The 144179-nt window shown below is 38.5% G+C and overlaps 1 non-coding gene across 1 annotated transcript; it reads right to left on the bottom strand.

Moving 5' to 3' along the window:
- Positions 1-109900: 109900 nt before the first annotated feature.
- Positions 109901-109973, bottom strand: TRNAG-CCC (transfer RNA glycine (anticodon CCC)). Its single transcript has one exon. It is a non-coding gene; the product is annotated as a tRNA-Gly (tRNA).
- Between the last annotated feature and the right edge of the window lie 34206 nt (positions 109974-144179).

The raw sequence follows: 144179 nt of genomic DNA, 5'->3' as shown, positions 1-144179 counted from the left end.
AGTGGTGTGATCACTGAATTAGAGCCAGACATCCTGGAATGTGAAGTGAAGTGGGCCTTAGGAAGCATCACTACAAACAAAGCTAGTGGAGGTGATAGAATTCCAGTTGAGCTATTTCAAATCTTAAAACATGGTGCTGTGAAAATGCTGCACTCAATATGTTATCAAATTTGAAAAACTCAGCAGTGGCCACAGGACTGGAAAAGGTCAGTTTTCATTCCAATCCCAAAGAAAGGCAATTTCAAAGACAGGCAATTCCAAAGAATGCTCAAATTACCACACAATTGCACTCATCTCACATGCTAGTAAAGTAATGCTCAAAATTCTCCAAGCCAGACTTCAACAATACGTGAATTTCCAGATGTTCAAGCTGGTTTTAAAAGAGGCAGAGGAACCAGAGATCAAATTGCCAACAATCGCTGGATCATTAAAAAAGCAAAAGAGTTCCAGAAAAACATTTATTTGTGCTTTATTGACTATGCCAAAGCCTTTGACTGTGTGGATCACAATAAACTGTGGAAAATTCTGAAAGAGATAGGAATACCAGACCACCTGACCTGCCTCTTGAGAAACCTATATGCAGGTCAGGAAGCAACAGTTAGTACTGGACATGGAACAACAGACTGGTTCCAAATAGGAAAAGGAGTACTTCAAGGCTGTATATTGTCTCCCTGCTTATTTAACTTATATGCAGAGTACATCATGAGAAACGCTGGGCTGGATGAAGCACAAGCTGGAATCAAGATTACCGGGAGAAATATCAATAATCTTTGATATGCAGATGACACCTCCCTATGAGTCAGAAAGTGAAGAAGAACTAAAGAGCCTCTTGATGAAAGTGAAAGAGAAGAGTGAAAAGGTTGGCTTAAAGCTCAACATTCAGAAAACCAAGATCATGGCATCCGGTCCCATCACTTCATGTCAAACAGATGGGGAAACAGTGGAAACAGTGAGAGACTTTGTTTTTTTGGGCTCCAAAATCACTGCAGATGGTAATTGCAGCCATGAAATTAAAAGACGCTTATGCCTTGGAAGGAAAGTTATGACCAACCTAGACATCATATTAAAAAGCAGAGACATTACTTTGTCAACAAAGGTCTGTCTAGTCAAGGCTATGTTTTCTCCAGTTGTCATGTATGGATGTGAGAGTTGGACTATAAGGAAAGTTGAGCGCCGAAGAATTGATGCTTTAGAAATGTGGTGTTGGAGAAGACTCTTGAGAGTCCCTTGGACTGCAAGGAGATGCAACCAGTCCATCCTAAAGGAGATCAGTCCTGAGTGTTCATTGGAAGGAGTGATGTTGAAGCTGAAACTCCAGTACTTTGGCCACCTGATGCGAAGAGCTGACTCATTGGAAAAGACCCTGACACTGGGAAAAATTGAGGGCAGGAGAAGAACGGGATGACAGAGGATGAGATGGTTGGATGGCATCATCGACTCTATGGACATGAGTTTGAGTAGGCTCTGGGAGTTGGTGTTGGACAGGGAGGCCTGGCATGCTGCAGCTCATGGGTTCGCAAAGAGTCGGACATGACTGAGTGACTGAACTGAACTGAACTGAACTCAAGAGAGTTATATAGCTGGAATCATATAGAATGTGCCTTTTTGAGACTGACTTTTACCGTTAGGTATAATGTCTTTGAGATCAATCCAAGTTGTATGTATCAAGAGATTGTTTCTTTTTACTGCTGAGTACTATTCCACAGTATGAATATACTGCAGTTTGTTTAGCCAGTCACCAATTGCAGGGCATTTTGGTTATTTCCAGTTTTTGACTATTGCAAATAAAATTGCTATCAACAACTGTGTACAGGTTTTTATGTGAACATAAGTTTTCATTTCTCAGGTAAAATTCTCAGTAGTGCGATTGCTGAGCCAAATCATTAGCGTATGTTTAGTTTTTAAATGGAAACTGCAAAACCAGTTTCCAGAGTGATTGTAACATTTGGTATTTCTACTAGCAGTGTATGAGAGATTGGATTTCTCTGCATCTCCACCCGCACTTGTTATTGTCACCTTTTTCATAAATGTGTGATGGTATCTGATTGTGTTCTTTTGCATTACCATGATGATGGTCAGAGATATGGTGAACATTTTTGTGTGCTTACTCACCATCTCTTGATATATATCTTTGGTGAAATGTCTCTTAATGTATTTAGTATGTGTTCTAATTGGACTGTTTGCTTTTTATTGCTGAGTTTGAGAGTTTTTTATACATTCTGGATATGAGTGCTGCATCAGATATGTGGTTTGCATATGTTTTATGGTTTGCTTTTTCATCTTTTTACCTGGTGACTATAGTTAATAATACTGTGATGTATATGTGATAGTTGTGAAGTGAATAAATCTTATAAGTTCTCATCATAAGGAAAGATTATAACTATGTGTTGTGGTGGACATTAATTAATTGTGGTGGTCATTTGCAATACATACAAAGATCAAATCATTGCGTCATACACCCAAAACTAATATAATATTAAATGTCAGTATCTCAATAAAAAAGAATAAAATTACAAAGTTCTGATTAAATATGGTGAATTGACCATAAACTCCAGTATTTTCTCTGAAAATCATACTAAAATGATCATAAAGGGATTTCAAAAATGTTATGAACCAACAAGGAAAATATACATAGGAGAAAGGTGATAAATATGTTTTAGAAGCTTGTGTGTGTGTGCTTGGTTGCTCAGTCAAGTCAGACTCACTGTGACTCCATGGACTATTGCCCACCAGGCACCTCTGTCCATGGGGATTCTCCAGGCAAGAATACCAGAGTGGGTTGCCATGCCCTCCTCCAAGGGATCTTCCCAACCCAGGGATCCAACCCAGGTCTCCTGCGTTGCAGGTGGATTCTTTATCATCTGAGCCACTAGGGAAGCCCATGAATACTGGAGTGGGTAGCATATTCCTTCTCCAGGGTAGGGTCTCCTGTATTGCAGGCAGATTCTTTACCAGATGAGCTACCAGGGAAGCCTTTTTTGAAGCTTAAAGTCAATTAAATAAGTTATGACTGATCTAAAAGACCAGATGCTTCATCCAAAAGGTTGGGAATCTCTGAAGCAAACTAGTTACAATACAGAAGCCCAACAAAGCTCAGGAATAAGGAAACACCACCTACCTTGAAGCGGGGTGGGTACAGCTGGGGCTTGCAAGTGGAGGGTTATTTGAAAATCTGTATAAATAGTAATTCAAACCCTAGATCCATTCTCTTCCTCCTCACAGTCAGGAAATCCACCTCCCACCCACACTCACCCCTCCACTCCTCCACATTCCCCAGCAGATTAGATTTTATTTTCTAGAAAGGTTGAAAATGAGGGACATTACATACAGATGAAGGCAAGGGTATCACAAGAAATATTCAAGAGCAAAGTAAAAGGTCATTATATATATGGACTTGACTCATTTAGTTATGAATGAGTAGCTGGTAGCCAGTCTCATTCCCTTCGGGCAGGATATTACAGGGATTTTTCTATGGAAAACTGATTGGTCTAAAAAAAAAAAAAAGAATCTGCAGATGTTAACCGTATTCAGCACTGCTTCACCAGTGAAACAACCCAGACATATTACACGGTGGTGAAGCCCAGAAGTAGAAAAGCCTATCTTCTTACACTGAACATTCAATCAGCATTTTAGCCTCTTTAAAAATAACTGGGCAGCCAATAATCACCAAACTGGAGAGAAAATCCTCTAACACGAAAGACAGAGATTAAAATGAACAATAAAAAACAAAACAAAACAAAAAACCCCAAAGCAGATAGTGAAAGGAACAGGAGAAAACTTGTTGTAAAATTTTAATCAAAGAGAAATTGAACTGTATTATAAGAGCAGGAAGCAGAAGAAAGATTCGGAGGGAAAAGCTCATCTTGAAAATTAAAAATTAAGGAGTAAAAATACAAAATTCAAAGGAGAGGTAGGAAGATAAATTTGAAAAAAAATCTTAGAAAAAACAGTTAAGCTATAGGAAATAACAGTTAAACTGACTTTCTTTACAAATCTTATATAACTATTTCACTTTTTAAACTGTATAGGTAGTTTTCTGGAAATTGGGGGTTAATCAATTAATTCTGTAATAAGTTACAGAATCTGTAACTTCTTAAGAAACTGGATTTTTTTCCTAGAAGAGAAAAGAATGTGTAGCAGACAGGGGACAGCTGACTAAGGGCTATCCACAAGCAGAAATAAGATTCTTCTCTAGACTGTTCTGGTGAGGTTAGTTTCCAAGTAAGCACTGAAGCCTTTATTTGAGGCTCCATGCTATAAGAAACTAGATATACTGCAGAGAAAAATGGGGCAGGAAATTCACAGGAAGATTTTTAATTGTGGTACAAAATGCCAATACAACATAGGACTGGCACACCTCTGAGCTGGGCTAAAAGACCACAATTATAGAAGATTTTCACCATCCAAGATAAGCAATTTTACATGATCTCAAAGTTTTCCATACATTTTAGTAGCTGAGGGATATTTAGTAACATGGAGGAAAAGCTGTTAAAATTCAAGCAACTTTTTTAGTGAGCCATTGATGCTCTTGAACTGTGGTGTTGGAGAAGACTCTTGAGAGTCCCTCAGACTGCAAGGAGATCCAACCAGTCCATCCCAAAGGAAATCAGTCCTGGATGTTCATTGGAAGGATTGATGCTAAAGCTGAAACTCCAATACTTTGGCCACCTGATGCAAAGAGCTGACTCATTGGAAAAGACCCTGATGCTGGGAAAGACTGAGGGCAGGAGGAGAAGGGGACAACAGAGGATGAGATGGTTGGAGTCAAACACAACTGAGCAACTGAACTGAACTGAGACAAGATGCTGTAGAACACATCGTAAGAAATTGGTCCTGATTAAGTGCTAGTTCATGTCAAACAACTGACAACAAAGCTTTACTGAGAGACCTTCTTTGATATGTGAGTTACATATTAATCTCTTTCCCCCAAATTCACACTTACTCATTCAACAAACATTCATAAACCACCAGTAGTTGTTAGATAACTGTGAGAAGAAACAGAGCTTCAAAGAAAATGACGACATAGTCTTTGTGTTCATGGAGTTTATAATCTAATTGGGAATTTTATAAGGGTGATAAGCAATTCCAATAAAGGTCAAGGTCATTACTTTTGAAGGAGATGTCAAAAGTAAGAGTGACTCAACCCACTCTGATAACTCAGAGAAGACTTCTTTGAGAAAGAGATATTTGAGTTGATAGGTGGGTAATATTTAATAAAGCAAGTAGAAGAGTATCGATAGGGATAGAATAGGATAGTTATACAAGTAGTTGTAAAAGTCCCAGTGGGAGACTATAGATAGAGAAGGAAACCTAGGAAACTTTGGGTGGCCATGGTAAGTTAATGATAGCTCAAGAAAGCTATTGGAACATTATTCAATGAAACAGGCTTGCTAAATTATAAAGCCATAAACAAAACCACAAGATATGCCCCAGGCCACTAGATGGAAAAAATGTTACCGCCCTTCTACTAATATGATAATCCTAGTTTGATCTCCTAGGGTCAGATACTTTTCTGCTTAATGTGAAGGAGAAGCTAGTAAAAGTGAACATCTGTAGAAGGTGGTCTTCTCCCCACCCCACCCCCATTTTTTCATTATAAATTATAGCCCACTCAATCCTAAGGGCAGAGCTCCCTCGCCTGCCCACTTTCATCTCTTACAAGCATCCTATATTAATAAATCTATTTCTTGCCTATCACTTTGCCTTTCGCTGAATTCCTCCTGCACTGAGACACAACCTGACCCTTAGTAAGTCCAGACAGCAGGTGAGTGATTCTAATTAAAAGATTCTGGGTTAGAGTCCCAAACTGAGTTTCGGCTGAGTAGTCCCAGCCATGTGGGTTCAAGTCCCAAACAGGGTTTTGGCCAGGTTTGAATCCTGGCCATGTGGGTTCGAGTCCCAAACAGGGTTTTGGCCAGGTTTGAATCCTGGCCATGTTGGTTTGAGTCCCAAACTGGGTTTTGGCCAGGTTTGAGTCCCAGTCACATGCATTCAAGTCCCAATCTGAGGTCAATGGTTTCAGTATCAAAATATTTCAGGCAGAAAGAACAGCATGTGCAAATGTCTTGGGACAGAGAAGAACACAGTGCCTTCAAGGAAGTGAAGGGCTGTCTACAGACCAGCCTGTGGCAAGAATAAGAGGCATATTGTGAATTAGGGACTTTATCCCAAAGGTAATAGGAAGATTTGAAGAGTGTGAAGGAGAATCTTCTCAGTTTTGAATTCCTACAATATTCTGACACCTTTGTGATGATCAGATTGGAGGAGAAGAAAATATATTCAAGGAAAGCAGCTGGGACCTTTTGTATCTTGTTAGCTTTCTGTTGAATTTTCTGTTCCTATGTTTGGTGCTTTGTTATTGTTGTTAAGTTGCATCTGACTCTTAGTAGCCTCATGGACTGCAGCATGCCAGGCTTCCTTGTCTTTCACTATCTCCCAGAGTCTGTTCAAACTCGTGTTCATTGAGTGAATGGTGTCACCCAACCATCTCATCCTCTGTCGTCCCCTTCTCCTCCTGCCCTCAATCTTTTCCAGCATCAGGGTCTTTTCCAAAGGGTCAGCTCTTCACATCAGGTGGCCAAAGTATTGGAGCTTCAGCTTCAGCATCAGTCCTTCCAATGAATATTCAGGGTTGGTTTCCTTTAAGATTGACTGGTTTGATCTCCTTGCTGTCCAGGGGACTTTGGTGCTTTATTTTCCTCAATGAGAAATTAGGAATAAGGAATAGGAATTTTCTTTGATAGGTTTATAACATTCAAATGGTTGTTTCTTTAGGTGTCAAGAAACTCAAATCAGTGAAGTCTGAATTCATACTTGGTATCCAACAAGTACAGCTGAGAGACAGGCTTTGTGTTTGTGTGTGGTGAGGAGAGGTCAGGAAGGCGAGGGGGCATGAGAACTGAGTTCTCTTCAGAGTGTCCTTTATTTCTTTTGTTTTGTGTCCTCCCACCCACCCTCAAGGATTTTCCTTGTGTCTCAGCTGGTAAAGAATCTGTCTGCAACGTGGGAGATCTGGGTTCAATCCCTGGGTTGGAAAGATACCTTGGAGAAAGGAAAGGTGGCTTCCCTGGTGGCCCAGACAGTAAAGAGTCTGCCTACAATGTGGGAGACCCAGGTTGGATCCCTGGGTTGGGAAGATCCCCTGGAGAAGGAAATGGCAATCCACTCCAGTACTCTTGCCTGGAAAAGCCCATGGATAGAGGAGCCTGATAGGCTACAGTCCATGGGGTCGCAGAGAATCAGTGAGAGAGAGTCGGCGAGAGTTGCAGAGAGACTGAGCGAATTCACTTCACTTCACCCACTCCGGTATTCTAGCCTGGAGAATTTCATGGACTGTATAGTCCATGGGGTCGCAAAGAGTCGGACACAACTGAGCGACTTTCACTCTCTTTTTTTCACCCACCCTCAGGCATCTCTTGCTTGAGGCATCGAATTTGTCATGGCAGCCTCTTAGCTGTGATGTTTTCCGTAATACAATCAGTTATCACAGAGCACCGTAATTTCCTTCATAACTGTCAACCTATCTCTTGTGTCATTTTATTATTTTAAGCTTAAAAATGAATATGTAAACTGGGGTCAAAAGGACTATGTTTAGGTAAGAAAATGAATTTGGAAAGATAAAGGCATGCCCTCTTTTCCCCTGATATAAACCTTTGCCTAATTTTAAGTGTAACACCAATCAAATAAGTTTGGGGAGAAAGAAAGGTCACAAGTAAGATCTGAAGTTTCTCTATCCAAAAACTCCATTTTAAAACTTTTATTCCAGGCTGAGCCACTTAGAATACACTGGAGAGAGACTTATACAATTACATAAGCAGAAAACTTCATCTGTGTTGATTCTATGGTATGTCTGATTATTTAATCACTATTCATTCATTCATTTACACAAGTAGTTGTGAAGTAGCACTGCCAAAGGCACTATTTGAGACCTTTACTCTCGAGTGGTTTTCTTTCAGGTGAGTAATATACATTGGCAGCGATAACAAAAATAGGCAATTCACAATTACAGGAGGTGATTGTGGTCCGGTAGCTCAAGGAGAACACATAAGGGCATTTAACTCAGAGTTGGCACTGGTCTTGGAGGAGCACAGTGTCTGATGGAAGTTTCCCTCAGGATGGATAGAATTCTCTGAGCTGCAGCCGAGAAGAATGTTCCAAAGCAGAGGAAGGAGCATGACACGCAAGGCCAGAGAGGGAGCACGGCCCTGTGGGGCTGAGCGTAGTTCTCTGTGTGAGATGATTGTGTGGGTGGTGGGAACAGAGATAAGCAAAGGTCAGATCATGATGTGAGCCACAGTGAGTAGTTTGCGTTCATAGTACTCTGTGGGCAGAAGAGAGCCATATAAAGTTTTAAACTGAAGACTATAATTATATTTGCATTTTGGACACACATCACTATGACTGAAGGGCAAAATATGGACTGGAGGCAAGCAAATCAGTTAGGAAAACTAAAGTAATTCAGGCAAAAGATAGCAGTATACCATATATTGGGGCCACGAGGCTGAGGAGAATTAGATGAAATAAAGAACAATTTAGAAGTAAATTAATAGGACTGGACGATTGATTTGGATGTGCGTAGCATGATCAGTTGTGTGCAACTCTCTGCGACCCCATGGACTGTAGCCCACCAGACTCCTCTGTCCATGGCATTTTCCAGGCAAGAATACTGGAGTGGGCTGCCATTTCCTCCTCTAGGGAATCTTCTCAACCCAGGGATTGAACAAACATCACCTGCATCGACAGGCAGATTCTTTCCCACTGTTCCACCTGATATGGGGGGATGCATAAAGGGGAGAAAAGTGAAAGATCATGGTCAAGTTGCTGGTTGGGCTTCGATGTGGACAGAAGTGGGCATGTTCAGCGGCATCTAAATGGCATCTTCAGTGCATCTAAAATGAGACTTCTAATAGAAAATTATATTTATGAAATCTAGAGTTCATTGATGATGGGTTGGTAGGTGGGAGGGGAGCATCCCATCATGAAAGACTATTTCATTTATAAATAATATAATATCTCACACATACAATCAAGGAAATATATTGGCTCATGTTTTGGAAAAATCCAGAAATATTTTTAAGGTTTCAAACCCATTTGGATCTAGGACTCGAATGAATTAATCAGGACTTAGTGTTTATCTGCTTTCCACAGTGATGGCCTCTTTTTCTTAAATTCAACAACACTCTGCTTAACATCATTCTCACCACCAGAAATCACAGTAGAAAGAATGTAATTTTGCCTTGATGGCTTCAGCAGAAGTTATAGGAAAGAAACTCCTTGGCTCTATTTTACCTGATTTGGGTCATGTGGAATCCCTAATTCAACCTCTGTGACCAGATTGAGTGAATAAAAATGTCCACTGCAGTCATGTAATCCACACATTATAAAATGGACATGGAAAACACAGAAAAAATGTCCAGGAAGGTGGTAGGAAATTATGGTGCTGAAGAAACCAATAGAAGAGTATATTAAAGAAAGAGGAAATGGAAGTAAGAAAAAATGTAGAATCAAATGACTATTTGATTTAGCAATAAAATGATGATTTATGGCATTGGCAAAGAAATTTCTATGTGTAGTGGGTCAGAAGAGCCACCACCTCTAGCCACCCCTCCTGGCACTGTCTCTGCATTCTTGTGACACAAGCCTGCTGTCTCTTTGGGAGGCAGATGAGACTGACACGAACCATTCCTAACAATAACAACCTCAGAAGAGGGAGTCTAGACCAAAATGGTGACGTTATTTCTAAGGCAGCAGGTCAGAAGGAAAGTGAGACAGAGTTTAAGACTGAAAGAATAAAAAGAATATACAACAAAGTAATGACATGAGGATTTTTAATGAAGTGCCTCCACTTCTAAATTGAGGAGCTGCTGCTACTGCTAAGTCGCTTCAGTCATGTCCGACTCTGTGCAACCCCATAGACAGCAGCCCACCAGGCTCCCCCATCCCTGGGATTCTCCAGGCAAGAACACTGGAGTAGGTTGCCATTTCTTTCTCCAATGCATGAAAATGAAAAGTGAAAGTGAAGTCGCTCAGTCGTGTCTGACTCTTCGAAATCCCACGGACTATAGCCTACCAGACTCCTCATCCATGGGATTTTCCAGGCAAGAGTACTGGAGTGGGTTGCCATTTCCTTCTCTAAAATTGAGGAGCATCCACCATTAAATTTTTATAAACTGTGTTTGGGTCTGTTTCTAGATGTCCTTGTGTGTATCAGAATGCTACAGTAGTTAATTAAATGGGCTTTGAGATTACAGAGATTAGGAACTGGCTCTAACACTACTTTTAATTCTTGGAAAATTTTGCAAAGTTCTCTATGCCTCAACTTTCTCATAAGTAAAAGGTGGCCAATAAAAATAATACCCATTACAAAAACATGCTCTGAAGATTGCTACATAATGTAAGGTAAACATATATCACAATACCAACTACATACAAAGTATTAAACTGATGTTTACTTCTGCTACTGTTATTATAGCTTTTTAAAATTTAACCCCTCTTCAACTGTGCATTAACTGGCTAGTCTATTAAACGATAGATTTTGTTCAACAGTAAATGATGAGTTCAGTTCAGTCGCTCAGTCGTGTCTGACTCTCTACAACCCCGTGAATCGCAGCAGGCCAGGCCTCCCTGTCCATCACCAACTCCCAGAGTTCACCCAAACTCATGTCCATCGAGTCAGTGATGCCATCCAGCCAGGGGGGAGGTTAAAAAATAGTAAATTTTTTTTTCTCAATTTATGACATGCAAGCTAAATCTTTATACTTATATGCCAATATAAAATAACAGTAAGAAAACGCAAAAGAGAAAAAAAGAAGAAAAATTCAGATGGCTCTTTACTCTGTCCAATCATATAGTATTGTTTTTATTAACTTCAAATTCAGGTTCCACAGTAACCATAGCATTAATTAATTGTTCACTCATTTTTAGCACTTTTACTAAGTAAATCCATGGCGTTCTTGATTCAGATTCCAGTAAACCCAGATTTGCACTACAGTCTGGTCTCAGTTTAATAAATGTATTCAGCATCTTACTTTAATCATAAAATGGCAACCAAAATATTTACCAGCAGTTTAGCAACAGCAAGCTACTTGTACTTTTGCCTACTTGTACTATAATTTTTTTCTCCTAATTTGCATTAAAAATTGTTGCTAATACTAAGCTATGGTTCCAACTACTAATGATGGAGTCACAGCACAGTAGCATCTCACGCAGGAACTAATTAAAGCCAACACAATTTTTTCTCCAGTCTTAGACTAGAATTCTATTTTCTTTGGTAAATCACCAGATGGCAGCTGGCTTGCATGTAAGGCATTTAGAGACCATGTTGCAGGAAAAAAGCCTATTTACTGTGTGTTTAAAAATGAGAATTACACTTACCGCAGCAAGATGCTCACACTCAGGTTGTTGGAAACTAAGGACAGCAGATTCTTGTCTTCCATTTCATACTCACTCAGAGCCAAAAATTCACCCTGTGGACAAAGGACAAAATCTCTCTCTGCCTTCCACACACATATAATTGAATTTAACTTACATAAACATATCATGCTACTCCACTGTAACATTTACCAGTAAATGAGACTTTTTAACACCTATGAACAAATTTCTTTCACAAACATATATGAGAGTTAGACTTAATATTACTAACAGTGTCATAAAATATGTTAAACCAAAAAAACAAAAACAAAGAATTTGGCAGAGATATTGCCCAAATTATGACTTCTGTTAGGAGCATAACAATAATCACAAAAGATAAGTTATGGGTCAAAATATCCAGACCAGTTATTTACAAGGTCACCCACTACAGCTGTGTTGCACAACCAAAATCTGGAAACATCTACCGCTTTCTAATTATGGAAATGGAAAAGCATTCGAAAGGGTATAACAAAGTTGTGTAACTGTATTGAATGCACTAATTGGTGCTACATATACTGAAATTATGGAGAAGGAAATGGCAACCCACTCCAATATACCTGCCTGGAAAATTTCGCAAACAGAGGAGCCTGGCAGGTACAGTCTATGGGGTCATGAAGAGTTGGACACGACTGAGCATGCACACACATGCATGCTGAAATGAAACTATCTTGGTAACTGAGATAAAAGTATTTTCGGAGTAAAGACGACAGCAGAATTTTCCTACCAATACAGCTTCAAAAGATGTCCTAACATATCCTTCACTTGGTAAACCAGTAATTTCTTTTTTTTTGGCTAGGAGCAATTTTACTTAACCTATATAGATAGATGGCAGATGAATAAGTGGTATATGGGTGTCTACAAATTAATACTTAAAACTGAAAAATGAGTATTTTTTGCCTTCCTGAGGAAGGATTCATTATATGGTCACGTATGAATGGATTCACTGATCTCCATATAAAAAACAAAATACAAAAATGGAGCATGTATTTCAGGCAAAATGGAGAAATACATTCTCCTTTCCCGTCCTAGGTCTATACTGACTTTTCTTATCTTCATAGGTTCGCTATTCATTTTTTGCTATTATTTTATATATTCAACATATTGTTGTAAATGTTTATTTGAGGAAAATGTGTGGACTAAGATTCAAAACAAAGGAGGAGGCAAGGAAATTAGGAAAAAGAGAGAGAAGGGAGGAGGGATGCAAGGGAGGGGAAAGGAGAAGAGGGGGGAAGGAACATAGAGCACACACTTATGAAAGGGGCAACACACTGGTAGTGTATTAAAGTCATATGGTTGTACTAAAAAAATGTAAAAAGCATGACAAATGAAGTCTGAAATAATTCAGTTCAATTCAGTCCAGTCATGTCCAACCCTTTGTGACCCCATGGACTGCAGCACGCCAGGCTTCCCTGAACTCCCAGAGCTTGCTCAAACTCCTGTCCATTGAGTTGGTGATGCCATCCAAGCATCTCATCCTCTGTCTTCCCTTTCTCCTCCTGCCTTCAATCTTTCCCAGAATCAGGGTCTTTTCCAATGAGTCAGTTCTTTACATCAGGTGGCCAAAGTATTGGAGATTCAGCTTCAGTCTCAGTCCTTCCAATGAATATTCAAGACTGATTTCCTTTAGGATGGACTGGTTGGATCTCCTTGCAGTCCAAGGGACTCTCTAGAGTCTTCTCCAATACCACAGTTCAAAAGCATCAATTCTTTGGCACTCAGCTTTCTTTATAGTCTGGCTCTCACATATACATGACTACTAGAAAAACCGTAACTTTGACTAGATGGAACTTTGTCAGTAAAGTAATGTCTCTGCTTTTTGATAAGTTGTCTAGGTTGGTCATAGCTTTTCTTCCAAGGAGCAAGCATCTTTTAATTTCATGGCTGCAATCACCATCTGCAGTTATTTTGGAGCCCAAGAAAATAAAGTCTGTCACTGTTTCCATTGTTTCCCCATCTATTTGCCATGAAGTCATCAACTGGATTCCATGATCTTTGATTTTTGGATGTTGAGTTTTAAGCCAGCTTTTTCACTCTCTTTCACTTTCATCAAGAGGCTCTTCAGTTCCCTTTCTCTTTCTGCTATAAGGGTGGTGTCATCTGCATATCTGAGGTTACTGATATTTCTCCTGGCAATCTTGATTCCAGCTTGTGCTTCATCCAGCCTGGCATTTCTCATGATGTACTCTGCACATAGGTTAAATAAGCAGGGTGACAATATTCAGCCTTGATGTACTCCTTTCCCAATTTGGAGCCAGTCCGTTGTTCCATGTCCATTTCTAAGTGTTTCTTCTTGACCTGCATACAGATTCCTCAGGAAGCAGGTAAGGTGGTCTGGAATTCCCATCTCTTTCAGAATTTTCCGTAGTTTGTTGTGATCCATGCAGTCAAAGGCTTTGTCAGAGTCAATAAAGCAGATGTTTTTCTGGAACTCTCTTGCTTTTTTGATGATCCAACGGATGTTGGCAATTTGATCTCTGGTTCCTCTGCCTTTTCTAAATCCAGCTTGAACATCCGGAAATTCTCAGTTCACGTACTGTTGAAGCCTGGCTTGGAGAATTTTGAGCATTACTTTGCTAGTTTGTGAGATGAGTGCAATTATGTGTTAGTTTAAGCAACAAATTTTGTCTCTTGTTTAGAAACTAAAACACTTAATACAGTAATTATCTTAGAACTTCAGAGTTGAGCTTTTTTGTTCATTTGTTTACTTTGTAAAATATATGCCTTACTTGCGGTAATATATGGAGTATAATAAAAATCATTGTCAGATAGTGAACAGCCCTCAGTTTGGAGTGCTTTTATTAATTTAGGTAAATATTAAATGGCAAGTACATAGACTACTCATGCATTTCCAGTTCTGATGTCAGGGCTGAATTATTAGGAATCAGTTTTAATTGGGCATCTTATAAATAAAGCACTAAGAAAGTCTATTCACATAAATAGATGGTATAAAAAATCCTACTCCTAAGGGAGTTTTAAAATTATACACATCACTTAATCTTAATACATAAAAGGCATACTCTTTGGATGACACCATCCACCATTGCTTCCCTGGTGGCTCAGATGGTAAAGAATCTGTCTGCAATGTGGGAGACCAGGGTTCCATCCCTGGGTACTGAACATTCTAAAAAACCGAATAAAGTGCATTCTGTATGCCATCAATAGGAGCATAACTCTTACAGACCTTCAGATAAAGCTCTAATCAATAAGAAATAATTGAATATTTATTTGGATAGTGATTTATTTAAATACTGTCTGTGCACATATTCTCTCATTAGATTATTTTAAAAGATTTGAGTTAATATTATTTTAACCATCCTTCACACCAATATACGGGTGAAATTTTGTTTCAGAAAGTTAACTCATCAAAGGTTATATCAGTTTGGGGAGTGCGTTGGGGGAGAGGTGGGTCTCAGATTATAAAGCTTTTCACCATGTATCACAATGATACCTCATTCCCCCACACCAACCTTGGTTAGTTTTGTTTTTTTTAAATCAATTTATTTATTTTAATTGGAAGCTAATTACTTTACAATACTGTGGTGGTTTTTGCCATACATAGACATGAATTGGCCATTGGGTGTTCATGTATAACCCCATGCTGAAACCCCTCCCACCTCCCTCCCCACCCCATCCCTCTGGGTTGTCCCAGAGCACTGGCTTTGAGTGCCCTACTTCAGGGATTGAATTTGCACTGGTCATCTATTTTACATATGGTAATATACATGTTTCAATGCTATTCTCTCAAATCATCCAATCCTTGCCTTCTCCCGCTGAGTACAAAAGTCTCTTCTTTACATCTGTGTCTCCTTTGCTGCTCTGTACGTAGGATCGATGGGACCATCTTTCTAAATTCCATGTATGTGTTAATATACAGTATTTGTATTTCTCTTTCTGACTTACCTCACTCTGTATAATAGGCTTCAGGTTCATCCACCTCATTAGAACTGACTCAAATGTGTTCCTTTTTATAGCTGAGTAATATTCCACTGTATATATGTACCACAACTTCCTTATCCATTCGTCTGCCAATGGACATCTAGGTTGCTTCCATGTCCTAGCTATTGTAAATAGTGCTGCAATGAACATTTTGGGATATATGTGTCTCTTTCAATTCTGGTTTCCTCAGTGTGTATGCCCAGCAGTGGGATTTCTGTGTCATACGGCAGTTGTATTTCCAGTTTTTTAAGGAATCTCCACACTGTTCTCCATAGTGGCTGTACTAGTTTGCATTCCCACCAACAGTGTAAGAGGGTTCCTTTTTCTCCACACCCTCTCCAGCATATATTGTTTGTAGACTTTTTGATGGCAGCTATTCTGACCAGCCTGAGATGGTACCTCATTGTGGTTTTGATTTGCATTTCTCTGATAACGAGGGATGTTGAGCATCTTTTCATGTGTTTGTTAGCCATCTGTATGTTTTTGGAGAAATGTCTGTGTAGTTCTTTGGCCCACTTTTTGATTGGGTTGTTTATTTTTCCGGTATTGAGTGGCATGAGCTGCTTGTATATTTTGGAAATTAATTCTTTGTCAGTTGTTTTGTTTATTATTATCTTCTCCCATTCTGACGGCTGCCTTTTCACCTTACTTATAGTGAAAGCTCATTATTTTTAAAAGTAAATCATCTCTTTTAGGTAACAGCATTCTTCCCCAACGGGCTTAAATGTAAATCATCTCTAAGATCAATTTTGGAGAAGATAGGAAGTCTAGATTTCTTATGAACATGTCAGTTTTTCGAGCTGTAATTAATGGGTTGGCTGGAGGTAGGAAGGACAGGAGAGAAGAGGAGGTTCTTAGCAGAGTATCTTTTGTGCCACTGTTTCGAGTAGCAATAAAGACATAGAAAGAAGCTATGAAGATAATAAAGAAGAGAAGCTGTTTTTTCCTGATTTTAAGTCCCATTCTACTTGGAGTGAGCAATTATTTTCTCCCTTTTTCCAGGTTCTTTCCTTAGTGCTTTCTATCTTCCACTAGCTTCTTTCCATGGAAGAAGGGGGAGACAAAGGAGAAGGAGAAGGAGGAGGAGACAGAAGAGTAAATACTCATTGGCGAGAGTGGACCAAGAATCACAGGGTTTGCTTCACTCAGATTCCAGACTGGCTTTTGGGGATCTGCCTGTCCTCAGGCCTTCCTCACCTGCTCTGCTTCTATTCACCAGGTCAGAGCTCCTTGCCCCACAGGGGCAGACTGGGATCTTCCTTGTGGTCATGTGGGTTATAGTGATGCTCTGAAATGCCGTAGGTAGCCTCCTGGTCTGGATTTGAGAAAGGAGGTAGCAGCAGCAGGGTAACCCCCCAGTGTGCTTTGGGCTTCCCTGGGGACTCAGACAGTAAAGAGTCTGCCTGCAGTGCGGGAGACCTGGGTTCAATCCCTGTGTTGGGAAGATCCTCTAGAGAAGGAAATGGCAACCCACTCCAGTATTCTTGCCTGGAGAATCCCATGGCCATGGGATCTCAAAGAGTCAGACACAACTGAGCGACTTCACTTTCCCTGGTGGCTCAGATGGTAAAGAATCTGCCTGCAATGTGGGAGACCCTGGTTCAATCCCTGGGTTGGGAAGATACCCTAGAGAAGGGAATGGCTACCCACTCCAGTACTCTTGCCTGCAGAATTCCATGGACAGAGGAGCCTGGCGGGCTACAGTCCATGGGGCTGCAAAGAGTCGGACATGACTGAATGACTAACACTGCAACACTTGTGCTGAACTTACTGGTCTAACTTTATAGGACTGCTCATTTATCTCTGGGTCCTGGTTCAAAATTCAGAAGAGTTGATTAGATGTTTCCAGATTCTGAAATGGCCTTTTTATTGATGCTATTACTACTAAGACAGTGGTATATTCGGTACCCCCAAAACAATAAGTTAATAAACTTTGGTTCCCTTAAAGACTCTAATACAATTTTAAGAAGGCTAAAAAAAATGTTATTTCAATTTTCTCCTGTGACTGCAATAACCAAATGGGAAGACTTCCAAGCCTCACTTTTGGGGACATATAAATCAAAGGCAGTAATAAAAAAAGTGGATAATTTCATAAGTTTTGCAGCTTGACAGTATTGCTTTAAAAACTGCAAATCTTTGACACATTATGGTTTAAGAATATGCTTTCACATTTCTAATTGCTAGCTGATAGAAAGACATGAATGTGCTTTGAATGCAGAGTTTCCATCTGTCTAGCTGATTGCTTCAATGTGGATTTGCTAATAATGAATTTTATTTTTAAAAATGAACATTTAAAATGAAGATATTAAAGTATATCTTTATTTTTTTTTCTGAAGGCTATAATATGGTTGTATTTTCAAAACACCTAATCCCAGATTCCTCAGCCTAGATCAGTCTCCCTGGTCAGACGCTCTCACCGCATCCTCTGCTCCTGGTTTGTAGCTGCTGTTGCAGGAGCAGTTAGGAAGTTACTGGTACAATCATAGTTGATAGACCATATCCCCTCCACAGGCTGTAGACTCTACGAATAGAGGGATCACATTTGTTTTGTTCATCATCATATTTCTGTTGTCCAGCATAGAGCCCAGTACACGACAAGTGGATTGACTTCAACCATGTTATATTATATATTATTCAATATATAATATTGAATATTATATATTGAACCAATATATTATATATGCAATGCACATGTTGATATTATTAATAGAGCCAGCTGGGTTTAAGCCAGACATTAAGAAAATTTCAAGTTTGGAGAACTTAATCCATTTATACTTACATTATTGATAGGTAGGGATTTACTACTGCCATTTTGTTAACTGTTTTCTGACAGTTTTCTACATTCTTGTTCTTTGCTGCTTTTCTTGCTGTCTTCCTTTTTTGAGTTGATGACTTTCTGTGGCTGTGTGCTCCGATTTCTTTATCATAATTTTTTGTGTATCTACCACAAGGATTTTTCTGTGATCACTATGAAACTTACATAAAATATCTCCCAACATTCTATTTTAAACTGATAATAACTTTAGTGGCACTCGGAAACTTTTACTTCTCCTCACTCCCATGCGTGCACACATGCAAAATCGCTTCAGTCATGTTTGACTCATTGTGACCTTGTGGACTATAGCATGCCAGACTCTTCTGTCCATAGGATTCTCCAGGCAAGAATACTGGGGCAGGTTGCCATTTCCTTCTCCAGGCGATCTTCCCAACCCAGGAATCGAACTCTCATCTCTTCTGTCTTCTGTATTGGCAGGCAGGGTTTTACCACTACTGCCATGTGGGAAGCTCCCCTCCTCACACCCACACCTCACATTTTAGGTTATTGATGTTGTAATGTACACCTTTTTGTATTTGTATCCAATAATACATTATTGTAGTGATGGCTATTTTAACTCTTTTTTTTTAACTTTTAAACTAGATCTGTGATTTACATGCTACTTTTACAATATCAGAAAATCTGACTTTATATATTTATCTTTACTGAAGACTTTTACACAGTCACTTTTTTCAAGTTTTATATATCTACTTATTATTTATTTTTGGCTGTGCTGGGTCTTCATTGCTGTGTGGGCTTTTCTCTAGTTGCAGTGAGCACGAGTTACTCTCCAGTTGCAGTACATAGGCTTCTCTTTGCCACGGCTTCTCTTGTGGAGCTCGGGCTCTAGGGCACGTGGACTCAGTAGTTACAATTCCTAGGCTCTAGATTACAGGCTCTATAGTTGTGGCACAGAGTCTGACACAACTGAGCATGCACACACACACACACACACACACACACATACGCGGGCTTAGTCCCACTGGCATGTGGAATCTTTCCAGATCAGGGATCAAATCTAGGTTTCTTGCATTACAGGTGGATTACTTACCACTAAGCCTCCAGAAAAGCCCTATGCTCACATTTTTATGATGCTAGTTAGAATCCTTTACTTCAGCTGGCTATTGAGGTCTCTAGTCAGACATGGCTACTCCCCTTGCTCTGAGGTCACAGAGGAGGTGCCATGGCTGGGCTCCTCAGCCAGAGTGGCTGTCCAGACAGCAGAGCTGGGGTGGAACCACAGGTTATGCTCCGGGATTAGATGGGGTCACTGGCTGGACTCCTTGCCTAGGCAAGGCTGTAGACTGTGTCCAACAAATAAGAAGGCCACGTGCTGGGCTCTGCTGCTGGGTGGGCTGGTAGAAGGGGCTCCATGGCTGGGCGGTACTGCAGGCTGGGCTCTGAGATTGCTCATGGTCCCTGGTTATACAAGGCCAGTGACTATGCGCAACAGTAGGACACGGTTGCTGGCTTGGCTCCCAGCTCAAGTGGCCCTTAGGGTGTGCTCCACAACTCCCGGGCACTTGTGGCCCACACTTCCCAGAGGGCAGAACTGGAGGCTAAGCTCAGCATTTGAGTGGAAGCTCAAATTTACTCCCTAACTTGCACAGACAATGCTAGGGGGAATGTAAATTGATACAGCTGCTGTGGGAAACAGTATAGAGTTTCCAGAAAGGTTAAAAAAATAGAACTACCATATGACCCAAGAATTCCACTTCTAAGTATACACCAAAGGAAATATCCTGAAGAGAGATCTATATCCTTATGTTCATTGGAGTATTATTTACAACCGCCAAGACTTAGAAATAAACTTTGTGTCTGTAAATGGGTGAATGAATGAGGAAAATGTAGTATGTGAGTGTACATACACACAGGAATATCATTCAACCATGAGAAAGAAGGAAATCGTGCAGTTGGCAACAACATTAATCTTGAGGGCACTATGCTAAGTGAAATAAGTCAGACAGAGAAAATACCCTGTATGATCTTACTTATAACAAAAAATCTTAAAAAAAAAACAAACAAAAAAATGCAAAGACCCAAACTAGTAGAAATAGAAATTAGATTACTGGGGGCAGGAGTGGGGGCAGTGGAGACGAATGCATAATAGTCAAGGGGTACAAACCTCCAGTTATAAGATAAATTCTGAGGACCTAATACAAAATATGGTGACTATAGTTACCAATACTGTATTGTATCCTTGAAAGCTGCTAAAAGGTCTCATCACAAAAAATAAACAATAGGTAACTATGTGAAGTAATGTATGTGTTGACTGACCCTTTTGTGGCAATCACTTCACAATCCACACATATATAAAATCATCACATTGTACACTTTCAACTTAAACAAAGTTATATGTCAATTATATTTCAATAAACTTGGGAAGAAAACAAATTTGCAAGAGTATAAAACATTCTTCTCACTACATTTTTATTTTTGTTTTGATAACATGTTTACTTTTCATAGTAATAAATTATGCCAACCACAAAATATCCTAGTAAAGCTTGTAGCAAAGTGTCTGGAACATAGCAAGTGCTCAATTAATTACTTATTAGTATCATCATTAATAAAATTAGTACTATATGCCCATTGCATTTACAACACAAATGTGAAAACCTTCCATCTAAATGGTACTCAAAGCTTCATATTTTTCCAGTCTTACCTCTAACCCTCTCTCCCATGCTACGCCACAGCCACAGAAAATTGAGATTCCTCCAAACACCAAATCTATGTGACTTTCTCACCTTTGTGTATGACCTTTGCTCTGCCCACAAGGCTCTCCTTTTCCAAGTCTCCTTAGCACACTCAGCTCCTACTTCAAAGTTTCCACCTCCGAGTTCATCTCAATCTCGTGGTGCTTTGTCCATAATACTTCTAGCACTTTTTACTTCGTATTTTTAACTTAATGACTTTTACCCCTTCCAAGACTCTACAAGTGCTTATTGTGACAATGTGTGAATGCAAATGAGAAGGTTGTTTGCTTTTACATATAATATGGATTTTCATGTAGTGCTGTGAAGTTGTTTCAGTTTTCTTTTTCAGGATGGTAGGGCTTTATTTACTAAGAGTGATTACTGACATTGTTAAATATAGGGGTCCTATCACCTGCCAAACCTCACCAGGTGTAGCTGTGCCTTTATTTTTGTGTTTTCTAACATTTGCTGCTTTCTCAAACACACGAAAAGTTAATTGGAGCAGCTTTTCTCACAGACTGACCAGGACAAGAGGTCACTCTCTAGGTCCCCTGGCAGAAGGCTTTTATTGACTCTAAGTCCAAATTCTTAGAGAAGGTCACAGCCTTTAGGACCTAGCCTGTCTGCCTAGGAAAGATGAGGCTTGCTTTTATACAGTATGGTAGAGAAGGGGAAAAGTTCGGAAAGAATTAAATGGTGCATGTGGTATATTTCTTTCTTAGTGGTTATGAATTCCTTAATCTCAATTCAGGTTTACTGAGTCTTTCTTAGGCATAAAAGTTGAAGATATTGAAAGCCACAAAGTTGCTAAGTGTTATAATAGGATCCTTAAGATAGAGTATATTGCTAGTCTTGCAAAGAGGGAGGTCTTATTTCTCTTCTTGGTAACATCTAGTTGAAATTGATATTGCAAGTAGAGGGGTAAGGGTACCAATTAGGCAATGTTTATGGTCTATATTACTATTAACAACTGTCCCAGTTTATCCAGAACTGAAGGATTTCCTGGATGTGTGACTGTCATTGCTAAAAACTGGAAAAATACTGGGCAAATTGGAAAGATTGGCCTTTCTTGCTGATTTGTTTATGTCATGTTTACAGAGTTTCAGCAATCAGGAGTACACTGTTTTACTCCTAATACACCTGAGTTCTATCATTGAAACAGAGTAAATGAGAAGCTATTGTTAAGAGCCAGGTTTTAATGAATAACTACACTTACATATACTTTGCTTCTTACTGCTACTGCTAAGTCACTTCAGTCGTGTCCGACTCTGTGCAACCCCATAGATGGTAGCCCACCAGGCTCCCCCGTCCCTGAGATTCTCCAGGCAAGAACACTGGATTGGGTTGCCATTTCCTTCTCCAATGCATGAAAGTGAAAAGTGAAAGTGAAGTCGCTCAGTCATGTCCGACTCTTAGCAACCCCATGGACTGCAGCCTACTAGGCTCCTCCATCCACGGGATTTTCCAGGCAAGAGTACTGGAGTGGGATGCCATTGCCTTCTCCACTTTGCTTCTTAAGAGATGCATAATGCTTAGTGGTCTTGATTATGAAACCAAATGCTGCATCTATCCCCCAGCTCTACCATTTCTTTGTTGAGTACCCTTTGGTAATTTATTTAACCTCTCTGTGCTTCAGTTTCCTCATGTGTAAAGTTTCTAATTCTAGAACCAATATTATTGACTTGCTATTGAGGATTAAATTGGGTAACATATATCCTTAAAACAGTATTTACTACTGTTATTGCTGTTATCATTATAACTGCTATCACTACCATTGTTTTTCAGTTGCTATGTCATGTCTTTGCAATCCCGTGGATTGTAGCATGCCAGACTCCCCTGTCCTTCACTGTCTACTGAAATTTGCTCAAACTCATGTCCATTGAGTCCATGATGCCATCCAACCATCTCATCCTCTGGCATCCCCTTCTCCTCTTGCTCTCCAACCTTCCCAGCATTAGGGTCTTTTTGAATGAGTTGGCTCTTCACATCAGGTGGGCAAAGTATTGGGGCTTCAGCTTCAGCATTTTCTATTATTAATCAGCTATTAATTACATATTCGATTCTTTGATTTCCTTATCTGTAAAGTGAAGCTAATATCTTGTATGGTTGATGTGAGGATTAAAAGGGAAGAGATAATATATGGAAAATACTTACCACAGTAGCAAAAATTAAGCTCTCAAGATTTTACTTGGTGTCATTATTACTATTATCAAAATGTTATTATTTTTATTATTGTTTGTCTGCCTTATTCTAGTTCCAAAGGTAGAACACAGCACTCCAAATCAAATGCTTCGGATTCTTGGGAAGCTTTCCATTCTCCAAATTAATATTTCTTGTCACTTTTCCTTTATGTTTTGCCTTCAGCAACTAATAAACTATCTCATAATGATATCCTTCTCAGATGCTGATAGAGCTGGGACAAATTACTTGTCTTTCCCTAGGCTGACTTAGCATCAAGTCATTGGATTGCTGTTTTATTTCTAGTGTGTGGTGGTCAGGGTCCTGGAGAAATTTCGGGCAAGTGACCATCCAGGGCAGAAAACTGCCCTGTTTCTGCCATGCTCCCCCCAAACTTTTAGTTTTTAACAAATCAAGGAGTGCTTAGCCTTACTTTTCCTCCTAAACCTCAAAAAACATGTTAGAGTAGGAATGCATATACATAAAATGCTTATTGGGAGAGGAATGAGAAACTGGAAATATTTTCTTAAACCAAACATGTCTGACTATTAACCAGGGCACATGACATATTTGAGTTGAGGAAGGAAGAAAGAGAAGGGAAAGGAGAGGGAAATTGTAAACCAACCGGGAGAGCTTAGCTAAACCTTTAAGGCTCCCAGGAACACATTTTTAAACATACATTCCAAGCCTGTAATATGACTATAGATTCTTTATGTCTCAGTATGGCATAACAGGTCCTAGGCTTTGTAGCTCAGGAGGGAAAAAATCACAAAGGGTTGGTTTAAGTATTTAAATTATGACACCAGGGCTTACACAAATACAAATCAATTTTAAAACAAATTTGATATCTTCAGTCCTATGAACATGGTAAGTAAGCACATTCAGGCTTTAAAGTCTCCAAAAAGGCATGGTATTGAGTAAGGAATGTCTATCCTCACATGAACTCATTGTACAGTAGAAGGATTTAAAAGTAGTTCTATTTGTCAGAAAATGTGTGAACTTGCCAAAGGGAGATATCAAATACTTTCAGGTGGCCCAAGTCCTGATTCTGACAAATGTGTTTGGATGCTAAATTCATTGACATGCTAGGGTTAGATTTGGAGGGCTCTTGCACAACACCAAAGGACTGCAGCCAGTGTGTGCAATGGTATCTGTTTTATTCCATATATGTCCATTTCTGTAATTCAGCCTTATACAGAGTGACCAAAAAAAAAAAAAAAAAGGAAAGAAAGAAAAGAAAAAAGAAAAGCCCTTGAAAGGCTTAGGTTTTCAGTTAAAGACATGGTTTTAAGCTCAGTTGTGCTGTAGCTTGTGATGTGATATGAAGAGTCACCATGAGTGCAGGCAGTGTGCCAAGTGAAAACCAATACACATCAGCGGCAGGGAGGCTTCAGGCACACTTTCATAGAGAGACGGCATCAGCCTCTCTTAATGCCATGGAAGACAGAGCAGATTTTCAAGATTCTAGAAAGTAGGCAGACCCACTGCCTGAGTGAGAAGTGGATATGCTTTAGATGTTCACTGAAGTCTTTTATGAAAATAATTTTATAAATTAGGGAATTCATTGCGAGTTAAGAGAGTCGCAGGGTGTTTTTCAGGGTGTGTTCAGGAAAACAGTGAAAAAGTGAAAGTCTCAGTTACTCAGTCCTGTCCAGCTTTTTGAGATCACATGGACTGTAGCCTGCCAGGTTCCTCTATCCATGGAATTTTCCAGGCAAGAATACTGGAGTGGGTTGCCATTCCCTTCTCCAGGGGATCTTCTGTCCAAGGATTCAAACCCAAGGCTCCTGAATTGCAGATTCTTTACCATATGAGTCACTAAAGCATGGTAAAATGAGTACATACACTAAGCAGGCACAGAAAACATGGGTTTCTGCTTCTGGGGTGCTGGGAGTATTTTCAAGGAGAGAAGCTACCTTTAGCCTTTATACCTTACACAGAACCCATGTGAGAACAGGTCAAGCAGTGCTGCCTCAGTGCCTCCTCCATTATATCACTTTCCAGTGTACCTGTGCTTCCTTTTCTTTTGATTTCTCTGAGGCCTTACCATGTTCATGCATTACAGAACTCATGCTATTTTATAATAACGCAACTAGACCTACACAACAAAACATTTCTCAAAAAATTTCTCTTGCTATGATTCCCTAGATATGGCTGCTTGAGGTATTTTTCTAGGATCCTCAGATTAGTTTTTTTTTTCCATAGTATGATTGGCCATGTTTAATGTCCCAGTACATCACTATTTCACTCCTCCCAGAAGACATGGAGTAGCCATCATAGTCAACAAAAGAGTCTGAAATGCAGTACTTGAATGCAATCCCAAAAATGACAGAATGATCTCTGTTCATCTCCAAGGCAAATGATTCAGTATCATGGTAATTCAAGTGTATGCCAGACCAGCAATGCTGAAGAAGCTGAAATTGAATGGTTCTATGAAAACCTACAAGACCTTTTAGAACTAACACCCCAAAAAGATGTCCTTTTCATTATAGGAGACTGGAATACAAAAGTAGGAAGTCAAGAAACACCTGGAGTAACAGGCAAATTTGGCCTTGGAGTACACAATGAAGCAGGGAAAAGGAGAATAGAGTTTTGCCAAAAGAATGCACCGGTCATAGCAAACACCCTCTTCCAACAACACAAGAGAACTCTACACATGGACATCACCAGATGGCCAACACTGAAATCAGATTGATTATATTCTTTGCAGCCAAAGATGGAGAAGGTCTATACATAGAGCAAAAGCAAGACCAGAGCTGACTGTGGCTCAGATCATGAACTCCTTATTGCCAAATTCAGACTTAAATTGAAGAAAGTTGGAAAACTACTAGACTATTCAGGTATGACATAAATCAAATCCCTTATGATTATACAGTGGAAGTGAGAAATAGATTTAAGGGACTAGATCTGATAGAGTGCCTGATGAACTATGGATGGAGTTTCGTGACCTTGTACAGGAGACAGGGATTAAGACCATCCCCAAGAAATAGAAATGCAAAAAAAGCAAAATGGCTGTCTTAAGAGGCCTTACAAATAGCTGTGAAAAGAACAGAAGCTAAAAGCAAAAGAGAAAAGGAAAGATATACCCATATGAATGCAGAGTTCCAAAGAATAGCAAGGAGAGATAAGAGAGCCTTCCTCAGTGATCAGTGCAAAGAAATAGAGGAAAACAATAGAATGGGAAAGACTAGAGATCTCTTCAAGAAAATTAGAAATACCAAGGGAATATTTCATGCAAAGATGGGCTCAATAAAGGACAGAAATGGTAGGGACCTAACAGAAGCAGAAGATATTAAGAAGAGGTGGCAGGAATACACAGAACGGTACAAAAAAGATCTTCATGACCTAGATAATCACAATGGTGTGATCACTACCTAGGCCAGACATCCTGGAATGTGAAGTCAAGTGGGCCTTAGGAAGCATCACTACGAACAAAGCTAGTGGAGGTGATGGAATTCCAGTGGAGCTATTTCAAATCCTGAAAGATGATGCTGTGAAAGTGCTGCACTCAATATGCCAGCAAATTTGGAAAACTCAGCAGTGGCCACAGGACTGGAAAAGGTCAGTTTTCATTCCAATCCCAAAGAAAGGCAATGCCAAAGAATATTCAAAGTACTGCACAATTGCACTCATCTCACATACTGGCAAAGTAATGCTCAAAATTCTCCAAGCCAGGCTTCAGCAATACGTGAACCGTGAACTTCCAGATGTTCAAGCTGGTTTTAGAAAAGGCAAAGGAACCAGAGTTCAAATTGCCAACATCTGCTGGATCATTGAAAAAGCAAGAGAGTTTCAGAAAAACATTTATTTCTGCTTTATTGGCTATGCTAAAGCCTTTGACTGTGTGGATGACAATAAACTGTGGAAAATTTTGAAAGAGATGGGAATACCAGACCACCTGACCTGCCTCTTGAGAAATCTGTATGAAGGTCCAGAAACAACAGTTAGAACTGGACATGGAACAACAGACTGTCAAGGCTGTATATTGTCAACCTGCTTATTTAACTTCTATGCAGAGTACATCATGAGAAATGCTGGGCTGGATGAAGCACAAGATGGAACCAAACTTGTTGGGAGAAATATCAATAACCTCAGATATGCAGATGACACCACCTTTATGGCAGACAGTGAAGAAGAATTAAAGAGCCTCTTGATGAAAGTGAGAGGAGAGTGCAAAAGCTGGCTTAAAGCTCAACATTCAGAAAACTAAAATCATGGCATCTGGTCGCATCACTTCATGGGAAATAGATGGGGAAACAATGGAAACAGTGAAAGACTTTATTTTGGGGGCTCCAAACTCACTGCAGACGGTGATTGCAGTCATGAAATTAAAAGACACTTACTCCTTGGAAGGAAAGTTATGACCAACCTAGACAGCATATTAAAAAGCAGAGACATTACTTTGCCAACAAAGGTCCCTTTAATCAAGGCTATGGTTTTTCCAGTAGTCATGTATGGATGTGAGAGTTGGACTGTGAAGAAAGCTGAGCACCGAAGAACTGATGCTTTTGAACTGTGGTGTTGGAGAAGACTCTTGAGAGTCCCTTGGACTGCAAGGAGATGCAACCAGTCCATCCTAAAGGAGATCAGTCCTGAGTGTTCATTGGAAGGAGTGATGTTGAAGCTGAAACTCCAATACTTTGGCCACCTGACATGAAGAGCTGACTCATTTTAAAAGTCCCTGATGCTGGGAAAGATTGAAGGCAGGAGGAGAAGGGGACGACAGAGGATTAGATGGTTGGATGGCATCACTGACTCAATGGACATGAGTTTGGGTAAACTCCGGGAGTTGGTGATGGACAGTGAGGCCTGGCATGCTGCAGTTCATGGGGTCTCAAAGAGTCGGACATGACTGAGTGAGTGAACTGAACTGAACCAATGGACTAAATCAGATGTTAAAACCTGGTCATGGGAACATCATCAAATAATATTTTTAAATTATTTCATGTCTTTTGTAATATACTCAATACTCACTGTTCATTTCATTGATTAATATTTATTAGGTCCTTACCATATTCTCAGGCACTGATAGTGGCTAATTGCATTAAAAAAAAAAAAGTTGCTTAGTCATGTCCAACTCTTTGTGACCCCATGAACTGTAACCCATAGGGTTCCTTCAGTTCATGGAATTCTCTAGGCAAGAATACTGGAGTGTGTTGCCCTTCTCTTCTCCAGGAGATCTTTCCGACCCAGGGGTTGAACCCACATCTCCTGCATTGCAGGTGAATTCTTTACCATCTGAGCCACCAGGGAAGTCACTCAGTCATGTCTAGCTAATTATATATTGGTCTTTAAATTACTAAGCATTTATTATATGTAATATTCCTTGAAGAAAAATAAATCATGTATTTTTATTTCCTTTCATGAGTCAGGTATTATGCTAAGTGTTTTATGTACATTATTTCTAATCTTAAAAATCTCTGCAGAGTAGGAATTTTTACCCCCCTTTTTTTTAATATAAAGGAGACGTTGAAACTCATAACCACTGAGTGACACATCTAAAGTCATAAATCTAGACACAAATCTGAAGTCACAAATCTAGTTATCCCAGACCTAGACTGATGCCATTAGCTCACCTTTTTTTGTGGTTATGGGTTGTCTGCCAAACTGTACTGGAAAGTCTTCACAGTCAGAGAGACATACCTTGAAATTTCACTGCCTAATATGGAGTTTTCCATGATTTAAGCATTCAATATATTTTTACTCGGCTTTGATTAAATAAAGATTGTAGTTATTGATATCAGGCAATGAATCAGCAAGGTTTGGACAAGGAATGGAGCCAGAAAAAAGCCATAGGAAAGAAGACAAACTGGAAATAAAATCTATGTGCAAAAGAAAAGAAGATCTAGACACAGGTCATCACTGTGATTCTAGAATTTGAAAATTCTCATTAGCTAAGAAAATTTTCCAAGAAGAAATCAAACATTCATAAAGTGACTTAGATTCTTTCTTCCTCATGGTCTCCCTCCATTCTTTCTTTTCTTCCTTCCACATCAATTCATTACTGATATGCAAGGTTCTGTGTTAGATGCTGAGACTACAATGATGGATCCTAAAAGAAACACATGTAAGAAGACAATTATAAAATATAATCAATCCTTTACAAAGTCCTAAGAGAGCAAAAATCATAGTTGAAAATTGCCAAGGCAGAGATTTAAGTAAAGAGAACTAAGCAAATCATGCACCTATATAAAAATTTAATTATATGTATTTTATGTATATATATATATATGTATATAATGAAGATATACATACACAGTATTTGCCTTAAGAAAGAAAGTTTCTTGAGAGCATGGATGATGTATTATATTTAGCATTTTAAAATTTTCCACTGAACTTGTCTTATCCCTGATAATTGATTCTTACTAAATACCTAAATCACTTTCTTCGGTGTATTCCTAAGCTGACATTTTCTTATTCCTTTCAACTTTATTCTGAGTTTCGAATTTTTTATTTATGCTGAAAAGTCTACTCAAGACTTCTAGCAACCACATACTTATACAATGCCTATTGTTTTTCAATTTTGAAAGTATTATCACATAAGTAACTTTTTCCCTTTGAATAGTCTGTATTCTCACTGTTCAGGTGACTAGATAGAGGTCATGGAAGATTCTATGACTTCCTGATGGTCACTCAGCTGGGAAAGGGAAGTTTAAATCCTGGACTTACAAGTCCAGAGCCCATCACATTTCACTGACTCTACAAGAAAGAATTTAAAGTGAGACCCTCACATTTCATAAGTCCAAAAATTTTCTTTACACAATAACAGAATAACGTAGCAGCGTGACAGGCTTTATAGATAGTCAGACCTGGAGCCACTATTTACCAACTGTGAGTCTTTGACAGATTTAGAATTATTCATACATTTCTCAGATTATTAATCTAAGTTTCAGGCTCTTCATATTTTTAAAAGTGAATAATAACTACCTCTGAAATGTTGTTCCACAGAAGGCATGAAATCACAGGAGGGGCTAGCCCACACCAAGCCCCCCCAAATGGAAGGCATTACTATTATCAGAGCAGCAGCCCATGTGAGTTAAGGCAGTTCAAGAAGGATGAATATTACATATTTAAATGGCTCAAGGAGGCATCAAAAAAAAGATGGATATTAAATTGGTGTTTAGAGGAAAATAAGCTTTACGTTGTGGGTTCCCAGGTGGCAAAAGAACCCCCCTGCCAATTCAGGAGACTAAGAGACATGGGTTTGATCTCTGGATTGGGAAGACCCATTCCAGATTTCTTGCCTGGAGAATCCTATGGACAGAAGAGCCTGATGGACTATATTCCACAGCATCGCAAAGAGTTGGACATGACTGAAATGACTTAGCATGCATACAGACAAGCTTTAGGTTGATCAAAAAAGAGAATTCCAGACAGAGGGGTAGAACAAGGAGAGACAGGAAAGAGAATGCTGAAAATCACTGAAAAATTATATGACCAGTCTATCCAGGGAATATTTATATTGAGGAATCAAGACATTAAAGAAAAACAGAGAAAGAAAATTAATTGAAGGGGACTTGGATTCTGCATTGAGAAAACATGAGTTTTGATTTTCCTTCTACCAACTTCTGAAGCAGGGGCTAACACAATGGAAGTAATGTTTGTGGAAAACAGCTTAAATCTTAGTGTATGTTGGATAGGAAGAGTTTGAAATAGGAACTAGAACACAGATTATTGAAATCTCTGGTACAGATGTGAGATGATCAGGTTACTCAGTAAGAAAGCAGATTAAATGTCTTCTGGTATGTCTTCACAGGGGTCCCACAGAACTTCAAAATCATCATTTCCAAGCTGCCTCGAATATAACTTGCATTCTCTATTCTCTCTCCTCTATTCTCGCTCCACCAAGAATTCCGACACCCCAATCTAGAAATTACCCTTAAATTTGTATTATTCCATCATGTTAACCATTCAGTCATAACATCCTTCAGTTCTGCTTTGTAAATCTCCTCTCTTTGAACCTCATGGCCACGGCCAGTGTTCACTGAGCATCTACTCTAAAATAGGCATCAGAATACAGTGGTGTACGTATGGTTCACAGTCTAGCACAGATACTGAGAGGCAGATATTGAGCAGATATTGTGGGTTTGATCACCGCTACAATGAAGTACAAAGTTCTACTGTATATCACACAGCCATAAATCCTAAGCTAAAGGGTCAATAAAGCTTTTTGTGGAGAAGTGATATTGAAACTGAAACCTAAAGGATGAAAAGAAGTTAGGTGATAGAAGAACAGTGAAAATTCCAGAAAGAAAGAATAACATCTGCAGTGATTCTGAGTTAGTCAAGGACATGGTGTGTGTGGAGAGAAGCAGGCAGTTTCGTGAAACTAATAGGTGGCCTATTCTATGTGTCTTTTGCTTAACTATAAATCATTTTCTCATTTTTTTTTTAACCTTCTCTCTTGGACTACTCCCATCAGAATTTCATCATGCTGCTAGTGTGACCTTTATAAAATGTAAAACTCATTATGCTACAAATTCCACAATTGTTCCCCACAGTCTACTTAGTAAAGGTCAAGAACCTACTATGTTGATAGGATCCTTCCTTTGGCCTTCCACCGCCTGCAACCATAAGCAATAACGATACTATATATGTCAAGAAAACTCACGCCTCTCTACTTCCTTATATCTTTGCCAAAGGCTATTATTCCAACCTAGAATACTTTTGTCTGCTTAGAAAACTCCTACTCATCCTTTAATGGAACTCATATGCCACATTTTCTAAACCAGAGGTCGGTAAACTACAGCTGATGAGCCATAATCCAAGAGTCTATCAGTCAATGGGTGACCCATGAGCTAAAACTGTTTTTCATAGTTTTTTGAAACTGAAATAAGATGAGAAGAAGAATATTTTGTGACATGTGAAAATTATATCCAGTTCAAACATCAATGGCCACAAATGCAGTCTTGCTGGAACATAGCCATGCTCATTTGCTTCCACATTGTCTATGGCTGCTCAATAAGTAATTACTGATTAAACAAATGAATGAATGTGAATGGAGTCATGACCATGGAAAGTGAGAATGAATGTGGATTGTATTGAGCACTAAACTGATATTTCATATTCACATCAACATAATGATGCACACATTTGTACTCAGTTCAGTTCAGTTCAATCACTCAGTTGTGTCTGACTCTTTGTGACCCCAGGAACTGCAGCACACCAGGCTTCCCTGTCCATCACCAACTCCCAGAGCTTATTCCAACTCATGTCCATAGAGTCGGTGATGTTTCGCTGAATTTTAAAAATACAGTAAAACTAGTAATCATTTTCATTCAAATGCTAGAAAATATGAGATGTTTGACTACCCAGGAGGGGACTATATTAATATTAAGGTCTTAGAAACTCCAGTAAATAAGTCTGAACTTTTATTAACTTGAGGACCATTTCCTAATTTTTAAAAGAGCAATTCTGGGTAGTATATTCGCCTTTGCTAATGCCTTTGTATGCTCTTGGGCCAACTTCTCTTTTCATCTTTTCTTGCCATTGACTTATTTGCCTTCTGCAAATGAGGATGCATTTAACTTGGTTGAAAAGCAAGAATAGATATTACCACAATAAAATAAATTAAAAACCATTCCTGCACTTAAAAGAAACAAATAAACAAACACACACATACACACAGGAGGCCACAGAGTATGCAGAGGGGATACTTTTCTCAACATAATTGAGCAAAATTGTATTGTTAATACAATGGAAAGCCCAGCTTTCACCTAGGCATATGTTTATTTCTGAGATTTAGAACAGGTTGGTCATTTTCATTCAAATGTTGGAATGGGATCTTCAGAAATCTATATCCATGAAGGATTTGTGAAGCCCCCTGGGACTGAATTTATTCTGAACAAAAAGACTGTCTAGGGAACAAGTTTAGCACAATAACAGAGTTTCAGTGGTCATAGAGGAGAGATGACTGAAAATAGCAAGGTCCTTGCTCTTTCTAATTGCCTAGCAGATCAGTCCCCTGGACTCTCATCTAGCCCCTATGTTGTTGTTATTTAGTCATTTTGTCATGACAGGATTCTTTTGCGACCCCATGGACTGTAGCCCTCCAGGCTCCTCTGTCCATGGGATTTCCCAGGAAGAATACTGGAGCGGGTTGCCATTTCCTTCTGCAAGGGGATCTCACTGAACCAGGGATCAACCCTGGGTCTCCTGCATTGGTGAGCGGATTCTTTACACTGAGCCATCAGGGAAGCCCCAATACATGAATGTTAAATGCGAAAGGACAGTTTCTTAGGATCTGGTATAACACTGACCCACAACAGCGTTGCTTTAAGTCCTCTTCAACACAGTAGTGAGAGCAGGGGAAGGAGAAAGACCTTCTCTCTCACTTGGCAGCTGTGAGTTTAAAACAGATCTGTGCTTCAGTGTCAGTGACAGAGGCACAAGCTGTGACCCAGACCACATATAGAGGCACCTGCAGCACAGTTCTGTGGGAAGAAAGCTGTGCCCCATACACGTGTCAGCAAAGATTCTACACTGGGGTCTCTGGGAACACATACGAAGGGTGTCCAAACCGGGAAGGTCATAGTTTCCTAGAGGATGACGTAGCTAACTGAGACCTAAACAAAGGAGCTGGAGGTGGAGGAAAATCTACTACAAAGGCTTGGCTGTGATGAAGATCATGGCCTATCTGGAGAACTGCAACTCATTTAATTCTAACCACAACCCAGTGAAGTGGGTACAATTATCATCTCCATTCACAAATGAGAAACTGAGGCAGTGAGGTTAAGTAACTTGCCTTAAGTAAGAAAGTGGCAGATCTAGGCAGTCTGACTCCCAGGTGTGTCATCCTAACCTCCGTTGTATAATATTACTGAACATAATTACATAACATTAATTGCACCATGTATCATGTCACGCACCATAAGTACTTTCTATGTATTATCTAATCTAAGCACGTCCCAGTTACATCTTGCTTCCTACCACAACTTAGTGATGTACATCAGCAACAGTCACTTATTTTGCTTATGAATCCTCGATTTGGCCTGCATTCTCTGAGGAGGATTTATCTCTGCCTCTCCCAGTGTTAGCTCAACTGAGTTCTGAAAAATCTGTTTCAGGATGGTGCACTGACATGCTGAGAAGTTAGAGCTAGCCAAGGCTGAGGGCAGGAGCCCAGGGCTGCTTCACTGGGTGCCTCTGTGTGGCCTGGGCATCCTCAGAGCTCATGACAGGGTTTCAAGGTCAATAATTCCAAGACAGAGTCAAGTGGAAACTGTGTTACATTCTATGATGCACCTCAAGTCACACCGCATCATTTCCACCATTTTCCATAAAGAAATCATAAAAGCCTGTCCAAGTTCATATGGAGGGAAGTAGACTCCACCTCTGCATGGCAGGCTCTAGAAGTATTGGGTTAGCCACACAGTTCATTTGGGGTTTTCCATAACATCTAATGGAAAAACCTGAACAAACTTTTTGGCCAAGTGGATACACGTAAGCTCAAGAATATTGTTCCAACCATTTGGGGAAAATAAATTAGTATTTATTTATTTATTTATTAGTATTTATTTATGTCATGAGTAATATCTGATTTACTCTTCATAATACACCTGTAATGTGGCTCTTACTGTCTTAACTTTGAAGATGAGAACTGAGGCTCAGAGAGATTAAGTAACTGGACTACCACTACATAGCTGGTAAATGGTGGGAGAAAGCTTATTTCTGATTCAGAACTCCATGCATTGTCCCATCTTCAACTTTAGGTGTTACGTCTGAGATTTAGAACACGCTGGTCATTTTCATTCAAATGCTGGAATGGGATCTTCAAAAATCTATATCCATGAAGGATTTGTGAAGCCCCCTGGGGATATCCTTGGGGTGATATCCTGGGGATACCCCCTTGTGACTCCCCCTGGGATTCAATTTATTCTGAGCAAAAAGAGAGTCTAGGGAACAAGTTTAGCACAGTAGCAGAGTTTCAGTGGTCATAGAGGAGAGGCGACTGAAAATAGCAAGGTCTTTGCTCTTTCTAATTGCCCCTAGACTCTCGTCTAGCCCCTATGTTGTTGTTGTTTAATCGTTTTGTCATGACAGGATTCTTTTGCGATCCCATGGACTGTAGCCCTCCAGGCTCCTCTGTCCATGGGATTTCCCAGGAAGAATACTGGAGTGGGTTGCCATTTCCTTCTGCAAGGGGATCTCCCTGAACCAGGGATCAACACCAGGTCTCCTGCACTGGTGAGCAGAACCTTTCCTAACCACTACTTTCTCAATAAAATTATTTCTTTTCTATAATGTTTTGAGATATTTTGCATGTATCTGCTATTTCATGCATCTCACTGATGTATATGGAAAGCTAAGGTTTCAGAATATGCTATTAAAGCACATGAACTTCAGAGCCAGACTTGGATTCAAACCTCAGCCCTGACACTTCTCACTAGCTGTTGAACCACAGATGGTCACTTGGTTTCTCTGTTTTCTCATCTCCAAAATAAGGATAATAATAAAGCACCTTCCTACACAAGTTCTAAAAAATAAATGAGATAACTGTAAACTGCTTAGAACTGAGCCTGTTACATAGTAAATGCTATATAAGTGTTAAATATTATTCTGGATTTAATTATTTGACCGTGTGCTTCTTCTGTGAGATGGTCAGCTTTCAAGAGCAAGGCTCGGTCTTATTTTCCTTTTTACTCCAATGTTTAGTCCAGGAACTCAGTATGTACTAACTGTATTAGATAAAGAGAATTTTGAAGGGTTTTCCTGGTGGCTCAGATAGTAAAGAATCTGCCTGCAATTCAGGAGACCTGGGTTTGATCCCTGGGTTGGGAAGATACCCTGGAGAAGGGGATTGCTACCCACTCCAGCATTCTTGCCTGGAGAATTCCATGGACAGAGGAGCCTGGCAGGCTATAGTCCATGGGGTTGCAAAGAGTCGGATGCGACTGAGCAATTTTGCCATCTGACTTGTTCCATTCAATGAGTCCTTGAATCTGAATAAATGCTTTTTTCCCAAACTAGGATAAAGGCATATTTAGAAGAATTTGAATAACTGCTTTCTTCCAAACTCTTCCTTAGGACAAAGGCATCTATAGAAGTAAACCAAATGTTATTAAAACTTTAATCACAAAAGCATAGGTCCGCCATATATTTAAAATTATTCTTATATTCTATATCTTTGGGCCTGCTCTGGTGGCTCAGTAGTAAAGAATCCTCTGGCCAAGCATGAGACTCAGGTTTGATCCCTGGGTTGGGAAGATCCCCTGGAGGAAGATATGGCAACTCACTCCAGTATCCTTGCCTGGAGAATCCCATGAACAAGAGGAGCCTGGGGGGTACAGTCTACGGGATCGCAAAGAATCAGACACGACTTAGCAATAGACAGACTTTATATCACTTACATTTACTACTTTAGTCACAATTCTTTTTAATAACTGGAAGAGACAATAGAAATCATCACTGGCATCTCCCTTATTTTGTAAATAAAGAAGATGAATATCAGAGAGCTTAACTATTTTTTTTCACTGATAGTTCAGTTCAGTCGCTTAGTCATGTCTGACTCTTTGCAACTCCATGGACTGTAGCATGCCAGGCTTCCCTGTCCATCACCAACTCCCGGAGCATACTCAAACTCATGTCCATCGAGTCGGTGATGCCATCCAACCATCTCATCCTCTGTTGTCCCTTTCTCCTCCCACCTTCAATCTTTCCCAGCATCAGGGTCTTTTCCAGTGAGTCAGTTCTTCACATCAGGTGGCCAAAGTATTGGAGTTTCAGCTTCAGCAACAGGCCTTCCAATGAATAGTCAGAGCTGATTTCCTTTAGAGTTGACTGGTTTGATCTCCTTGCAGTCCATTTTCATTGATAAATTAGTGATAAATCTCAGACTAAATCCAGGACATCTAATATCCTTATTTACTTCATTTCTTCCATTCTATTTACTCAAAGAGAAAAAGATATTAATGTAATGATTAAGAAACTCAGTAACTCATTAGTTAATTAATCAAAATAGTTTTGAGTGCTCACTGTATGTAGGCGCCATGCTAGGTTCTGGCAATATGAAATGAGTGAGTCACGGTCATGGTTCTCAAAGATACACGTGTTAGAGGAGACAGATGTGAGGACAAATAAACTCCATGATGCAGGAAAAGTCCATCCTAGCCCATGACTACTGATATTAATACAATGTACTACTGGAGAGAAAAAGTAAACCTAAATTCTAAGAGAGGGATCCGAGTAGTTACTTGAAAGAGGTAACATTTGAGCTGTGTCTTGAAAAATGAAGAGTCTTCCACTAGAGGGTGGAATTCTAGACAACAGAAACAACAAATCAATCATAAAATGCTCATTTTATTTTTATTTTTTATTTATTTATTATTTTAAAATATAAATTTATTTATTTTAATTGGAGGTTAATTTCTTTACAATTTTGTATTGGTTTTGAAACTGGAGCCTATTATACAGAGTGAAGTAAGCCAGAAAGAAAAACACCAATACACTATACTAATACATATGTATGGAATTTAGAAAGATGGTAACGAAAACACTCATTTTAAAACCACTGTGGGCCAAGACACATGCTGTGTACTAGAATGCAAGAGTGAGCAAAAGCATAAGGTCTCTGCTTGTGTGCCTCCTCTATTCTATTGAGAATTCTAAGGGTTAGCTACAGGGGATTTGTCTTTTTAAAGTACAATAAAAATAAAGTCTTTGTTAAGCGTATTTAATTTGGGTCTAGAGAGCATGAAAGAGGAGCAGGGCTACTTCCTGAGGAAGTGAGACTGAAGTTAAAGCCTAGAGGAAGATAGGAGAATTAACTGCCCTAAGTGGATTATGGGGTAAGAAAAACATTAAGAGACAATACCACAGTCTGATGGCCCTGAGGCAATAATCAGCTGTGTATAAAGATGCATGGTGGGGGTGGTTTTGGACATAAACAATAGAGATAGATGTAGCCTTAGATGGCTTGGATGTGGGAGACAGAGGTCAAGGAATGCCTGTAAGCAACAGTCAATGAAGCCATTGTAAGATGAAATTTGTAATCTTAAAAATGACTGACTCCATGGGCAAAGCCACAAGGTTGTGAAAGACACGGCACACTCAGGAATTAAAGATAATTTTATAAGGCTGGACTCTGGGGCCTGAGGTGGACCATCACAGGAACTGCAGGCTGGAGTCAGATCCTGGAGGAAGTTCCTTTTGTCTCAGGGTAGGACGTGTGCATTTTATCCAGCAGGGAATAGGGACATCTTGATTTATATACAGGAGAATAAAACATTCAGACCATAAGAAGCATGCTGAAAAGACTCATAAGTATCCAGGATATTGTAGTTACTAATATAGATAGTGGATTGACAAGTTTTATAATTGTTTTATTATATAAGATGGAAAGAAAAAATAACCAGTTAACCAGATAGCCTAGTTTCTACTTTCCAGTTATTTGAGGTTTGTTGAGGACATCAAACTTGGATTCTTTACCATCTAAACCACCAGGGAAGCCCTTGGGCATGGCAGAGAAGGGCAGCTAAGGCCTTCTTATATAATGCCTTGTGTGATGGGCTTTCTGGTAAACTTTGTGTGAGCTCCCAAGGATAAGCCTGGGCACATACCAGAACAGTGCCTGCCTATGTGATGAAAACTAGCACTGCCTCTACTTGTTGTAATTTTACTTTGTGCCTCTGGGTGGTAATTACAGATTGTTTGATCTTAGTCAATAAAATACTATTCAATTTCCCCTAAAGACATCAGAGATGCATTTATTATAGTAAAAATATTTTCCCATGCTCCTATTTGAATTTCAAGCATACATTTCTACTCATTTAGTTTCCAGCTACTTACACAGGCTCTTTAACATACAGACTAAGTGCAAATTTAAAAACTATAAGAACATTACTCATATTTCTGGAGGTGTTCAGTAAATTACATCTACTCTCATGCTATTGATGAAACTCATGAAGATTAACTTCTTGATCAGTCTACCCTGGCTGTCTGCTGTGACAGTCTATGTGCTAAAGTTTGGATTAAATAGATAATGCAAGAAACATCTACCTTTAGAATTTGGGAGATGTCTTTGAAAATTCAAAGAAACCTTAATGCAGTAATTCTCTCCATCATTTATGTTATAGATATCATGGTCCAAATTCTGACCTTCAGTTCATTATAACCCCTCAGAGTTTCTCTATAAAACTGGAAGAAATCCTTTTTCACACTTCCTGTGTTATCATAAAGAGGTGCCATTCTGTTTAACAATTTATGAAATTACTAGCTGTAAATGCACTTATAACAGTGGTAGACTTGGGAGGGAAACAATGATGTAATGATTGTTCAATGATTAAATAATTAAAGCTCATCAATACATTCACAAGGAATAGGAAAGAAAATCACTGTCTGAACTCAGTGCCATTGCCACCTTGGAAATGTGGATCAGTTTATATCCTTGTTAATCTGCTGAAATATATAGCTCTAAATTTGAATAGATTTCTGAAAATAAACAATGGTTTCTGTTTGCTTCATTACACTGTATTATATGACGTGAACTAGCAGGTTAAATAAACTTACTTTTTAAATGTAAATGATATTATCATATGACCAGTTTAAAAAAAAAAAAGTATTTGAAACAAGCGAAAGAACTCATGTTTTATGTTCAATGCCTTAAAATTAGCAGAATCTATCAAGATTAAGATGATCCTAATAAGTTTGATAAGAGATATAATTGACATGTAGTAAAAGCAAATATTCTAAAAATGCATTAGCAATAGTGTTAGGATCTGAACTCATTTGTCAGTATAAGAAGTACTCAGATGCTTTATTTATTTTTATTTGGTTTTTGAGAAATACAGACTGCATCAAACTGAGAAGTACAGCAGTCCCACTTTGAAATGACATATAACCTTCAGTTCAGTTCAGTTCAGTCACTCAGTCATGTCCAATTCTTTGCGACCCCATGAATCGCAGCACGCCAGGCCTCCCTGTCCATCACCAACTCCCGGAGTTCACTCAGACTCATGTCCATTGAGTCAGTGATGCCATCCAGCCATCTCATCCTCTGTCGTCCCCTTCTCCTGCCCCCAGTACCTCCCAGCATCAGAGTCTTTTCCAATGAGTCAACTCTTCGCATGAGGTGGCCAAAGTACTGGAGTTTCAGCTTCAACATCGGTCCTTCCAATGAACACCCAGGACTGATTTCCTTTAGAATGGACTGGTTGGATCTCCTTGCAGTCCAAGGGACTCTTAAGAGTCCTCTCCAACACCACAGTTCAAAAGCATCAATTCTTCGGCACTCAGCTTTCTTCACAGTCCAACTCTCACATCCATACATGACCACAGGAAAAACCATAGCTTAGAATAGACGGACCTTTGTTGGCAAAGTAATGTCTCTGCTTTTGAATATGCTATCTAGGTTGGTCATAACTTTCCTTCCAAGGAATAAGCATCTTTTAATTCCATGGCTGCAGTCACCATCTGCAGTGATTTTGGAGCCCAAAAAGTAAAGTCTGACACTGTTTCCACTGTTTCCCCATCTATTTCCCATGAAGTGATGGGACCAGATGCCATGATCTTTGTTTTCTGAATGTTGAGCTTTAAGCCAACTTTTTCACTCTCCTCTTTCACTTTCATCAAGAGGCTTTTGAGTTCCTTTTCACTTTCTGCCATAAGGGTGGTGTCATCTGCATATCTGAGGTTATTGATATTTCTCCCAGCAGTCTTGATTCCAGCTTGTGTTTCTTCCAGCCCAGTGTTTCTCATGATGTACTCTGCATATAAGTTAAATAAGCAGGGAGACAATATACAGCCTTGAAGTACTCCTTTTCCTATTTGGAACCAGTCTGTTGTTCCATGTCCAGTACTAACTGTTGCTTCCTGACCTGCATATAGCTTTCTCAAGAGGCAGGTCAGGTGGTCTGGTATTCCCATCTCTTGAAGAATTTTCCACAGTTTTTTGTGATCCACACAGTCAAAGGCTTTGGCATAGTCAATAAAGCAGAAATAGATGTTTTTCTGGAACTCTCTTGCTTTTTCCATGATCCAGCATATGTTGGCAATTTGGTCTCTGGTTCCTCTGCCTTTTCTAAAACCAGCTTGAACATCTGGAAGTTCATAGTTCATGTACTGCTGAAGCCTGGCTTGGAGAATTTTGAGCATTACTTTACTAGCGTGTGAGATGAGTGCAATTGTGCGGTAGTTTGAGCATTCTTTGGCATTGCCTTTCTTTGGGATTGGAATGAAAACTGACCTTTTCCAGTCCTGTGGCCACTGCTGAGTTTTCCAAATTTGCTGGCATACTGAGTGCAGCACTTTCACAGCATCATCTTTCAGGATTTGAAATAGCTCAACTGGAATTCCATCACCTCCACTAGCTTTGTTCGTAGTGATGCTTTCTAAGGCCCACTTGACTTCACATTCCAGGATGTCTGGCTCTAGGTGATTGATCACACCATCCTGATTATCTTGGTTGTGAAGATCTTTTTGTATAGTTCTTCTGTGTATTCCTACTGCCTCTTCTGAATATCTTCTGCTTCTGTTAGGTCCAAGCCATTTCTGTCCTTTATCGAGCGCATCTTTGCATGAAATGTTCCCTTGGTATCTCTAATTTTCTTGAAGAAATCTCTAATCTTTCCCATTCTGTTGTTTTCCTCTATTTCTTTGCATTGATCATTGAGGAAGGCTTTCTTATCTCTTCTTGTTATTTTTTGGAACTTTGCATTCAGATGTTTATATCTTTCCTTTTCTCCTTTGCTTTTTGCTTCTCTTCTTTTCACAGCTATTTGTAAGGCCTCCTCAGACAGCCATTTTGGTTTTTTGCATTTCTTTTCCATTAGGATGGTCTTGATCCCTGTCTCCTGTACAATGTCACAAACCTCCATCCATAGTTCATCAGGCACTCTATCTATCAGATCTATTCCCTTAAATCTATTTCTCACTTGCACTGTATAATCATAAGGGATTTGATTTAGGTCATACCTGAATGGTCTAGTGGTTTTCCCTACTTTCTTCAATTTCAGTCTGAATTTGGCAATAAGGAGCTCATGATCTGAGCCACAGTCAGCTCCTGGTCCTGTTTTTGCTGACTGTATAGAGCTTCTCCATCTTTGGCTGCAAAGAATATAATCAATCTGATTTCGGTATTGACCATCTGGCGATGTCTATGTGTAGAGTCTTCTTCTCTTGTGTTGTTGGAAGAGGGTGTTTGCTATGACCAGTGCATTCCCTTGGCATAACTCTATTCACCTTTTCCCTGCTTCATTGTGTACTCCAAGGCCAAATTTGCCTGTTACTCCAGGTGTTTCTTGACTTCCTACTTTTGCATTCCAGTCCCCTATAATGAAAAGGACACCTTTTTTGGGTGTTAGTTCTAAAAGGTCTTGTAGGTCTTCTTAGAACCGTTCAACTTCAGCTTCTTCAGCATTACTGGTTGGGGCATAGATTTGGATTACTGTGATATTGAATGGTTTGCCTTGGAAACGAACAGAGATCATTCTGTCGTTTTTGAGATTGCATCCAAGTACTGCATTTCAGACTCTTTTGTTGACTATGATGGCTACTCCATTTCTTCTAAGAGATTCCTGCTGCAGTAGTAAATATAATGCGCATCTGAGTTAAATTCACCCATTCCAGTCCATTTTAGTTCACTGATTTCTAGAATGTCGACTTTCACTCTTGCCATCTCCTGTTTGACCACTTCCAATTTGCCTTGATTCATGGACCTGACATTCCAGGTTCCTATGCAATATTGCTCTTTACAGCATCGGACCTTGCTTCTATCACCAGTCACATCCACAACTGGGTATTGTTTTTGCTTTGGCTCCATCCCTTCATTCTTTCTGGAGTTATTTCTCCACTGATCTCCAGTAGCATATTGGGCGCCTACTGACCTGGGGAGTTCCTCTTTCAGTATCCTACCATTTTGCCTTTTCATATTGTTCATGGGGTTCTCAAGGCAAGAATACTGAAGTGGCTTGCCATTCCCTTCTCCAGTGGACCACATTCTATCAGCCCTTTCCACAATGGCCCGCCCATTTTGGGTGGCCCCACGGGCATGGCTTAGTTTCATTGAGTTAGACAAGGCTGTGGTCCTAGTGTGATTAGATTGACTAGTTTTCTGTGATTATGGTTTCAGTGTGTCTGCCCTCTGATGCCCTCTTGCAACACCTACCGTCTTACTTGGGTTTCTCTTACCTTGGAGGCGGGGTATCTCTTCACGGCTGCTCCAGCAAAGCGCAGCTGCTACTCCTTACCTTGGATGAGGGGTATCTCCTCTCCGCCGCCCCTCTTGACTTTGAACGTGGAATAGCTCCTCTAGGCCCTCCTATGCCTGCGCAGCCACTGCTCCTTGGACGTGGGGTAGCTCCTCTCAGCTGCTCCTGCGCTGTCACAGCTTCGCATTCTCGGCTGCTGTCCCTGACCTCGGACGTGGGGTAGCTCCTCTCGGCCACACTATGTGCGCCATCAAGTAAATTATGTATACACATAGTAAGTTAAACAATAGAATAATTGAGTAGTTATAGAACATATAAGACCACAGAAAAATTGATATCATGATGTAAATGTGATTAAGATAGGAATCCCATTAGCATTAAATAAAAAAAGTTGGCTTAAAGCTCAACATTCAGAAAATGAAGATCATGGCATCCAGTCCCATCACTTCATGGGAAATAGATGGGGAAACAGTGGAAACAGTGTCAGACTTTACTTTTTTGGGCTCCAAAATCACTGCAGATGGTGACTGCAGCCATGAAATTAAAAGACACTCCTTGGAAGAAAAGTTATGACCAACCTAGATAGCATATTGAAAAGCAGAGACATTACTTTGTCAACAAAGGTCTGTCTAGTCAAGGCTATGGTTTTTCCTGTGGTCATGTATGGACGTGAGAGTTGGACTGTGAAGAAGGCTGAGCGCCGAAGAATTGATGCTTTTGAACTGTGCTGTTGGAGAAGACTCTTGAGAGTCCCTTGGACTGCAAGGAGATCCAACCAGTGCATTCTGAAGGAGATAAACCCTGGGATTTCTTTGGAAGGAATGATGCTGAAGCTGAAACTCCAGTACTTTGGCCACCTCATGCAAAAAGTTGACTCATTGGAAAAGACTCTGATGCTGGGAGGGATTGGAGGCAGGAGGAGAAGGGGACGACAGAGGACGAGATGGCTGGATGGCATCACTGACTCGATGGACGTGAGTCTGAGTGAACTCCAGGAGTTGGTGATAGACAGGGAGGCCTGGCATGCTGCGATTCATGGGGTTGCAAAGAATCGGACACGACTGAGTGACTGAACTGAACCGAACCGAACATTAAGTCCTATGAGATTACATACTACAGAGTGTACTGTTGGTGTTGACAAGCAAACTTCATATGGAAGTTAGAAATTAACTAGCTTTAAAGCACTAGTAGGAAATGGGCAGGTGGAGGAGCTAGGCAAAGGCTCTTAGGAAGGGAGAGGTGGAAAAAATGGAGGTGAGCATGGAGTAAGGAACACAGGGGCATAGAGTAGAGGGGCATCCAGCACTAACATCAGGTAGTGACTAATTCAGTCTGGATACAGTCATCTGGATTCAAATATTTATGAAAGGGAATAGAGGGCAGTGGACTGGAATGTTAAACTGAAGGAAATATGGGACTTCTTCAGTCAAACTTTTATGAAAAATTTCCACTGAATGGTAGTCTTCCACTTCTCTTGACCTTTAGTGGTGTATGGACTTCTGGTAGATTGTGCTAGATATCTTTAATTTCCTGTTCAATCCATCGTTTCATATTCAGAGTCAAAATGTGGAGCTTGATACAAAACTGACTGTTGCAAATGAAGAGTGCAGATAACTATGACATCAATTTCTGGAATGTGTGTCTCAGATTATCTTTTAACTGTCTACTGGGCATTTATACATTGAAATCCTGTTCTTCCTTCCTCTAAACAGGTCAAAAATGAATATTTTCTCCAATCTTGATGCACATCTTCCCTGTACTTGTCAGAGGTGCTGCAAGGCAGTTTTATCATTACAGCTGCCTGGGCTCTTCTCCCGTATATAAAATGGCACTGTTATTAATCATGTACACAAAAGGGGTGCTATCAATAACTCCATGGGTACAACAAATATAAACAGGATGTTCCTGGGAAACCAGGATTAACGGTCACTCTATTTAATCTTTCTGTCATTAAATTCTGACAATTCTTTAACTCTCTTAATTTTTCTCCCTTTCTTTTCATTGTTTCTGCCCCATCCATACTCTGTGTTCGATAGCACCCTCCTCACTTTCTTGCTAGTGGTAAAGAATCTGCTTGCCAATGCAGGAGACATAAGAGACATGGGTTCGATCCCTGGGTCAGGAAGGTCTCCTGGAGGAGGGCACAGCAACACACTCCAGTCTTCTTGCCTAGAGAATCCCATGGAGAGAGGAGCCTGGCAGGCTACAGTCCATAGGGTCGCAAAGAGTTGGGCACGGCTTAAGTGACTTAGCACACACACATACTTTCTTGTTCAGTTCTGATAAATATACCCAAAGCTCCATTTCTTGCACCACTTCCTTGCTCAAGAACCTAGAGAATCTATAGCATTTCTCCCCAAAGAATAAACTATTCTTTTTAGTTTTTTAGGAGGACTAGTTTGATCTGCATCTATCTACTTCCTGTTATCTCCTAAGCACAAAAATAGATTCCCCAAAAGTATCCTTCTCCTTTTTTTTTTTTTTTTAATGCTTTTGCAAATGTTACCTGGACATCCTAGAATGTGTACATCTAACCAGCATGTCTTTCTATGTTTTACTTCTAATCAAGTTGCTGGATAATCTTTAAGATTTGGATCAATCCTACTTCCTTTCTTAGAGCCTACTCTGATATGGAATACTCCCCCAAACTTCTTGATAACCTTGCATCTAAATCCTTGATAAACCACTAAGCTTTTGCACTCACACTCCTTTTTGCTACCACTGTTACAGATTTGAGTTCCTAAACAAATTTCTTTAGCTCAATTCTTAATTCCTTGACTGTACAGAATAGGGTGCTGTGTTATTCACATAAAGTGTGTTTTCAAATATATGATATGAAATGTGTCTTTCCAGTGAAAATCACTCCTGGTTCCCCTGATGCCTGCTGTCCTTTTGGCCACTTTTAGAAAGCAAAGCAAAGGAAAAAAAAAAAGAAAAAGCAAAGCACCTGTTTATTATGTCGTAATTATCTACCTGATAAAATCTAAAACATTGGTATCCTCTCCTTGGGCCTCCCTGGTAGCTCAGTTGGTACAGAATCTGCCTGCAGTGTAGGAGACCCGGGTTCGATCCCTGGGTCAGGAAGATCCCCTGGAGAAGGGAATGGCAACCCACTCCAGAATTCTTGCCTGGAGAATTCCATGGACAGAGGAGCCTGGCGGGCTGCAGTCCATGGGGTCTCAAAGCGTTGGACGAGACCAAATACAAGCGCAACTAACCCTTGCACTTTCTTCCTCTCCTTACTAAACAAAATAAATAAATTCCAACAAAGGGAAATTTTAGTGTTTCTTATTTGTCTGTTTCTCTTAGAAAGACAAATAGTTTGCTTTCCTATGCATAATAGGTTCATATATAACAATTTGCTGATGGAGATTATTCCTGGTGAAATTTAAACCTGGCATTGTTCCCCATGCTTTGATAGTATTCTACCTTTCAATCTGAATGCTTTACGTAAACCTAGAGCTAGCAACAGAGTCTCTGCTGGGTCCTCCCTTTGACTCGCTGGCCTGCTGTTTACCCCCAGCTACTTTTGTCCAGTCACAGTGGCTCTTTTCCTTGTTGTTGTTATTGCTTTATTTTAATTGGTGAATAATTGCTTTACAATATTATGTTGGCTTCTGCCATACAGCAACATGAATCAGCCATAAGTACGCATATGTCTCCTCCCCCTGGAAACTCCCTCCCACCCAGACCCCATCACACCCCTCTAGGTGTCACACAGCACCGAGTTGCACTCCCTGGGTTGTAAAGCAACTTCCTATTAGCTCTCTGTTTTATATATGGTCATGTATATGTTTCACTGCTACTCTCTCAATTGGTGCCACACTCTCCTTCCCCTAGTGTGCCCAAAATCTGTTCTGTATATCTGTGTCTCTATTCCTGACCTGCAAATATCTTGAATCAATGTCTGTGATACACAGAATTGAAGGTGACTCAGAAACTCTAAACTTCAAGGAAATGGGAGTCACCTTGCCAGGTTACTATGAGGCCAACACCAGCATGGCTCCTTCCCAAAGTTTTCAAGTAGGGGAATAAGGAAGACCGCCTTGCCTTGCTCTTTCTTTCAACTTCTAGAATGTGTCTTACTCTCTGAGTCCTATTCAGGAAAAGAGGAAACCTTGAAATCTCCTTGAAAGACATTTTACTCTATCTAAAACTGTCATAAGACATTTGGTCCACATAAAAATATCCTTAAAATTTGGTCCTGTCTGAAACATCCATAAGAAATGTGGTCCAGGCCAAAAGATCTTTGAAATTTGGTCCTATTCAAAACATTCATGAGTGTATTTGGTCTATCTCAAATAGTTTTCAGTTCAGTTTAGTCTCTCAGTCGTGTCTGACTCTTTGCAACCCCATGGACTGCAGCACACCAGGCTTCTCTGTCCATCACCAACCCCCAGAGCCTACTCAAATTCATGTCCATCATGTCAGTGATGCCATCCAACCGTCTAATCTTTCCCAAATGGTTTTAGGAAAAAACAAATATCAAAGACCTTTTGACATGGGCCAAATGTCACATGGACACTTTATATAGGACCAAATATCTGTTAACCTTAATATTCTACTTCTGATTTTCATTTTCTTATTCCTATTCCCTGGACATGAAAAGGGGATAATCTTCACCCCCTTCCTGATATCCTTCTTCTTCCTGATTTAAACAGAGGACTGGGCACTTTAAGAACTGGAGTCCCTATGTTTTGGCCCTTGGCATGTTAAAAGAGACAGCACATCCTCCCTACACAGAAAGTCAACCTTTCATCACTATTGTCTTACAAAGAAGCTAAGGCTCACTCTTCTGTTCTAAACCAGATGTTGCAGAGTTAATTAAAACCCATCACTTTAACATTTCACATTTAACAGTGAAGGCACTGGTTTTCGAATTAAATCCTAATAGTGTATAGCTACAAAATTATATCTTACATTTTTAGTCATATGTCATATGTGTGATTATAAAAATGGAAAGCTTAAGCTTCAATGTTCAATGCAGTTACCCTACATATGTTAAAAGAAGTTAAAAATACCAGCTTCCTATATATCATCATTTTAACTGTTGTTACTGTTAATTACTTATCTATTGCACCCTAAAATTATTCACTCAGAACAATGACATTAATAATATACTGCTGGAATTTTAGGAAATGAAAGCAGCATGCTCACTCTTTCATTATTATCTCTTTTCCTTTTAATTCAAAGCTCATTCATTCAGCATTTCTTAAAAACCTACTTTTTTTTTTTATTAGTATTAACATTTTTATTAGCATCAAGGTGGGTAAAATACAAATACAGCATTCTAAATAAAGGTACAGATTGGAAATTTATCATAAATCAATAATTTCTTGCTTTTTAGCTTGGGTAATCTTACATAATGATCACTCATCCAGAAGATAAAGCTATAACATTGTGATAGGGAAAACGCATATTTAAAAACCTACTTTGAATCAAACCCTTCACGGGGTGAAGCAATAGAGACAAAAGATAACAAACACAAATCAGAGGCGTTCACATATTTATTGCTTTTGCTACAATCCTCCTTACTTCTACTTAATTTCACAATATAATAGCTTCTCAAATATATAGCTGGTATTTCTCTATATGAGTACAAATGAATAGCAGAGTCTAATAGAAGTCATTACCGAGTAATGCTCCACACTTTATTCATAAGTTCCATTGTTCATTCAAATTTTTATGTGTTCATTTGTTCATTCATTCATTCATTCAGAAAATGCTGTTAAGCAGTAACTGCGGGTTAACAGCCACAGTTGACTTCTGGGCATAAGCCATCTACGTTGGCCTTCAAAGTAATGTCGGTCTACTGACTTAGTGCACATGACAGCCCCATAATAAAGGAGTATGAATATGATGCAAGGAAGGAGGGGTGGTTGGGGTAAGGTAGGAATCCTTCACAGTGGCATGGATTATGAGAATTGATGTTGAAGGGATAGAAGACCATAAAACATTGATGTGGGGAAGGGCAGTCTTGTTCAAGTGAAATGTATACACAGAGAAAACATAACTTTTTTTAAGCCTGGAATGTAGAGTATGTCAAAGAGCCTAGTGCAATTTTGTTGAGCATAAAAATATGCCCAATGAAAGCATGGCATTTCCTAGCCTTCTCATTGCAAATAAGGGTGAAGAATGGCAGTGCAGTCCAGGTCTGGTTAATGAGTGAGTTAAAAGTATTCCTTGTGGGGCAAGGCTCCAGGCAAACTCCTTAAAAGCAAAGTAGGCTCATCTGGGATGAGCCTTTTGCCCTTTTCCCTTCCTATTCTCCCTGCCTGGAATGCAAACATGATGCCCAGAGGAAGGAAGATGCCCTGTTACCACAAGGCAACCATCAAGTGCTGAGGATGGCTGAGCAGAAAGATACAGCCCTGAGACAAGAGAGGACAGCTCTGTGGACCCTGCACAGTCTCTCAGACTTACCACCAGAGGGGAAATGCCTTAGGTAATTATAGTTACACCACTGGTTTTCAGATTTATTTTACTTGGGCAAATTGATGGTGTGAACCTGAGTGAACTAAATGAAGCCAACAATAAGGAGCCCTGCATAGCTATAGAGTTTGAACTGTGTTTGTCAGTTATTCTTTTTTTTTTTTTTTAATTTAAGAGAAGATCAGTTTATTAAAAGACTATAACCTCTTCAAATCACAACTGGGAAGCCAGGTAGTTTGTGAGGGCCGAGCAGAGATGCCAACACATAGCATTTTTCCTCTTCCTGCTTCTAAATGTCAACCAAGAAGTTATTTACCTGAACTCTTTGTGTTATTTTTTTGGCAGAGGTTCTTAAATTCCAGTAGATTTGAGAATCACTGACAGTATCTAATAAACACGCACATTTCTGAGCCACACCTGCACACATTCGGAGTCCAGCTGTCTAGGTGGCACACAGGAATTTCAACTTTAGTTTCTGATGCTGGTTCTAAGGCCACATTTAAACATACAGAGCAAATCCCACAAATGACAAAAGAAATAAAAATCCTCTCAAATGTGTGGAAGTGGAGCAACTCATGCATTTGAGGCACAAGGAAGCCTTTTTGTCTTTCTCTTCCTTCCCATTTTCCTACTACTCATGGGGAGACAGAACAGCTACCTGCAGTTAACAAAATCCATATCTATGACATTTATGTTCAGGCATAAAGTTGATGAAGAAGGATTTTGTTTCATTTGGTAAACCCTTAACTAGTGCTTATCATACCATAGGTACTATTCTTAGAACTTAAGAAGTACTAACTCTTAATTTTTATAAAAGTCTATGTGGTAGAAGCTACTATTGGGCTTCCCTGGTAGCTTAGCCGGTAAAGAATCCGCCTGCAATGCAGGAGACACTGGTTCAATTCCTGGGTTGGGAAGATCCCCTGGAGGAGGGATAGGCTACCACTCCAGTATTTTTGGGCTTTCCTGGTGGTTAAGATGGTAAAGACTCCACCTGCAGTGCAGGAGACATGGGTTCAATCCCTGGGTTGGGAAGATCCCCTGGAGGAGGGCATGGCAACCCACTCCAGCATTCCTGCCTGGAGAATCCCATGGACAGAGGAGCCTGGCAGGCTACAGTCCATGGGGTTACAAAGAGTCAGACACGACTGAGTGACTAAGAACAGCACAGCATCGGAACTACTATTATCTCAGCTCATAGATGTGAAAACTGAGCTACACTGATGGTAAACAGCTAGGTCACACAGCTGTTCAGTGACTATGCTGCATCTCTAGTCCTTGACCATCACAGACTTACTATTTGCAGTTCCAACTACTTATGAAAGGCCACGGAATTCCCATGATTTATTCAAGTATAATGAGAATAAAGACATTACCACCATATGGCTCGTCTGAGACATAAACATCTGGAGAAACAAAGATCTTGTAATCAAAGCATCTAGCGTAAGTTTGTATCTCATGGGCTGTGATGTTGTTTGTGATAAGCAGGTTAATATGCTAGTCTAGCTAATCCCCAAACATCTGTTTCTTAGTTTCTTAATTTCTAGGTTTTATGAATTTGTAAATACTCAAAGATCTGGAGCTGTAACCAAAGTAAATATTATGGGTCTACAATAGCATTTCCACAAATATTTTTTCTCTTGAACATTTGTTCCCCAAGATGCTAGGTAACAGGCTTCTTATTTAAATAAATTTGGGAAATATTAGGCTGGGCAGAGTCTTTTTTATTGGAGTATAATTGCTTTACAATGTTGTATTTCTACTATACAATGAAATGAATCAGTTATATGTATACATATATCCCCTCCCTCTTGGACCTCCCTCCCACCCACCCTATTCCACCCATCTAGGTCATCATAGAGCACCAAGTTGATTTTGCTATGCTTTATAGCAGGCTCCCAACTAGCCATCTATTTTATACATGGTAGTGTATATATGTCAATCTGAACCTCCCAGTTCATCCCACCTTGCCATTTCCCATCTGTGTCTACATGTCCCTTATCTACATCTGCATCTCTATCCTTGCCCTAGAAATAGGTTCATCTGTACCGTTTTTCAAGATTCCATATATATGCATTAATATATGGGATTCCCTGGTAGCTCAGCTGGTAAAGAATTTGCCTGCAATGCAGGAGACCCCAGTTCAATTCCTGGGTCAGGAAGATCCCCTGGAGAAGGGATAGGCTACCCACTCCAATATTCTTGGGCTTCCCTGGTGGCTCAGCTGGTAAAGAATCTGCCTGCAATACAGAAGACCTGGTTTTGATCCTTGGATTAGAAAGATGCCCTGGAGAAGGGAACAGCTACCCACACCAGTATTCTCGCCTGGAGAATTCCATGGACTGTATAGTCCATGGGGTCGCAAAGATACACAAGAAAACCATAATTCAAAAGGACACATGCACCTCAATGTTCATTGCAGCATTATTTTCAATAGCCAGGACACGGAAACAACCTAAATGTCCAACAACCCATGAGTGGATAAAGAAGATGAGGTACATATTTACAATGGAATATACAAAGGCATTACTACAGGAGTTATCAGAACCTTAATATGAAAAATCCCACTGTAAATCTGCAAGAGAGAAATACCACACATAGCATTTGCCCAAACTGACCACAGAGGCCTTTTTTCCCCCTGAGTTTTTAGTCGTAGTGTTGTTCCACAGAACACAGTTCTGAAAATGATTCTTACTGTATATTAAAATTGAATATTTTTATCTTGTTCAGATAGAAGTAATGTTTTTGACAGAACTATTCATAAAAGATTGTTTGCAAGCTGTGGGTATGTGTAAGCATGTAGATCACAGAGTAGAGGAAGAATAAAAAGAGAGAGAAAATGAAACCTGCTAAATATAACTTTTCTCTCCTTACCAGCACAATAAAAACTGTTTAATTTCTAATTATTCATATGAAGTCGCTCAGCCGTGTCCAACTCTTTGTGACTCCATGGACTGTAGCCCACCAGGCTTCTCCATCCATGGGGGTTTCCAGGCAAGAATACCGGAGTGGGTTGCCATTTCATATTAGTTTCTAAATTCTTTATAATCTATTTTAACATTTTGCCCTACAATTTTTCTATTCCGGCCATTGAAGAGTTCTGTTGTTTTTCCTTTTCTAGTGTTTTATATATTTCCCTGCTTGTTTTTCTTCCTCTAATCATGAACCTGTAACTATGAAACAATGATAGGTTCATCATCTTGATTCAGCCAGTAGACATCTTTTTTCATTATCTGAAGTAAGTACTCTGGAGAAGCAATCTTTATGTATGCAGAATAAAAATCAAATCATATTTTTCTTTATGAGCCAAACAAGCTGAGAAATGCTTCTTATGGAGAAACTTGATAGTGAATAGTAAATAAATATGCCTAAACTTCTATGCTAAGGAAATGCTCCCATTAAAGTTGGTGTTTTACTATTTTGGTTTCATCAAACATGAAACACAATTTTAATAATTTGATTCTGTGAGTGAACTCAAGTCTCTGAAAGGATTTCTGGATTTAAGAAGAGGTGCTATAAAGCATTCATTTTGGATATTTTTCAATTAAATAATTCTGATTTTTTTCTTTAAAAAAAAAACATGTTATTTAAAGGTAGTAAAAGACTGATTAAGTCAACTTGTTCAGTCTGGCTCATCTGTGCACTTACCATCAAATCATTTACTTCTCACATAGTCTGATTAAAAATATTTCTCAACTGAATTCAGATTTTCTCTTCTCTTTGGGTAATATGTTTTTTAAGGAATGAATATTCCCTAAAATATTTTGGTGTATTATTCTCATGTTACTTACTCCTCTCTGTGTATGAGATAGTATATGCATGTATGTTCTTTCTTCCATTTTTATTATTAAAAGTCAGGGCATTTTTTTTTTCATATGTGAGTTTTGTGTCCATTATTTTATTTTTTAAGAAAGGAGATGGCTATATATTATTAATATTAATTACCTACTATTCTTCAATTCATTTTCAAATATATTATGTAAAGAGGATACAAAGAAGAATTAAAACACTCCAATTTACCCAAAGAAATGTTCTATCTTTTGCATAGATAAGCAATAAGAATTAAAATTCTTATCAATGAAATTATAAAGTTTCCTGGAATAAAGCAGAGTGCTTACTTTTCCAATCTCCTTGAACAAATATTCCCAATCCTCTGTTTTATGATAGAAGATTAAATGAAATCTCGATTTTTGCATATTCTTCATGTTTTCTGTTTTATTTCTGCCTCATACCTCTCTATAGATATCACCAAGCTGCGGTTTCCTAGCAAAAAACGGTCATCTCATACAAATAATTAATCTCCTGAAGTTTGTTGGTGCTCTATTGGAAATGTATCCAAGACCAGTAAGATGAGTTAGAGCATAATGCTAAAAGACCAAAGTCTTATAACCCCAACCAATCAAAGAACAACATACGAAATATCAACTGTGTACTTTTCATGATGGAATCAGTAATTGATGATCTAGGCTAACTTTTCATTGAGATAAATTAGTTACCATTTTGCTTGACCTTAGCTTGGACTTCCAATGAGAGCTAATTGCCTCATAAGTCCACACTCAGGGAAAATTACTGTTTTTACCTGGATTTTTTTAAAGTTTAGATTCAGAATTTGTACTTTAGTCTTAAATCTATACAGTTATAACTAGAGCTTTGCCTTTCAATATGATGGACAGCTATTTTTGCACTCAAAATGTCGTTAAGTACAAAGTAAGATTTTGTAAATATAAAATATATACTAGATTTAGAAGACAATACAAAAAATAATGTAAAACATCCTAACTTTTTATTTGGTTAAATATTAGCAAAATAATATTTTTTATATATTGGGTCATAAATAAAATATATTGTTAAGATTAATGACTGTTATCTTTTTCTTTTGACTTCTGTTTTGTTTCTGTTTTACTGTTTTAATGAAGCTATCAGAAAATTTTAAGTACTTATGTGACTTGTATCATGGCTCATGTTATATTTCACTAATGAAAAAGCAAGAGAGTTCCAGAAAAACATCTATTTCTGCTTTATTGACTATGCCAAAGAATTTGACTGTGTGGATCACAACAAACTGGAAAATTCTTTAAGAGATGGGAATACCAGACCACCTGACCTGCCTCCTGAGAAATCTGTATGCAGGTCAGGAAGCAACAGCTAGAACTGGACATGGAACAACAGATTGGTTCCAAATAGGAAAAGGAGTACATCAAGGCTGTATATTGTCACCCTGCTTATTTAACTTACATGCAGAGTACATCACAAGAAATGCTGGGCTGGAGGAAGCACAAGCTGGAATCAAGATTGCTGGGAGAAATATCAATAACCTCAGATATGCAGATGACACCACCCTTATGGCAGAAAGTGAAGAACTAAAGAGCCTCTTGATGAAAGTGAAAGAGCAAAGTGAAAAAGTTGCCTTAAAGCTCAACATTCAGAAAACTAAGATCATGGCATCTCCCATCACTTCATGGCAAATAGATGGGGAAACAGTAGAAACAGTGGCTGACTTTATTTTTGGGAGTTCCAAAATCACTGCAGATGGTGACTGCAGCCATGAAATTAAAAGACACTCCTTGGCAGGAAAGTTATGACCAACCTAGACAACATATTAAAAGGCAGAGACATTACTTTGTCCACAAAGGTCTGTCTAGTCAAGGCTACAGTTTTTCCAGTAGTCATGTATGGATGTGAGAGTTGGACTATAAAGAAAGCTGAGCACTGAAGAATTGATGCTTTTGAACTGTGGTGTTGGAGAGGACTCTTGAGAGTCCCTTGGACTGCAAGGAGATCCAATCAGTCCATCCTAAAGGAGATCAGTCCTGAGTGTTCACTGGAATAACTGATGTTGAAGTTGAAACTCCAATACTTTGGCTACCTGATGCAAAGAACTGACTCATTTGAAAAGACCCTGATGCTGGGAAAGATTGAAGGTGAGAGGAGAAGGGGACAACAGAGGATGAGATGGTTGGATGGCATTACCGATTCAATGGACATGAGTTTGGGTAAACTCCGGGAATTGGTGATGGACAGGGAGGCCTGGCGTGCTGGAGTCCATGGGGCTGCAAAGAATCGGACATGACTGAGTGACTGAACTGAACTGAATACATTTAACTTTTAAATATAGAGCTATATATTTCACCAGCAGTGTTCTAGTATGTGCTTTGTTTATAAGGTATTTGAAATAGTACTATTAATTAATACTTTTAAGAGGCTGCGAAGTATTGTATGCTGAGTAACTTTAAAGAGTAAAAACAGAGAAATTTAAGTTACATTAGGCTAAAAGCCTTAATTTTTAATGAATTTAACAATTAACTTTGGATAGACACTAATAAAACTTTTTTTTTTTGTTCAGCCTCAGTCTATTTGTTTACAGAATAAGGATTTTGCCTCTAATTAGAATATATTAGTATCAAGGCACACTTCTTCTATCCTTTTATACATATCCAAATTTCTCAAATTACTGGACTATATCTGGTGACAAAAAATTGTCAGGGAAACATCTACCAATATCAAAACTGCTTTGACAGAAATCAAATAAAGAATTGTATACACACTAACCAAACCACAAGGAAGGCTTTTGGTTGCTACATGACAGAATTACTACAATTATTTATTTTTTACACCAAGAAATATTTTATACTCAGAAACAATTTTTAAAAATAGCAAATTGAGACACTTGATGTAAAGTTCAATTAATGTAACAAGTTTCAAAAACCCAAATACACATAGGATTGTTTTAGGTGGTAAAGATGTCTAGTTACAGAAATGGAAAAATGATAATAAAGTGCAAGATATAAAGCAGTGTTATAATATGATGCCATTTACTGATGAGTTCAGAAAAATAGAAGCAACCTGAAGTTGTATCAGTCCAGCAATGGTTAACAATGGCTATCTCTGTATAACAGAATTACAGTTCAAGCAATTTTTGTTTTATTTTGCTTTTGGTTCTTTTTCATTGTTATCTGTATTTTCTAGTTTTCAAAAGCATATATGTAATAAACATATGATTTAAAAAATAATATGAGCTGGAATAGGCCTTACAAGAAGAAAAGAACTAAGAGATTATGAGGGGAGCCATGTGCATGGGCAATGAGAGGAGAACCATGCACTGGTAAAAGGAACCTGAGTAAAAGAATGTTGTCATGGCAGCCACGGTATCCCCAGACATTTGGAGCCAAGTAGCCCTGTGTTCAAATATAAACCCTAAACTCTGATCATGGACAAGGCTCTTAACATCTCCAAGGCTGTCTGATCATAAATCTTACCTTGAAGGCATGTTGTGAAAATTAAATGACATGGTTATGAAAAACAAGTAGGATCATGCTCCTCATTAGAATCAATGGAAACAAATGATGAGGCGCCTAATGTAACCTAGAGTGTGATGGATATTTTACTCTTCATCAAGGCCAGTGCCTTCCAGCACTCAGTCTGAAGTTCTTGCCACCACTGCATAGTCAGGGCGGGAAGGAGCAATGGAAAAATCAAGAGGATGCACCCTTCAACTCTAGATTCCCGTCCAAATGCAAAACTCCAACTAAGTGTCTAAGAATAATCCCTACCTTTTACTCCCTGTTTACGTGAACTGTTTCTCCCTTTATTTTAGGAAACAACTCATCTAACTAACGAATACAGACTAGTTTTATGTCTGCTACTTTTATGGTGGGTCAGAAATGAACTGACCGTATGACAGAAGCCAACACAATATTGTGAAGTAAACAATTCTTCAATTAAAATTAAATAAATTTATTTTTTAAAAAAGAAATGAACTGATGGAGTCAATGAACACATTGACATTCTGAGTCCAAGCAGGAGTGGACAACTTGATGGGAAGGGAGCAAAATCTGAAGGTGTTCAAAATATCTTAGATGATTTTAAAAGAGAATTATTAATAATAAGGAGAAGGTGGGTCATTTGCCCCTGGAATTTTTCTCAAATCTAAATATTTATACACCAAAAAAAAAAAAAATTATGATTCCATGATTATGTTGGTACGTGATTCAGGTTTTTAGACTTTACAAAGTTTTTATTCATTAACTATATATATGCTTAAAATGTTTTAGTCATGTTATTGCTTTTTGGTGTGTTTCTCTTTCATGGTGTGGTGTGCCTTTGCAAGTTTCCTTTCACATGCTTTCACAGCTGGTCAACTCCCATCTGCCTTACAGATTAATGTCTTTAGTCTGATTATGGTCAAATTTTGCAAATCTAGAAGAGACTTTTCTTTTTTAAAATATCTTTTCATATCCTCCTAATGTGGACCTAATTTCTTGATTCTAAACAAGCAATCTCATTTCCCTTACTTCCAAGTGCTCAAGGGCCCAAGCCTGTAATACTGATTATTGATAAATTACTGAAGAACAAAGGATGGTCTGACTTTCACCTACTGTGCCATTGACTTTAAAGTTCAGATGCAAAGATGATTTATCTTTAATTTAGAATGTTCATATTTATAAACTAGGTTATGATATTTTCTTCCTTAGATGTGAATATGTAAGTAACAAATTAATATATTTATTAACAGTTTAATAAACTTGTCCACTTTTGACATTTGGAGTCTTAGACTTTATCTTTGAAGTATAAAATCTACCCCTTTAGAGCTAAAGCAGAGAGGAGAGTTTAATTTAGTAGTAAAATGCCAAACATTATATAAAAATCAAATTAGAGATATTTCTAACCTTTCAACAGCAAGTAGAGCCTCACCCTGAAGAAACCTTGGCAGATTTGTATGACAAGTCTACAATTAAGAAGGAAAAAATAGTAAATTCTGCCCTAGTTCACACACACACACACGCACACTCACACACACACACACACACACATTCCCTGTGCTTCCTCCGTCTTTTAAATGATTCAAATTTTCAAAAGGAAATGAAATGAGAGAAATGATGGATATAAAGTGGTAGAGCATATTTTCTTCAAAGGTACTAATAAAAGATCTGATAATAATTTCATTACTTTAACTCATAAAAGGACATAATTTTAAATACAGTTAAACTAGTGAGTGCTAGAATGACACAGCCCAAAGAGATAGCCCTCTAATTTGATTTAAGGAAGGAATTACCAGAACTTTTCTTTTCTTTCTTTTTTTTTTTTAAGTAGATACTTTAGCCCCAAATGAACTCATTGCTGGTCCCAGATTATTTATAGCTTTACTATCCACCCGCTTCCTACCCCAGAGAGTCTGGACACTCTGAAGTCCCTGAAACATGTCATCATTGATACAAACAAGCCCCTTATCACTTTCAATTATTTTAGTCCCCCCTTTCTCTTCTAATCTCAGTATGTTTTCCTTCTTTCTTATTGCATGCATGTTTGGTCCTAAGTTCTATCTTTTTGTGACCTCATGGACTATAGCCTGCCAGGAGATTTCCCAGGAAAGAATACTAGAGTGGGTTGCCAATTCCTTCTCCAGGGGATCTTCCTGACTCAGGGATTGAACCCCTCATTCTCATTGGCATCACCCTACTGTATCTGATATACGAACTTGGAGATACATGTATTATTGAAAAACATACAGTCTATGAAAGTTTTGATGTTACAGATGTTCTTTCTTCCTTAATCAACACCTTGTGTCCTGGATTTCCTCATGTGTGGTAGACTAAACACAGCAATAAGTTCTTGGACATTCCTCCCATCCAGAGAGGAGGTCATGTCCTAGCTTTGAATCTGGTGAGCTCTGTGAATGCTCTGGCTAATAACCCATTGCACAACTGTCTAGCTTCAGAGCCTAGGCCTTAAGAGACTGACCACTTCTACTTCCTGCCTCTTAGACTACGAACCCTGAGATACTATGTAGGAAACCCACTACCTTGAGACCACCATGCTGGATAAGCCACATGCAGGCCCTCCAGTTGACAGTCCCAGTTGAGACGAGTCTTACAGGCATCTTGACCAAGTACCAGGCATCAGGCATATGAATAAGTAATCCAGGGTGCTGAAGACCATCCCTTCCTTCTCCTAAATATCAGCTGGTCACCCCAGCCTAATGCCTTGTAAAGTAGAAGAATCAACCAGTTGAGTCTTGCCTAAATCCCTAACCCACAAAATTGTAAGATAATATTATAAATGGTTGTTTTAAGCCGCTACATTTGGGATAGTTTGTTACTCAGCAATAGATAACCATAACAACATGCTTCTACAAGTACTACTACTTAATTTCTGACTGCAATGTAATGTAGTTTTATGTCTACTTTTATTCAGGAGTTCTTCCTAATTTTCATCAATATAGGTATTATATTATACCTAGTATTTTTTTTTACTCTGCCCTCTTTTTAAGATCCATCCATGTTGCCATCTGGAAATCTAGTTCTTTGCTTTTAAGTGCTAAAATTGTAGCCATCACATAAGCTTCCATCTCTTTAGGACCCATAAACAATACTGTGATACATATACTAATACATGCTTATCTGTCAACCAATGTGATAATTTCCCTGGGATACATTCCAAGGAGTAGGATTGCCAGATGACAAGGTATATACACATTTAATATTACTCAATACTGCTACATAGCTCTTCACTCGTCATTGTGATACCATAAATTTATACTTCTCATGAAAGAAAGTGAAAGTGTCACCCAGTCGTCTCCAACCCTTTGCTACCCAATGGACTGTAGCCTGCCAGGCTCCTCTGTCCATGGAGATTCTCTAGGCAAGAATACTGGAGTGTGTTGCCATGCCCTTCTCCAGGGGATCTTCCTGATGCAAGGATCCAATCCAGGTCTCCCGCATTGCAAGCAGATTCTCTACCTTCTGAGCCACCAAGAAAGACCTAATATTTCTCAAATGCACTGTTATATCAAGGGTTGCTACACTTCTTCCATCTAATTTTGTGTTTTTTGTTTACATTTCTTTTCTCTTTTTCTGTCTTCTACTGGATTAATTTTTCTTCTGCTCATCTCAACATTTTATACTATTTGGTATTCTATGGGCAATTAGCATATTTTAGTTGGGATTCAGTTACAAAGCACAAAATCCTCTTTAGCTAGTTTTAGCAGGGAAGTATTCTAGAGTTTTAATCCTTTATGGACTCACTAGGAGAGCTGAAAAAACACAAACTTTGTAAGTTTTAGAAACAATTCAGGGAAATTCTCAGTCATTATTTTTTCAAATATTTTTTCCCTTCTAGTTACACTTCTTTCTTCTTCTGTGACTCCTGATATTCAACTACTGATTTCTCTCTTGAGTTTTATATTTTCCATTTCTGTCATTCCTTAATGTCATTTAGACAGTTTCTTCCATCAGTTCTTGTACCCTGCCAATACATTCATTTCAGCTGTATATTTTTTATATACATTCTATATATGGAATTCTGGCTATCATATTTTTCAAAACCATATTTTCACCTTTAATTAAAAGAACCATATTACCAATATCTGGCCTTACTCCTCTGAGGATATTAAAGCTTTTTTAAAATCCTGTTCTGTCTGATCTATTAATCATTTATCTTCCGGCATGAGCTCTTTAGTTTGTTGATTTTCTTTTCTGCTGTGTGCCTCAGATTCTCCTTATTCTTTCCTGTGTGCTTATATTTCACTATGAATAGGATCTTACAATAGCAAGTGTGGTATGTAGTCTATGAGATGGTTGCCAGTGTTCCCTGCCTCCAGTGATCTTATACTGTGAAATTTCCTCAAGTGTGGGCTGGACCTCGCAACTCACACCTAATGAGAATATGGCATGGAATGTCATTTTAAAGATCAAATTGGAAAAACACTTGGGTTCTACCCTCTCCTGCTCTCTTACTTTCTTACTCTGATGAAAGTCAGACATCCAGTGATAAGCTACCATGGAGAAGCCATAGAGCAAGAAATGGAGGGAGGCCTATGGCCAATAGTTCATGAGACACTAAATTCTGCCAACAAACACAAAAGGAAGTCAGTTGGGAAGGAGATATTTCCCCAGCTGAACCTTGAGATAAGACCACAGCCCTTGGACTTTCCCCATGGTCCAGTGGTTAAGACACTGTGCTTCCAGGGCAAGGGGGCAAGAGTTTAATCCCTAGTCTGGGAAGTTTCACATGCCATGCAGTGCAGCCAAAGGTTAAAAAACAAACAAACAAACCAAGCCCTTGTTGACAATTTGATTGAATCCTTATGAGAAGTCTTGAGATAGAGGCATCCCAGCTAAGCCACACTCAAACTGACAACCCACAGAAATTGATAAACGTATATTGTTTTAAGCCACTAAGTATTGGGGTTATTCATTATACAACAACAAATAAACATTTGGAGAAGGGAATGGCAAACCACTGCAGTATCCCTGTCTGGAGAATCTCATGGACAGAGGAACCTGGTGAGCTACAGTCCATGGGGTCATAAACAGCCAGACGATTGAGTGACTAACACACACACAAACACACAAATAGCTATTAGAGCAGGAAAAGAATATCTTGCAAGACAGTAAAAACATGGGTCCCATTTCCCCTTGGGTTGAAGAGGAACATGTTTCAAGAGAGACAGCCTCTGACATTAAAATATGGGCTCAATGCTCCACCTTGCCATTCCTCTATCAAGTTGCTTTTCTCTTTAGGGACCCAGTCACCAATTTTGCCAGAATGTTTTCCCTTCCCCGTTCCTTTTCAGATGCAATCACCTAAACCCTGGAGTATGGTAAACACTCAAGCACCTGTTATTTTTTTAATTAATTTATTAGTCTTTTGATTATTTTATTCATTTTTAGTCTTTGGCTGGGCCTCATGGCAAGTAGAAACTTAGTTCCCCAACCAGAGATTGAACCTATGCTCCCTGCATGGGAAGCGTGGCGTCAACTACTGGGCCAGCAGGGAAGTCCCAGAGCACCTGTTCTTCATCCCTACCTGTCCTTCTTTTGCTTTCTCACCCACATGACAGAAGGGCAGGCACTGACCCACCCAAGGAGATGTGGGCAGAGGAATCTACTTTTTTTTTCCTTACACTGGAATGAAAGTTTGGCCTGTGTATAGCACCTAAGTAATTTTTCTTCAGTATTTCACAGATGTTGTTTGCTGGCATCCTACCTCACAGCTGAGACGTCAGATATCACTTTAGTTCTTTCTTCAGAATCATGGGGATATCTTTGGTATCTCTTTTATTGTTTTGTTTTCTACCTTTTCTATTCTCTCCTTTAGAAACACTGATTGATAGAACAGAAATGGACTTTTCTAAACCTATTCTTCATGTTTCTTAAACCACATAGACAGTATTACATCAGAATCGTTACTTATGTGAAAAAGTCATAATGATTGCGACAAACTGTAAGGTGATATTTAGGCAGTAACTAATACAATTTAAAATAAGCTTACAGTTAGATCAAGAAATCACCCAAGAGAATTAGTATATAAGAATACAGGTATAAATACTGAAGCCTTTTTTTTTTTTGCAATAACAAAACATGTTTGCCAGTACAAAAATGTTTGAAAAATATTATGGCATATGTATGCTATAGAATAGTATACAACTATTTATAAATTAGATTTAAATATTAATTAAAATGTTTTCTTTAATATCTGTGAGTATATCCAGTGATAATGTTATGACTTTCATTGTTTTTATGAGAAAACATTAAAGAAAAAAGGAAAGAAGGAAGGCGAGAAAAAAAGAAGAATGTTGAAGATAAAGATTAACTCACAACTCACACCAGGGTTTGAATATCTGGTGCTCTTACATCCCACTCTTGAAGGCACCCAGCATTTGCAAAGTTTCAGACTGTTTTAATAGAATTACACAGATGGGAAAAATAAGCCCCTTCCAAATATTTATCAGCAATCCTATTTCTATGATCTCCTCCAACAACCTATTCCATAGGTAATTATTTCCCTAAACTAGCAGTCCCTATTTTTCTAACAGCCAAGTCTAGAAATAAGTGCAAAAACACTAATAACTCAGGTTTTTAAGAAGTGACAAGTTTAAAGTAATATTTAAATTTTATTATATTCCAAGGTGGCTTGTTTTCAGTGCCATTTTCTATGACAACTTGCCAAAGTAGGCTCTGGTAATCCTTTAAGTTGGGGCTTAAAATGAGTTTAACAAAGGAAAAATAAGGCTTAACTTCAAAATGCCAATTCATTGATAGGAGCTAAGAAAGAGAAGTTCCTCATAAAAGGCATAAGAATGGAGTTTCAGGAACTCTTCAAACCATAAATACTACTTTTACACTTTTAGAACTTTTTATATCAACTCAGACATAGTCAACATTCTGATATCAAAAGTAGGATGAGGAAAAATAATCAAGTCCAGGATTGTACAAATGGAGGAGGGACACTGAGTATTTGCAGGATGGAGGGGCTCCTAAAATGGCAATGTTAGTAGTAAAGTTAACCTATGGGGGGAAATTAATTTGAACAGGAACATTCCACTTACAAAAATGACCCATGGGGAAACAACCCTCCTACTTAAAAATGAATTGAGGTAAGGCTCTGGAAGCACTGTCATATACCCTGGCATTCAGGTCCATGGCAATATTTATTTCATCTGCTGGATACTTGGACTAAATGGAATTCACAAGATTGTTGAACTGTAGCCATATATCTAAACAAACAACTGGTACCTTGGCAGGAGGATACAAACATTAAAACATTTTACATCCATCTTATTTGGGACTTCCACCAAGACAAAAAGTTCTGTTTACATAATACCAAAAGCTCAGTAAGAATTCTTTGATAATAACCATGATTATAATAGCTTATATACCCTTATTTCTACCTTCTTTAATTTTCAGCTGTGAAGAAAAAACCAAAAATTATATTTTTTAGAATCCATTTTTTCCTGAAGGCATAAACTGTAAAAACTCAGAGGAGAAAAAAACCCAGTGAAATTAAATTACTAAGATGAGGTCTTTACTCAGCATATTGCAAAAGAAGAATCTTGAACATTGGAAACACACCACTAGAAATCCAACATAAGGAAAGATGTCTCATGCAGCACTGAATTGGGACATAATTGTCAGTGGATTGATTATTAAAATTGGTTTCATCCTTGGGTGTTGAGACTGTAGTATTATCATAGGAAAAGTCTGCAGATTGCTGGACTTACGCCATCATTCTGAAGGGCAATGTTCCAGCTGTGAAATATATAATAAAGAAGACTAGAGCCAGATTTTGGAAAGGGACAACTGGGGAGCTAAGTTGTAGGATGAGGTTTTGAAGAAATACTTTTTCCTCAAGAGACAATGTGGGTAAGTATAGAAGTTAATTTTACAGGTCCCATCAAAAGGAGTGGTATCTTAATAAGGTTCGTGCCAGTGAGTGGAGAAAGCAACATTAATTTCTTTTTCTCATAGAGAGAAAAACAGAAGAATCCAGGAAGCCAGAGCATCCCTGCCTAGACTACGGAGAACCAGGAACTGATGGGGGAAAGAGGTGATAGATTCCTGATTCTAATGGATCTCTGGCATTTTCAGCAGATCTGATCTGTTTTGTGAATAGGAACCTGGCCTTCATCAATTTCCACCTGAACCACATAACGATAAGGAAAGTAAGGAGTCCTTTTTACAAGCGGATTGTCCTTTTGTTTTGTCTGAAATGTAAGTGAATCCAATTAACTATAATCATAAACCAACTCAATTTTAATTATTATTAGCATTTTTCCTTCAGAAACAAATGTATCCATTGGCTGCCATAAGCAAAGCAAGTTTTCAGTGGGAACTTTCCTCTAAAATGATCAAATTATTCAATTATCTGTTAAACAAATATTTATTAAATTCCTACCATGTCCCACCACTTTATAACAAATGGGTGGGGAAAACAGTGGAAACAGTGACAGATTTTATTTTCTTGGGCTCCAAAAATGCTGTGGATGGTGACTGCAGCCACAAAATTAAAAGACACTTGTTTCTTGGAAGGAAAGCTATGACAAACCTAGATAGTGAATTAAAAAGCAGAGACATTGCTTTGCCAACAAAGGTGTGCATAGTCAAAGCTATGATTTTTCCAGTAGTTATGTATAGATGTGAGAGTTGGACCGTATAGAAGGCTGAGCACCAAAGAATTGATGTTTTCATAATGTGGTGCTGGAGAAGACCCTTGAGAGTCCCTTGGACAGCAAGGAGATGGAACCAGTCAATCCTGAAGGAAATTAACTCTGAATTCCAATTCATTGGAAGGACTGATGCTGAAGTTGAAACTCCAACACTTTGGCCACCTTATGTAAAGAGCCAGATCATTGGGAAAAACCCTGATTCTGGGAAAGATTGAGGGCAGAAGGAGAAGGGGGCAACAGAGGATGAGATGGTTGGATGGCATTACTGACTCAATGGACATGAGTTTGAACAAACTCCAGGAGATGGTGAAGATCAGGGAAGCCTGGCGTGCTGCAGTCCATGGGATCTCAAAGAGTCGGACACAACCCACTGACTGAACAATAATCACCATGTGGCAGGCAATGTGATTTCAGTAAAAACTGTCCTTAAGGATTCTTGGAATATTGTACTCAGGACAGATGAGAAATTGGAGCAAGTTTCATCTTTGGGGGAAGTTACAGATCCCTCTGTGATATGAGAAAATCTATTGGTCTACTTTTCGGAACCATGCATATATGCTTTTAGTGAGTTGAATCGTGTTCCCCCGAATGACAGCCAAGTCCTAACTTCTAGTACCTGTGAATGTGACCATATTTGGAAACAGAGTCTTTGCTGATGTCATTAAAGAACACCAATATAGGGTCATCCTGGATTTAGAGAAACAGAAAAGGAGAAGACACAGAAACACTGAAAACAACAACAGGGGAAGACAGAAGTAGAGATTGAAAATATGCCACCATAAGCTAGGAAATGCCCGGGATTACTGGAAGCCACCACACGCCAGGAGAGAGGTGGGGAATGGATTCTCTCTCAGAGCCCCTAGAATCCACCTTGCTGATACTTCAGTTTTAGACTACTGGTTCCTCACACTATGAGAGAAGAAATTTCTATTGTTTTTAGCTTCTTGATTTGTGATAATTAGTTATAGCAGCCCTCAGAAACTAATCCTCTTACATACAACATTTCATTACAGTATTAAACCCTATGTCTGGACTCCCCAAGGGTCCATGAAGCCTTAGTGAAGAACATCTACATTAGAAAATGTCCAGGGAACTGTGACTGTGAGGGGACTGAGGGAAACTTACAACTGTATCATTTGTGATAAAAATCAACCAGGAACATGTAGCCTGCAGAGGAGATGAGTGATGAGAAATTACTCTTGATGACTCTCCTTAAATATTAAAAAATTTTTCAAATCCATGAGGCCTCATAGATGGGTGTGCATACAATTCATCATCCAAAATGAGGCATTTCTGAGAGTTAAAAGGAAAGAATATTACTAATTGTGCTGGGCCAACAGATTTATGTAAGCTAAGACTGCCCTGAGCCAAGTAGGGCATATGGTACCCCCTGTAAGTAAAATATAGCCAAGGTCAGAGTATGGGGTGGAGAAAGAGAGAGATATATAATTTAGCTCAAGACAAGGATGAATTTCTCAAGAAAATAATCCGATCTTTTATTAGATTTGTTCTATTAGAAACTAGGCAATCATTTGGCAAAGAATTTTAAAGGAGCAGCATTTTGCTCTAAGGAGAGCTCTGAAGTTACTTTCATGTTTTTGGCTTTTTTTTGTTTTTTCCCCTGGCCATGAAGCATGTGGGATTTTGGTCTTACTTCCCCAACCAGGGATTGAACCGGCACCCCCTGCAGTGAAAGCACTGAGTCTTAAGCACTACCAGGAAAGTCCCTGAAGTTACTTTCTAGTCTGAAGTTATATGTTCTCAGATCCTGCTCCAAATTTGAATTTTACCATTTTCAATACATACTCCTGGAATGACAACGTATCAGGAAATGATTTGGAATTCTGCCTGCTATTTTTCAGTTATAAGGTCTTAGCAAGTACATTGGACTATTTTGATCCAAAGTAATATTTATTTCAAAGAACAGTAGTGAGGTTTAAGTGAGAAAACACATGTAAAATTCAGCACAGTGTCTGACATATAATAGGTAATCAATAAATAACATTCCTTTTGCCTTGCTGCTGCTGCTGCTGCTAAGTCACTTCAGTCGTGTCCGACTCTGTGGGACCCCATACACGGCAGCCCACCAGGCTCCCCGTCCCTGGGATTCTCCAGGCAAGAACACTGGAGTGGGTTGCCGTTTCCTTCTCCAATGCATGAAAGTGAAAAGTGAAAGTGAACTCACTCAGTCGTGTCTGACTCTTAGTGACCCCATGGACTGCAGCCTACCAGGCTCCTCTGTCCATGGGAGTCTCCAGGCAAGAATACTGGAGTAGGGTGTCTTTTGCCTTAGCAAATTGTAAATATAAAACTACATACATATATTTAACTATGTATGTATAATGAACATATTTGTTATTTAGTTAATGACAGCCCTTGAGTTCTTGAAAAATCATTATTGTTTATGCTTTTAGAGCTTTGGGGGGTGGCAGTGGTGGTTGAGTTGCCAAGTCATGTCCGATTCTTGCAAACCCATGGACTGTAGCCTGCCAGGGTCCTCTGTCTATGGGATTCTCCAGGCAAGAATACTGGAGTGGGTTGCCATTTCCTTCTCAAGCTTTGGGGGGTAGAAAATGATATTTTTCACATGTACTTGAGGGGAGGGAGGGAGGGGGGAGGGAAGGGAAGGAAGGAATGTAGGAACAAAAGGACAAATGAACGCACAAATGAATGAATGAGAAGAAAGGGAGAAAGAAGAAAGGGAGGGATGGAGAGTGGGAGGAAGTGAAAAAGAAAGAAAAGAAACAAAGAAAAAATTTCATAGTGATCCTTTTGTTACATGGAGAACAAGTTCTCCATGCTGTTCTCCATGAAGATTTTAACTGGCGTCAGAGGGATATAATCTGATCCAGAGTGAAGTGTATAGCTAACATCCTTCAACCACCCATGACAATTCCTGTAATGTTCTGAATAGATTAGTGTGTGACTACCTCAGATATAGTGCAATGATTTGTTCTCAGCTGAAATAAGACATAAAAGCCTTGTGTGCAGTCCATTCTGGTTATCTGGAATATGTTTTTTAGCAACTTAAATGTATATCAGCCAGTCTTTACTCAGCCCATTGCATTTAAGGGCTGTAATGAAGACAATAGTTAGGGGGCATAGATGATAACATTTGTCCTAGTTTTCAGGATCCCCACAAGGATTAAATGGGATAATGAGTGAAAAAGCTTTAAAACCTTAATTGCTATAGACTGGAACATTCTATTAATAATAATGAGAGTCAATAAAGACAACAATTCTGCTGGAAAAAGTCAAGTCTCCTTGGCAGCAGGGACAGGAACTGTACACTGCTGACCCGGGGGCATAAAGACGCTCCAGCTCTGCCCTGAAAAAGTAGGGCATTGGAGAGCACCTGGGATAACTCTGAAGAAGACTCCAAAGTGGAAAACTCAAAGCTCCATGGCTGTCAATTTGAAAGAGACAAAGGTGTCGGGGATTTGAAGCACATCAAATATAAAACTCCAAAACAGATAGCTTTCAAGACACAGCAGGCCAAGCACTGATAACCTGCACCAAGCCTGCTACAAGCTGAACAGAGGATGATGTCAAGCAGCAAAGGTCATCATGCAAATGACCACAAGTGGCCAGGGTCCCTGGCACTTTTCCAACTTAGCTAACTGGGACTGACCTCCTCCCCCTACTCCTTCCCATGGACCATGCCCTCAATGCAGGATAATGTTTTGGAAGGCTAAAGTGTATATGTTCTGTGTACATATCCCTCCCCACTCATTTCTAACAGGCAGCTGGCTTTGTCATGGCCTCATGGATTTGGGCAGAGTCAAAACAGAAGCATGTAAAATATCATGTATGAAACGAGATGCCAGCCCAGGTTCAATGCACGATACTGGATGCTTGGGGCTAGTGCACTGGGACAACCCAGAGGGATGGTATGGGGAGGGAGGAGGGAGGAGGGTTCAGGATGGGGAGCACATGTATACCTGTGATGGATTCATTTTGATATTTGGCAAAACTAATACAATTATGTAAAGTTTAAAAATAAAATAAAATTAAAAAAAACAAAAACAAAAACAGAAGCAGCCAAACGTTAACAACGTTTCCTGCTTTTATTTAAAACAAGATGTCCAGAAGGATTATGCCAGGGAAGAAGAAGAATGAGGAAAGGACATTTGGGAAAACTGTGAGCACTCCAGGATTGACTGAGGTGGGGCAGGGGTCTGAGAGGTCTTGCCCTGCAACCTTGGAGCATCCCAAACAGGGGAAAGATTCCAAAGGGAGTGTACTAGCTTTTGAGCATTTAGAGAGCCATGATCTTAGGGTCCTCAGTCTCCCTGAAGACAAAGATGCATATGTCCAAGCAGCAGAGCTGCCCAAGCTTAGGGGACCACGAACTTTGAAGAGGGAATGCCCTCGTGATAAATGGCATGGACCAAATATCCAATAACCAGAGGATTCCCCATAGCCTTGCGCTATGTAAGATCCAAGAACTTTGCCCAGCAAAGAATGAAGAGTTTGGTGTTTGAATTCAGTTGGTTTAAATAAACAATTTTATGTGTGATCATTTTTGCCCACATAAGTGTATAGACTGAGCTCTGTCTCCTTATATTGACCTCGGACTTCTGAGCATGGCTTAGCTGGGTTGTTTCACTCAATCTTAGACTTCTCTGTTGGTTGATACCTTCACCCTTCCTTTTACTCTGAATCAGAACATAGGTGTCTCGCTGTCACAGGTTCCAGCATGGAGATAGTTGTCTAAGGGGGTTTACAATGAGGTGGGAATGCATGAACATGAGGTTGACCTCTCTAGAATACTTGAATCTCTTACTTATGAAGAACATTGACTAGTTTTCAGGATGCATTTCAGATGTCCTATCCCAGTCTTCTTCGCTCTTCTAAGACCTAGTTAGGTATTCCCTGTTTCTTGTTCCCTGGAAACTTGTGCCTATTCCTACCATGACACTTACCATTATAGGCAACTGCCAATTTGAGTCTCTGTTTCTCTGCTGCTGTACAGGATTGTGTGTGTTTTAAGGGCAGAGACTGAGAGTCTAAACACTAAAGCCTCCATGTAGAAACTCGACATAATAAAGTCTTTTACTGTAAATGAATATAACATTGTGAAGGGCACCTCTTACCTAAAGAGTTAATTGCACACTTCTGAGAGGAAATCAACAATTAGATTAGAGCTATGAGGAAAAATGACACTTTGCCAAATGGATTTAGATAGGAAATCATGTTATTAATGGCATCTCAAGTTGAGGAGATGGTACCTATCTTTTTGTCTAACTTGAAAACCAAAGCTAGACTTCAGAAACAGAAATTCATTAAGTTCAGTTCTTAAACATACACTAACCTCAGTAAATGTTCAAAGAAGGAGGGGAAGATGAAATAGGAGAAGGAAGGGGAAAAAAATATGTACAATATTATGCCCAAATTTTGAACAAGTCAAGTTTCTATTGAATTTGAAAGTTTGGGATGTGGATTTCAAATTTTCAATGAAATTTAAAACAAGAAAAACATGAAGTCTGGTAATTAAATCTGAATAAAATGATTTTATAGGTCATATTTCCCAATGCTTATTTTCATTGAATTCTTAGTTCTTAAGTCAATATTATGGATATTTTAAACCTCTTTATTGGCATTCACGTGTTATATGGATAATTTTGCTTCCTTTCAACACTAGTGACTATAAAAAGGAAATCTCAGTCTTTTCAGCAACTGATTCTCACAGCACATTTGTTGCTATTGTTAAAGTTGTTCATTTTCACAGCATTATAAAAAAAATGTGATCCAGGATGAAACCTGGCTTGTAAAGTCACAACTTACAAGTGAATTTTAAACACAGTCTGGAAGATTCTATTCATCCCTTTGTAACATGCAATTCTATGAATCAAATATAAATGTGATAATTTTAGATCCCTTTTGCAATTGCATCACCAACAAATGGTTTGCTTAAAAATATAGTTGTAATTTTAAAAGCACACGTACTTCCATAATCTTTTAATACCCCTTGTGAGGTAGAGCAGAACAAAAAAAGCAGTTTTTTTTCACTTCTGAAAAATACATCCTCTATCAAAACCTTTCTGTTCTTAAACTTTAAACTTTTTCTTAAGCCAATAGCTTTCAGTCTTTTTTATGGCAATTGAAACCCCTTTTGAGTTTAGTCACTAAGTCGTATCTGACTCTTGTGACCCCACGGATTCCTCTGTCCATGGAATTCTCCAGGCAAGAATACTGGAGTGGGTTGCCATTTCCTTCTCCAGGGGATCTTCCCAACCCGGGGATCAAATACAGGTCTCCTGCACTGCAGGCAGGTTCTTTACTGACTGAACTACCAGGGAAGCCCCAAAATTATATTAATTGAGTGAGTGAGTGCATGACTAATTACATGAGTGAGTGAGCGTCAGACTGTAACCCCATGGACCACCCTTTCCAGGCTCTTCTGTTCTTGGAATTCTCCAGTCGGGAATACTGGATTGGGTAGCCTTTCCCTTCTCCAGGGGATCTTTCCAACCCAGGGATTGAACCCAGGTCTCCCGCATTACAGGCAGATTCTTTACCGTGTGAGTCACTAGGGAAACCCTTTTAGAATTATGTTTTCTGCAGAATGGTAACCCACACAAAACAGAAGAAAGCAGAGTTACTCTGACTCAGAGTGAATTTGAAGACCTGCAACTGTAGCTGCCTCCATCCTCATCTGATTGCCTCTGAATGGAATAAAAATGGTGCCTGGTTACTTCAGGGCATTCCCAGTTTCTGCCGGGTGTTTCAGCATAATTATTAATAGCCCCACCCCCTCCCTCACTCTTAAACTGTATAATCAGTAGGCCTCAGAAACACTGACATGGAGCAGAAGAGCTGCATAGAAAACAGATGAAAACCATTTGCCTAGAACTGATCTAGAAGTCAGATGACAGAACTTCTCTTATTCTTTTTTAATTAATTTTTTTTCTTTTTAAAAGACTTTATTATTTTGAATAGTTCTACAGTCATAGCAAAATAGAGAGGACAATACAGAGACACCCACGCACCCTCTGCCCCGACACAGGCACAGCCTCCCCCCATTACCAACATCCCCACCAGAGTGGTCATTAGTTACAACTGATTAAACTGCATTGACCCATTACCACCCCACTTCATACATCAGTGTTCACTCTTGGGGACATCTCTTTCCTTGAGGCATCTCCTCTCCTCATGCCTTGAGGTTGCCTCAATTCAGCCATGCCATATTACATTCTAGATGATTTTGGCTGTCTAATAGTAAGCCAGAGTTGGTCCAAAATAAAAATCCATCACTCTTCCTACTTATGTACTCAGTCTGTACTCAGTGCTTATTTAACTTCTATCCAGGGTACATCATGAGAAATGCTGGGCTGGAGGAAGCACAAGCTGGAATCAAGATTGCCAGGAGAAATATTAATAACCTCAGATATGCAGATAACACCACCCTTATGGCAGAAAGTGAAGAAGAACTAAAGAGCCTCTTGATGAAAGTGAAAGTGGAGAGTGAAAAAGTTGGCTTAAAGCTCAACATTCAGAAAACCAAGATCATGGCATCTGGTCCCATCACTTCAAGGCAAATAGATGGGGAAACAGTGGAAACAGTGTCAGACTTTATTTTTGGGGCTCCAAAATCACTGCAGATGGTGACTGCAGCCATGAAATTAAAAGACGCTTACTCCTTGGAAGGAAAGTTATGACCAACCTAGATAGCACATTCAAAAGCAGAGACATTACTTTGCCAACAAAGGTCTGTCTAGTCAAGGCTATGGTTTTTCCAGTGGTCATGGATGGATGTGAGAGTTGGACTGTGAAGAAAGCTGAGTGCTGAAGAATTAATGCTTTTGAACTGTGGTGTTGGAGAAGACTCTTGAAAATCCCTTGGACTGCAAGGAGATCCAACCAGTCTATTCTAAAGGAGATCAGCCCTGGGATTTCTTTGGAAGGAATGATGCTGAAGCTGAAACTCCAGTACTTTGGCCACCTCATGCGAAGAGTTGACTCATTGGAAAAGACTCTGATGCTGGGAGGGATTTAGGGCAGGAGGAGAAGGGGATGACAGAGGATGAGATGGCTGGATGGCATCACTGACTCGATGGGCGTGAGTCTGAGTGAACTCAGGGAGTTGGTGATGGACAGGGAGGCCTGGCATGCTGCAATTCATGGGGTCGCAAAGAATCGGACATGACTGAGTGACTGAACTGAACTGAACTGAGTCATTAAAACCAAAATTTTGTTAATTTTTACTTCTCCTCACTGCTTGTATAAAAATCTACTTAATTTTCAATTTCTATCAATCCTGTTCTCAAATATCTTTCTCCTATGTGCTTTTTACCTCCATTGTTGCTGTTACTTCTCTGATGAAGGCCCATGTCTGCTCTTGCATCTTGAGGGGCAAGGCATAACGCCTCGTCACCTTTCAGTTCTGATTTCAAACATCTCATCAATTCCCTTCCTTACAATTTGCCATCACCTCACAAACCTTTCCCAGTTCCTCTCAGTTTGAAGCAACCTCTCTCTCCTCTGAATGTCATTACAGCTTCACACATGCCTCACTTGTGACTCATGCAAATTTTTACTTTCAATTGTAAGTGTTGGCATATCTTATTTCCTCTATTAGTTTACCAGTTCCTTGAGAGTGAGATTCATGACTCATCTTGGTGTTTCTGCATTTTAGAGGTCTTTTATGAATGTTTATTATATGGATGAACAAATACAGTGATATACATTGATTTTACTATATTCATTGCTCCAGCCTTCACAATCCGACTGGAATTTTGATATACTACTCACTACCTTCTCAATCGGGGCTTCCCTGGTGGCTCAGACGGTAAAGTGTCTGCCTGCAATGCCAGAGACCTGGGTTCGATTCCTGGGTTGGGGAGATCCCTTGGAGAAGGAAATGGCAACCCACTCCAGCACTCTTGCCTGGAAAATCCCATGGACGGAGGAGCCTGATAGGCTACAGTCCATGGGGTCGCAAAGAGTTGGACACAACTGAGCAACTTCACTTTCACTTTCACCTTCTCAATCAAACAGGATAGTCTACCTCATTTATCCCAAACATAAGCTACCATCTATCATCGTTTTTACAAGTAACCTACATCCCTTTGCTTTCTGCTACTTCTATATGCCCTCCCGGTTTTCAAAGCTCCTCAAGAGCCTCTTCATCAATAGCCGAATTGGTGAGCCCCATTAAGCAATACCGTTACTTCATATCATTTAACCAACCTCTATTTCTTGGTATCATCAACTATTAATGATGCAAATAATACAAAACTAACTCAGTTGTCTATACCATGCATTTCTCCCAGACTTTTCTTATAGCTCACCATTTTTGAGTATTTACTATATACCAGGCCTTGCTCTAAGACTTTCACTATAATAATCTATTAATTTTTGCTAGACTCTCCATAAAGCAGGTAATATTCTTTTACAAATTAGGAAACTGAGGCCAGAGAAACAATAAAGTAGCAGAACTGGGCTACACATACAGGCAGCAAGGTGTCAGCTTACACACTTGTAGCTACTACATGTTTCTGCTTCTCCAGGCTTTGCACACGCCAACACCAGGCCTGAACATGTGGTGTAATAAAAACATGCAGAGTTAGGCAGACCAGGGTGCAAAGTCTACATCTGCTACTCAATAGCTCTGAGACCTGAAACGTGATATGTAATTGAGTCTTCAGTTCTTACTTGTAATATTAGGAAAACTTTAGTGCTATGAGAACTGAATGAGTTAGGGTGTATTTTATCTAGAGGGCCCAGCAGAGGATTTAACATAGAGTCTGTGTTCAATGCACAAAGCAAATCAAAATGGAAATTTGTAACATGAAGATGATTCAAAAACAACCAAAGGGTTGTTCACCCTGGCCATAACATCCCCAACCTTTCAACTAATGGAGAAAGGGTAAGAAAAGAGTTGAGAGCCTGGGCTCTGGAGTCAGTTTGTCTAGAAATAATCCCAGACTTACTATACACTAGTTCTGTGAATTTAAGCACATTGTGAAGGGCCCACTCATTGGAAAAGACCCTGGTGCTGGCAAAGATTGAAGGCAAAAGGAGGAGGAAGCAGAGGATAAGACGGTTAGATAGCATCACTGACTCAATGGACATGAATTTGAGTAACTCTGAGAGATAGTGAAGGATAGGGGAGTCTGGCGTGCTGCAGTATTTGGGGTCTTGAAGAGTCAGACATGACTTAGCAAATGAACAACCACCACCTAACCTTATTAAACTCCAGTATCTTCAACTGTCAATAAGAATAGCCATAACACCTATATCAAAAGGATTTCATAAATACATGAGTTGAAACCATAAAAAAGCCTAGTGCACAATAAGCTGTTATTATTAACTAACTAGATCTTTAACCCCTTAGCTTAAATGGCTAAAAGGGCTCCTGAGTGATCCTTATGCTTTTAGGCACTTACCATCCTGTATAACATTGCCAGGATCTTCATGCTAAACAGAATTCTAGATGGCCCCTGTGACCTTAGGTTCTTAGTGTTACTCTTGTAACATGGCAAAAGAGTTTTGCAGATACAATCAAGGTAACTAAACAGTTGACCACAACATAGCAAGATTTTCCTAATGGGCCTAATCTAATTACATGGGCCCTTTAAAAGCTGAGTTATTTCTCAGACTGGTGGCAAAATAAAAATCAGAAAGACATGAAATGTGAGAAGGACTCAGTGTTCTGTTGCTACCCTTAAAGTTGGAACAGGGGCCATGTAAGAAGAATATGGGTGGCTCCTCGGAACAGGGAGTAAACCCCAGATGACAGCCAGCAGGCAAATGGGATTGCAGTGCCACATCTTCAATGTACTGAATTCTGCCAACATCTTAAATGAGCTTGGAGGCATAGTCTTCCCCAGAGATTCCAGATAGGCACACAACCTGTCCAATACCTTAACATCAGCCTGGTGTGACACTGAGCAGAAAACCCAGTCATTCTACTGAATGTCTATCTTGCAAAACTGTGAGATAAAAAGTGGACATTGTTTTAAGCAACTAAGTTAGTGGCAAATTGTTATGCAGCAATAGAAAATGAACACAATCATCTTTCTGGATGACTGATCCATCACTTTAATGATTCTAATTATTTTTTAATTATTTCTTGTTTTTTTAAAATTTTTACAATGTTGTGTTGGTTTCATTTTAACCCACCGTAAGGACCTTCCAAAGTATTACACTAATCTAATCTTTTCAACTGTATCTCATTTTCACTAGTTGTTTGCAAATAATTGCTCCCATCAAGAGACACGATTAACTGACCTTCCACGTGGCTTTAATTTTCCAAACTTCTGCTCTTAGTAAGTGTTCTCACATTGGAGAGCCAAGGCACACCGCCTCTCTCAATTCCTTTGTGGCTTCCATTCAGTGTGTCTGACTGGATCTTAAATCTCTATACAGAGGGGGATGGCATGGTCCATGGCTTATGCTAATATTTTCTATTTCTGGTCCTTTCATGATGGATTTCCTGACTCCTGATGATGAAAAGGTTTGGTGATGAAGATATGGGTGATCCTAATGATAAAAAAGGCTCTACCAACAACCATAGCAGCAATAGCAAAAATCATTTTGTTAAATACTTAGAATGTTGCAAGCTCGGTGTTAAATTCTTTCTTTTACTCCCTTCTGCCAGTCCTATAAGATAGCTTTTCATAACTTCAGTTCATATAATCAGAAATTTGAACTCAGGTGGTTTAAATAACCTAAGATTACATGGGTTGCAAAGGATACACACCTAAATATATTTGAGTTAAAAGTCCCCATTTTTAACTAAATTTTAATCTTAGTCTAGTTCAAGTACTAGGAGATATCAGGGAATTTAGAAAAGATTATCATCCTATAGTACCTTGTAAAATGACACTGTTTTTAGTTGAATTTAGTTAACATTTATTTAAAATTTACTTATGCCAGCGACCATGCAAGGTACCAGGAACTCAAAGGTGAATAAGCTGCTGTTTCTTAAGAGGTTTACAATCAAGGTAGGATTACTTGGAAATAAAGAGCCCTTAGATTTGGACTTAAAGGATAAGTTAGACTGTCGAATGAGAGAAGTGTTCCACGCAGAAGAAATAGAAGCTACAATGGTATAAAGGGGGAAAACAATAATTAGTGGAGTGAAGACTCAGACAGACGGCCGAGAGAGAGACAAGAAGTTGGAGAGGCACACAGTGGTCAAAGTCAGAGGGCAGAGTGCACCAAACCCAGATTATACTCAGTACAGAGGCTGTAGGGTATCTCTGTTGATTAGATTTGAACAAGGTTAGCAATATTAATAAGAACAGATAGCATTCATTTCAGTCTTACTATGTTCCTAGCACTGCGATAAGTGCTTTACATACTTTATTTTCTAACTTTCATCATTACCTTGCATGCTGTGGGCTAAGTTGCTTCAGTTGTGTCCAACTCTTTGTGACCCCATGGACCATAGCCCGCCAGGCTCCTCTGTCCATGGAATTCTCCAGGCCAGAATACTGGAGTGGGTTGCCATGCCCTCCTCTGGGGTATCTTCGTCACCCAGGGATTGAACCCAGGTCTCCTGCATTGCAGGTGGCTTCTTTACCAGCTGAACCACCAGAGAAGCCCAAGAATACTGGAGTGGGCACCCTATCCCTTCTCCAGAGGATCGTTCTGACCCAGGAATTGAACCAGGGTCTCTTGTATTGCAAGCGGATTCTTTACTAGCTGAGCTATGCCTGGGAAACCAATGCCCAATTAAATAGCTTTGTTTACATATAATGTTATATTATTACCCTGCAATAATAGTAAGCATTTTCTCACCTAAAAGTTTGTTCTTACAATATACAGCAGTAAAGAGAGAGAAGGAGAGAGAACTTACTTTCCCTTTGGATTTAGACTGGATGAATTTGAAACTCCTAAATCTTTATACTTTCTTCTCATTTTGAATCATTTGGTTTAAAATATGGTTTTTTGATGCTTTTAAAGTGATTACTCTTAAAACCACATTGTGTACTTAAATATGCATACTTGTAAAAAGTCCCCAGACTTTTAACTTTATGGGTTCTGAGTAAAATAAAAAATGAAATAGTTTATTATTTATTCTTTTTGATGATCTGAGAATAAAATGTTCCCATCTCGCTTAAACTATTTCATATGTTGCTTGCTTTCTTTATCAGGTAGGAGAGTTCAACTCATATCTCAAATATTATCTATTTGTCTGAAAAAACCACAACTAGAGGCTTGATTAAGATATAATTCCTCCCTTTGATTTACTTAACACCCAAGTGGGATGATGCCACAGTCTCATAAAAAATAAAACCAAAATGTCATTCAGTGATCAACACATAACCAAATCATCAGCGATATTAGAATTGAAAGGAGGAAGATATTTGGAGCAATTGGTGAAGGGTAGAGAGTGAATCGGAGAAGGCAATGGCACCCCACTCCAGTACTCTTGCCTGGAAAATCCTATGGATGGAGGAGCCTGGTAGGCTGCAGTCCATGGGGTCGCTAAGAGTTGGACACGACTGAGCGGCTTCACTTTCACTTTTCACTTTCATGCATTGGAGAAGGAAATGGCAACCCACTCCAGTGTTCTTGCCTGGAGAATCCCGGGAACCGTGGAGCCTGTTGGGCTGCCGGTCTATGGGGTCACACAGAGTAGGACACGACTGAAGTGACTTAGCAGCAGCAACAGCAGCAGCAGAGAGTGAATACTTGGTCTGGGTCTTTAGGAACAAAACAAGGGCTCCCATTCTCACCACTACTATTAAACATAGTTTTGGAAGTCCTATCCACAGAAATCAGAGAAAAAAAAAGAAATTTAAAAAAATCCAGATTGGAAAAGAACTCTCACTGTTTGCAGATGCATGATCCTTCACATAGAAAACCCTAAAGATGCCAGCAGAAAATTACTAGAACTAATCAATGGATGTAGTTAAGTTGCAGGATGTAAAATTTACATGGAAATCACTTGCATTCCTATACACTAACAATGAAAAATCAGAATGAGAAATTAAGGAAATAATCCCATTCACCATTTCAAAAAAAAAAAAGAATAAAATACGTGGAAATAAATTTACCTAAAGAAACAAAAGACCTGTATACAGAAAACTATAGAACAGGAATGAAAGAAATCAAAGATGACACAAATAGATGGAGAAATACACCACAGTCTTAGATTGGAAGAATCTTTATATAGTGAAAATGAGTATACTATTCAAAGCAATCTACAGATTCAATGCATCCCTATCAAACTACCAAAGGTATTTTTCACAGAACTAGAACAAATAATTTCACAATTTGTATGGAAACAAAAAAGACCCCAAATGGCCAAAGCGATCTTGAGAAAGAAGAATGGAACTGGAGGAATCAACCTTCCTGACTTCAGACTATATTACAAATTTACAGTCGAGACACTATGGTACTGGTGCAAAGACAGAAATATAGATCAATGGAACAAAATATAGTCCAGAGATAAATCCACACACCTATGGACACCTTATCTTTGACAAAGGAGGCAAAAATATACAATGGAGAAAAGACAGTCTCTGTAACAAGTCTCTGGAAAACTGGTCAACTACCTGTAAAAGAATGAAACTAGAACACTTTCTAATATCACACACAAAAATAAACTCAAAATAGCTTAAAGACCTAAATGTAAAGCCAAAACTATAAAACTCTTAGGAAAAACATAGGCAGAACACTCTTCGACATAAATCACAGCAAGATCCTCCATGATCCACCTCCCAGAGTAATGGAAATAAAAACAAAAATAAACAAATGGGACCCAATTAAACTTAAAAGCTTTTGCACAACAAAGGAAACTATAAACGAGGTGAAAAGACAGTCCTCAGAATGGTAGGAAATAATAGCAAACAAAACAACTGACAAAGAATTAGTCTCCAAAATATACACGCAGCTCATGCAGCTCAATACCAGAAAAACGAACAACCCAATCAAAAAGTGAGCAAAAGACCTAAATAGACAATTCTCCAAAGAAGACATACAGATGGCTAATAAACACATGAAAAGATACCCAGCTTCACTCATTATTAGAGAAATGCAAATCAAAACCCCAATGAGGTATCATCTCACACAGGTCAAAATGGCCATCATCAAAAAGTCTACAAACAATATATGCTGGAGAGGGTGTGGAGAAAAGGGAACTGTCTTACACTGTTGGTGGGAATGCAAACTGGTATAGCCACTGTGGAGATTCCTCAAAAAGCTGGAAACAAAACTGCCATAAAACCCAGCAATCCCACTGCTGGGCATACACCCCAAGGAAATCAGAATTGAAAGAGACACATGTATCCCAGTGTTCATCACAGCACTATTTACAATAGCTAGGACATGGAAGCAACCTAGATGTCCACTGGCAGATGAATGGATAAGGAAGGTGTGGTACATATACACAGTTGAATATTATTCAGCTATAAAAAGGAACACATTTGAGTCAATTCTAATAATGTGGATGAACCTGGAGCCTATTATACAGAGTGAAGTAAGTCAGAAATAGAAAGACAAATACTGTAGATCAACACACATATAGGGAATTTAGAAAGACAGTACTATTGATCCCACATGCAGAGCAGCAAAGGAGACACAGATGTAAAGAAGAGACTTTCGTACTCAGCGGGAGAAGGCAAGGGTGGGATGGTTTGAGAGAACAGCACTGAAACGTGTACATCACCATATGTAAAACAGATGACCAGTGCAAGTTTGATGCATGAAGCAGGGCACCCAAATCTGGTGCTCAGGGACATCCCAGAGGGCTAGGGTGGGGAGAGAGGTGGGAGGGGGCTTCAGGATGGTGGGAGATGGTGGGATAAATGTGTACCCATGGCCGATTCATGTTGATGTATGGCAAAAACCATCATGATATTGTAAAGTAATTAACCTCCAATTAAAACAAATAAATTAATTAAAAAAAAGAAGGATCACAATTCCTTTGAGAAAAGAAGATGAAAATGAAAGGAAGTAGGCACCACAAATAGCAAGGAGGTTGGGAAGCAATGTAATTTTTTCTAAGTAGATACAGGAGACTAATTGTCTAGAAATTAAAGTTTGCCTAGAAAAGTAGATTTTAGTATTTGGGTGATACCTATACCTTTGAGACTGATGAAAGCTATATACACACTTCATAAAAAATGTACAAATGCAAATACACTGTTACCCTCTCATACAGAAACAATCATTCTCACCATTTTAGTACATTCTAGACCTCCATCTCTGATCATAGACATATAGGTATATGTATATAAACTACTTATCAAAATTTTTTAAATAAATGTTCAAATATAAAATAAAACACAAGAAGACAGGAAACATAAAAAATCTATTTTGTGTGTGTGTATAAATTAATGTGTGTTTACGTATACATCTCTCCCTCTCCACCAAGACTGATATGTAAGTTTGGTCATTTGCAGCAACAGATTCAAGTGCAGATCAGATCAGATCAGATCAGTCGCTCTGTCGTGTCCGACTCTTTGCGACCCCATGAATTGCAGCATGCCAGGCCTCCCTGTCCATCACCAACTCCCAGAGTTCACTCAGACTCACACCCATCGAGTCAGTGATGCCATCCAACCATCTTATCCTCTGTCGTCCCCTTCTCCTCTTGCCACCAATCCTTCCCAGCATCAGAGTCTTTTCCAATGAGTCAACTCTTCACATGAAGTGGCCAAAGTACTGGAGTTTCAGCTTTAGCATCATTCCTTCCAAAGAAATCCCAGGGCTGATCTCCTTCAGAATGGACTGGTTGGATCTCCCTGCAGTCTAAGGGACTCTCAAGAGTCTTCTCCAACACCACATTTCAAAAGCATCAATTCTTCGGCACTCAGCCTTCTTCACAGTCCAACTCTCACATCCATACATGACCACAGGGAAAACCATAGCCTTGACTAGACGGGACTTTGTTGGCAAAGTAATGTCTCTGCTTTTGAATGTGCTATCTAGGTTGGTCATAACTTTCCTTCCAAGGAGGAAGCGTCTTTTAATTTCATGGCTGCAGTCACCATCTGTAGTGATTTTGGAGCCCAGAAAAATAAAGTCTGACACTGTTTCCACTGTTTCCCCATCTATTTCCCATGAAGTGGTGGGACCGGATGCCATGATCTTCGTTTTCTGAATGTTGAGCTTTAAGCCAACTTTTTCACTCTCCTCTTTCACTTTTATCAAGAGGCTTTTGAGTTCCTCTTCACTTTCTGCCATAAGGGTGGTGTCATCTGCATATCTGAGGTTATTGATATTTCTCCCAGCAATCTTGATTCCAGCTTGTGTTTCTTCCAGTCCAGCGTTTCTCATGATGTACTCTGCATATAAGTTAAATAAAGAGCGTGACAATATACAGCCTTGACGAACTCCTTTTCCTATTTGGAACCAGTCTGTTGTTCCATGTCCAGTTCTAACTGTTGCTTCCTGACCTGCATACAAATTTCTCAAGAGGCAGATCTCAAGAGGCAGATTTCTCAAGTGCAGATACTGGTATTCATTTCTGAACCAGAAATACTATTATATTCAGAATTATTTTATTAGAGAAAATGTTTATTCCTTTGAATATTTTTGTCTTTTCAAAATAAAACTAGCTCTTTTTCTTAATTATACCTAAGTAAATCTATGTGCTCATAGTAAAAATTTCAACCAATACACTGAAGTCTAAGAAAGAAAGTGAATATTCATGTAGAACCCTACCAACAATGGAGGGGCTGTTGAGCAATAGAACAACATAATTAATATAATTCTCTAATTGTTATTGCTATGTTAGATGAATTGGAAGAGAAAAAGCCTAGAAGCCAGGAAACCAGTTAGACAACCATGCTAAGATTGATAAATAGCTAAGGTTAAGAGGAAAGCTATCATCGGTAGTGACAATGGAAGTCAAGTTGTGTTGAGTTTCTAGCTTGAGCAAAGCACTGTGATGGATGTACTGAAGACAGTTTTGAAAACATGTGCCCTCTAGGAGCTCAACTTCGTGGAACAGACTGGGTCACATACAATTGATGTTCACAGAATATGCCAGGGAATGTGTGTGAATAGAATTCTTTCCTAGTCTGTGTCCATTTCCAGCTTGCTGCTGTGTTGGGAAACATTTCAAATCCACAGTTTTAATTTAGGGTTAAGAGGTCAGTGGTAAGCAGTAGAGAGTTACCACATCAGGACTGAGGAGATAACCAAAGTTTAGTAAACCTTCAAATTGGCATAAATCACTTGATTTCAGATGGCAAAGAAAGACAAAGTTTGTTAGAAAAAAGAAGGGTTCCAGAATTCCAGAGAGGTTGGAGGGTGGAGGTAGTCTCTTAAACGTGAAGCCTCATAAGACATTTATCTCGGTGTGTGTCTGACCAGCAGGGTCAGGTCAGGGTGACATTTGTTAATGATTATTGCGTTGCTGTGGAATGTATCTAGAGCTAAGTTTCAAAGCAAAAGTAAGATACAAGGGTGACTAAGACTATAGCAACAATTACTTGGAAACAAAAGGGAAAAAATGAAGGAGCAAATTAGAAAGCAAATGGTTCTCCAAGTACCTGGAGTTTTTCTCCCCAAGAACATGGTTTTAGTTTCCATCTGGAGTATTTTGCAATGAATCCACTTCTTGCAAAAACATAGGAAACTTAAAAAGCCTGTTTCTTTTTATTTTCCATGCATCTTTCTGATAAAAAAAATTTACTGTAAAAATATGTCAAAAATAGCAGAGTTAGAAAAGAAGTTACATTTATAATATTAGTGTGATTTAACACAGTATTTTAACAAAATTTTCAAATGAAATTTCCTTTTTTTCACTATATAAGGGGGAGAATGTTGAAAATAGAGCTCTGAGAGTGCAGACACAATTAAATCATTTCATACTAAAATCTGCACCTGATTCTTCCATGATTTTGAGGCTAGAGTACTTTTTAATGTCTTATTACTCTGGTAATATGTAATAGGAAAAATTTTAAAGATATGCAAATAAATATTAAAGTATGACTGACATATGGAAGCTTATATGGATTTTTAAATTGAAATAGCACTCCATATTCCCCATTTTAATTTCACTAACATCAGACAAATCCTTTTAATAATCCAAACACAACTTCAAGGGTGGGAGGGGCTGCCATTCATTTTTTGATTCAATTCCAAAGTTCCTTTCAGAGTAATAAAACACTTTCTGAGGAAACAAGGAAGCAGTGGGTGGAGGCGGGGGCAGGGTGGGGGAAGAGGGTTGGTGACCTTGCTTCATTATTTAAGCAGCTCAGTCTCTGTTATTTACCAAGCTCACAGGGTTGTTTTCAAGGACTTATTTTTTTCATAAATATTCTTAGAGGAGGAATGATGTTATCATGGAAGTTGTCAAGCATGATGTTTTCCCAAATACACTGCTCTGTGCTAGATATTAAGAAGGAGGGCCCCAAAGACAGAAATCTCCAAAGACATATCTAGATTCAGGTCTAGATTCATATCTGTTCTTTTTTATGAAAAGACTATTTCAATCACTTTGAAAGTAATTCCAAAGACACAAACATATAGAAGCAGTTATAGGTATCTTTTAACAACAACAATAACAAAAATACTAAGGTTACAAAGCACCATAATCAATTCAGAAAAAAATGAAATTAGATGTTGTTAAATTATATTTCTTACTTAATTTTATGTAGTTTTATCTTCTGGTAAAGACAGATGGCTCATTAAATAATATAAATTAAATATCTTAAAGTTATATTGAAAGTAAATGGTCATATGTTAGGAAGACTCCTAGAATATATACATATATAATTAATTTCTCCATCTTGTCCCAAGTTGACAGATTACATCATCCAAATTCTAGTTTAAATTTTTAAGAGTATAAGGCATTAAAGCAAGAGAAAGTGTTATAGCAAGAAAAAGCAAGAGAATTCCAGAAAAAACATCTACTTCTGCTTTATTGACTACATCAAAGCCTATGACTGTGTGGATCACAAAAAAACTGGAAAATTCTTAAAGAGATGGGAATACCAGACCACCTTACCTCTGTCCTGAGAAATCTGTATGCAGGGGAAGAAGCAACAGTTAGAACCAGACATGGAACAAGTGACGGGTTCAAAATTGGGAAAGAAGTATCTCAAGACTGTATATTGTCACCCTCCTTATTTAACTTATATGCAGAGTACATCATGCAAAATGCTAGGCTGGATGAAGCACAAGCTGGAATCAAGATCACCCGGGAGAAATATCAACAACCTCAGATATGCAGATGACACCACCCTTATGGCAGAAAGCCAAGAGGAACTAAAGAGCCTCTTGATGAAAATGAAAGAGGAGAGTGAAAAAGCTGGCTTTAAACTCAACATTTAAAAACAAAGATCATGGCAGCTGGTTCTATCACTTCATGGCAAATAGATGGGGAAACAATGGAAACAGTGACAGACTTTAGTTTCTTGGGCTCTAAAATCACTGCAGATGGTGACTGCATCCATGGAATTAAAAGACACTTGCTCCTTGGAAGAAAAGCTATGACCACACTATACAGATTATTAAAAAGCAGAGATATTACTTTGCCAACTAAGGTCCATCTAGTCAAAGCTATGGTTTTTCCAGTAGTCATGTATGGATGTGAGAGTTGGACTATAAAGAAAGTTGAGCACTGAAGAAATGATGCTTTTGAACTGTGGTGTTGGAGAAGACTCCTGAGAGTCCCTTGGACAACATGGAGATCAAACCAGTCAATCCAAAAGGAAATCAGTCCTGAATATTCATTGGAAGGACTGATGCTGAAGCTGAAGCTTTAATACTTTGGCCAACTGATACAAAGAACTGACTTATTAGAAAAGACCTTGATGTTGGACAAGACAGGAGAAGGGGATGACAGAGTATGAGATGGTTGGATGGCATCACCCACTCAATGGAAATGAGTTTGAGCAAGATTCGGAAGTTGGTGATGGACAGGGAATCCTGGCATGCTGCAGTCTGTGGTGTCCCAAAGAGTTGGACACAACTGAGCTACTGAAGTGAACTGAACTGAAGGTATTATAGGTAAAGTGAAAAAAATGGAAGTATCAAAAGGGGCTTTTGCCATTCAATTAAAAAAAACGATCATGTAGCTGAGGTCTATCTTCTACACAGTGTAACCAAATTATTTGGGTCCGTACCCAGTTGATCGAAACATTTAAGCTTCCCTAATGGCAACCCACTCAAGTACTCTTGCCTGGAGAATCCCATGGACTCAGGAGCCTGGTAGGCTGCAGTCCGTGGGGTTGCTAAGAGTCGGACATGACTGAGCGACTTCACTTTCACTTTTCCCTTTCATGCATTGGAGAAGGAAATGGCAACCCGTTCCAGTGTTCTTGCCTGGAGAATCCCAGAGACAGGGAGCCTGGTGGGCTCCTGTCTATGGGGTTGCACAGAGTCGGACACGACTGAAGCGACTTAGCAGTAGCAAATCCTGTTGATCATTATTTTTATTTTCAAGATTTATAGTAAGTATTCCTCAGTCTTGTCTTCTTTTCTAAACCATTGCAAGACCCTTGATTATTTTTCTCACCTACTCATTCTAGCTGAAAAATTGCTCCTTCATTTATTTCTTCCCAAACCCTCTCACCTTTAACCCACCCTCCTCACAATATGATGATGTGATTTTCCTAAGGCCACGCCCTTCCCTGACTGTCTCTTGCCTTCAGCCCAGTGCACTGACCCTTGATCTTCACCAGCAGACTTTACCTGACACTTCTAAGTCCTCACATACACCCCAAGTTGTTTTCCTCCAGAAAAACTTTTACACTAGTTCATTCTCTAAACGTTATCAGCTGTGTTAAGCTAAAAGGCCAATTATTTAGGTTTTAAAAACCAGTGACCATTTAAAAAAAAATAACCCTCACTGTCCACTGATATTTTCTTTATCAGTGCTCAGTCACTTCAGTCGTGTCCGACTGTTTGCAACAATATCAACTGTAGCCCAGCAGGCTCTGTCTATGGGATTTCCCAGGCTAGAATACTGGAGTGGGTTGCCATTTCCTTCTCCAGGGGATCTTCCCAACCCAGGAATTGAACCTGGGTCTCCTGCAGTGGTAGGTGGATTTTTTTTTTTTTTTTTAAACCACTGAGCCACCTGGGAAGCCCTTTTCTTTAGCAGTGTAAGATATTAAATACTACATCTCATTAAAAATATTAAATATTGTAAGTCTCATAAAAATCAATAAAATAACCCCTTCTTAATATACTTATTTTGTTTTAAAAATGAAAATATCTTAAAAACAATCTACACAGCAACAGTCACTGAAGGGCCTTTTACTCTCCAACTTTTTCAAACTCACTAAAATTCAGAACTACATTCATTGCAAGCTTAGTGTCTTCACCAAGTAAAAACTAAGAGAGACAAAAAGTCAATCTGAGTTTGAAAAGGTCTTTATTTTTCAAAGTGCTTTAAGGTGGATCCTCAATTATGTCATGTTGAAAAGAATTTCATTCTACATGGTTAACAAAAGGACTTTTGTCAGTAAGACCAGCAAAATGTGCCTGGAAAATGTTCAGCTATTTTGAAAATAAATGTCAGGATGTCGGTTCCCTATTTCTCTTGCTGCAGGCTATCATTACTTGGCTATATAACACTCATTTGCACTGGCCCTATATATTAACCCCATCAGAGATGTGTAAACAAAATGGGACAGAGTTCCTGCTAACCAACTTCCCATTATTTAATGTTATGCATGTTCAAAAACAAACAAACAAGCAAAAAACCTACTTTGGTTTCTTCCCTCAATGTTTTCAGATTTAGCAGTTTACGACAGATTTATATCTATAGTCATTAAAAAGGAACAGAAAAGTAACTATCATTTTTCAGCTGATAATGCTGCTCCATTCAATATGACAGACAGAAGAAAATGTAGACTTGATGGAGGAGAGACGAATTCATAAAGCCTTTATAATTACAAATCCAGTAGCACTAACATTCTGTAAGACTCCATCATTTTACTTGCTCTCTTCGTTTTTCAATATTCAAGTGTATCCATAGTAATTTCAAGGTAGTCATGGGACGTTCATGAACAAGTCAGCATTAATTCATTTGTATTGCTAACTTAAATTATATCCTGCAGTAACATAAAATACACCCGCAAATCAGATAGTCAATAGCTATGTTATTTCCACTTGGGATTTCATCATCATTGCAAATTAAAATAACTAAACTTATTTCTTAAATTGCATAAGAAGTCATTTGAGGATGAACTGGATGCATAGATGGAAAGAGGGAAGGAAACAGAAATAATAGAACTTCTAGCCATGAAGTTCCTTAACCTATTTATGCAGCTACATCAAAGCTCCATTTTCAAAATTTCCATATAAGGACATTTATCATGGCATTGCATACAACAGGAAAAAAGTCAAAACCTCTCGAATGTCCTAAACTAAGAGATTTGTTGTTGTTGTTCAGTCGCTGTTGTGTCTTTTTGCAACCCCGTGGACTGCAGCACACTAGGCTTCCCTGCCCTTCACTATCTCCCAGAGTTTGCTCAAACTCATGTCTGCTGATTTGATGATGCCCTCCCACCATCTCATCCTCTGTCACCCCTTTCTCCTCCTGCCCTCAATCTTTTCCAGCATCTTGGTTTTTTCCAATTAGTCACATCAGGTGGCCAAAAAGTAAGAGATTAATTGATCAATAAAGATGTTGGCATAACAAAATGTTACATAGTCATTTAAAGATATTGAGATATCATTATAAGAAAATAAGTTCATTAAAAATTTATGTTTTAGTTATAAGATAAGCATGTTTATATTATTGGGCTTAAAATGTATATGTATTAAAATCTATATTTATATATTAGTGGGAGGCCATGTAAAAAAATAAAAACAGTTTATGCAATAGGATTATGGATGATTATTAGTTTTCTCTTTTTCTTATATGCATTGTTATAATTCCTGTAGTAAATATGTTACAAATATTAATTTTCTAAAATATATTTTAAGATTGACATCCTTCAGGAAAAACTTTAAGATGTATTATGCTTACTATGAAAAAGTATATATGGCTCTGTATGTATGCATATGTATATATATATATAATACATTTATATATATGCATAATACATATATAAATTCCCTATCTAATTTAAAATATATCACTTAAAATATCTTCTAACACAAAATTGCTTCTGATCCTGGATTAATAGGATTGCAAATATATGACTGACAAAATAATTTTCATCTCCACTTTGCATTCAAGCTTACCAAAAGCAAAAATAAGCTAATGCCTTAGAAGTCTGAGTTCCATAACCTTGCCCTAATCTTGCAGGCATTAAATCAAGGTTCGATATGTTTTCAATTTTCCTTTTAATCAGATCTATGAGCAAGAAACCAGGAAATGAGATCACAGCAGCTGAGTTACAGCTGTGGTCCCTTACCTCCAAACCTAGAGATAAGGCATATCAGGAGTAAAAGTTCATTTAGCAAAAAACAAGGAAGAAAAAAAAAATACTACATAGTACACACACATGCACACATACAGGCACACACATGCACATACACACACACACATGCCCTCTTAGTGTTTCCTAAGATTTAGAATTCTTAAAAAATATTTTAGTATGTGAAATCATTTTGCTTCCACTTTTTAAAAAATCATGCAAATACATGTTTTTAAAATGGAAAGCAAAAAGAGAAAAAAATTCCCCACAATCCCACTCTAATAAAATCACAAACGAAATTAGGAAAATTTTTTGTGTGTAACTAAAATTATTAAAAAAAAAATAAGCTCAATTATATGATCTTACCATCATTAACTCATCATCACAAATCTGAATATTCAAATGTACATAAGAGGTAAAATCCTTTGGGGTTTTCATGACTTTAAAATTGTTCTCTTGCAGCAAATAAGTTCATATCCCCTTATAATTTTCATAGGCCCCTATATTTTCCCATTTAAAAAATGTAATTATTTTATTTTAAATTTATTTTAGTAATACTTATACTCAATAAGATTGTAAGCAATTAGAGTACAAGGTCCACTCTAGGTTTTGCTCATTATGATACCCCCAGAACCTAGTTCAATGTTTGGACCAGAGTAAGGCTGTATCATACAATTACCAACAAATGAATGGAAGCTATGCAATGAATGACTGAAAAGCTTCTTCCCTGAATGAGCATCATTTGATTTACTTTGAAACTTGACTTTGAACCTTCTAACTACTTTTGAATTAAGTATCTCTTTTTACCTTTTGGTATTCCCTTTCCTTTTTGCTTTGAAAATAATAATAGCTGTTTTGTACAGTTATTTTAAAAAGTATGCATCTAGTGGAGTGCCTATTCATGAGTGCACAATATTTTCCATTGTCATATATTGGAAACACTGTAAGTTTTGGAATAAAATTAACTTGGGTCCAAATATTTGCTCAAGCATGTACCTGTATGATATTGGTGTAAGATATTTTCACTTCTTTGTGTTTCAGTGCATTTATACAATCAAAACATACACAACCTAACTAGCCAGCCTTGTAGTTGTAGATGAAAAGTAACACTCATAAAGCACCTTGGATGCAGAAGGAATTTCCATAATAGTAGTCCCATCCCTGACATACTTAGACTTTAGTGTTGAATAGCAACCAATGGCTTTGGTTATCTGCTTTATGCAGGATTTCATGTCTCATACCCCATTTAGGAAATCATCACCCTGAATAAACAATCTGTGAAACTAATTCTATGAAATTGTCTCAGAATCATGGGCTGTCTTTACCAAAAAAAAAGATAATTGGCTCCTGAAAGAGTTTCATTTGCAGCATAAGACTGCTAATGCAAAAAAAAAAAAAAAAAAAGGCACCATCTCCAGGGAAAAAAGTGGAAGGTACAAAACAGCTATAGACACAATGAAAAATGATCAATTGTAGGCAAGATAATTTAGCAAAGTGACAAAATCCACACATTAATTAATGAGAATGTCTACAGTTTTCCATTCAAAGCAAATGGCCAAGATCTTAGAATTACCTTATAAGGAAAGTAACAACATGCCTGCCCATTTTCATGATAGTGTTCCCCCAGGTCTTTGATCTACTGGAAGAAAACATGATTTATTCAACAACATACTTCATGAGATATCCAATTATTCCATCCAGAATGGGAGAGACTCATATTTCACAGGTATTCAACTGAAGTTAATTGGGGTCTCAGCACAAAAAATAACATTATAGGGCTTATACAGCAATTAGTGTTCCCTACTATCATTGATGAAACTTTATTTTTAAAGTAACCTTTTCTTTTGTGCTGGGATAATAGGAAAGAGCATGTAAATAAATGAAATTCACACACAAGAATTTAAATACCTGAAACTTTGAACATCTTTTCCCACAACTGTAACAAAATAATAAAAGAATATTTATCAATCAACAATATCACTTTATAAGCATTAATTCATCTAAGATGTTCCACAACCCTGTGTTCTTGTTCCGGCATCGTCATGTCCAATTCTCTGCAACCCCATGAACTACAGCATTCCAGGCTTCCTGGCCCTTCACTGTCTCCCCGAGTTTGCTCAAACTCATGTCCATTGAGTCAGTGATGCAATCCAACCATCTCATCCTCTGCCACCCCTTCGCCTCTTACCCTCAACCTTTCCCAGCATCAGCGCTTTTTCCAGTGAACTGACTTTTCACATCAGGTGGCCAATGCTTTGGAGCTCATGATCCTGTGAGCATTGTCCCATTATTAACCCCAATTTACAGATGAGGAAAGCAGAGCTTACTGAAGTTGAGAAACTTACTCAAGTTACATAGTTAGTGCTTGGCAAACTTCAATAAATGTATATCATTTATCCACCTCCAAACTTGCTGTTAACTATTCTTACCTAAGAATTGACAAGAATTCATACTTAATGATGTGAAAATGTTTGCTTGTCATAGAGAGCACATGGATAACCAAGAAAATAACTAAAGAGCAGGCAATTGAAGGAAGACATCAGGACACTGCATAGATTACAGACGAGAAGGGAGCTTTAGAGCTTGCTTTGCCCAATTGCTTCATCATCAAGTAGGCCAAGACAGGAAGACAGGGAAGAGTGAGCCCAGCCTGGCATCTTCCCATAATGTTATTGTATAAAAAGCCTTAATAATATGTCTTCCTGACCAATTGAGAGAAGATTCTACCCTACTCCAGACCAATACCTTGATTTTTGTAAGAATTTAATAATTTAGATAACATGCTGGCTTTTCATCTTATTGTTCTGAAATCAATTGCCATGTCAGCAAGACCTATGCTTTAGCAATCAGCTCTATAGACAAAGAAATGAAAGATTCTTTGAATGGGATAATTTTCATCTCTCATGAAGTGGGAGAAATAAGTAGTTAGTGAACTAGTGATTAGCATACTTATAGAGTCATTTACATACTACTAAAAAATTAAATCCACTTGTGGCTTAAATCTACAGTTTAAGAACACAATTATACCCTGCGGAAACCGTAACTGAAAAAAACACATGTACCCCAACGTTCATCACAGCACTATTTACAATATCTAGAATATGGACACAACTTAGATGATCATTGACAAATGAATGGATAAAGAAGTTGTGGTACATATATACAACAGAATAGCATTCAACTATAAAAAGGAATACATTTGAGTCAGTTCTAATGAGGTAGATGAATCTAGAGCCTATTATACAGAGTGAAGTAAGTCAGAAAGAGAAAAACAAATATCATATATTAATGCATATATATGGAATCTAGAAAGATGGAACTGGTGAACCTTTTTACAGGGCAATAAAGGAGACACAGACATAAAGAATAATCTTGTGGACACAGTTGGGGAAGAAGAAGGTGGGACAAACGGAAAGAGTAGTATTGAAACATATATATTATCATATGTAAAATAGATGGCCAGTGAAAATTTGCTGTATGATGCAGAGAGCTCAAATCTGAAGGTCTGTGACAACCTAGAGGGGTGGGATAGGGTGGGAGGGAGGTTCACGAGGGAGGGGAACGTATGTATATCTGTGGCTGATTCATGTTGATGTATAGCAGAAACCAACACAATATTGTAAAGTAATTATCCTTCAATTAAAAATAAATACATTTTTTAAAAAAGAATACAGTTGAACTGTGATCAATATTAGTTCCAAAACACCTAGCTGTATCAGAAAGGGAAACCCTGGATTAAAGGCTTGCTCCAGGAAGTATCTCCAGTTTCACTTATTCTAGTCTCTGTTTTACTCTTCATTCTCTCAGCATTTTGATGTTGAGTTTGTCTCACTTTGCCTTCTTTCTGTTTTCTAAATAGATACTTTTCCTTTGGGTACATTTGATCTCAAACTATTATGCCTCATTGGCCAGCTATGCCTGTTCTTTCTTTAGGATAGCTTTGCTCCTTTAACCCTTGTGCAACAATTGGCATGCCTAACATGTCATTCTAACCCAATTCAGAACAATTTAATATGTAGGGAACTCATTCATGAATTCATTCAATGAATATTTAATTCATGGCAGGTCCACGTTAAGAGCTGACCAATTCTGAACAAGTTCTCAGAGTTTAAAGTATTTAATAAAGAGCTATATACAAGGTGCTATAGAAAAAAATCAGCCCAGTTTGGTTGTCACAGATTTTTTTCTTCAAAGAAGTACTCCTGAGCTGAGACTTGAAAAATCATTAAGAAATTTAGCCAGGTGAAGGATTAGAAGGACGTAGCATTCTAGCCAGAAAGACAAACTAGGTGGAGAAAGCAGTACCAAAGTGCCAAAGGATCAGGAATGTATACCTGTAATGCATAAAACTAACAAAAGAGTGTCTTTCAGTTATTTTCAGCTAAAGTGAGCAATGGCAATGCTTTTCAGATCATAGCACTATCACATATTCCTTCTAAAACCTTGGTCTGTTCTCAGTTTCTTTATCTGTAAATGAGTATACGCTGCCTGAAACCACACAGTGTAGTTGTGATGGTTAAGTGAGGAAAGCCCATGTTGTATACTGAGCATGAAATGCCTTGCAAAAAGTGATTTATTGTCATTAATTTCCAGACTAGATCAGGTCATACTGGTGGATACTTGAAGCAATCTGCTTAAAGAAAAGACAGGAAGTCATTTAAATTTTAAAATATACTTAAATACATAATTATTTGTGTTTTTATACACACACACACACATACACACACGTTGCTGTTCAGTCACTAAGTTTTGTCCAGTTCTTTGTAACCCCACAGACTGCAGCACACCAGCCTTCCCTGTTCATCACCAACTCCCCGAGCTTGCTCAAACTCATGTCCATTGAGTCAATGATGCCATTCGCCCTTCTGATCCTCTGTCATCCCCGTCTCCTTCTGCCTTCAATCTTTCCTAGTATTAGAGTCTTTTCCAGTGAGTCAGTTCTTCACATCAGGTGGCCAAACTATTGGAGTTTCAGTTTCAGCATCACTCCTTCCAATGTATATTTAGGGTCGATTTCCTTTAGAATTGACTGGTTTGATCTCCTTGCTGTTCAAGGGACTCTCAGGAGTCTTCTCTAGCATCGCAGTTCCAAAAGCATCAACTGTTCACCACTCAGCCTTTCTGATCCAACTCTCACATCCATATACGACTACTGGAAAAACCATAGCTTTGACTATCTAGACCTTGTTTGGCAAAGTGATTTCTTTGCTTTTTAATATGCTGTCTAGATTTGTCATAGATTTCCTTCTAAGGCGTAAGTGTCTTAATTTCATAGCTGCAGTCACCATCCGCAGTGATTTTGGAACCAAAGAAAATAAAGTCTGTCACTGCTTCACTTTTGCCCCTTATATTTGCCATGAAGTGATGGGACCAGAGGCCATGATCTTAGTTTTTGAATGTTGAATTTTAAGTCAGCGTTTTCACTCTCCTCTTCTACCCTCATCGAGAGGCTCTTTAGTTCCTCTTTACTTTCTACCATTAGAATGGTATTATCTGCATATCTTGAGTTTTATCTCCCTGAATAAAGCAGGTTAGGCTGGCATAAAAGAACAAATGAATAAAGCAAATTCACAGTGTCTAGAAGTTAAGATAGGTGAGGAGAGTGCTGAATGAAAAATGCCACTCGTAAGTTGTGGGCCTTAACCTGAAATTACCTTGGATCTTGCTGTCTTAAATGGAACCTGGTATTCGTTTCGTGCCCTCAGTTCAACCTTGGCACGCCTGTCATCCTTCTGAACACAAATGCATAGTTAATGAGTCTGAACTGAAAGGCAAAAGTCTCTGATTGATCTGTATTTTGTTTACCTTAATGACGCTCCTCTTCACTCAAATACATGAAATGTTTTAAGAAGTCACTTCCTGGGCATATATCTGGAGGAAAGCATGATCTGAAAAGAAATATGCACATCAATGTTCACTGAAGCACTGTTTACAACAGCTAATACATGGAAGCAACGTAAATATCCATGGACAGAGGAATGGATAAAGAAGATGTGGTACATATATTCAATGGAATATTACTCAGTCATAAAAAGAACGAAGTAATGCTATTTGCAGCCACATAGATGAATGTAGAGACTGTCATAGTGAGTAAAGTAAGTCAGAGGAGAAATATCTTATGACATCCCTTATGCATGAAATCTAGAAAGAAATGATACAAATTAACTTGCTTACAAAACAGACTTATAGACTTTGAGAACAAGCTTATGGTTGCCAGGGTAGAAGGGAATGATGGAAGAAGGAGAGAATTAGGAAGTTTGGGATGTGCATGTGCACACTGCTATATTTAAAATGGATAACCAACAAGGACCTACTCTATAGTACATGGAAATCTGCTCAATGTTATGTGCCAGCCTGGATGGAGGGGGTTTTGAGAGAGAATGGATACATGTATATGTATGGCTGAGTTCCTTCACTGTTCGCCTAAAACGATCACAACATTATTTGTTAATCAGCTAAACCCCAATACAAAATAAAAAGTTAACAAAAAGAAAAAAAAAAAAGAAGTCACTTTCACTGGTAAAGACTGATTTCTTCCCACTGCAAAAGGAGATTTGATATTCCTTTCTGGAAATCTGAAGAGAAATGTTAATTATTTACTAGAGTACAAGGTAGCTTACTAACCTGTTTAATATTTACCAGAATCTCTCTCTGTCTTTTTTTTTTTAATAGACCCACTCTGCAATAGACCCAAATAGAAGATACTCAGTGTTTCTGTTGAATCTCATTTTTATCTTAACTACTTATGGAAACAAATCTGGGTAAGGAAAGATAAATAAATAAAATGTTGACAGGTTAAAGTTGTTAACTTTATGCAAGCAAATATCTGCAATGCTTTTCCTTTATTTTCAGGATACCTGTGAGGTGACTGACTATTTACAGGGACTACATGGTTCCTGTAAAGGGACCATGAACTCTTCTCTGAGTCCCTTGAAGAAAAGGCTGTCTTTTGCCACTGACTCCTCTGTGTCTAATACCAGGAACACCGATGAAGAATATTTAGATGGATAAAGGATACATTGCCAAGAAAAACAAAAGCCTCTTTTTAGGAAAACAAGACATGAATACATGTAGAAACAAACATGAATTATGACAAAGTAGTACATAGCTGTGTGTGAAGAAATAAGTGGGAAAGACATTATGTCTTTAGTTCGTAGGAAAATCCAAGTGGCTGCTGATACTGTGTGGACTTTCAGATAGTATTAACTTGAAATAAGAGTAATGTTTAAATTAAAGTAGTGCTCGGATAGAATGGCTCTTTACATGAAGTAAACTTTAACACTGTTTCTATGAACAATTCATTACTTTTCTACTCTGACATTTAATTTAACAAATATTACTGACCAATAACATGTCATGTGACTGTTTCTTGCAGTGGCTGAAATTATTGCAATTTAATTCTAATATCTCAGACTTCCCAGAAATTCTGATTCACACATGTGAAATAAATTTTAAAAATGGAAAAATACTTCATTACCTGATAATGTCCAGACTTGTCTAAATGTGGGTTCCACAAAAGAAGGGAAAAGTAACATACGGCTAAAAAAATCAAGAATCACATGTTAATCTAAAAAATTACTCTCTAATAATGAGTTCTCTCTCTCTAAAAATCACTGCTTTTTCTGTTTGTACTTAGTAATTCATACACATTAATTGGTCAATATCCAGGATAATATTCAAGATGTGTAAAATATAATTGTTTCCAAAAATGTAAAAAATATATACAGGCTTATTTTTTATTTGAAATTTAGAGAAGGGAATATTGTGGAAAGGCAAATTCCTCTATAAAACAGTAGAAAGGCCTAATTCTATAGCAAGAGCAGTTTGGGGACCTGAGGCTCTCAAAAGGACTGTCTTATCCACCCATCAGCCAAGTTAGTAATCCAAAAAAAGAATTATTCCTTCATTTCATTTAATCTATAAATGCAAAATTAAAATTTAATTTTCTATTCTGTTAGATGTAACCATCTGACTGGATTGCAGTAATTTGGTAGGATTAGATGAACAAATGAGGTAAAGCAACACAGCTACTGACATCCATGCTTGACTTTAGAGCCTATGATCTCGTTAACTCTACCCTTCCAAATACCCGATTCTGGCACTCGGGGCAAAGAGCAATTCTGTGCCACGAGAGGCAAGTCCAGCTGGAGACTCAAGGAGAGCACCACCACATAGCCACACAGCTTGCCGTAACCCCTTCTCTTTCTTTGACCATAGGGTTTGCCAGTTTTAACTTCAAGACTGATGCTTTCAAACAAGAAAACTCTAGAATGTCCTGGAACAATTTGGCCAGGTTGCAATCATTCCTCTTACAACACAAGATTCATTGGCTCCCTTCTCCTCTGATAAAGGAGAGTGCTGACTGATCCATGACCCCAGCATCCTTTGGCTTAATTATCTTTATCTTGATAGAGGACACACTGTAACAATGTCTACTACCACTCTGTAACCACCCCCCCTCCATTTTTATTTTTCAAACCTCAATTATTTGCTTCTAGTTATTCTCAAAAGTTTTCCGTTTGGTTTTGTATCATCTAGAAGCATTTTTCTTTCATTCAACAAATGTTTACTTATTTAGGACCACCATGTCCACAGCAGCATCTTCCCTGGTGGCTCAGAGGTTAAAGCGTCTGCCTCCAATGCGGGAGACTCAGGTTTGATCCCTGGGTCGGGAAGATCCCCTGGAGAAGGAAATGGTAACCCACTCCAGTACACTTTCCTGGAGAATCCCATGGACAGAGAAGCCTGGTAGGCTACAGTCCACAGGGTCGCAAAGAGTCGGACACGACTGAGTGACTTCACTTACTTCACTTACTTACTTACATCCACAGCACAAGCAAGGGCGAGAGGGAAGATAGAGAGGAGAACCTAAACAGGAACGAGAAATAAATACTGATCATGTTCTTAAGATGCTTACAAACAAGCAGAGCCATGTGCATAAATAACTATAAGGTTTTTTAAAAGTGGCAATTACCATAAGAAAACAACTAATATCTAGAAAATTCTGAAGAAAAAGAAATAATGACCACTTGAAGAGATCTTATTAGGTTTCCTGCAAATAAACCTGTCATTAAAGGGCTTCTAGTAATTTATCATGGGTGTGATAAAGGGGAAAGGACTTCAAGGCAGACCAGAACACTGAGTAGCAAACTTCTGTTTATTTAAAACAAATGTTCCCTAGTAGACAAGTAACCAAACTTGTAAGCAGAAAAGCTAAAACTTTTTATGTAAAAGGCAAACGTAGGGAAAACAATAACATCATTCATAGTACTTCAAAGTGTCTATGTACAAAATCAGTTAATTCTTTAAAATGAAAATGTGAAAAGCCATCAAGAATCCCCTAAGATTTATGACTAGACCTAGTTGTTCAGTTCAGTCCTGTTCAGTCGCTCAGTCGTGTCTGACTCTTTGTGACCCCATGGACTGCAGCACACCAGGCTTCCCTGTACATCACCAGCTCCCAGAGCTTGCTCAAATTCATGCCCACTGAATCAGTGATGCCGTCCAACCGTCTCATCCTCTGTCGTCCCCTTCTCCTCCTGCCTTCAGTCTTCAGTCCTTGTTGTAACCAGTGTAATAGGTCTTAAAGGACTACAGGGCATTAGGCATGGATTTCTTGAGTGGGCAACCAACAGAGATGACTTAGGACAGGGTGCCATGATCTTATGGTCATGAACAGTGTTAAAGATAGTTGAGACAAGAGGCTCACCTTCTCGGAGTGATGTAAGGAATAGCAGAAAGGTGATTGTGCCCCCAAATGATCTCTCCCGGTAAAGGATGGAAGGGACTGAAACTCTAGAATTAACTATTAATTATGTCTTGGAGACATTTGTTCATTCAGCAGGTTGTCCTTCAGTACCTACCTACTTTCTGCCAGGCGTTGTGCTCTATCAAAGATACAAAACCGGAGTAGATAAATCCAACACATAATGTTCTTTCCTCTGCCTGGGGTTGCTCCCACCCAAACCTTCCCCTCCTTCACATTCCACTGTTCTCCCTCTGGCTCTTTCAAATCCTTCAGGCCTTAGGAGTAATTCACATAGTCCCTTTCCCTTCTTAGTCTAAAGATGGTTTCCCCTTTTATTGTCTTTTACAGAAGTTTGGGCTTCCCTGATGGCTCAGTTGGTAAAGAACCCACCTGCAATGCAGTAGACCACCTGCAGTGGAGGAGACCCAGGTTCAATCCCTGGTCAGGAAGATCCCCTGAAGAAGTAAATGGCAACCCATTCCAATATTCTTGCCTGGAAAATCCCGTAGACAGAGGAGCCTGCCAGACTACATGTTCGTGGGGTTGCAAAAGAATAAGACACAACTTAGTCACAAAACCACCACCGTTGCACACCTAACAGGCTAGCATTGTGGAGAAGGCAACCATAGCAGATGTTTCTGGGCTCCCCAGGTGGTGCTAGTGGTAAAGAACCCACCTGCCAATGCAGGAGACATAAGAGATCCCAGGCAGGTTCGATCCCTGATTTGGGAAGATCCCCTAGACAATGGCATGGCAACCCACTCCAGTATTCTTGCCTGGACAGAGAAGCCTGGCAGGCTACAATCCATGGGGCTGAAGAAAGTCAGACATGACTGAAGCAATTTAGCACATAAAAGTTTACTTTTTTTCTTCAGCATATTTCTCCCAACTTACAGTTATGTTCTTTTTAGTATGTTTGTTTTCTCTCTCTTAGAATAGAATGGACTTTTCTCTGAGAGCAGAAACCCAATCTGTTTTGTTTAACTTCATATCATCAACATGTTAAAGAAAAGTGCTGTTGTATTGTGGATGCTCCAAAATTTATGATGAACAAATTAATGAACATGTTAATTCTACTACTGAAGAGTGAAACCACAAACTGAACTGAGAATTCAGTACACGTTATGAACTATGGCCTCCTACACATTATAGTGTGAATAATAGTTCAGTTTGCCTGCAACAGAGGGGTTCCCCAGAGGAAAAATGGAGTTTTCATTACTAAAGCCAGGACAGTCCTGGTAACTAGAAGTGATGTGTCATCATTGCATGCGAGATGTGGTTTGTAAGACAATGGAGATTGCAATGTGTGACCAAAAGAGCACTAATCGTAACTTACGCTTATGTCATATTTTTCCGTTTTAAAGAGAACATTCAACTACATCACCTGCCTGTCCCTTTGCACTTCTTTGAGACAGAGATGCAGGAGACTATCACCACTAGGTTACAGTTGAGGAACCTGCGACTTAGAGAGCTTCACAGATTACTCCAGAGTCATCTGCCTAGTAAATAAAGCCATGGTACAGGAGACCATGACATTGGAAAGGCCATTAATAGTCAACAAACCAGACAAAGTCAAATAAGCTCCCTCATCATTTATATAACAAGTACAATAGTTCTGTGTCAGGAGTATTTTCCTTGAACTGATATTTTCTCCAGGTCTCTGAAATATTTTTAGTTTCATGTTTCTAATTTCCAGTGTAATGTTGTTGAAGCTGTTTTAACTGCTTTTTTTTTTTTTTTTTGCCACGATCTCATTATATGTGTGACTTGTGTCTGTTCTTTGAAGCTCACTATATCATCTCATGACCTCAGTGGACACATAAAGCTTTGCTAATGATAGGAATGTTTTCCTTTAACATCTTTCAGCTCTCACAGATTCCTAGGAAACAATCAACTGTAGGTAATTAGAAGCTACTGAAACTAAACATAAGAAAACATAACAATAACAACCAAAAAAGCGGAAGGCAAATAAATTTATCTTAAGACAAGGATCTAAAAGGGTGGTTTTTAAACAGTTAGGGTATAACAAATATAAGGAAAACTAGTCAATTTTTAAAATACAGATTTTCCGAAAAAATAATAACTTCCTTTGTGACCATTAGGAAAATCATCCTGCTATACTTATCTTCTGGCTAAGACTAGTATGGCAAGAGAGACTAAAGGTCAAAATAAAAATCTATGTCCCAGAAAAAGATGAAATATTAGAATGAGTCAATGCTTTCTCATCATCGTGTTTAACCTCTGGTTCACTCGAAGAAGCTTCTTATAGTGAAACCCATTAAAAATTAAACCGAAGCATAGCATATGTACAGAAAAGAAAATCTTCCATAAATAAATTGGTTAGAGAAGATCTATAACATTTTTTCTTCTGATTTAGTTGGGAAAAGGAGAGACAGAAAATTATTGATTTGGACTCAGAAATTACATTACTGTTGATCTCAAATCTGAAAAGAAGAAAGCTCCTTGGATAACCACAACCTGGGAATAAGGAAAACAGAAAGTCTCTTTCAATATTCAGCATGATTGCAGCTATTGCTGACAAGTGTAATAAAGATTTTTCAGCCATGAGCCTCTGCCCTTAGCCACATTTTCTGTTTCATGCAGACCTCAAGGAGTGATCCACATTTGGAAAGCAGATGGGGTATAAGGAGTAGTTAACTCCCGTTCTAATCCTCTTGTTTGTCTAGGGCACCTCTCTCCCTTCCTGCATGCTTACTTACTCTTTTTTCAAAGGACTGAGTGTTCTTTAGCTTCCAAAATGATCATTTTTCATCGATGTGTGAAAAGAAAACAGCAAGAATTCTTGTCATTAAGGCTATTCTATTTCAAGACTGAGAATACAATACTCAAAAGAACCAAAGTTCTTCTACTAGTGAGTGATTTTAATTTAACAGTTTCCACCCAACAGTAATCTTATAATTAATCAAAATCAAAAAGAAAACTACTGAAAGGAAAACAGTTGGGAAAGTGCTGAAATTGGGGTAATGGCCTAGATATATTCAGATAAGGTGTGTTTAATAACACAGCATGAGAAAATCAGGGGAAATATTTAATAAGCTTGTACTCATGGTAGCATTTTTATTCTTTAGTGAATAATGAGTTAGTTATGCCAGGAGAAAATTCATTAAAATAAAAGAAAAGTAGTTCTAGTATAATTTAGAAGGACGATCATAAATATGCAAAAAAAAAAAAAGCAGTTAAGAATTAAATTCTTCATATAAAGTGAAAATAATGTCACTAACATTATCCAAAGTCAAACATATGGTAGAAAATCTTAAAGTAAGGCCATCATTTAAAAAAAATACTTATTTATTAATTTGGCTGCACTGTGTCTCAGTTATAGCTCTCTCAAGATCTTCAGCACGCAGGATCTTTAGCTGTGACATGAGAACTCTTAACTGCAGCATGTGGGATCTAGTTCCCTGACCACGGATTGAACCTGGCCCCCTACATGCGGCACAGAGTCTTACCCACTGGACCACCAGGGAAGTCCCACGTAAGGTCATTCTTGATTGATAAAAGCCATCATCTAAACTAAACCACAACAGATCCACTATTACAGGTGAATAATACTGCCAGGGCTTCCTAGATGGCTCAGTGGCAAAGAATCTGTCAATGCAGGAGACGTAGGTTCAATCCCTGGGTCAGGAAGATCCCCCAGAGAAGGAAATGGCAACCAGCTTCAGTATTCTTACCTGGGAAATCCCACGGACAGTGGAGCCTGGCAGGCTATAATCCAAGGGGTTGCAAAGAGTTGGACCAATTTAGCATCTAAACAACAAGAATGTGATATTAAAATACATCAAAAAAACACTACTAGAAATAAAAAAAAAAAAGAGTAGTATAGATAAGGACTATAGTAATATAAGATTTAACAATTCATTGTCAAAACATCTAAAGGAAATAAAAGACATAAATCAGGATATAAATAATAGCTGTGTTATATTAATAAAATGAAACTGTTATATTTTCAAACATGCTACTTAGCAATAAAAAATATATACTTGCAGGTCAAGTATCTATGGAACAATTAAATACTGTTCAAATAAAAAGTTATATATTTTAGAAAATAGAAATTTTACATAAATATGACTACATTTTTAAATCAAATTGTTTAGATATTTAAAAGCTCAAAATATTTTGTCAATAACACCAACTTTGAGAATAATAAAGATAAAATTGCCAAATATCATTTAAGAAACACAATAAACTACAGATATAATTAATTTCATGGCCTTAAATACCTTATTAATTGAGTAAATGAATAAATAGTACTTATGAATAATTTGTATTCTTAAATGCTTGTTATTTTAAAATAGAAAATGAAAATAATATCCAATTTGGAAATTTTAAGAGAATAAAAGGCCCAAGGAAAGAAGGCAGAATGAAGTAATTAATATAAAAAATTATAAACAGGAAATAAAACAGGTATTTAGAAAAACAGCTATAGTATTGACCAACTTTTCAGAACTCTAATATAGAAAAATTTAAAAATAAAATTGGAACTATGGAAAAAGCTGAAAAGAAAATTTTAAATGTTTCAGAGAATATTGGCTACATATGCTTACAAATAAACATAAAACCTTATGAAATGGATGGCTTTTCTTGGGAAAAAGATCAAAATTGACTGATGATGATGTATGAAGCCTGCCTAGGTTGTTAACACAGGGACGAAACGAGGAAAGATTGACCCGCCAGCCAAACTTTAGAGCCAGTACTAATATTCATAAATAATCTCACACTTTGAAGAAAGAGATGATTTCCATCTTAGTTAGTTCTTCCCAGAATATTACAGAGAAGAGACAGAGTTCCCTTCTGAATAGGCAGCATAGTTATGACACAGGCCAATGGCCTCTTACTAACCAGTGCATTTTTTCACTGTACAGAAACAGTCATTCTCTAGGATGGCAAAGCAAAAATATGTTTATTTTTCTTTTTTAAACCCATTTTACTGGGGGAAATAAGATAATTTATTTTGTTATAAAGTGAAATAAATAATTTTCCCCAGGTCACCCAGCAGAGGAATCTCATCAGTCTGTTCTAAGGCTCATACCCTTTCCACTTCCAGGCACAATGCTTCGGCGCCCAGCCATCAACCTGCAACCAGCAGCCTACACCCTGACAGGAACTCTGCAGTTACTCTCCCCACTGTCTACACTCATTCGTTTTCTATAACCACACTTGGCTCTCAAGCCTTGACTCTGTTTGATAGCCTACACTTGAATTCCTTTAAAACCAAACAACTCAGTTACTTCCACTTCAAACTGGATTTCTTTAGGGGAACTACTCAGTCACTTCAGGATTCTTCTCAGAATTTCTTCCCCCTTCCCTTTTCTTTTTTATCTGTGATGAAGCTCTGGAGGTTCTGGGGTATGAGTGAGGTTTGGTCCATGCTGACTTCTCTGCTGGTGGACGTGGATCCAGTTTCTCAACTCTTCCATTGGCTTAGGCAAGGCTGAAGCGTCACAATCGGCATGGCCCATCTCAGGTGGACTTCTGCTCATCCTCTGCTACAGTACCCCCTTACCTGGCATCTCTGGGACCACCATCAGGCATGCCAGCTCTCATCTTTAGGCTCCTTTTTTGCTCTACTCATTGGATTTCTTCATTACCAGAGAGAGAAACGGTTTCTACTCATGGACTGCTGTTCCATATTGAGATGCTCAACTAAGAGTCCCCCTGCCCCCAGCAGTTCTGCACAGGAAGCAGGACCTCTTACCTTTTGTCTCTCAGGCAGGGCTGATTAATACATACTTCTCAGAAACCCAGTGAATTGAATACTAATACCTGCATGTTTAATCTCCTCTCTCTAACTCTCTAAACTGGTTACAACTTCTATACTAGCCCAGTAAATGATGGTGCCTGAGCTGTAGTAGGAACATACGCCAAGAACCCTAGAGAATTCTCTGGTGTAGGAGGGTTCACCTCAACAGACACAATGTTTACTTTAGGCAACTTTAATGGGATTCCAAATCTTTAACTTTCATTCTCCAAACAAATTCACAGTCCACAATTAGGGAAGATAGACTCATTTTTTCTTTTATTCCCAGATTATGTAATCATCATTTCAGAATGAATAAGCAAAAGATTAAGTAAGGAAAAAAATATTTATTAACTGAATTGGCAGCTTTCAAAAAGTTCCTTTGATCAACATAATAACATGTTTTCTTTCCACTTTCACAGCATTATTGTATGATGCTCAGTCACTAAAGCAACCAAAGATGTACAGAAGAGATACACCCAGCAACTTTGCAATTTTAAAAGTAAGTGAAATTTTTAGTGACAAGAGTTAATTGGAATCATCCCTTGGCTAATTTATTTAGTTCAGGCATTGAAACCGTTTATTGGCATCTGAACTACTCTACTTGTATAGAAAATACAATTCAGAAAAATAAAAAAAGATATGCACAGTTACATGTTTTTGCACTTAACATTTTGATGACAAATAGGCTAATCAGAAGGGTTTATGTAGCTGATTCAATCATATCACACAGACATGCTCTTTACACAAAACCTACAAACTATAAGAAGCTCCCAGAAACTTAAAACACTATTTTTCTTTCAGCCTCCCCAGACTATCCATTTACCAAATACTGTCAGTTTTGCTACTTTCATCTCTCTTTTTATTCTTCAATTCCAGCAGTCAATGATTTAGTTTAAGATTTATCATTTCATGACATTTACGACACTGGCTTCATACTTTCTTACTCTTCCTGCCTTCACCTCCAATTCAATAGCCACACCTGCCAGAGCATTTCTGATCTGACCTGTCAAGAGTTCTTTTTGCAGCTTCCTATCACCTTGGAGGAGGAAATGGCAACCCACTCCAGTGTTCTTGCCTGGAAAGTCCCATGGACAGAGGAGCCTGGCGGGCTATGGTCCATGGCATCACAAATGGACACGACTGAGCACCTGAGCGTAAACACACACACTCACTGCCTTCAGAATAAAAAGTCCAGACAGGAGAATAGACTTCCCAAAGTTCCACAGTCTCATGCCTGCTATTTTCCCTGCCTCACCTCTCCATCCACCTCTTCATTTTATTCTGCTAGTTACACTTGCAACTCCTAGTAGTTGTCAAGCTTTCTTTCATCTCTAGCCTTTGAGCTCGCTTGTTGCCCCTCTTTCTAGAATATCCTCTCTCTCTCTTCCCTCTCTTCACTCAGCTAGTTTTTACTCATCTTCCAACATGCAGTTTAAACAGCATCTTCCTTCCACCTCCACACTCCTCCCGTGTGTGAAATGGAGCACTGCTCTCCTTGAACTCCCATAGGCCCTTGTGAATATCTCCTTTACTCGAGTTCACATCTCCTGCGTCTCCTGCATTGCAGGAAGATTCTTTACTGCTGAGCCATCAGGGAAGCCTACTCAGCACCATACTAACGCTTACTTTGTTTCTCCTAAGGCAGTCAATCGCCATAAGACGGTGACTGTGTCTTTGCCATCTTCATAAACCTTGGGCCCAGCACAATGTCAGTTATAGTAATCATTCAAAAAGTATTTGTTGGCTGAGTCATTCAATAAAATAGAGTTAGTTACTTGGTGGCTGTGTAATCCTGAGCAAAGAACCTAACTGCTTCAGTTTCTTCATCTATAAAATTGGTATAATGTTACACTTATCTCCTAGGATTTGTAAAAATCTTAAGTGAGAGATTCTTTGCTCAAGAAATGTCTGACAAATCTGTTTATATTCCTATTCTCTTTTATTGGCAGTGTGACCTACTTTCACTGCATTACCTAGAGCACATTTAATGATCTTTCCAAGCTTTATCTTGCTCATTTATTAAGATTTTAATGTCACTGCTTCCCAATGATTAATGGCATATGTGCATAAAAGATGTAGTGGAGCTTTGTGGTCAGTTGTTACTTAATATAAATTTGCTGTGATTATTATCAATGTTAATATTTGGTCTAATAATACTTATTGTTAATGACACTTTGTTATAAACAAAGTGATTATGACTCTAGGAATCAGCATTATGAAGACAGTTCAAGACTTTCATTAGACTTGTAAGTTAGTTATTAGAACTGACTCAAATGCGTTCCTTTTTATAGATGAGTAATATTCTATTGTGTATATGTACCACAACTTCCTTATCCACTCATCTGCCAATGGACATCTAGGTTGCTTCCATGTCCTAGCTATTGTAAATAGTGTTGCAATGAACATTGGGGTACGTGTGTCTTTTTTAATTCTGGATGCCTCAGGTATATGACCAGTAGTGGGATTGCTGAGGTACTCAAAGCCAGTGCTCCATGACAACTTGGAAGGACAGAGTAGAGGGACGTGAGAGGGGGGGATTCAGGATGGAAGGGATACATGTATGCCTATGGCCAATTCATACTGATGCATGGCAAAAACCATCACAATATTTAAAGTAATTATCTTCCAATTAAAATAAATCAACTAATTTTTTAAAAGAAATAAATTTCCTAAGACAAAAATTTGACACTTTTGGAAAGACAACATAAGTAATAAAAATTAAGTGATTATTGTTATAACGTATGGGATTCATTTGAAACTGATAACAATAAATTATTCTCAAGATTTATATCAGATTTCTTCCTACAATTGAAAGGACTTTGATGACAGGCAAAATAATAATTAGCAATGTACATATCTAGGGCAATATATTTTGACATTCTTCAACTACTTTGGAACATTAAACATCAAGGGAAGCAGAAATAGCACAGAGAAAAAGGAAAAGAAATTAAGAATGACTTTAAAGAAAGCAAAGGAAACATGATTTTCATTTGACCTACATTTAGAAAGGGAAGTTCTATAGCACAGAAATAATGAGGAGATGTTGGACACACTGAATATCTAATACTTAAATTCAATTTTTGCTAGACATTAGGAAAATGATTAGATTTTCAAACCTCTAATTTGTTGACAGTATTTATAGATCAATAATGTCTCTTGCACAAGCAAATGTTAAAGATTTGGTTATTCAAAAAGGGAAATTTGTCTTAAACTGTTGCTTATGATCAGTTTTGACAGAGAACAAGTCTTTTAACTGTCACAGTCAGTCTGAGGATTCATTATTTCCTATTTATTCAACATTACAGATGTCAGTATTGCATCAAATGTAGACAGCTTGGTGCCTGCCCTAATGGTAGAGAAAATTTCAAAATGGGAAGAGTACACAGCCTTAATAAGCACATTATATTTAACTTTTGACTTTGCCTGTACTTGGCAGCTCCACAATACAAATGATATCTTCTCTGTTGGATCTACCAAAATACTGCAGAAAGGTTAGTAGCATTACTTTCAAAAGAAATTAAACAGGCTGTGCTGATAAAGCTGCTTTCATTGTTCTCCATTTACCTAAGAAACTTATAACCTTTTTTGGAAGAAGCCAGGGAATGAAATATAAACATTTTCCTTAAGCAAAGCACATTCTTTTCAGAGCAGCACTGGTTATAATGGAATTCAACTTATCTAGATACTAGTTTGAGGTACTTAGATCATGGTGAGAGGGGTAGTGCAGATATGTTTTAAATATTTCTTTTTTGTGATAAGATTAGAGAACCAAAAATGGTAACCCATTGGCAGAAGTCTTGGTTTGAAATTAAAACATGCCCAACATAGTGAATGAGCCTCTAAGTTCTATGATCAGAATCATAGAAGAACTGATCATTCCATAAACACAATCAGGAGAAATGTGTGTCTATGTGTGCATGTATTTGTGTTTGGGGGCAGGTGGAACGGGGGAAAGCATATGAGAACTAAGCATAGGCTTAGGGGTTCTGTACAAAGACAAATCCTGGACAGGAGAAGGCAACCACACTGAAGAAAATATCATGAACAAGATGTTCAGCTCCCACCCCCCAAATAGGTCTTCATGCAATTGCTCAAGAAGTAGGGAAATACAATTTTTGTAATGTTTGCATCTCACAATGAGTTTCTCAGTTAGTTTTGACAAAAACAATGCTACTTAGCAACCTCTTGCAAGGTTTGTACTTTATACATTTAAATACAGTCCTTTCTTATATTTTGGAAAATATTTTTCTGTCTATATAAACTTCTGAGTCTACCACAGCTAAGTGTGAAGCTCAGAAAGCAAATTATTTTTGTAGTTAAGTAGTTCTGTCTCCTAATATTTCATCAATTTTTTGGTGTGAAAGGTTACTAATATCTTTCCTTAGCATTTAACTTTTTATCTGCTAGTCTTATATTCCTAATTAGATTGCAAATCCCTTTTTAAAAAAAATATTTATTTATTTGGCTGTGCCAGATCTTAGTTGTAGCACACAGGATCTTTGATTTTCATTGTGGCACGTGGAATCTTTAGTTGTGGCATGAGGGATCTAGTTCCCTGAACAGGGATCGAACCTGGGCCCTCTGCATTGGGAGTGCAGAGTCTTAGCCACTGGGCCACCAAGGAAGTCCCTAAATTTCAAATCCTTGTGTCTGATTTTCCTTGTGTCTTCCATAAGACTAACTCAGTGTCTTTTATGTAGACAAAAATTCATTTTCATTTTCTTTCATAGAAACAATATTAGGATGGAAATCAGAAATAAAAGCTTTATTTTAAAGTTAACATAGACCATCTAAAAGGAAAATAAGAAATAATACTAGAAATAGATGGAAAAATAGCACTCAAGCATTTACTCATTCAAAAACATTAGAATATTCATGTGCCAAATACTGTTTTAGGCTTTTGGAACATGTTGGTGCACAAAACAGACAAAAATACTTGCCCTGGATTAATAATATAAATGGTATGGGGAGAAACAGGATAAGGGGAGTGCCAGGGGCAGAAATGTGGGGGGAATGGGATGGATTTTTAATAGGGTGTCAAGGAAGCCCCCACTCAGAAAGTGATATCTGAACAAGACCCAGTGGAAACAGGGAATGAGCCAGGGGAGTATTTGGAAGAAAAATACTCCAAGCAGGGAGAACAAAGGCAAAAGGCCTTGAGGGTGAAATAGGTTATGTGTGCTCAGAAAGCAGGGAGGCAGCCTGTCTGGGCCAAACATTATGAGAGACCAGAGTGCTGCAGGAGATGAACTCAGAGACAGTAAGCTTGAGGAAAGGTACAGATTACGTAAGGCCTTACAGGACTTCTTCTTACTTACATAAGGACTTTTTCTATTTGGGGGAGGGGAGTAGACAGTGAGATATAAATTCAGAAGATGCTAACGAGAGAAGTGCCAGGATCTGACTTACACTCTAATTTCTCCTTTAGGATCACTCTGTTTCCTTTATTGAAACCATGCTATACTAGTGAGAGTTTGCTGTAGATGCAGGGAGCTCAAACCTGGTGCTCTGTGACAACACAGAAGGGTGGGGTGGGAGGTGGGAGGGACGTTCAAGAGGGAAGGGATATATGTATACCTATGGCTGATTCATGCTGATATGTGGCAGAAACCAACACAATATTGTAAAGCAATTATCCTCAAATTAAAAATAAATACATTTTTAAAAAAAGGAAACTATGCTATAAAAGGTAAGGGAAACCAGTTGGGAGAAATGTCAACAGTCTTGCAAAGAAATGTGGATGGTTTGGCCCAGAATGATAGCAGTAACTGTGAGAAGTGAGAAGTGATAGGATTATGATTATATATTGAAGTTAAGGTCAACGAGATTTGATGATGTAAAGTGTGAAAATTAGACAGAAATCATGGATGACTAAAGGTGTTAAGAAATATTATCTAAAACTTGGAAGTAAGACAAAGGGATGACTGCACATCCTTTTTATAAAGACCGTTGTCTCACAGGCCTGGGCAAGGATGATTGAATTCTCCAGGGCATATACGCATGTTGATTTGCTATTTACTATTGTGAAATAACTTCATTACTGTGAAGTTACATGTTCCCTTGCAAACTTGTGCACTAGAGAGGCAAATATTTTCCATCCATTAGAGAGGGTAACCTTAGCAATAGTATTGTCCTGAAGATTATTAACCACTTTTGTCTCCAATTCAGCAAAATTATTTTGCTTGCCTTCCTGACTGACTACACATCTGCTTCTCCTTTCAATCAGCTTTACCTCTTTTGAGTCTTTGTTTCTTTTTGAATCAGCTTTACCACCCTGCCAGTTCTCTAATACATGAGCTAAGAAATTTTTGGCACATGTTCACTGTATATTTGTATACAAGCCATGTATTTATCTTTTTAAAAAATTATACTTTGACATGGGTGCTGGGTGTGAGCAAGGGGAAGAATAAACCTACCACTTACTGAAATGGGGGAGATTGTTGGAGGTACAAGATTTAGGGGGAAGATTGAGAGTTTGGCTTTGGACAGGTGATGTATAACGTGCTTATTCAAGTGGAGATGTTGAGTAAGAAGTTGGATGGAAGAGTTTGAATAAGTGAAGAGAGGTATATTCAGGGTATGAAATTGGGGGCTATCAGTGTTACACACAGCTTAAAAGTCCAGAGATAGGGTAAAATCTCTAAGGGAGTCCAGCTAGAAAAACAATCTAAAGATTGAATCCTGAGGCCTGTAAACAACTAAAGTTTAGGGAAATAGGATGAATGAGAAAAAAAATAAATAAAGTGGCTAGGAAATCCAGGCGTTTATGCTGTCTTGGAAGCTAATTTTCTGTTGATAAGTGAGACTGTGCTCCCTCCCTGTTGTTTGACCTGAGGCCAAACTATGGTGGAGGTAATGAAGATAATGGAAACCTCCTTCAAAAGGTCCCCTGCATGCACTGCCGCACTCAGGACTTGCAACTGCAGCAGGCCATCGCCAATCCATTCCTCCGCTGGAGAATCCTGGACACTCACGGGCAAGTCTAGGTCAGTCTCTTGTGGGGTCAGTGCTCCTTTCTCCTGGGTCCTGGTGCACACAAGGTTTTGTTTGCGCCCTCCAAGAGTCTGTTTCCCAGGTCCTGAGTAAATTCTTGTAGCTCTATGGTGGACTTAATGGCGACCTTCACCAAGAGGGCACCAAGTCTGCTGCACCCAGAGCCCCTGCCCTTGCAGCAGGCCACTGCTGACCCTTACCTCCACAGAAGACACTCAAACACTCAAAGGCAGGTCTGGCTCAGCCTCTGTAGGGTATCCTATTGTGCACAAGGTTTTTTTGAATGGTTCTATGAAGACCTACGAGACCTTCTAGAACTAACACCCAAAAAAAGATGTCCTTTTCATCATAAGGGACTGGAATGCAAAAGTAGGAAGTCAAGAGATATGGGGTTCAGGCAAATATGGCCTTAGAGTACAAAATAAAGCAGGGCCAAAGCTAATAGGATTTGGTCAAGAGAACACACTGATCATAGCAAACACCCTCTTCCAACAAAACAAGAGAAGACTTTACACATGAACATCACCAGATGATCAACACCGAACTCAGATTGATTATATTCTTTGCAGCCAAAGATGGAGATGCTCTATACAGTCAGCAAAAACAAGATTGGGAGCTGACTGTGGCTCAGATCATGAACTCCTTATTGCCAAAATCAGACTTAAATTGAAGTAAGTAAGGAAAACAACTAGACCATTCAGGTATGACCTACAACAAATCCCTTACAATTATCCAGTGGAAGTAACAAATAGATTCAAGGGATTAGATCTGATAGACAGAGTACCCGAAGAACTATGGATGGAGATTCATGACATTGTACAGCAGACAGGGATCAAGACAATCCCCAAGAAAAACAAATACAAAAAGGCAAAATGGTTGTCTGAGGAGGCCTTACAAATCACTGAGAAAAGAAGAGAAGGTAAAGGCAAAGGAGAAAAGGAAAGATATACCCACTTGAATGCAGAGTTTTGAAGAATACCAAGGAGAGATAAGAAAGCCTTTCTCAGCAATCAATGCAAATAGAGGAAAAAAACAGAATGGGAAAGTCTAGAGATCTCTTCAAGAAAATTAGAGATACCAAGGGAATATTTCATGCAAAGATGGGCACAATAAAGGACAGAAATGGTATGGACCTAACAGAAGCAGAAGATATCAAGAAGAGGTGGCAAGAATACACAGAAGAACTGTACAAAAAGATCTTCACAACCCAGATAACCATAATGGTATGATCATTCACCTAGAGCCAGACATCCTGGAATGTGAAGTCAAGTGGGCCTTAGGAAGCATGACTATGAACAAAGCTAGAGGAGGTGATGGAATTCCACTTGAGCTATTTCAAATCCTAAAACATGATGCTGGAAAAGAGTTGCACTCAATATGCCAGAAAATTTGGAAAACTCAGCAGTGGCCACAGGACTGAAAAAGGTCAGTTTTCATTCCAATCCCAAAGAAAGGCAATGCCAAAGGATGCCCAAACCACCACATAATTGCACTCATCTCCCATGCTAGCACGGAGAAGGCGATGGCACCCCACTCCAGTACTCTTGCCTAGAAAATCCCATGGGCTGAGGGGCCTGGTGGCTGCAGTCCATGGGGTCGCTAGGAGTTGGACATGACTGAGTGACTTCACTTTATTTTTTCACTTTCATGCATTGGAGAAGGAAATGGCAACCCACTCCAGTGTTCTTGCCTGGAAAATCCCAGGGACGGGGAGCCTGGTGGGCTGCCGTCTATGGGGTCGCACAGAGTTGGACACGACTGAAGCGACTTAGCAGTAGCAGCAGCAGCACATGCTAGCAAAGCAGCATTCAAATTTCTCCAAGTCAGGTTTCAATAGACTGGTTCCAAATAGGAAAAGGAGTACGTCAAGGCTGTATATTGTCACCCTGCTTATTTAACTTATATGCAGAATACATCATGAGAAACGCTGGGCTGGAGGAAGCACAAGCTGGAATCAAGATTGCCAGGAGAAATATCAATAACCTCAGATATGCAGATGACACCACCCTTATGGCAGAAGGTGAAGAAGAACTAAAGAGCCTCTTGATGAAACTGAAAGAGGAGAGTGAAAAAGTTGGTTTAAAGCTCAACATTCAGAAAATGAAGATCATGGCATCTGGTCCCATCACTTCATGGCAAACAGATGGGGAAACAGTGGAAAGAGTGTCAGACTTTATTTTTCTGGGCTCCAAAATCACTGCAGATGGTGATTGCAGCCATGAAATTAAAAGACGCTTACTCCTTGGAAGGAAAGTTATGACCAACCTCGATACTATATTAAAAAGCAGAGACATTAGTTTGACAACAAAGGTCCGTCTAGTCAAGGCTATGGTTTTTCCAGTAGTCATGTATAGATATGAGAGTTGGAATATAAAGAAAGCTGAGAGCTGAAGAATTGATGCTTTTGAACTGTTGTGTTGGAGAAGACCCTTGCGAGTCCCTAGGACTACAAGGAGATCCAACTAGTCCATCCTAAAGGAGATCAGTCGTGGGTGTTCATTGGAAGGACTGATATTGAAGCTGAAACTCCAATATTTTGGCCACCTGATGTGAAGAGCTGATGCATTTGAAAAGACCCTAATGTTGGGAAAGATTTAAGGCAGGAGGAGAAGGGGATGACAGAGGATGAGATGGTTAGATGGCATCACCAACTCAATGGACATGAGTTTGGGTAAACTCCGGGAGTTGGGGATGGACAGGGAGGCCTGGCATGCTGCCATTCATGGGGTCACAAAGAGTCAGACGCAACTGAGCAACTGAATTGAACTGAAGTGAACCATAAACTTCCAGATGTTCAAGCTGGATTTAACAAAGGCAGAGGAACCAGAGATCAAACTGCCAACACCCACTGGATCATCAAAAAAGCAAGAGAGTTCCAGAAAAACATCTACGTCTGCTTTATTGACTATGACAAAGCCTTTGACTCTGTGAATCACAACAAACTGTGAAAACTTCTTCAAGAGATGGCAATACCACACCACTTGACCTGCCTCGTGAGGAATCTGTATGCAGGTCAAGAAGTGACAGTTCAAACTGGACATGGAACAAGAGCCTGGTTCCAAATTGGGAAAGGAGTACATCAAGGCTGTATATTGTCACCCTCCTTATTTAACTTATATGCAGTGTACATCATGTGAAATGCCAGGCTGGATGAAGCACAAGCTGGAATCAAAATTGCCGAGAGAAATATCAGTAACTTCAGATATGCAGATGACACCACCCTTATGGCAGAAAGTGAAGAGGAACTAAAAAGCCTCTTGATGAAAGTGAAAGAGGAGAGTGAAAAAGTTGGCTTAAAACTCAACATTCAGAAAACTGAGATCATGGCATCTGGTCCCATCACTTCATGGCAAATAGAGGGGGAAACAATGGAAACAGTGAGAGACGTTATTTTTTGGGGGGGGTCCAAAATCACTGCAGGTGGTGACTACAGCCATGAAATTAAAAGATGCTTGCTCCTTGGAAGAGAAACTATGACAGTTGGATGGCATCACCGACTCAACGGACATGAGTTGTGTAAGCTCCAGGAATTGGTGATGGACAGGGGAGCCTGGCGTGCTGCAGTCCATGGGTCGCAAAAAGTCGGACATGTCTGAGCAACTGAACTGAACTGAACTGGAAGCTAATTGAAGAAGATGTTTCAAGTAGGAAATAGAAAACTATTCTGTCAATGCTTCTGAGTACTCAAGCTAGATAAAGACTGAGAATTGACATTGAATTTAGAAACATTTGTGTCCTTAACCAAATCACTTTTGTTGCAGTTATGAGGTTAAAGCTTAATTGGAAAAAATTTCAAAAGACAATGAAGATGAAATCATTGAAGTCAGGGAATACAGATGATTCTTCTGAGAAGTTTTGCTGTATATTTTAGTAGGGTTTGTTCGTGCCCAGTAGGAGGACAATAGGCCAAGTCTATGGGCACAGATTCAGGCCCAGGTTCACAGCTATGCATGTGAAGTGAGACCAGTCAGCCTGACTCTGTGCTCTTCTTAAGTCATACTCTGCTCTGAGGGTACAAATATGGGTGGCCTAAAAGTTTGATGGAACAGCAGCTGAGATTTTTCAGGTGATCATGATGGAGCAAGAGATGTTCAAAGGACTTGAGGTTGTACAGAGAAATGAGTATAGTCATGGGCTACGAATTTAGCTGGAGAAGGAGTAAAAGGCACATGAGACAATAAAAGAATTGTGAAACAGAGGAACAGAGGCTCTTACAAACTTAATGTTGAAGTCAGAGAACTCCAGAAGTAAGTTATAAAGTCAGAGAACTCCAGGGAGGTGGAATTGGTAATTCTGATAATTCACACTATAGATGGTTACTTATAAGGTCTGGATCGTTTCTATGTTACTTAGTAGCTTTTCCATTATGGTTTATCAGAGGATCTTGAATATAGTTCCCTGTGCTATACATTAGGACCTTGTTGCTCATCCATTTTAAATGTAATAGTTTTATCTACCACTTCCAAACTCCCAGTCCAAAGTATAAAAAAAGGCATTTACATATGTGTATAACTGCGTCACTGTGAAGCAGAGATTGGCACAACACTGCAAATCAGCTAGACTTCAACAAAAAATGAGCTTAATGGCTAAAATAGGGTGAAGATTCAAGGTCAGGACCACGATAGAGGAGGAAGCAGAGGCAGAGAACACCCTTGGAAGTGAATAGGCACATGGCGTGGACTCCCAAGGAGCAGTTACCCAGCTCAGAAGTGGTGCTGTGGAGCGAGGCTCCCAGCAAGTCTGGGTATGGAGACTATGCTAACACCTTATCACACCATACAACTGTTCAGCTTGTTTGTAAAGTAAGTTGCATTGCTTTTCACAACCTTAAGTCAGAGAAATAGGAATCATCATAGAAACATTTACTTTGTATACTAGAGCGGATGGTCTTATAAATAATGCTTTAAAATATCCATCTTTTCTACTTCCCAAAATAGCAATGTGTAAGTGAACAACAACTCATCTCTTGGCCCTTTTCACCAAAAACACAAGCAGAAAGCAAAGTAGGCAGTATAGAAGGCTAGGCAACAGTAAAACTGGTGGCTGACACATGAGAAGAGGAATATAAAATGAATCAAGTGGTGGATGCAAAAAGAAGAGAAAAAAATGTTTAAGAATAAAAGAAGGGAGAAAAATTAGGTTTCAGAGAATGAGAAAACAAGCTTTCAAGGCTTTGCATAGGGATCAGAAAAGCCTATATATAGTAATAATAACGAGTAAGCTATGGAAAGAATTACTCAAGAATGTATACTGCAGGAGATTTCTGATGAAACAATAAAACCAAGGTATACCAGTAACTTCTGGTTGATAAACTACAACAGGTATCTTAGGACTGGGAAACATTTGGGGTGTTTAAAATTACTCACATTGACATCATAATGCTCAATAAAACACAGCCTATTTGTAATTTGTAAAGTATAACTTAACTATTTAATACGTGTATTACTTTATTTATGTCATCTACATCAAAATTCACAAATGATGGTTTTTATTACTTATTTAAAACACAACTACTACTGGTATTAGTTATGCTTGAATCCAAATGACACTTAGAAGCATGAAAGAGTAAACAAAGTGTTCAGGGAACAGTGGAGGCTCTAGAGTCGGTTGTGTTGGTAGCTTCTTTATGCAAGATCAAGTAACAGATTTAATATTTAAATATGTTCGGTTATACAATCACCCCTCTCTCGATATAAACACGTGTTCATTCAAGAGATTGACTTGACTTTTTTTTTTAATAGAGCATTAAAAAGATAGCAATCTTAAGTAGATTATTATCATGTAAATTGCTCACTTTGATGACAGAAGCAGTAGGAAAATCTAATAAAAACAAAAAGAATGGCTTTGATTTCTATTCCATCTGCTTGTGAAGTCTCAAGTAATCCCTTAAAGACTTGTCCACACCCTCATTATGTAAAGGCGATCCTGTCACTTTTTTATGATTTTAAAGGAAAATTAGTTTGAGAACAAATGTTGACTGCATACTGCCAGTTTTACAATAAAGGTAAAAAGACTTGGGGTTGGAATGGTGTTACTTAATTTAATTAAGAAATGACCTCTATCCGTCCTTGGTACAGCAAACATGATTGAACATATACACATTTGTTCTGTTCACTTAACTGGTAGGAAACATTGTTCCTTAATTCCAGCTTACACATTCCTACTCATTTTCATAACAACACTGAGAAAAACCAAACAGAACATTTCTAGGGGATTATGGCACTTCTCAGATAGTCCTAATCTCTTGAACAGCATTACTAGGTGCAAGGCTTAATGCCAAAATATTCTAATTATGCACAAAGGCACTGCCTATCTTTAAAGAATGCATCTGAACAAGACGGGACAGTATCTCTACATACGTCTGATCCTATAAGGATTTAAAGGATTTATGGTCATCAAATAACTTGAAATTTTAGAAAGTATTTTTGGTCACTTGTAGAAAAGGCTATAGTCAAATTACAGTTTCATGACAACAATACCAGAAAATTTTAGAATTTTCCCTACCCTTTTACCATCAAAAATGTAGTCCCACTGTTTATTTTGATAAATAATAATTTTCATTTTGGATGGGTTAATTCCCTGCACTGTCCCGGCACACACACACACACACACACACACACACACACACACACCATTTGTTGCATATCATGTACTTAGTGCATCTATTGTTAATGTTTGACTGGGCTTATCTGTAAATTCCCCAAATCTTGATAAGCCTGTGAGAAGTTCTTTCTCCTGGTGACAGTAATCTCTGCAAATCAGTGTATTCCAGAGGCAACTGAGAATCTTGGTCTCTTTCACAAGTCTTAGAATGTGTCTAAGGGTTAGGTTTGCCCCCTGAATTATAAAGCATCTCAGGATTTCCAGACAGCAAATGCTTGTCACTAACCTGATTTATGTTTGTTATGTCTGTCAAATGTTTCAGATGCTCCAAATTGCTCCATCTCTATTATTTCTCTTCAATTAACTTTGAGAAAACAAGGGAAGGGACTGCAAATGTCTGTTGGGTTCTCTTTGGTGTTCATGTCCTGGTCTCACAAAATCTCAAGGGTTTTTTTACTTGATACTCAGAATGCTCACAATTAAAAGTGAAAGATGAGATATGAATCCATGTTCAAAACAAAGTGTGTATAAAGTGAGAAGGGAGTTAGTTGGCTAAAGAAATCTGAGCATTAACTTCAGAGTAGCCTCCACACAAGAGAATCTTAAGTTATATCACCAATGCTCAATTCCTCTTAATCTTGGAACTCTGCTTTCCTCCCGTGTCTTCTCTATGCTTAAGCTGCCTTAGCTTTTAGTTTCCAGAAGCTCTATAATTTCATGGACCTAATCATCACTGATTATAAGAAAAAAAAATTAACTTTATGTACCAGCAAGAAAAAAAACAAAAACAAAAAAACTGTTGACCTTTAAATAATAGCACAAGTTTCTTATGACACAGAATGTAAAATGCACCCCAATCTCAGAGATATTAAAATGTAAGTGAGAATGGGGCATCCTAAAGTCAATGAGGGGCTTTCCTGGTGGCTCACTGGTAAAGAACCCATTTGCCAATGCAGGAGATGTGGATTTGATCCCTGGGACAGGAAGATCCCCCAGGAGAAGGAAATGGCAATCCATTCCAGTATTCATGCTTGGAAAATCCCATGGACACAGGAGCCTGGCAGAGGTCACAGAAGAGTTGGACGCAACTTAGCAACTAAACAACAACAACAAAAATCAATGAGCTATAATTGGCCATTTTCTCATCAACTCCAAGGTCATGATAGTTTATAACATTTATCAGGAATAGTTAAACTTAAATAATATCACACCTATCTCTGAATGAATTAGAGTGGCTGGCCAGAAAACCAGTATATGTTGATCAATTTCATTCAAGCCCCTTGGGCCAATAGTAGGGAAGGGATGGTTTCCATGAAGAAAGTTAAGATCTCTTCCAGAATAGGAGGAAATAAATTCTGGAAAGACAACATAATGATAAATGCCCAATATTACAAACCCACATAAGAATTAAACCATAGGATGCCTGACTCTCATTAAATAATTTTAAGTGCCTTCACTGAATATTTGATCCCCATTGCAAAAAGATTTAAAACTCAAGATCAATTTATAAAGAAAGAAGAATAACATTTGGGGGGCTGAACAGTATCTGAAAATGTTTCACTTCTCTTTCAAAAGATCATTTCTCTTTTTATCCTCTATCTCTTGCTTCAAATCTGTTCACAATATGGAAACCACCTACTGTTAGTCCTAAGGCATATAGCATCAAGGCTACAACTATTTTTAGTCAATGAAACATTTTGATAGTATTCTTCCAGTAATATGTTTGTTTGGACAGTACCCAAACTGTGAGCTAATTTCATCTTATGTTTTAGTAATGATGCAATTTACACAATAACTCAGAATTAGTTGAACACCCTATGCAGCACTTTCCAAAGGGAACAGACAATAAACAATGAAAAGCTCCTCTATAGATCCTCATAACATAATAAGACTAGCTGGTTATTTTTAATTCAAATTATAGGCAAAACTAAGAAGTACCATAAAGAGGAAACTTGAGATTTTTAGTTGCTAGGTTTTTCCTGCCAATGGGTAGCACTGATGCCCCTTTGCTAGCAGCTCAGACCCTTTTTAACTTCAAGAGATGCAGCAGAAGATGCCCTCTAGACTGGCCATCCAGGGTTAGGAAGCACATCAGTTTCTAATCCACCAGAGTGCAGCTACTCTGCAACCCTCAGTGGGGTGGTGATCCAGGGGATCTTCGAGTGACAGGCAGCAGAATCAGAAGTGGTTGCAGAATTTAAGAGCTATTTAAGATTCAGTCATTATGCATGAGTCTCTACTCTGTAGACACTAAGATGCTTTTTCATTTATTACCATTTTGAAAGTAGAATGTAATTCAGCAACTAAAGCAGCCAGGGCAGCAAGAGCAGCCAAATAATGAAAGAGAAGCAGACAGGACATCAGGAGACAGGTGGCCTCAAAGAGCTCCAGTGAAAGAACTGTGAGAATAAGAGACAGATTCTATAAAGATTCACAGAGAGGGTAGCGAAGCCCTACCAGAAACATTAAAAAACTGAGCACTCAGCCTCTCCTAAGAGTATGTTTTGTGCACTTAGTCACTCCATCATATCTGACTCTTTATGACCCTTTGGACTGTAGCCTTCCAGGCTCCTCTGTCCATGGGATTTTACAGGCAAGAATACTGGAGTGGGTTAACATTTCTTCCTCCAGGGGATCTTCCTGACCCAGGGATCGAACCTGTATCTCTTGTGTCTCCTGCATAGCAGGTGGACTTTTTACCTGCTGAGCCATCAGGGAAGATTACTCCTAAGAAGGTGGAGTTTAAATCTTTGGTAACCCATGCCAAAAGATGATTAGGAGGCTGAAAATGAGGGAACATAGTTAAAGCAGCTTTTGTATGTATGCCATAAACTATTCATTTAGACACAATTTCATTTAGACTCTACAACAACTCTAGGAGGTAGATGTTCTATGTTACAAATGAAAACACTTAAGCCAAGAGAAAGAGGAATTAAACAATTTCTCTAAGGAAACATAGTAGAAAACTGAGGAAAGCAGTACTATATACTAGGCATTCATTCATAAATTCAACAAATATTTGTGGGCACCTTCTCTGTGCCAGGTACTTACTTAGTTAAGTCAAAGTCCATGATATATTTTTAAATAAGAATTCTAAAATTAGTAAAGCTATAAAAGAAAGAATCTAAAACATAAAAAATAATAATATGAAGAAAGAATAAACTGATTTGGAAAATAACTAAATAGAACTTTAGAAATGAAAAATAAGGTCCTTGAGATTTTTTTTTAATGCTCATAAAATAACTGACACTTCCTGGGCACTTACCATGAACCACATACTGTCCTGAGCATCCATTTATTTTGTCCTTACAATCCAGGTTTGAGGTAGGTATTATTAGTATCCACCTGATGCAGAGACATGAAAATGAGGGGAAACTTGCCCAGAGTCGCATGGCCAATTCTAGATGCCAGGATTTGAAACTGATATTGCAGAGTCTTTAGTCTTTTTTTTTTTTAAAGCTGAAAATAGATACAAAAATAGGGATGTAATTCATATGCCATACAATTCACTCCTTTGAAGTATACAATTCAATAGTTTCTAGTAAGTCCACAGAGTTGTGCAATCATCACTGCAATCTAATTTTAGACATTTTCATCACTCGCAAAACAAAACCCATGCCCTTCCCTGCTCCCCATTTCCAGGCAACCATTAAACTACTTTCTTTAGCTTTGTCTATTCTGGATATTTCATACAAATTAAATCGTACAATAATACAATATGTGTCTTTTGTGACTGACTGCCCTCACTTAGCATAATGTTTAAAAGGTTCAACTATAACATCAGTTCAGTTCAGTTCAGTCGCTCAGTCGTGGCCGACTCTTTGCGACCCCATGAATCGCAGCATGCCAGGCCTCCCTGTCCATCACCAACTCCTGGAGTTCACCCAAACTCACGTCCATCGAGTCAGTAATGCCATCCAGCCATCTCATCCTCTGTCGTCCCCTTTTCCTCCTGCCCCCAATCCCTCCCAGCATCAGAGTCTTTTCCAATGAGTCAACTCTTTACATGAGGTGGCCAAAGTACTGGAGTTTCAGCTTTAACATCATTCCTTCCAAAGAAATCCAAGGGCTAGTCTCCTTCAGAATGGACTGGTTGGGTCTCCTTGCAGTCCAAGGGACTCTCAAGAGTCTTCTCCAACACCACAGTTCAAAAGCATCAGTTCTTTGGCGCTCAGCTTTCTTCACAGTCCATCTATAATATAGCATGCATCAATACTTTATTCTCCTTTTTATTGTCAAATAATACCCTATTGTATGAGTAGACTACATTTAATTTATCCATTAATTAGCTGATGGATGCTGAAGTTGTTTCCACACCTTGTTATAAGTTGAATAATTCTATATGAATAATGCAGCCAGAATGTTCCTGTATAAGTTTTGTGTGGATATGTTCTCTTCCCTCTAAGGCATACAGGTAAGAGTGGAATTACTGGGTCATATATAACTTTGTGTTTACATTTTGAAGAACTACCAAACTGCTTCCCAAAGTAACTATATCACAATACATTCATTTTACATTCTAGCTGCTTTGAAGTGATATCATATTGTGGTATTTATTTGCATTTCCCTATTGACTAAGGATGTTGAATATTTTTTCATGTGCTTAGTGGTCATTTCTGTATCTCTTTTGGAGAAATGCCTATTGAAGCCTTTTGCTCCCATATTCTGAATACATACTATTTATGTTGCCTTTAATCTAGATCTTAGCAAGAAGTCTGTGACTAGGGTAGCAGGATAAAATAGGAGAAGGGAGGTCATTATCTAAATGAAGAAACCATAAAGCCTGTGATATGAAGTCCTTTACTGTGAGACTCGCCAAGCCCAGAACACTGAATCTGGTGGAAACATCACCCTAGAGAAGACAAGATAAATGATTGTATAAAAGGTTTTAAGACAGACAGACAAAACTGAAGATTCAGACTATGCCAGATCACGCTCCGCCCCTTCCACAAATAATTCTTTAACAAATAACTTGCCTCATTCAAACATACACAGTAGTAATAAAGGGTCAGATGGATGAAAATGTGCATATAATTGGCATTCCTATAAGAGAGAATTTATATAATATCAAAATTGTTTAAACATTTAATAGAAGGAATATTTATTTAATAGATAAAATACACTTGGCTCAGTAAACAAAGAAATATAAATACAAAGATGTGTCAGTATTAATAAAATTACTAAGCATTAAGGGTAAAAGAGAAAAATATACCCCTTCAGAAGGGAAAAGAGGATGTTCAATAAGTGTCCACTATCTTGGTTTCAGACATTTCTAAACACTCCATATCTGAGGACAGTGACGATGCCCATACATTACTGAGGGAAAGAAAGTGATGCAACAATTTTATCCCAGCAAAGCGGCCTACTGCATGCAAGAGCCAGGAAGAATGCAGCACATGTGAGCCCTTCTTGTAAAATCACTGGCCAATGAAACCAGCCAACTGACAGATGACTCAACATAATGACCTCGGGGAAGAAGCCATGGGCAGTAAACTAATAAAGAACTCTGAATCTATTTAATTGTAGAATTCAATATGATGCATTTGGTTGTAGGCAGAATTCAAATATTATAAGCTTTGACAACATGATTAATAAAATAATATTTCAAAAATTAATGGTCAAGAGAAGGGAAGACAGCAATCTCTAAATGCATTTTAATACAATTTAAATATCTCAGAGAAATTGCAGATTCAGTTCAGACCACCACAATAAAGTGAATATCACAACAGAGAGAGTCACACAAAATTTTTGGTTTCCCAGTGCATATAAGAGCTGTGTTTACACTACACTGTAGTCTATTAAGAGTATAATAGCATTATGATTAGAAAACAATATATATCCTGTAATAGAAAGAATATTTTATTGCTAAAAATGCTAACCATCATTTAAGCCTCCAGAAAGAGTTGTAATCTTTCTGCAAGAGTAATATCTAAGATCACTGATCACAGATCACCATAACAAATATAGCAAAAATGAAAAAGTTTGAATTATCGCAAGAATTACTGACATGTGACCAGAGACACAAAATAAGCAAATGTTTGAAAAGTGGTGATGATAGACTTGCCTGACACTGGGTTGCCACAGAACTCCAATTTGTAATAACCAAAATATCCACAAAGCACAATAAGGTGAAGTGCACCAAAATGTGTTATGACCACAGCTTTTTCTTAACTAGCAATTTAAAAAATAAATTTAAAAATTTTAAGAGAGATTCTTCATTTTAATGGAAATTATGACTGCATTTCATCAAGTGGTATGATGTGTTCTTTTGGATTTGAGTAAATATTACATTTAACTGGATTATGTGTATCACTATTTTGAGACAAAATTATGTATGGTATGGCCCAATAAGCATATGCTTGTTAGGTGCACATTGATATAATAAATTTTTTCACCTTTAATTAATTGCATTAGTAGATTTCTTGATTTTAGATGTCTTTACACTCCTGGAGTAAATTCAGCTTGAATCATGGTATATTCTTTGATAAACTGCTCAATTTTTTTGAGTAACAATTATTTAGAATTTTAGATTTAAGTTCTTAAATATATGTATGGTGGGAAGTTGTACTAGCTTATTAAATAAACACCAGCCTCATTAACCTTAACGATTTCTGTGGTTATGTGTGATGGTTTAAATAATAGTATACTTATCTAATTTTTAAACATTATCCTTTTAATGGCATGTCTTACATTAGCTTCCAAATCTCTTCCACAGGTATTATCTACTCAGATTTTCTATTTTTACTTCAGTTAGTTTTGTTACTCAAAAATCACCCAGTTCCTTTTGACTAGAAAATCATTCAACTCCTTTTGGTTTTCAAATTTATTGCCATAGAATTGCAGGTAATATTCTCTCATAGTTCTCTTAATCTCTTCCAAATCTTTTGTTATATTTCCTTTCTTCCATCCAAACTCATTTAGATGGAATCTTTAAAATTTCTTTTACTGCCCCACTCCACACACACACACACACACACACACGATTTCTAGAACACTATTCCTTAATCCCTGGGTCTTGCTAATCTATAAAAGGGGTACAGTTTGTTCAGTTTAGATTTTTAAGTCATAAAATTGCACACAGGTACAATTATCCTTGATTACCCTTGACCACAAGATGAAGTGTTTGTCTTGATTTTACAAGCCGTACTGTTTAAATAATATATATCTTTAAATACTAGAGTCATTCAACAACCAAGACACACACTGTCAGAGGTGTGTGGGAAATGCTACTGAGGGAAGAAATCTTCCATTTCACATTTATTCAGGGGTATCTGCTTATTAAATGAAATTAAGGATGAAATTAGCAGCAGAATTTAAATCTCTCTCTGTTTTTCCCTTCTATTCTCCCTCTCCCTGCTCCCACACCAAATAACTTAGCTCAAGGCAATTATTGGGTTTTCCATAGCAGAATAAATATATCATCTATTTCAAATTTAAGACTTAAAAATACATAGTCAGGACATCATCTTAAATTTACTATGTATCATTTTTTCTTCTTGATATGTTAAGCTCTTCTTTGATTTTTCCTTTAGCTAGGACACTGATTTGAGTATATTTTTCAGACAGAGGATAAAGTGGTATACTCTCTGATCTCTTGAATTTGGGGAAATTTGTCTTTCCATTAGCTGGTTAGACAGATGATATCTTGGCTGGATATATGATTCTTGAACTGTAATCTCTCAGTAATCTATTAAACTAATCCCACTGTTTTCTTGTATCCAGTATGCAAATGATATGCCCAATACCACAAAGTTGTGATTTTATTTCCAGGCTATCTAGTGAAAAGCCACTAAGATAGACCTTGGTGTATGACTTTGTAAATTAATTCTTTCTTGGTTCACAGGAGGATTTTCCAATGAGCAGACTCAAATCCATTTTTAGCCCAGTCAGTTTTTCTTAATGATGAAATTATTACCACTCTATTTCTTCATTTTTCTCCCTACAGATCTCCTGGTGTTTATATGTATGTTTTTAGAATATTTTCTAAGTTTATTCAGTTCAGTTCAGTTCAGTCGCTCAGTCGTTTCCGACTCTTTGCGACCCCATGAATTGCAGCACGCCAGGCGTCCCCGTTACCTTTTATTTAATAATATTCATCACTGTGTAATTTTACTCTGTATTGTTAGAATTTTCCACCATTTAATCTTCAGGAAAAAAAAATGTGTTTCTCATCAGTGACCACAGGAAGGTTTTTCTGCCATGTGATGTGAACCATAACTACTGATTTATTAAAATTATCTTTTCATTCTCCCACTGATTTGGCCACAAAGGGAGCCATTTATTCTTCCCTCAGTAACTGGGTCTCCTTGTTATTATTCTTTGCTGAAAGATTTATGTCCCAATTGCACTTGTACAGTGATGATATCTTTATCATTGTTCTTTACTAATTGGAGCCACAGTCGAGAGAAGGGCAGAAAGCACACATTTGATATTTGATGGCTGATTTGCAGAGTCACCTCAAGAAATGGGCTTCAGCCTTCTTGTAGCTCAGTTTCTCTAAAAATAAAATGAATATAAAATTACATTTATACAGGCTTTTGATCTTATAAAAGTATAAAGTGTCATTAATTAGCATTCTTTAATGCTAGCTTTTGTGACTGTTAAAAACATAATAATACTCTGAACTCCTTTAGTGCCTTTCATCTGAGAATGTTAAAGTGTTTCGTAAACTTTTACTAATTAATCAAGCACCATTGTAAGGGAGGGACAGTATTATTATCTCTACTTAATGGATTGGAAACAGGAGTTCAATAGATTATAGACTAAAGGACAGACTCCAGACAGGACAATTGCAGAAGAAGAGCAAAAGTATCTTTGTCTGGACTTTGTTCTTAAGGACACCCATCCCACTGAAGGGCTTCTCTCTTCATGACAAATAATTATACACTATAAAATTTTTATTTTGCCTTTGAGGCAGAAGAAAATACTTCCCACTCATTCTTCCCCTCTCTTGGATATAACCTTAACCCAAGGGAGAGTAGTAGACATGCTCCTCAGCACTCTGCATCTCAGGGATACAAATTTCTCCAAAGCAGATGGACAGACCATAGACAAGATGCTCACAAATTTCTTCAGCAGTTTTTATAGACACAGCTCATGTAAAAGTTCATTGTAAAGCAACATATATTAATAACATATCATTGTTTAATAATTAAAATGTTTTCGTACATTCATTGAGTCAATAAATGTTTATTAAGCATCTCCTACGTGTCACACACTATTCTCGACAATGGGGATACAGCAGTAAATAAAACAGTTGTTACTCCCAAAACACCTTACATTTCACAGGAAATGGAGGTGAAAAGAAATAGTAAACAAAGAACTACATATATTGTAGGAAAATATAAGGAGAAAAGTGGACACTTTCCTGATGGTCCAGTGGCTAAGACTCTGCACTCCCAGTGCAGGGGACCCAGGTTCGATCCCTAGTGAGGGAACGAGACCCCACCTACCACAACTAAAGAATCCTGCATGCTGCAATGAAGACTGAAGATCCCACGTGCCACCACTAAAACCCAGCACAGCCCAATAAATAAATATTTTTTAAAAAAGAAAGAAAAGTCAAGGTGCAACATATTTATTGTCTTCTCAGTTGCTAATAAAAGATGTTTTTAAAAAAAGAAGAAGAAAAGTGAATTACAGTAGGGAAATGAAGAAAAAGGGAGAGGCCATGCTGTTCTCTATAGATGCCAGGGAGCTGGCATTTAAACAGAGACATAAAGGAAGTAGAGGGGCCAGTCCATGAATAAATGAGGGGAGATTTTTCTGGCAAAAGAAACAAGGGCAAAGGTCCTGAGGAAAGAGTATGTTTGGCACATTCCAAGATCAACAAGAAAGCCAGTGTGGTTGGAGAAAAGCAAACAAGATGAAGAGTGAGATGAGATTAGAGAGGCGGGGGCAAAGTGGAGCTCAGAACAGGCAAAGCCTTATTGGCCATGGGAAGGATTTCCATTTTATTCCAAGTGATCAGTGAAGCAATTGAATGGTTTGGAGCAAAGAAGTGACATGATCTGAGCTATGTGTTTAAAAAGTCACTCTAGCAGCTGTATGGAGAAAAGACCACAAGGATGGAAGCAAGATTTTGTTGCAGTACTCTAGACTTGAATCAGACTGTGGCAATGAGACCCCAGAGGAAATATTAAGTAGCTAGACACATGAGTCTTGAATGCAGAGAGGATGGTCAGCTTGGGCACATATATGTGGGCTGGATGAGATCACCAAGCAAACAAAGGTAGCAGGAAGGAAAAGGAGGGCCAGGCTGAGCCTCAGGATGTCACTGTGCATAAGTGGGAAATCAAGGGAGAGCCCACGAAGAAGACTCAAGAGTGAGCAGGGAGATAGACGATGAACCAAGAGAGTGATATCCTGGAGGTCAAGTGGAAAAAAAAAAAATATATATATATATATATGTTTCAAAGAAGAGAGAATCACTAACTGTATGAAATGGTGTTGAGCAAAATAAGGTCTGAAAAATGACTTAACAGTGGAAATACTGGTCTCATCAAAGACCTTTAAAGAAAATTTTCAAGAGAATAATGAGAAGTCAGATGGCAGTAGAATAAGTTTTCTTTACAGAAATCTCTCATATCCTTCTTTCTGACTGAATTCTGAATTGCTTAGGTCTCTTTCTTATCAGAGGAACTTTCTCCAACCCTGAGCAGTTCTGACTTAAACTCCTACTGCTTGTGTTTTCTTGTTGTTTTTTGTTTTTGTTTTTCTATTGGTTAGTAAAATATTATTTTCTATTTAATTCATCATTCATTCAACAAATATTTATTCAATATCTGAAAAACACTTCCTTGGAGAGCTGTGAAGATTTTCACAGATAGTATTTTAAAATTGCTGGGAGATAATCAATAATCAAGAAAAATCTTATTGTTTTGGTAATATTATTTTTCTGGTGAGATATTTACTCCCATTACATATCTAAACTGCTGCAAGCACAGTTTGTTGCAATAAAGTGGCTACAGAATACTCTTGGGTTAAACAAAATTTGGATGGCAGAAAATCCAGCTACGCTACAAACCTTTTCCCTTTATATGGAACTCAATACAGGCTTGCATGTTATAAAAAGTGTGCTAGATTTTCCAGAAAATGGTCTGGATAAAAGAGAGGCAGAGATGAGACTGACATTTTCTAATAGTACAGGGAATTAGATACTGAGACTGGCCCTTCTGATGAATAAAGTATTTGTAAAGTTTTTCAAAATATATTTTAGCATGCTGGCAAGAAATCAAGAATTCTCTAGGGACCAAATGGAAAGCAAAAGCAAGAACCTGAAAAGGTAAATGGATTTCCACCCTGTCTTAGCTCAGATTCCCTGGAAGTAGAACCTGAGGCCAGAACTTATATACTTGGATATAGTCTCATCTAGAGTCTAGACTTAGTCTGATGCAGGGAGCAGAGATGGCAAGAAAGTTGGGGCATAAATTTCGCCACATTATTGTTCCTCCCGAGGCAAGTGAACCACATATTTGAACCCCTGTATTAGTCAAAGTAACAGTTAGAACAGGACATGGAACAACAGACTGGCTCCAAACTGGGAAAGGAGTACATCAAGGCTACATATTGTCACCCTACTTATTTAACTTATGCAGAGCACCTCATGTAAAATGCTGGGCTGGATGAAGCACAAGCTGGAATCAAGATTTCCGGGAGAAATATAAATAACCTCAGATATGCAGATGACATCACCCTTATGGCAGAAAGCAAAGAGGAACTAAAGAGCCTCTTGATGAAAGTGAAAGAAGAGAGTGAAAATGCTGGCTTAAAACTAAACATTCAAAAAACTAAGATCGATGCAGCTCTGGAGCTGAGGTGTAGGGCAGCCATTTCTCTCTATGAATTGTGGTCTAAAGTCCTGGGTGAGAGACTCATGGATGCAGCACCCTATGAGCAGGTGAAACTGAACTAATGGCAAAGGAGAAAAAGGGTAATAGAACTAAGTTTAGGGGTGTATAGCATTGCCTTCAGATAGAATTACATTCACCAACAGGCCTGTGATTCACAGAAATATAAGAGTGCTGTCATACTGCTGTCTAACATGGTTTACAAGATTAAAGAGTCCATCTTAAAGAGATCAAGCCCTGAGCCTTTGGAGTGGGATCACTGACCCCAAGACCCTAGACTACCATAGAACTAACACTGCTGCTGCTGCTGCTGCTGCTAAGTTGCTTCAGTCGTGTCCGACTCTGTGCGACCCCAGAGGGAGTATCAAACAGTGAGAACTCACACAAAGGAAACCACTTGAATACAAGACCTGGCATCACTCAACCACCAGTAGCACTCTGTGCAGGATACCTCATCTAAACAACAAACAAAACAAAAGTACAAACCCAGTCACCAGCAGACAGGATTACCACCTCACTCAGCCTTGCCCATCAGAGGAAAAACAAACAAACAAACAAACAAAAACTCAGCACAAATCTCACCTTACACCAAACTTACACAAACCACTGGACCAGCCTTAGGAGGGAAGAAAGCAAAAGGAAGGAAGAATTCAACCTTGAAACCTGGGAAAAGGAGACCTCAAACACAATAAGTTAAAAAAAAAAAAATAATGAAAAGGAAGAGAAATACTACACAAATGAAGGAACAAACTAGAAGCACAGAAGTCCAAATAAATGAAGAGGAAATAGGCAAACTACCTGAAAAAGAATTCAGAATAATGATAGTAAAGATTGTCAAAAAACCTTGAAAAGAAAATGGAGAAAATGCAAGAATCAATTGGCAAAGACCTAGAAGAATTAAAGAATAAACATGCAGAGACAAACAACCCAATTACTGAAATTAAAAATACTCTAGACATAATCAATGGATGTGAGAGTTATATATAAAGAACTGAGCACCGAAGAATTGATGCTTTTGAACTGTGGTGTTGGAGAAGATTCTTGAGAGTCCCTTGGACTGAAAGGAGATCAAACCAGTCCATCCTAAAGGAGATCAGTCCTGAGTGTTCATTGGAAGGACTGATTTTGAAACTGAAACTCCAATACTTTGGCCACCTGATGTGAAGAGCTGACTCATTTGAAAAGACCCTGATGCTGGGAAAGATAGAGGACAGGAGGAGACGGGCATGAGTGAGGATGAGATGGTTGGATGGCATCACTGACTTGAGTTTGAGTAAACTCTGGGCGTTGGTGATAGACAGGGAGGCCTGGCATGCTGCAGTCCATGGGGTTGTAAAGAGTCGGACATGACTGAGTGACTGAACTGAACTGAACTGAATCAATAGCAGAATACCTAAAGCAGAAGGACGAATCAGTGAGCTGGAAGATAAAATGGTGGAAATAACTTCTGAAGAGTAGAATAAAGTAGAAAGAAAGAAAAGAACTGAGGATAGTCTCAGAGACCTCTGGGACAACATGAAGAACACCAACATTCGAATTATAGGGGTCCCAGAAGAAGAAGAGAAAAAGAAAGGGTATGAGAAAATTTTTGAAGAGATTATAGTTGACAATTTCCCCAACATCAAAAGGAAATAGTCAATCAAAAAACTAAGATTATGGCATCCAGTTCCATTACTTCATGGCAAATAGATGGAGAAACAATGGAAACAGTGAGAGACTTCCTTGGGCTTCAAAATCACTGCAGATGGTGACTGCGGCCTTGAAATTAAAAGATGTTTGCTTCTTGGAAGAAACGCTGTGACAAACCTAGACAGCATATTAAAAAGCGAGACATTATTCTATTGACAAAGTCCATCTAGTCAAAGCTATGGCTTTTCCAGTAGTTATGTATGGATGTGAGACTTAGACCATAAAGAAGGCTGAGTGCTGAAGAATTGATGCTTTTGAACTGTGATGTTGGAGAAGATTCTTGAGAGTCCCTTGGACAAGTAGATCAAACCAGTCAATCCTAAAGGAAATCAACACTGAATATTAATTGGAAGGACTGATGCTGAATCTGAAGCTCCACTACTTTGGCCATCTGGTGTGAAGAGCCGACTCATTAGAAAAGACCCTGATGCTGGGAAAGACTGAAGGTAGGAGAAGGGGATGATGACAGAGGATGAGATGGCTGGATGGCGTCACTGACTCAATGGACATGAGTTTGAGCACACTCTGGGAGATGGTGAATGACAAGGAATCCTGGTGTGCTGCAATCCATGAGGTGGCAGAGAGTTGGACACAACTGAGCAATGGAACAGAGCAGAATTAGTCAGTTATTATCTATGGGCTGATAGAGTCAACTCACGTGGGAGTCAGCTCCCATCAGCCCTAACTGGAACAGCTCAGTTCAGTTTATTCAGTCATGTCCGATTCTTTGCAACCCTGTGGAGTGCAGCATGTCAGTCTTCCCTGTCCATCACCAACTCCTGGAGCTTGCTCAAACTCATGTCCATTGAGTCGGTGATACCATCCAACCATCTCATCCTCTGTTGTCCCCTTCTTCTCCTGCCTTCAATCCTTCCCAGCATCAGGGTCTTTTCCAGTGAGTCAGTTCTTCGCATCAGTTGGCCAAAGTATTGGAGTTTCAGCTTCAGCATCAGTCCTTCCAATGAATATTCAGGACTGATTTCCTTTAGGATGGACTGGTTGGATCTCCTTGCAGTCCAAGAGACGCTCAAGAGTTTCTCCAACATCACAATTCAAAACCATCAGTTCTTTGCGCTCAGCCTTCTTTATGGTCCAGCTCTCATGTCCACACATGACTACTGGAAAAACAATAGCTTTGACTCAATAGACCTTTGTTAGCAAAGTAATGTCTCTCCTTTTTAACATGCTGTCTAGGTTGGTCATAGCTTTTCTTCCAAGGAACAAGTGTTTTTTAATTTCATGTCTGCAGTCACTATCTGCAGTGATTTTGGAGACCAAGAAAATAAAGTCTGTCACTGTTTCCATTGTTTCCCCATCTATTTGCCATGAAATGATGGGACCAGATGCCATGAATGTTGAATTTTAAGCCAACTTTTTCACTCTCCTCTTTCACTTTCTTCAAGAGGCTCTTCAGTTCCTCTTCACTTTCTACCATAAGTGTGGTGTCATCTGCATATCTGAGGTTATTGATATTTCTCCTGGCAATCTTGATCCAGCTTGTGCTTCATCCAGCCTGGCATTTTGCATGATGTACTCTGCATATAAGTTAAATAAGCAGGGTGGCAATATACAGCCTTGACGTACTCCTTTCCCAATTTGGAACCAGTCAATTGTTTCATCAGAGAAGGCAATGGCAACCCACTCCCGTGTTCTTGCCTGGAGAATCCCAGGGACGGGAGAGCCTGGTGGGCTGCCATCTATGGGGTCCCACAGAGTTGGACACGACTGAAGCAACTTAGTAGCAGCAGCAGCATTGTATCATGTCCAGTTCTAACTGTTGCTTCTTGACCTGCATACAGATTTCTCAGGAGGCAGATAAGGTAGTCAGGTATTCTCACCTCTTGAAGTATTCTCCAGTTTGTTGTGATCCACACAGCCAAAGGCTTTGGCATAATCAATAAAGCAGAAGTAGATGTTTTTCTGGAATTCTCTAACTGGGACCATTTCTCAGAAAAGAGAGAGAGCTTGAACTTTTAGCAGCCAACCCATATTAGCTATGGAATGGAAGTACCAACCCAGTAAAAGGGTCTGAGGAGGGGACTCTGAATCACCACAATACTATTACAGCCCACTGCTTGCACCAGTGAGACGCATTTTCTTCTCACATCAAGTTCACTCCAGCCAGTTACAGTGTCTCCAGGGTACTATGGTATTAATTCCTATGAAAATTTAGGAGGGAAATATTGTTGGAATGAATAGGGTCCCTACTGTGGCAGTTGATCTCTGAGAGAAAACTGATGCTTGTCTTCTAACTTTCCATCAGATCAGGATAGCACTTCTAATAACTTGCCTAGTGGAGTGACCCAGATTCTCATCCTTGAGGGGTTGACCTCATCAGACCACGACTGCTTTACATGCGCATATACAACTAAAATGGGGCACAAAGATACCCCAAAATACCCCAGTTCACCATTGTACTACACATATCCTACCAGCCACAACACCTAAGAGCAGTCATACCTTTTCATGAATATTAGGATCAATTACACCTGCTGGTACATCTCCCTTTATGTCTGCCCTTCTGCATGCATGGAGAACTCATGTCAGCTGCATCTTTAAATGTATGCAGTCTCTTAACTATATGCCTTTGGTACTACTATCCCCACTACTAGCCAAGACCTCTAGACCCACTGAACCTAAATTTGTGACAAGAAACATAACTTCCCCCCAAGTAGTTCGCTGTAAGGTAGAGTACATGGGACTACTTCTGCTTTGACCCCTTGATTTCTGAACATATTTATTCTATCTACTGGAGAGTGTGCTCAGTTACTCAGTCATGTCTGACTCTTTGCAGCTCCATAGACTGTAGCCCATCAGGCTCCTCTGTCCATGGGGTTCTCTAGGCAAAAATACTGGAGTAGTTGCCACTTCCTACTCCAGGAAATCTTCCCAACCCAAGGATCAAACCCACATCTCTTGCATCTCCTGCATTGGCAGGTAGATTCTTTACCACTAGCCCAATAAATAGTAGTTGTTGGTTTAAGGAATGTACTGCATCTTAAGGTATAGCCCTACAGTGGATGTCTTGGTGCCCCAGCCAGATCATGCCTAATAAAAATTCACACTGGCCCCATCACTAGAAAACAGCCCTCAGCCAACAGGAGCCACCTGGCCCAGGAGGCTACGTTCTCCTCCATTTTTGAAAGGAGGAAAGTCAGCCAATGAGTGACTGATACAGGGTACAAAATGTCATCACCCTTGTTCAATATAGAACTAAATCTATGATACAATGTGTGCCCCAAATCTTCCCAGTGGGATCAGATTGAAACTAATCTCCAGCTGAAACCAGAGTCATACTTTCCCCTTGGCCCTATCCAGTTTCAACTGGGACCTTTCTTCTGAGAATACTCCCCTTATAAATCACTTGACCTAGAGGGGTTTTTTGGGGTTTTTTTTTTTAATGCTTTTCATCTAGGGAACTGGACCAAAGCTAGCACTTCACCCTTGCAAATCAGTATTTCTATGCATTCAATAGATGTGCTATTAAGAAGCCAAACCACCATCTGAACATCACTGAAGAACATCACTGCCATGAAGAACTATGGAAATAAGAAACAGATGGGTAATTATACAAGATTACTTTTTCTTTTAAAAAATTATTTAAAAGATAACTAAGATAAAAAATAATATTAATGCATTTGAGGGCTCAAAATATATGTAGAAGTATATATACCACATCAATATCCCAAAGCATAGTACTAGGGTTAGTCACTCAGTCCCAAAGCGTAGAGGAAATGTAATTGGAATTATACTGTTGTAAGGTTCTTACACTACATATGGTGTAATAATATTAACTCAAACAGACTTTTATAAGTTAAAGATGTATCTTGTAATCTCTAAAGAAACCACTAAAAAATAATACCATGAGCTATAGCTAGAAAACTATCAGAAGAAATAGAATGAAATCCTAGAAAGAAAAGTATAGAGTAATTGTCAGACTAGTTGAAAGCCTAAGACTCAATTGATGTTGTTTGAAAAAGATGCATTGAAATATAAAGACACACAGAAGTTGAAAGAAAAAGGATGTAAATAAACATATTTATTTTTTTTTATTATCCAATATATTATCCAATCCCTAAGTATAAGTAATTCAATGTGACTAGATTATTTCCACACAAGAAGTATTACCAGAGATGGGGGTTATTTTATAATGATGAAAAGATTTATTCATCAGGAAGACATAATTCTAAATGTGTGCTCATCTAAGTACAGAGCTTAAAAGTGAATGAGGCATAAAAGAACAGAAGTAATGGGAAAATAGACAAATTCAATTAATTCCCCTCTCAAAATAATTGATAGAATAACTAGCCAAAACTATTAGTAAGGATATAAAGGACCTGGCAGAATTGCTAGAAGGCACATCAATATATATCCTGCAGACATTAAATCATAATAGACAGATATTATGAGCATCTTTATGCCAATAAATTTAATAGCTTCAGTATATCAAAACATTGCCTGAATAATACAACTTTCTAAAACTGACACAAGTAAAAATGAAAAATATGAATAGCCCTATATCTATTTTTAAAATTGGTGTAATTAAACAACTTCTGAAGAAGAAAATTCCAGGTTTAGATGACCTCACTGTTGATGTCTATCAAACATCTAAGGAAGAGATATCAATCTTCACAAGATCTTTTAAAAAACAGAGGAGGTAGATGCTTCCCAATTTGTTTTATGAGAACTACCAAACCTGACAAAAACATTACCATTAAAAAATGAAGACTAATATATCTCATAAATGTAGACATACACACATACATAACTTACAAATTATCAGCAAATTAAATCTACTAGTACTTTAAAAGGAATATATATCATGACCAAGTAGAATTGATTCCAGGAAATTTGAGAAAATTTTTACATGATTATTTCAATAAACATGGAAAGTCATTTGATACAATACAGCAGTCATTTATGCTAAAAACCCTTGCAAGCTAGGAAGAAAAGGGGATTTCTTCAACTTGATAAAGAGGATCTCTGATCAGAGCAGATGGTGATTGCAGCCATGAAATTAAAAGACGCTTACTCCTTGGAAGGAAAATTATGACCAACCTAGACAGTATATTAAAAAGCAGAGACATTACTTTGCCAACAAAGGTCCATCTAATCAAGGCTATGGTTTTTCCAGTAGTCATGTATAGAGGAGGAAAAGGGGATGACAGAGGATGAGATGGCTGGATGGCATCACTGACTCAATGCAAGTGAGTCTGAGTGAACTCTGGGAGTTAGTGATGGACAGGGAGGCCTGGCATGCTGCAATTCATGGGGTCGAAAAGAGACGGACACGACTGAGCAACTGAACTGAACTGAACTGACTGAATATCACATTTAATAGCGATTGTTCCCCCTGAGATTGGGAAAGGCTTAGATATTTGAACTCAGCACTTCTATTTATTAATAACACTGTACTGGAGATCTTTGCCAATGATAAACCAAAAAGAGGAAGAAAAAGAAAAAGCATCTAAGATTGCAAAGGAAGATGTATAACTATTTTTAGACATCATTGTTCATGGAGATTTTTACCAAAGATTTACTAAGAAATTTACCAAAGATTCTTTAGAGTTAACAAAGTAAATTTTGCTAAGTCACAGTATACAACATATTGAAAAATACAGAAGATCAGGTGGAAAAAAACAATGTAAAATATGTTTTACATTAACAACAACAAAAAAAACACATAAAATAGTTGGAAATATATCAAATGAAAGATGTGCAAGTTCTCTACATTAAAAAGGCAGAACATGGAGAAGGAAATGGCAAGCCACTCCAGTATTCTTGCTTGGTAAATCCCATAGAGGAACCTGGTGGGATAGGGTCACAAAAAGAATCAGACTAGATTGACTAGACTGACGAAACAACATAGAGAGACAGAGACTGGCAGCAGATGGGGGCTGAGGGCCATGTATGCAGGCACCCCTGGATCACAGGGGGCACCCCCATCCTGGATCTGCACTGACCTCCTGCAGCCTGAGGGCTGAGGGGCCTTAGAGGGCCACTGGCGGGGGTCTGCTGCTGAGCTCAGAAGCATACCTGGCATCACACTAGTGAGGGGGTCCACAGGAGGTGATCCTGGATCTCGCCCACCCCCAATGCCTTCCCAGGACCAGGTGCTGGTTTCCCACTGTTGCAGTGAACCACTCAAGTGGTGGAAAAAAAAGGCAAAACATTCCCGGGAGAACCTCAAGAAGATTCAGATAAATGGAGAGTTATACTATGTTCATGGGCCGGAATGCTGTTGCTGCTAAGTCGCTTCAGTCCTGTCCGACTCTGTGCAACCCCATAGACAGCAGCCTACCAGGCTCCCCCGTCCCTGGGATTTTCCAGGCAAGAACACTGGAGTGGGTTGCCATTTCCTTGGAATGCTGTTAAGAAGTCCATTATCCTTGAAGGAATGAAAAGGTAGAATGAAGTACCAATTAAAATTCCCTCAGTATTTTTAGATAAATCAGCAAGCTGATTCTACAATAATTAGGGGGATATGAAGCACTTAAATTATTGCTCATTTTCAAAAAAACATCCAAAATTTTCTGATAAAGAGTTACAAAACTGGAGGACCTATACTACCTCTTTTCAAAGTATATTATAAGTTGTATTTGTCAAGAAAATGTGGTAGCAGTGTAAAACCAGACAAATACATAAAAGAAAGAATAGAGAGTCCAAAAACAGACAAACATCTATATGGTCAACTGATCTTTTCTACAAAGTAGCAAGGTAATTCAATGCAAGAACAATAATTTCTTTAGCACATTATGCTGGAAAAATTGAAATACATAGAAAAGAAACCAAAACTCAACTTCTGCCTAAATATAAAGCTAACACTATAAAATTTCCAGAATAAAACATAGAATAACTTTACAATATTCAGGTGGGAAAAGATTTCTTAGGACATAAAAAGCTCTAACCATAAGAAAAAACAATATACTCAATCAAAATTAAACTAGTGTTTCTAAAAAAACATCATTTAAGACACTAAAAAGGCTGAAGTAATAATTAACTCTCTATATATTCAGATTTTATTTGTAAAATATTTTATAAAATGTTTATATTATAAAATATATTCAGAATATATTTTGTATATTCAGATTAGATAAGGAACCCGTTCAACTCAGTAATAAAAGTTCAAACCAATAAAAAAAGTGATAGACTTGACCAGACACTTAAAAAGTATAGGAATTTCCAAAACATAAATGAAGATACTCAAGATTATTACTTTTTAAGAAACTTCAAATTAGAACCATAATAAGATATTACTTCACACTAATTAGAATGACTGAAATTAAAATTCACAATACCAAGTGTTGAGGAGGTGGAATAAATGTATCTCTCATACACTGATGGTGGGAGTCTAAAATGTAATGGCCACTTTAGAAAAGTAGTTTTCAGTTTCTTATAAATTTAAGCAGACATATATCCTATCTCCCAGGAATCCTATTTCTAGGCATTTACCCCAAATAAATGAAAAGATATATTTACAAAAAGACGTGTACAAGAAAGTTTGAGCAATTTTATTGCTGGTAGCAAAATACTGATAAATATGAAACAATCTATTGGTCCGTCAACCTGTGATTGTAATATTTAAGAACATGGAATCCTTAGCAATAGGAAGGATCAAACTACTGATACATACAACAAAGATGAATTTCAAAACATCATATGGAGTGGAAAAAGCAGGACACAAAAGAGTACATTCTGTATGATTCCTTGCATATAAAGTTCTCGAACAGACAAAATAAAGCTGTGGTTATAGAAATCAGATTGTTTCTTGGGATAAGGGCGGGGGGTGAAAGATTGCAAAGCATACCAGGGAATTTTCTGGGACAGTGGAGATAATCTACACATTAATTGGAATGCTGATTACACAGGTATAGTCATGAGTCAAAAATTATTGAGCTACAGCTCAATACGTTTCATTTTAATAAACTTAAAATGTGTGCATTTTGTTATGTGTAAAGAACTCAGTATAGTTTAAAAACAATTTCAAATTAAGAATGACACTGTTCTACCTGTTTTCTCTAACAATGGCAACAGCAACAATAATAAAACCAAGGTTTATTGAGCAGCTGCTCTTTCTGACGCACTATGATAAATTCTTCACACATGTTAACTGATTTGACTTCCTAAGAATTGTTAATACTTCATACCATAGATGTGATTAACTCCTATCTCTATTGTATGCACCACAAAGTGGACCCACAGGTCACTGCATCAAAATGCTCAGTGACTAACAAGAAGAAACTGATGGAATCAGTGTATTAATCTAGGCATTCTAAACCAAAGTCTAGTCTGTTAATCACCCCATTGTGCTCTCTAATTTCTGTGCTGTACTTAGGCGCTCAGTTGTGTCCAACTCTTTGCAACCCAATGGACTGTAGCCCACTAGGCCCCTCTGTCCATGGGATTCTCCAGGCAAGAATACTGGAGTGGATTGCCATACCCTCCTCCAGGGGATCTTCCCAACCCAGGGATCAAACCCAGGTCTCCCGCATTGCAGGTGGATTCTTTACTGTCTGAGCTACCATAAGAATAATGGAGTGGGGAGCCTATCCCTTCTCCAGGGGAACTTCCCAACCCAGGAATGGAACTGGGGTCTCCTGCATTGCAGGAGGATTTTTTTACCAACTGAGCTACCCTATAGTTATTATTGATTGATTGAAAGATAAAGAGTTAATTTTTTAGCAACATTAGATTTCACATGGTTGGAAATTCCCAAGAACTTTGACACTAGGAACCAGGTAAGCATGTGTAAATCAAAATTAACATAATTAACCAGAGTTCTGTTTATGAAACATGGAACTACAAAAGGTAGATGTCCATCATTTCTCCAGATGTTGGAGACAGGCTGCCAGTTCCTCAAAGCTGGCAACGTTGCCAGCAGCTGGTCAATCGGGTTTGAGCAGCATCACTGTGTGGCCCACTAGAATACTTTGGATGTTTCCTCTTCTCCTTTCCATTCTTGGGCTTCACTAAAGGGTCTCCAGGTGTTTTCAGAAAGGGCCCACTATCATCTTCCCCTTTAACAACCCATGAACTGAACCAAAAGAGAAAAGGGTGTAGGATTGTGTTAGGTTTCTCAGTGGAGAGCATATCAAGATTTACAATAGAACAGGAGGCATTTTGCCATCTCTGCATGGAGTATATGCTTACTTGACAGCCAACAAGCTGGAACACACAACAAAATCTTACTTATGAAACTAATCTACACTAAAATCTATCGGTTTGTCTTCACCAAGACACTTAAGAATTGGATTTCATATCATATAATCAGGTTTTATGAAATTTTTTTTACTGCTTTGTAATCAAACCAATGGAATTAATTTGCTTTTCCATTACATGTTTGTGCATAGTTTCAAAGCTACGATAGGAAGGCAAGGTAACTGTACTTCCTTTTAAACAATTTTTTTCATTTTTTAAAAAATAATTTATTGTTCGGTTTATGACAATCTGGAGTAAGAGAACTCATCAACTAGACCTTGAAAATATCATGCAAACAAAGGTGTTTAACACTCGCATGTTATCTTTGTTCCAGAATTAAATTAGGACTAAAGGCCAGAATTAAAAAGGCCAGTGTTTCTCTAAATGACCTCCTTCATCAGGGTCAACTGAGTGCTCACTTGTAAAAGAGAGTCCTGGGTTTCATTTCCATGCCCACAATATCAGTGTCTCAGGATCCCAGGTCACCATTTTAGTAAAATTCCAGATGGTTCTTATTTATCCTTAAATTTGGCAACTTCTGCTCTAGGCCTGACAGAGAGGGGGAAAATAGCCATCAAAGATTTGTATTTGTAAGAGGCAATTCCTAAAGTGAATGGAGAATTAAACCACAGCCAGCAAAAGAAACGTTTCACGCCAGCACAGCGGCTTCTCTCTGTAAAGGGCGGCTTGCAGGCTTAAAAACAGGATCTGTAAAATCTACAGCACACGATGCCATTATCTACAACCTCACAAAGAGGGTTTTAGATCTGCTACATGAAAGATGTAATAAACCACACAGATGGTACATTGAACTAAAGCAAATGCAAGGGGAGAATTTAATACCTACAGATATAAAACCTCAGTTTGTTTTTAAAGATCCTTTTCATCTCAGGAAGAAAGACAGATTTAATCAGTTCTTTCGCGGACGTTATCCCATGTCAGACTTGTGCCTGCCTTACTTGAGTTCAAAGGGGACAAAGGTGGTTTCTTTTTCTAAGCCAGGTTGGGAAGGGGCAGGGACTAAAATAAATGAGCAGCCACCTTCATGACCATGGCTCAAATGATGTGTGACATAAGAGGTATTCCTATTTTGAGGAAAAGGAAGAACGTGGTTCTATAGAAGCTTAAATGTATCTGAGCTATGGTTTCTTTTCTTGCTGTTTGTTTTTTTACTTTTTTATTAAAATGGAAATGAATGAATGAGTGAACAAACGAACTAACAAATACTTTCAAATAATATGATTGAGTATGCTTTATGTATTTCCTGTTCTTTGCAAGATTTTTCACCTGTGACTGGAGACTGCCTCCGCATTACAAATGGGTTTCCTCATGAACCGAGACTGGCCTCAGTAAACCTGACAAGTTCAAGAGCAAGGAAATGGTCTTTGGAAACAGACGGCTCCAAACCAGACTTTGTCCTTTCAAAGCAACTCAACCCCTAGCTTCTGTAAAAGGCTGGATATCAGCCTGCTACTTCTCTGTCCAGGCTGTTGTCTTCACTGCTACATAGCAGGCTTTGCACCAGCTTCTTGTCTTACTCTTTTTTTCTCTGAACTCTGCTGGGAAGTAGCCCTCAAATTAGTTCTACAGAACTATGATGCAAGACCAGGAAAGAGGCAAACTAATTCTTATTACCAAAGCAGTACCTTCACTGAAAACCTAGTAAATAAAATGTCCACTTGGTACAAAATGCAAGTGCTTAGAAGAAAAGAACAGGGTTTGAAGGCCATATCAGGAAGCATAGAATGGCACTGATGTTTTCTCTATCATATTCTAAATAAAATGGCCACCTCAAAGGCTAACCACTTAATATTTGGGGGTCAGGTTTGGATGGTTAAAAGAAGTACGGTAGAAAATAAACAGGCTTTTTAGAGGGATACCAATAGAAATTAGAGAAGCAATTCTGGATCCTTCACTTCACTGGCAAGGATTTTCAAATCTGCTCTTGTCAATATTATTCAGTTCCTCTTCTGGCATACCTGGTACCATTTCAGTTCTCTATCACTAGAATTTTTTATTTATTATATTGACCACTCAGCAATCACTGGCATTTTCTATTATTTTAAAATGATTGTCCATTAATTGTCCTCTAAACTTGACATACAGAGTTTACATGGATCAGTATTTTTCTAATCTAATATCTCTGCTTTATGAGGGAAAATCGAAACAGAGTATTTGGTGCCAAGATGTTGACGAAAGCCCCACACCACCTGGAACCTTAGCAATGCTTAAGGAAAGGTATTTTATGTCATAAGAATTGGAGACTTACGTAGAAAAATGAGTGTTTCTAGGACTAGCTGATAATGAAAGTCACATTTGCTTCTTACATCTTTCTTGTCAATGCCTATGATGGTGATGGGGGTGGAGAGTTACTGTAAAAGATTCAAATCTGTTTTAATCAGAGAAAAGATGTATAACTTATAAGGCTCATCAAATGTCCTTCCTTGAGCTGATTTTAGAGCTATCAAAAGTCATAACCCCATGATTCTGGGAGGTAT

This window comes from Bos javanicus, chromosome 5 (assembly GCF_032452875.1).
Source record: "Bos javanicus breed banteng chromosome 5, ARS-OSU_banteng_1.0, whole genome shotgun sequence".
NCBI lineage: Eukaryota > Metazoa > Chordata > Mammalia > Artiodactyla > Bovidae > Bos > Bos javanicus.
Note: the sequence above shows the minus strand (reverse complement) of the source record. Positions and strands in the feature narration are given on the sequence as shown.